The sequence below is a fragment of the Harpia harpyja genome, chromosome 23 (assembly GCF_026419915.1).
Source record: "Harpia harpyja isolate bHarHar1 chromosome 23, bHarHar1 primary haplotype, whole genome shotgun sequence".
NCBI lineage: Eukaryota > Metazoa > Chordata > Aves > Accipitriformes > Accipitridae > Harpia > Harpia harpyja.
In genome coordinates this window covers 13,493,508-13,637,686 of record NC_068962.1, presented here as the reverse complement: position 1 = coordinate 13,637,686, position 144,179 = coordinate 13,493,508, and the positions used below count along the sequence as shown (strand labels likewise).

Sequence of the window (144,179 nt, the reverse complement as noted above, 5' to 3'; positions counted from 1 at the left end):
ATTAGCAAGAACTATAATTTTCACAACTCAAATTGTATTGCATTTCTCTACACCTAAATATTCTCCCACCTGTAAGATACCAGCAGTATTTTCTCTATCGCTCTGTAAATATCTCCCTCACTGTACATCAGAGGTAATCAAACACATTTAAACTCTAATAAGCTTTGCCCACCTAGCAGCGCCAACTAATAAAGTTTTGATGTTTCTCTTGTGCTGTTATCCTTATCAAATGCAAACAAGAATATTGATCAGACTATTTTAAACAATAAAAACTGAAAACCACTTCAGCAGGTGTGTAACTTCTAAAGGTTTGTGCAATTTATCTCCTGCAATTTATTCTCTGCAATCTCCTGTGGTTGTCACTGGCTGCCCCAAGTGTTGAAATTAGTGTTCCCTCATAGGTATCTGCTTTTGAAAAAAAAAAAAAAAAATAAAAAAATTGCAGGCCCTACCCCCTTTAAAAATACCTTCTATTCAGCAGCCAAAGAATGTGTCACTTCTCAAAATCTTGGCTTATGCATTTGTTTTTTTCAGGTTATGTAAAATACTGTTGCCCACAGAGATTGCCCAGGGTGGTTCCTGTGCCTTAGTGTGCTGTGCCTGCTGGTGATCAGCAGGACTGTAAAAACCATGGGTGGAAACTTAGTGACTGCTTTTTTCCCATCTGATTCTGTGTCTATTGGTGACCCACAGGACTGTACAAATGAAGGGTGGAAGCCCAGTGACTGCTTTTTTCTTTCTTTTTCCTGATGGTGTTCCTTCTTGATGCACTCCATGGTTTCAGTGAGATGCACAATCTCTTTTTATTTCTTATTACACAGCATTTCTGTAGGCTGACAAACAGCTGCTGGATATTTTCTATGCCAAAGAAGATCATAGCAGTGATGGGGAGAGTGTAATTCTTACAAAATAAATGAGACATTATGTAAATAAAGCACTTTTAAAGCCTCCAGGCTGCAAGGTGCTATCCAAATAAGACAGCATCGCCCACAGCCTCATGTGCTGCTTAAAAAAATCAGGGTTAAGTGTCAGTTTAGATGTGCATTTCAATTAGGGTTAATAGTTCCACAGTCTATGACTCATGCAAAAGCATTTGTTTGGGGGCGAGGCAAGACACATGTGAATTTTGCCTCCAAGAGAGATGTGTTCGGGGGGAGCATTTTGCACAAGAGCCTGACACTTGAACAAAAGGACTTACAAAATCTCTGCATGTTTGAATAACTTAGCTAAGCAGCTAAAAGATATTTTTCAAAGAGTTCTTCCAAAATACAATTAAAATAAAGTGGTAAAAAATGTAGCTCTTCTTAGAAGGTGAAGCATAGGATCCAGTATTTTTCCTTTGGACCTGCATATTGTTGTTATGTGTTCTTTCTTAAATCCTTCAGGTTTCCTTTTTTTGTTGTTGTTGTTCTCACTGAATGGCTTTCTCATTCTCATGTAAGGATTTTACTTTGATGCATGTAAACCCTCTGATTACTGCAGTTCAATAGTAAGTGATCAGGGAGGCAGAATTGCCCAAGAACAGGGCACCAGGGTGGGCAGCAGTGCTTGCCTCCCTTTGAAAAGAGTTTGGTAGTATAAGGATTAAAGGTGCCATGTAAGAATTTAGAGACAAATCCTGGAAACATAGGTCAAGCAGTTAAACATATTTAAATATGTAGGCCTTGGTACTGTTTGTTAGGTGCCAACAACATGCAGTGCTTTAGACATTGAAAGCATAATGAAGAACTCCTGTTCTTTGAAGGACTCGGTAAGAGGAGATACCATCAGGAGGAGGTTCTGAGTGCTGGGTGTCAGTTGAGTAACAACTGTAACAAAAGCCTTTATTTCCTTTCCTTTTCTGACCAATACAAACAGGTTGTCATGATGATGGAAGACTTGAACATACCTAACATTTTACAGAGAGATGTCCATGGTACCAGTAGCCTTCAAAGGGGTTTGATATTTCTATCATCTTCAAAGGAATCTAAAGCAAAATAGCATTCATTTCTATGGGTCACACAGAGTGTAACCATGAGGTATAGTAAAAATGAAAGTATGTGGGCAAGTGTAAGAGCACAGGGGTTGTACTAAGGAAGATTATTGTTAAAGCAGTCATGAGCTAGAAGCAAAAGCAAACCTGTGTTCAGCCTGATCTCAGGGCTGCTACTGATTAAAGTAAAGGCCAGGAGAAACCCTCACTCAGTAGAAAAAAGCTGCAACAATTAATCAGCAGGGAAAGATTTTGTTACTGATATTGTTTTGGTGGAAAGGTATTGGAGAGAGACCTGAAAGGGCTTTCCATGGCACTCTGCCCTGCTGTCAGAGACAACTGCAAGGCTTTGTTTCCAGGAGGGCACTCACTGAAAGCAGGCAGTAGTGGGGCTGTTGGCATTTTCCCCTGGAAGAATATAAGCCAGCCAAGTTTTTTGCTAAGGAAGTATCTGAATTTCTGCAAAATGTGCTTCTTTCCACCCATCTGGTAAGCAGCTTTGCAGAAAAGGACCTGGGGGTCATGGTGGTTACCAAGTTGAACATAAGCCAGCAATGTGCCCTTCCTGCAAAGGCAGTTAATAGTGTCCTGGCCTTCTTTAGGAGGAATGCTGCCAGCAGGTTGAGGGAGGTGATCATTCCCCTCTACTCAGCACTGGTGAGGCCAAACTTGGAGTGTTGGGTCCAGTTCTGGGCTCATCAGCACACGAGAGACCTGGAGCTACTAGAAAGAGTCCAACAAAAGGCCACAAAGGCAATCAAGGGATGGGAGCATCTCTCCTATGAGGAAAGGCTGAGAGCTGGGACTGTTCAGTTTGGAGAAGAGAAGGCTCCGGGGGATCTCATCAACGTGTATACCTGAAGGGAGGGTGTAAAGGTGACAGAGTCAGCCTCTTATCAGCGGTGCCCAGTGACAGGACAAGAGGCAATGGGTGCAAACTGGAACACAGGAGGTTCCCTCTGAACATCAGGTAACACTTTTTTTCAGTGAGGGTGACCGAGCACTGGCACAGGCTGCCCAGAGATTGTGGAGTCTCAATCCATGGAGATATTCAAAAGCCATCTGGACATGGTCCTGGGCAACCAGTTCTAGGTGGCCCTGCTTGAGCAGGGAGGTTGGACCGGATGACCTCCAGAGGTTCCTTCCAACCGCAACCCTTCTGTGATTCTACAAAAATGTAAGGTAAAAAGAATTCAAAGCATTGATTACTTCATTTTATAAAAGAGGAAAGTTGTTTTCCCTCCAACACTGGTAATTGCATCTTGATTTTTACCTTCTGCACATAATCTCCACAGGACTTCAACACAACACATCTGCCTCCTCCCTCCACCTGCACACAGCACCTTCTGTTGCAAAAATTTAACCCAACACTTAAACCCTGGAATGACAAACAACTGACAAATAATTACTTTCACCCAAATCCCGTCTACTTCATAACACCACCACCGCAGTTTTGGGGAGAATTAGAAATACCCTTTTCCTTATTTTATGCAAAATACCCCCTAGAATTGCCTGACTGAAAAGCCTCCAGATTTCCATAGAAAGACTAGAGGGAGCTAAGGGAGGCAGGTGTGATCATCTGAAGGAGTCAATCATTTTGGCAAGGGTATTAAATATTACGGAGCAGGTTTGAAATACAAAGGAGAAGTGGGGGCCCAGGTTGCATTATGGCAGCAATTTTAGCATACCAGTCTAGGCTCTGGTACACTGGCTCCTTGGTGCTGCTACCTCAGCTCAAGGTTTCAAAGAAAAAACATACATAATTTTCCAGGTTGCTTGTAGAAGCACAGACACATCAAAAGAAACTTTTAATCTGTTCTGATGTTTGCTACTCCTGGGAGAAGAAAACACTTCATTCAGAGTTAGAAAATACGGCTGGAACCAAGCAGCTTCACTCTGCAGTTCTCCAGAACAATTACTATTGCAGCTTGTTAGACGGTGACCTTAATTTCCAGGAGAAGGAACAACAGTGTAGAAGATTCACGCAGCGCTGTATTGATCTGCCTTACAAATTTGAATTTTCCTTCTCATCACTTCGTTTACATTGCCCATGTCTGCTGGGGTCACGAATCCTGATTTAGGATCCTGCCAAACATACCAATTTATCACGGATGAGTAATTTAGATCACTTAAAGAATCACCGTCAAAGGTACTAGCAAAAGTGGTTTTAATATGATGTTGTAAAAGTGCAACTTAGCAAAGTTCGATGGCAAGGTTCACTGCTACTTACTACATGGAGGAAACATACAAAGGAAAATCAAGTTAGAATTGAGCTAGAATGATTTACACACAGACCAGAGATGCAAAAGGGTAAGGCAGACCCTCCCACTGAGTCCCGAGGTTCAGAACGGACCCCCTTGCTTTCTAAACTCCTTCTCAGAGAGGAGTCTAGGTGCAGCTGGATCCAGACTTAGTCCCAGACTTGGTTAACAGTTTATGTCTAAAGGATTATATATGCAAAGTTTGTAATAATTAATGTTGAGTAACTACATGGCTTGGTAATGTTTCATCAGTATTAATTCAGCATGCTATCAGTCACTTACCAAGGATCTGTTGGGAGTAAGGGATCTCTCCACCTTGGGTAAGGAAGGATCTCTTAGTCTCAGGCAAGGAATCTCAAACCTTGAGAGTCGTCCCCGCTCAAGGAGAGATGACTGCTGTGCAGCCACGCTGCCTAGCAGGGAGAGCTCAAAGAAGGCTCTCTTAAGCTGTCCTATTTATGGAATAAGAACCTGTACCAAAATACTGCTAATTTGGTTACGAGGTAGAGTACATACGTCACAGCCAGTGCGTTCCTTCATTAATGCTCCATTACCACCCTGTCCAACTTTAAGGAGAACTGACACTACAGACTGGATTTAATTCACTCAGTGAAGACAGAAAAAAAGCCATCAATCCTTCATAACAGCCGCCTTCCCACATTTTAACTCTATTCTAGCACTGTAAATAATTACTGCATGCATCAGCTGAGGGACCTTTTTTTCATTGGATCTTAGTAAGAAACTTGCAATTCAAATAGATTCATGAGTATTTAGGAATGTACACAAATCACATATTGTGATGGGTTAACCCTGGCTGGACGCCAGGTGCCCACCAGAGCTGTTCTATCACTCCCCCTCCTTCTCAACTGGACAGGGGAGAGAAAATATAACAAAGAGCTTGTGGGTCGAGATAAGGATAGGAGAGATCACTCACCAATTACCGTCACGGGCAAAACAGACTCAGTTTGGGGAAAAATTAACTTGATTTATTACAAATCAACCAGAGTAGGGTAATGAGAAATAAAACCAAATCTCAGAACACCTTCCCTCCACCCCTCCCTTCTTCCCGGGCACAACTTCACTCCCGGATTCTCTACCACCCCCCCAGCGGCACAGGGGGACGGGGATGGGGTTTACGGTCAGTTCATCACACGTTATTTTCTGCCGCTTCATCCTCCTCAGGGGGAGGACTCATCACACTCTTCCCCTGCTCCAGCGTGGGGTCCCACCCACGGGAGACAGTCCTTCACGAACTGCTCCAGCATGGGTCCTTTCCACGGTGTGCAGTCCTTCAGGCACAGACTGCTCCAGCGTGAGCCCCCCACGGGGTCACAAGTCCTGCCAGAAAACCTGCTCCGTGGGCTCCTCTCTCCACAGATCCGCAGGTCCTGCCAGGAGCCTGCTCCAGCGCGGGGTTCCCACGGGGTCACAGCCTCCTTCGGGAACCCACCTGCTCCGGCGTGGGGTCCTCCCCGGGCTGCAGGTGGAGATCTGCTCCACCGTGGACCTCCATGGACTGCAGGGGGACAGCCTGCCTCACCATGGTCTTCCCCACAGGCTGCAGGGGAATCTCTGCTCCGGCGCCTGGAGCATCTCCTCCCCTCCTTCTTCACTGACCTTGGTGTCCGCAGGGTTGTTTCTCTTACATGTTCTCACTCCTCTCTCCGGCTGCCGAATACCGCCGTCCCAACTTTTTTTCCTTCTTAAAAATGTTATCACAGAGGCGTTACCACTATCGCTGATTGGCTCGGCCTTGGCCGGCGGCGGGTCTGTCTTAGAGCCGGCTGGTATGGGCTCTCTCGAACACAGGGGAAGCTTCCAGCAGCTTCTTACAGAAGCCACCCCTGTAACCCCACCCGCTACCAAAACCTTGCCACACAAAACCAATACACATATACGCAAATTTAACTACCTCTCCCTTGGCATTCCAGCTTGGGTTTGTAAACTGGCACCAACCACCTGCTTCAAACACTTCAGCAGTACTTGATTGCCTCCTTCCTTTCAGTGAAAGTACTAAACCTAAAGTTTTTAATAACATTAGCTTCATCTAGACATCACTTTTTTTTTTGCATTGCATTTTATCTACTTAAAGCCACTTAAAATTAACCAACCAAAGACTTTTGGCAGTAGAATTTTAATGGGCAATACCAACTCCTTCCATGTCAATTATTATTAAATTTATGGGTTATTTTATTTGGTTTTAAAAGCTTGGTTAGGTGGCAAGCTCATTTAACAACACTTCAAATCAAAGCACTTTATTTCAGTTAGAGTTAATTACATTCAAGACGACATATCTAACATTATAGAAGGAAAAAGCCCAGATCCAGCAACTAAATGACATTTCTTCATTAAATCAAAATCATTTCATTCCATTCTCTGTCAAAAGGAAAGATTTTCCCCATTTACTCTAGGGTGCTTTCATCTGGTATAGTTAAAGAAACAAAGTGAGTTCATATCTTGCTGTTACTACCTGAAGCAATGTAATGCTTGATATGGTCTGCCTGTAAAGAGGCAATGTAATTTTGTGCAAGGTTCTCTTTTTGGAGAGGAAAGGTATTTCTGACAATGTTGCAAAATATCAAAAGATAATGCCCAATCTAATTTAATGATACTATTACATATTGCCACTGGCCTGGTTGTTGAACAGCAACGTTAACTATGTCGATGTTCTGGCTGAATTGCCTTATTTGGCAATTAAACCACGTTTAAACCACGTTTAAACGTTAAACATTAAATGTTAAACCACGACAGTCCATGAGAAATGTTTTCTTTTTTGAAGCATTTATCCTCAGCACAGTTAGAGTCTGACAACGCTGATGGTTACAGTAAGTACAACCTTCCACTGATTAAAGCACCTGCTGTGTCTGAATCAACAGTGTGGAGTTTGGGAGGCTTCTCTCTTTGGTTAAAACCTTTTGGCCAAGAGAGCCACGTAGACCATTCTGGAGGTCCTGCAACCAACATCATGGCCCCTCTCCCAGGACCAGACCAGACCAGACATGCATTTGTAGGCTGGCTGAACACAGAATCCCCCATTACATAGGCAAACTATTCTTGCTTTGAATGGGGCAAACCAAACACAAATCAGAAAAAAAAATCTAGAAATTATGCATTCATTTTTACTGCTTCTTAAATGATCATGCACCCTGTGGGTCTATTTTCCTGCTCTGTGTATGGTTTGGGAAGTTCCAAGAATTTCTGTAGCCAACTTCAAAACTCAAACCAGGGGAAAAAGTCTGTCAACATTGTCCAACATAAAGGTTTTGGGACCTCAAAGGGTTCAGGATTCAAAAGCTGCTGAACGATGAAAGTACTCAAGCGGTAGGATGACATTTCAAGCCTGCTTACTGCCTTCTACCACATCAGTGGTATTGAATAATCAGGCAATTCTCTGCTAACGGGACTTTTTTTCTGGCAAGTCTAACCATATTTGCAGGTGCAGAAATCAGTGGCCTCCTGGAAGGAAGCTAGCTGGCCCTGGGAATTGATGGGAAGGTTTGATAACAACCTATTCTAACTATCCAGTTATTTAAGTGAATGAAGAAAAATCACTGTAGATTATCAAACTCCACAGATTTTGGTGCAGCGAATAGTCATGGAATCAATAAAATACATTTTTATATTTTATTTAAAATTCTTTCTGACTTGGGCATTGCCATTCTACCTGACATTAAAATCCACTCTGCATAAACTCTTCCACGGAGGTCACATTTTAATTACAGCAACACTTTTGGTACCCACAGAAGAAACCATATAATCATGTTTTATTAGCTGACATGCAACATTAAATTCCACCAAAGAATCAATTCTGTATAGGAACAGGGCACAATGACAAAATATCAAAGGTCTGACACATCTCATCATGCATATAGCAATGTGGTCCTTACGCTGCACTGCAGCAAGTGATTTATTAATTAATGTACAGAAATGTTACATCTGCTACAGATCATCTTCATTATCCTTCAGTTTCTACAAATGATGTCCTACAGAGATTGCAGAATCAACCACTCCCACATCAGTATTATTAAGAATAATTATTGTTATTATTATTGATATTATATTGATAAAGAATACTACAGACTTTTCAGATCATTTTGATTTCCTTTTACAGAGGAACAGAGCTAACAAGAGCTGACAATTGTGAAAAGCAACAAAATAAAAGGGCATTTTCTTAGTGTATTCCCTTCAATTTTGCTGCTAAAATAAAAATTTGAAATTGAGAACCCTTGAACCATTAAGCGTAAGGATGCCATTTGTTTGGCAGTATTCAGAAGAAGCTTTCTTTTCAGTTTTGAAAACACAGGCTTTTACATATGAACACTAGATTTCACTAGAAAGCCAATTTTTTCTGACACTGTCTTGCTTTTTTGCTTGTGTAGACTTTTTTCCTCTTAATTATCTCAGTCTTTGATTATCTTCATTTTGAAGCAATTGTCCTTTTATCTTCAAGACCACTGTCCTCCATGTGTGTCTCTGGGTAAACCCATCTACTCTCATCAAACTCCACAGGAACTTTACCACAGTTCCACGTAATTTTGAGCTTTTCTTTTTGTTTCCTTCTCCTTTTTTTGTCTTACATTATTGTCTTTTCTCTCCCCATGGCTTGTTTACTCTGTATGTAAGTCTTCCCAACAACTTGTCGTTGTTTAGCAAATGTTATATTGGTGCACTTTATTTTTGACATTACTGATTCTCTAGGTTTTGTTTCCCCCCTGCAGTTGTGGATAACTGTGAATCCATAAGGAGAGATCCCTCTGATCCACTTTCTGGGATGAGGGCTACACCACCCTTGTACAGCCTAGGGTTCACTCTTCAGAAAGAGACTAGAAAACATAGTTTTCTCAAGAGAAAAAAATTGGGTGCTCTGATTAAGTTGCTCCTTCCTCAGTTAGACTCATCTTCTAGGATCCAAAATAAGCATTTGCATTTAGAAACTCTACAGCCTGCGGCTTTACTTTAATCAAATAATGGCTGCTTCTGCCATTTGCTTCAACACTAGAAAGTGTTTTACTCCTCAAAAGCTGCCAGAGTATTAATCTGTGCCATTCTGCAAGGGCAGCCTGCAGTCAGTTTCCATTCCTTGGTTAACACAGGCTCTGCCACTCACTGGGGAATGCACATTTCCAGCTTGTCATACAAATGAGGCAAGGGGGGGAAGAAAATAGTGGAAAAAATATAGTGCCATAACAGAAAATGATGATGCATGACCTGAAGAGATCAAAAAATATAGACTAAAATTGAAAAATCCTTTCAAAGTAGTTGCAATTAACTGAACTTAATTGCTGTATGGGAACACCAGACATCATCCTTGTGTTAATAATATTGGCTTTCAGTCACCACCAGGAAGGGCATTTTAGCTTATTATTTTCTTCAAATGGATGAATGGTGCAGATTAACCCTTTACATTTTGTTTTATGCTATTAATATTAGTATTAAAATAATGTCTGCGTTAGCCTATTATATGCCATCTATTCCTCTGCTTGAATACTGACAAACCTGGAGCACTATATGACTTCAAGGTGCTCCAGAATGAAGAAAAAAAGCCTCATTTGTTCTCAGTTTCACCAGTCCATATGTCACTTCAGGAAAAAAAAAAATCATATTTAAATAGTTTGGGTTAGCCCTACATTTAAAAACTGTGTGCCTAAAGTCTGTTTTTTTACACCACTCCCAAGACCTACCCTGTCAAGATGCCCTTGTACAACCCAATGACCATCTTCTCTCATGTGGTAGTACTGCCAGTACAGAAGTGTTTTGAGTTAAGGGAGTAAGAAAGGAATTATATTTATTTGAAAGACGCTTCGATTATGAACATAGGAAAAAGAGTAACTTAAATATCATGGATCAACACTTAATGAATACGTGCACTAGTGTTAAAAACAGCTTCAATGACGGCTTTTGGAGCTGTTCCTCTAGAAAATACTGCTGTGGTTGTCACTCATCTTGCTTCTGACCGATGACGCGTATCAGAAACCTCTTGTGTTGTTAGAAATTGTTTTGATGATGGCAGTGAAGATAGCTAATTTGGTGGCTGGCACTCTGGTTGGACACTTTGGTTCCAGAAGAGAGAAAGAAGATGAAAGCTAAACTCTAGGGCGATGACACTCTTGCAGTTTGAACAAATAAACAACGTGAGACAAACTGCTCAAATCACTTTTAGAGAAAGGACTTACCTAGAAATGTTCTTCCACAATCTCAAGATTTTAGAACTCCTTGAAGAAAAGAGAAATTTCACCAAAGCATTTCAGAAGCATCTTCAATAAAAGACCAGGCAACCAACAGTTAAACATTTGCAGATCACCCTGGCACTTAATGAACTTCAGGAAAAATACATACATCCCTGCTGAGCTTTCCTGATTGGCATAAAAAAGATGTGAGAAAATGCTATATTTCAGGAATCCAAACTTAAAATACTACCTTGCAAGGAAACACACTTCAGTTCTGTCCTGGATTCGGCTGGGGTAGAGTTAATTTTCTTTCTAGTAGCTGGTATAGTGTTATGGTTTTGATTTAGTAAGAGAATAATGTTGATACAAAATGTTTTCAGTTGTTGCTCAGTAGTGTTTATACCAAGTCAAGGATTTTTCAGCTTCTGATGCCCAGACAGCGAGAAGGCTGGAGGGGCACAAGAAGTTGGGAGGGGACACAGCCAGGACAGCTGACCCCAGCTGGCCAAGGGGGTGTTCCATACCATGTGATGTCATGTCCAGTATATAAACTGGGGGGAGTTGGTCTGGAGGGGATCGCTACTTGGGAACTAACTGGGCATTGGTCAGTGGGTGGAGAGCAATTGCATTGTGCATCGCTTGTTTTGTATATTCCAATCCTTTTATTATTATTGTCATTTTATTATTATTATTATTATTAATTATTATTAGTTTCTTCCTTTCTGTTCTATTAAACTGTTCTTATCTCAACCCACGAGTTTTACTTTTTTTCCCGATTCTCTCCCCGATCCCACTGCAGGCGGGAAGTGAGTGAGTGGCTGTGTGGGGCTTAGTTGCTGGCTGGGGTTAAACCACAAGAAGCTCATGATATAAAAAACTCTGACATGTCATCAATTACTATTTATTAACCTAAACATATATGTAAATACACAGACCCTCTCTCTTTGCTGCAGCATAATATTGCATCTTAATATTTTGGGTGTTTTCTGGTAAGTCCTGCTCTGAAACCATGCGAATAACCACAATCTCCGTTTTATCATCTAGCCTTCCTAGCTGCAAAGAAAACCTGGAAAAATCCATGAGTGCTTAAGTAGCTAGGGAACAATTAGAAATTAAAACATTTATTATTTTTAAGTCCTCATTTTTAAGACATCCTTAAAATGATTGGGATTCTGATCAACGAGTTCTGAATACCTGGCTGAATTAACCATACCTTAGACATACCTTCACATCGCAATAGAGAACAATGATTTAAGATGTTATCACTCCTATCTGCCACATGTTTTATTTCAGCAGGACAGTAGGCAGTAGAAAAGATATGTGATCACTGCTTTAGCAAAGTCAAATACCTCGGAGGACAACTCAGGCCACCAGACTTTGCACAGAAATGATTGACAAGTGCCCGCATGGCCACAGAACGCGCCGCAGGCACGATAAGTGCCATCAGAGGAACAGCAACGAGCAGCTGCAGGGTGCAAGTGTCAGAAAGCACCTCTTCCCTTTGCTGTGGTGATGCGGTCGTAAGCCCAAAGAGAAGCACGAAAGCATGCACAGAAATAAAAGCAGGGTACCAGAATTTGCATGAGGTTTGTTTATCCTGGTGCTGACCTGCTCATCATTAGCTTGCTTAAGGGTAGAGAAAACAATATTCAGAAAGCAGCTCATTTCTGAGAATAATGTGGTTATATATGCTCCTCCAGCTAATGAGATTCCTGTTTAATGCTATGTGCTGTACCATCATAACTACATGGTGCTAAGCAAGTCTGCATCGCTGAATGCTGATAAAGGAAGCAGTGGAAATTTTAGCCTCTGAACCTGTGCTGAGCAATCTCACTGCTCCGAGCTGCACTTCAGGGCTGGACAACAAAGCTGCTTCTGCTACCACAAAGGCATCTTTCTCTTCTTGCTCCAAACAATCATTGACTGCACGATTCAAAAAAGTTTATTAGAAAACATTTAGCACCTTCTTAGGTATTTATACTACCATTTTCAGTCAGCTTGGTAACACTGATTTCCCAGTGCAGCAGAACAAGAGTCATTTTGCCCCAATAAGCTCTCTGTAGGAACTGAAAATAAGACACCAAAAGGTGTGAAGAGCTCATCAATACAGATAGCGCGACTTCCATGATAGGATCAAACAGTTGTGTATAGCGGGTATGAGAAACTCTGCCAATATCTGCATGTCTTCAGCATCACTGCCATAAGCCGTCAGTCGCTGACTCTGTTTTGAAGTGTTTCCCATGAATGTAATTAACTGTAATGATGGTTGATAAGGTTGGACGCCTAACTGTCACCATCTAAAAGTCAGGCATCTGGTCTAAGGTATGCATTTCTGCTCTTAAATTCAGTAAAATGACATCTGAAAGCAGGCCATCCCATTTAGCTGAGACTCTTATCTTAGGGATGGCATGAATTGCCCACAGGAGGTGCATATCCCTCTCCATTGCCTCTAAGGAAAGTCTTGTTAAGTGGGCTAGACATTACACTATCTTTCTCATTCTTCTAGGATTATTTAATTAATGATTATGGATTGGCTTACTTGCTTGTTTTTGAATGTTCAAGCTTGGTGACTTGCTATGGGGTTTTTTTTGAAAGGAACATATTTATGGTGGCCTTTACTTTGGAAATCCACAGTTAAATTTTGCTGAAATTGAATATAATGATGTCCTTCAATAATGGGAAAAACTTTCTCTAATAGATAGCAATGAAATGTGACTTAAGAGGCTGCTGAAAATACAGGGACTGAAAAATGGCTGTAATTAGTTGAACTTCATTGCTGTGTGAACACTATTATTATCTATGTATTATTATTATTTTGATTTTACATCAAGGCTAAATAAAACTTACTAAGGCAATGAGGAAACAGGTGAAAGGAATGCTTGACTACAACAATCAGCTTAACAGTGAGATGAAAAGTAATACAAAAATTTGGGTTAGAAAGTTCAAAATAAGAATTACAAACTCATATTCTGTCATACAAAAGAACAGTTCTGCACCACTGTCACGTTTCAAGAATCATAACTCAGCCATGAGAAACCTGCCCAAGTCTGACATAGGTTTAAGATGTAGAGGCATTATTTCACAGCATGACTTGAAATCTGGTAAACTGCAGAAGCAATCTGTCATGTTCCTTCTTGTCATAGACATTTTTGCTGGGACTTCATAAGCATGATGAATGCTTGAAGGGTAATGAAAGGGAAGATTTACTTTGTAGCCACTCCAATTTAGACTTGAGTTAGTACATTCTCAACACCAGTGTATTTTCAGTAGGTTGGAAGTATAAGCTATACAAGAAACACCCCCAACTCCCTTCTCATCTTCTCTTTAGTCCTCATAGATGCTTCTTTTCACCCTAGCAAACTTGGGATTTCCTCTCCCAGATAAATTGCTACAGCTTATATATGTGTTTACCAAAGCTGGATAACAGACTGGCATTAATGTACGCTATGCAAAAGGGAGTGTAAGTACAGAAGTACAAGTGAAGATCTTTGTCCATGCGCTCTCTACGATAAGAAGGAGGTTGTGAGAAGGCAACCCTGCAGACCCCAAGCAGACAACAGCCCTCTGGCCAGGACAGTTGGCCAGTGCAGTGAACATCCCAGTGACTATGGCTCTGCCTGCCCACAGGTCATGGGTGCTCCATCCTACAAAGCTTAGCCCAAACAGGTTGTGGCTTGGCTTCTCTTCATGCTGAAATAGCTCTCAGTTGTGGATAATGGTACCTAGTTGAAAACTGGGCACATGGTTGGAGTTTGGTGCAAGAGAACAAATTCTCCCAATTGGAATTTCACTGGACGGATAAGCTCGATGGAAAAACAACCTCCTGAAATGCTAATATATCCATTACATCTCTGCGTTCCCTTCATAGTGTAACCAAAATGTATAGGAATCAGCTATGACTTTTCATATGGTTTGTGTCCTCTCCAACAGTTCTCTCTATGATGTGTGCTTGAAAACCAATAGTTGCTGTCACCGATAAAATAAAACTTGAGTTTTTCAGAAGTTAAAAGTCATTCATTTTACTAAGTCTAGTTTTGCCTTTTTTTGTTTTATACTTATGATTCCATCTTGAAAGATATAAGCTTTGAAAAGTTCAGCTAATCTGCTTTCAACCAGATATCATAGTTTTTCTTTTGAAACCCACTGCCTTGTTGTGACTTGCCAATGAAATAATGTGTGATACTCCTTCTTCATAACATAAAATATTAACATGGACTGTTTATCATTACAGTCTGTCTTCTGCCTAATGGCACCCAGATGAACAAGGGCTCCCTATCTAGACATGAAAAAAATTGAGGTTTTTCTGTGACTTTGCTTCTTTAAGTGGTCCCAGTAGTCTTGCTGTGAAATTAGAAACTATAGATCTAGTAAGAAGCTCAATTTTAAGTCCAGCTTCTTCCACTTGTAAAGGAATTCAAATAATATTAGCTTATGGTTTCCTAAATCAAATGGCTACAGAAGTTATGCTATTATTTAAGGTGTCCCCATGCTGACATCTGGAAGATAGTGAAGCTGAGGACTCCTAGCAGTGCTCTCACAAGGTAGTAGCCCACCAATTTTTTGCAGGTTTGTTTTTTTTTTAATAAGTTTGTATTTGACCTAGCACTAACTGGTATTATCTCTTTTTTTTTATGCTGAATTTTACATAAAAGTTTTCCTCATGACACCTTAAAGCAATTTACAAAGGATACCAGGATCAATATCTCTATTTTTACAGATATAGAAAATTAAGGCATAAGTTGCCTGGGCTGTGTAATTGAGCAGCCCAAGGCTGACCCAGGCTACCCGAGCATTCGAGATCTGGTTAGCCAAACCTGGAAAACAGAGTTAGCAATGTTACAAATCACCACCCCTTGGCTGGAAATCCACACATGTCACCTGAGGCACTGTATCTGTCCATACTCTGCCCACAGCCCATTGCCATACCTGATAAAACAGCTGAACTAGCTGGCACTGAAGAAGGCTGGGACTGGGAGAGTCATAACTTCCAGGTGAAGAGGCAGAAGCTTGATTAAAGGCAGTAACTCCGTGGCTGGGGGCTTCTTGGACACTCTGTCCCCAGCTCTGCCCTGGCAGGGATAGCACAGTGCACCTGCAGCTCCCTGGCATTTTTTTTCTATTAAAACTGCAAGTTCTGGTGCATATTTTAGGTTGTAGGCAGCCTCTTGGGTAAGGACAAATCCCCTCCCTTTCCTAGCCAGGCTCTTCTGGCAAGATTCAGCTCCGGGCACATAAATGCAGGTGTCTACATGTAAGTTGGGTGCCTTAGCTCCCAATATAGCCAGTGAAGAAAAGACAGTCAGTGGAGCCTAGGCTGCAGGCCACCTTTTCAGATGGATTTAACTGCTTCAATTTAGCCTTCTGGTGCCATCTGAGATGCCCTTGGGTATCTGCCTTGCCTTCAGCAGCCACTACAGGAGACCTGAGGTCCCGTGTAGATCCTGTGACTTATCTGACAGCCCTATGGAGATGTCTAGGTTCCTCAAAGGCATTGTAAACGACATCTGAATCATGCCCTCAGTTTCCTTTGGCGAGAACTGAATCATTCTCTAGGATCCCCTAGCTGCTGACTAGCTCTCAAACAACTAGCATGGGAGTCCCGGCACCCCGCTTATATGCAAACGCCACACGAAACCCAGCTTTCTTCTGCCTTCTCTAACTCTCACTGCTCTGTTGTCTTTACTGAGCCACATACTTGGACTTTGTTTAATGTATTCTCCTGTTCTGCCAGTTAATATGGCTGCTTTATTTTGAAAGAAATTACAAGCTCCTTGCAAATTTTTCTTCCAAAAGTTAATAGGACCTGTTAGAAGCTGTGCCAATAGCTTGACAGGACTTCATTTACAAAGTCTCCACATTTTCTTCTCAGATAAAGGCTCTGTCTCCTGGTCTCTTGGTTCAAGAGGTCTACATCTTCTGCTGAGCTATAAAAGTCTGCTTTCCAAGCCTAATGCTTTTAACTCCCACCTTTTCTTTTTCAAATGAAAAGATAAAAATCTTTGCAGTGTCTGTAGGAGGTTGGGGTTTTTTCTGTTTCACATTCAGTAAGTTTATGTGGCTGCTTTCCATCCCCTGTTCCTCAGTCAGGATGGTATTGCCTACATCACTGCCTAAGTCTTTGTTTGAAACACTGAAGGAAATGCAGCATGGGACCCATATCACCATTTTTGCCCATCCTGACATAAAGGCTTAGCTCCCTGGCAGAGTACTGAACACAGGACCTGGGACTGTTTTACTGCAGTTGGACAACCAGGGCTGAGGCAGAGCCAAGAGGTGTTGATGTTGATGGTCTCTCTCACCTGTAGGTTGAGTGGTTTTCTCCTGACAAACTCTACAAAGGTTCAGCAAGGGTTTTTTGTTTGGTTTTCAGCTAAGTCATTTACTTTCCTTAATTTGGAAGCAATGTTTTCTTCCCTGACTGTCCTTACTGCCTGTTAGCAGTAGAAGACCTGGAAACAGATGACCAGGAAAGCATGGTGAGTTATTGGCATAGGTGCTATGTCCCAGGGCCCCTAAGAATTGATGCACCTAAGCACATCTGAGAGTCCAAGACTCATGCTCAGTCCTTGATCTCTGATTCTGAATCCTGAGATTACATCAAGATCACAGCTTTCATTAAAAAAAAAAAAAAGCAAATACACAAAAGGTGGTTTAGTCACTTCAGGTTCAAGGGAAAGAGTTTGGACACATAATCCCCATGTAATCAATGCAGGAATCCAAGTGAGGGCAAAAGCAGGTCAAACCTCCAGCTAGAGAGAACACCAAAAGGAGAGGAGGAGGCACCACCCTGCCTCTCCTCCTACATCCAGCTCCTGCATATGGGTAGCATTTTTGAAAACAAAAATTGACCCTTATAGCTGGGAAAGCATCCTTCCTGCTCAACCTTTTCAGCTCTGAAGTGAAAGCCCCAGCGTGGCGATGGCCAGCACCACTAAGGCACTGCAGAGCTGCTCTTCTCTCTCTGTAGGGAGAGAGGACCTCTACTACACCTTTCATGGGGGAAACAGGCACCTTTATCTCTGGAAGAGGCAACGCTGCTACCCAGAGCCCCTAGGGCCACTTGACTTGTTCCTGAGCTGAATTACAAGGTCTGGGGAGAAGCAAAGAGATTTTATACTCAGAAGGAGATTTTAAAGTTAGCTAAGAAGCTAGCAGCGCTTGCTCTCCAGCAGAAGGAATTTCCCCTTTCCCTCTTGAGTACCAGATGTCCCCTGCTACCAATTCTGCTATTTCCAGAGGACAGAGCACATTAAAAGCACCTCTGTCACTCTGTAAGAGGAAAGGGGTTGTATGGAGGGTTTTGGACAGAGAGATCAGGGCACGTGCGGTTGTGACTACACCCCTGGTTACTTCTCCCTCCCTTCTCATGGAGGAGGGAGGGATTTTGAAAAAATCCCTCTGGATATGACTTGCAACCCATCATCCTTAAGCTCGTAAAAGAGTATTCAGAAAGCTTCCACTATTTCATGTATGTTTTATAAGATGAGTGGGTTGGGTTTCTGGGAACAATGTGACTTCAGTTAGAGGTCTTTAATTCCAGCATCGATTTTCCTTTAAAATCATTGGACATACTCCTTGTGATTTTTGGACCTGTAACCTGCACCATATTTTTTATTCTTCCCTCACTAAAGAGATTGGTAAGATCTGACTCTGTGGCCAGAGGTGGGAATTCAGAGTTTAACAGTAGGTTGAGTTTCCTGTGATATACCCTGTATGAGCCCTGTCATTGTTCATAATTATTGCTCAACACAATTTACAAGAGAAATTACAGTAATCTACATTTCCTCTAAAACTATTATCATTCTGCTATGGCACTAAAATTCAGCTGCCCTCAAGAAACGTTTCAATAGGAGCCTCCATATATAATACATGTGTTCAATTTATTATTAATGCACTTCAATCTGAATCACAAATTCAACATGATGTCTGAATTTTTTCATACTCATTCCATTCTGTGTCAGCTTTTATAACATGTTCATCACCGTAGCATCTGAGCAACAGACCCATAGTGCATTAAGCAACGGACTTAAAAATCAGTCACACACTGTTTAGCTTCTCAGCTTTGCCCCAGAGGTAGAAGCCTGGACCATGTGGAACATTCAGTTTTGATAGGGTTTTTATTTAGTTTGGTCTGATGCAGGTTTTCTTTTAATATATTTCTATTTGAGCCAGTCAAAGCAACGGCTCTTACCATCAGAGTATGTGATAGCCAGGTTAGTGACGGTCCTCAGTTCCAGCACAATTAGTTTCACGGTCTCAGCTCAGCCATCAAGAAAAGTCCATGCCCCCGACAGACAAACCTCACCTCACCTCTGTGACAGAGAAAGCACCAGTCGTCACTTGACAGTTATCACCTTTGGTCTTGATCCCAGCACGTCAAGACATTTTGTAGATATTCTGGGACCAGGTTCAAACTAAAGATTAAAGTCTAGTAATTAGCTACAAGTCCCATGACTTAATCTCATCTGCATGCTAAGCGGTGGCAGTGGTACCCCGTGCCTGGATGCAGCGCAGGACTGATGGAGCAGCGAGTCAACTGGGCGCTGCTCACGTGTTAGTGTTTAGCCTTAGGTTACCCATTGGCCAGGAGATACTGGGGCAAATCCACAGGTGAGGGATCCTGCAGTGATGACACAGTGTCCCAAACCTGATCGCTCCATATACAACCCCAGGAGAGATGCAGGGCATCGTTAGCACCCGGCCTGCATGCCTCTTTCAGAGAGCAGAGCATCATCTCATGGGGACACAGACTGCATCAGGCTAATACCAGTACTCGAGTGTCTTTCATCTGATGAGCCAGCATCAGACAGTTTTGGCTGGAAAGTTAAGCTTTCTCACCAGGCAAAACTGTTTCTAAAGCTCCTTGGGTCCCTTCCCAGCACTACCCATTTGCGCCCATGGAGAGGAGTTTTAATAACACTGTTACCTCCTGGTGAGGATAATGACGGTGCTGCTGGGCACGCAGAGCCAGCGGGACCGTTAAGCTCAGATCCACCTGCCGATCACTGGGATTGCAACAAGCCTCTTTGGGAAGCTGAGAAATGGGAAAGTGAAGCCAGAAGCAACCCAGATGCCACACACTGTCATTTCCCTGTGCAGAAATCTAAGGAGCTACAGGGAAGTGTAGACTTTAGAAGTGGTTAGCTCTTTCCAGGAGCACAGGGTATTTTGCTGTCAATGTAAATATTCCATTTACAACTGTCATCTTGTTATCCAGCCCCTGTATGCTGTTCAAAAGGCACCCCCCAGTATACTTCCTCAGGCAGTCAGTAAAATACTAAAAATCCCACAAGTCAAGTTATGATTTGCTACAAAAGCACAGACACTATGTGCTATGCACCAGCTGGAAGAAGGCCATGAGTACATCAGAGCACCCCTTTTGAAGTTCTTTGAGAACATGAATGGCAAGCTAGTAATGCAATGATGCTACTGAGCAACTTCGCAGCCAACCATGGCAAATGTGAGATTGCTTTACTTGAAAGGAACAATCTAGCCAAATTATCTTTCAAACCTCTGAAAAGAAAAAAAAATCTTTCATGTGAGCAAGCATTTCAGAAGAATGTGGCTGAGCCAAATAATCATCATTCTGACATTCATAAAACCCACTTTAATAAAGACCTCAGTGCATATTACAATATTAATGCTGCTATAAGAGCTGGGGAACAGGCCGAGCCTAACATCTCCCAGCAAGTCAGAAGCAAACCTGGGAAGACAATTCAAGCACTCTGACTGGCAGGCTTTCTGTCCATCTCCCCTTCTAAAGACCTGTGTTGCCATCCCTGCAGTATCTCCCCGGGTGTCACAAAGCGTGCTGCAATCCCCAGAAACCAAAGAGAGGAGAAAAGAGCAGTTTGCACCCCAAGAGCCTGATCCTGCAAAGCAGAAGGGTGTATCGCTTTCTGCATAGGCGAGCCCACCAAAGGCCAGCCAGGTTGTATCTGCCTGCAGGACAGACACCTCGAGGGACCAAGTCCTTGCCTGCATAACCTGAGCCAAGATCTCACCTGAAGCAAGGCATGCTGAACAGATAGGAAATCAAACTGAGAAGGGAAGAAAGAAGGAGAAAATGCTGTCAGTGAGATGATAATATATTTACTGCAGTGGATTGAGAAGGGTTATACAGGAAAGTGGGTCTTGGTCAACTGATATTTGATAAATGCTGGATAAACCAGCAAATTTTAAGACGAACAGGGTTTAAGTCAGAAGGGCACTCTGTACCAGGTGGAGAAAGCACAGCAGCAGCTCTTAGCTGCTGTAGAAACGAAGTTTATAATGAAAGAGATGGATCAGTGATCACAGCAGCAAGCCTGAGACCCCATGAGTTTCCCTTATGCCTGTCTGCGAGTTACATGCTTTCCATTCCTGTGAATCCCTTGTGCCAGACAGCCAGCCATTCCCCAAAATAGGCCAGCCTGCTGATCACTTCTTTCCTCCAAGCTGAACTCTCCTGTTCATGAAAGCCAGCTGTCACTCAGGTGTTCCTATTAAATTGTAGTTCAGAGTGGTCCGAGTGTTTTAAAAATTTACCAATGCTCCATTTGTGTGAAATAGCTCTATGATATTCTAAGGAATTATATTGTAGTTTATAAATATTTGATTAATGTGGTTGCTAAAATATTACCTTACCAGCTTTTCTCTACGCTACGCCCATATCAAGGGTTTAAGATCAAAGTATATGGAGGTTGCAAGGCCCTGCTTTAGAGAGCGTAATCTGGGGACAAGGAAACTCAGGGAAGGCTGAGGGGATGGGGGCTCAAGGAGATGGGGGACCCACCTCCACGTGTGCAGAGACATCTTATTGTCCTCGAGATCCGACAGCTGTACCTCTGTCCCCAAATCTGAGCACACGAAGCCATTCATTGCAAAACTGGGGAAGGGCTGGAACCTCCCGGCTGCCGATCCAAGGCAGGGAAAGCAGCTGGCGTGCCCGAGGCAGCTGTGCAGGCAGCTGTGAGGATCTACCGGTGGTGCTGGGAAATGAGACCCCTTCGGGGTTCGGCATCGCTACGCGGCGTCTTGGAGGCTCGGGGAGTTGGATGTAAGCGCTAACAGTGGAGGGGGCAAGTCAGGTGAGTACCCGGGTCCTTTCGTACACTGAGCTAAAGGCGAGACCGCAGATGGGTATGGAACGACACCCCAGAGCAGCGGGTTTTGCAATCCATGGATAAAGGTATGAAAGGAAAAATCTCGTTGGACAAAACAGTACATGTAATTAGGTTAATGAATAACCCAAAGATGTGCAGTCTCCAGAGCCATTTAACATTTAATGCTGCTATTTCCAGGTTAATTTATGCTTGGCTTTTTTTTTTTTTTTTTTTTTTTCTTCTGTCTGATTATTAGTAAGCAGAAGCGAAAGTCACCCTTGAAAGAGAGATTCAGTTTGAAGCTGCCAGAATTTTCCTGAACTGATTAAACATTTCCAGCAGATTTTTGTGAATGATCAGAAGGAGCTGAGTCACCTTATTGAAGAATTAGAAAAGGAAGCAATCTTTAAGCAATATCTCACAGCAATACCTTACAAGATCTTTATCTGCCCAAAGGGCATTATTTTGTAGTCTAGATTTTGATCATAATGGTGATTCACTAAGACACTTAAAAACGTGTTTTAAGTGCATCTAAAGTCAAAGGGTCTTGCATAAGTGCATGCATTCAAGTGTATCTAAGTACTCTGCTGGAAAGGGATCATTTCTCAGAATGAAGATGTTAGGTATTAGCCCTGACATTCATGTGGGTGGTCTGCAATCATGACCGAGGGTTTCTGGCAGAAACATGCACTGTATAAAGGACTTACACACTCAATCTCAAAATCAGTTTGCCTCAAGTCAGAGCTAGTTAAGTGATGGACATGCCAAAACTCTAAGATAAAGGATGAAGCAGACAACTTCCAGATGCTTTGGCTATGAGTAACTGATGAACAATATAGGGTCAGGAGTACTGTGGACAAAGACAAAATCCTTAGTGGAAAAATGTAGAGGTTAAAAATTGCCCTAAAAGATTAAAATCTCTCGTGCCTTCACTAGAGTGGATGTTGCCCAGGTGAGGAAGGATGCCAAAGACTTGAGAGAACCGAGTCTTTGGGGGCTGATCCTCTTGCCCAGATCACCAGCGTAAGAGCAATTACTAGGCAGAGGTTTTTGGTGGACTTGGGATGAATATCCAAGCAAGAGCTCAAGAAGCTGAAGGAGTCCTGAAGATTTATAACAACAGAAGACAATGATGATGGCACAAGAAGTGATAGCAAGAGGCTGTAAAAATTATATCAGGTGGAGGAAATGTAACTGCATTATGCCAGTCCCCTGAACAGGTTAATCAAGCCATGCTGACCAATTTTATTAGATCTTGTGAGTGCCAGATAGACTCTTTAACACCAACATGTGCTTTGTAGATGTACTCTAAGCTCTCCATGAAGAGCCAGGCAACTTTCACACCACTATGAGTAAAACTGGAAATCAGCATCCTCCTGGGTACTTAAACATACAGATAACAAAGGCCTTTGCTGATCATATTAAAAATGCTCAGGCACTTTCTAGGAGACCAGTATAACCGGGAAATGACCAAAGTATTGCTGATTCCGAAGGGCAGGACCAACTCCTGCACCTCCAGACAGGTGTGAGTGGGAGAGGGGCTGGGTGGCCAGACACCCATACTTCGAGTGCAGCAAACAAGGACCAGTACCAGACTCCGCCTGTTCTGTCCGATGAAAAGTGTGCCAGAGCTCAGACAAAAAGTGCAGCTAAGGATGAGGCCTGGCAGAAGGAAATTAAAGCAATTAGCACACCCATTAAATGCTACCTTGGGCATGTTCTCAGCCCCTTGTCTGAGTGAGAGGCAGAGATCTCAGCAGTGGAATTTTTTTGATTTTTTTTTTCTAGAAACAGAATAGTGCATCATTCCGAAATGCTTACAGAAAAATACATTTAAAAGGCTGTGTGAGAGTCATTCAGGGATTGAAAAATTTCAGAGGGGAACAAGAGACATTTTAGATTGACCTCAGATGAACTGTGGCATTATGGAAAGTCTAAAGGTTTGTCACATCTGCCAAAATACAAGACATGTCAAGTGAAACAGCCCATGTTGGTGGTACAGAAAAGGCAAAAACTTGCTGCCTGGAGCAAAGTAAGCATCAGTTTGTTTAACTTGGTGAAAAAAAATACTTCTTGTTTAGATATATTTTTAAAAACTAGCAGAATTTCCTTTCCAGATCTGGATGTATGCTGTCAAATATTTTACATGAGTCATCACTTATTTTTTAATGCATTTGAGTCATACCCATAAGAGTTTTTTGGATTTGCTTTAAACAAACACTTGTGTCATTGAATCTTACTGGCACCTCAGTTTAATTTGAGTGAAACCCATCCTTGTGCAGACCGTGATATGAATTCAATGCACTATTTCAATCACCACAATAAGAACAAGCAAGTTTTCAGATAGCGAATGTTTACTGCACTGGCCTTTGAATTAAAATGCAAAGTTGTGGATGCACATGACTGTAAAAGAACAAACTTTTAATTCACACATAGTAATGTTTATTCCAGAAATGCTAGTCCACTGAGGGATGTGATTGTTATAATCAATCAATCACAGATAACCACAGGCAGATGAAACATGGATCACTCACAGACCCCATGGACTCCACGCTCACAATAAGCCACATTCAGGTCTGTTTTCTTATCTTAGATAGCATTCCCAAATGCTATCAATATGAACATTTTTGGAGCAGGAGCAACCTTGCAAGAAGAGAATAATAAGAATTTGGTCCAGAATATATGCCTAAGATTTCATCCAATGACCTTAAATAGATTAAAAAATATGTATCTATAATTTTTCCCCCAGACCCAGTCCAGGAAATTGTTTTCTATATCTGTTTATAGCCTCAAAAGCAATAAGAAAAGCTAAACTTTCAAGCTGAATTTTTAGTCCTGAATTATTAGCTTTTCATTTACTCCTTTACTGTTTTTCACTTTCAGAGCTGGACAAGTAATCTAGATTTCCTTTCACAGTTACATTTCTAGGACATTAATCTTTTCAGGGGCAGACTTTGGATGAGTGGGTTACAGTAAAACTTTGAGACTCAGCATGTTTTTGTTCTCTTGCATCTTTGCTGGTTTTTTTCCTGCTCTGCACAAACATACGTTCATACTTCAAAGATGCCTGCTCTTGGCACACTGTATATTAACCGGTGCCTTCTGATGTCTGCACATGACAGCATTCACTAATGCTTTTTCCTGCAATTCTATATTTCTTAATCTTCAGCTCCAGTCTCTATCGACTAGATATTTACTTCATCTGGCATTAGTGTTCTTCATACCTTTGCAATTTCACAAGAAAATTTCACTGGACTACGCTGGTTTGAAAATGTGAAAGCAGCTGCCATTTTGATGCTGTTCTGAGGAAAAGAACAAAAATGTGCTTGAGGCCAACCTGCAAGCCGGTGTGCACTTTCAGGCGAGTTTTCTGGAAAAGTCACATTTCTAAACATACCTTGCTGCTGGTGAGGAATATGTGAAACGTGGGCAGAAGCTCAAAGGCTGCATATAAAGCAATATGCATCATTCGCAGTCCCTCTGTCTGACTGATTCTATCAAAGCCACTTCTTATACCCTTCTTCTGGTGGCCAAGAGAGTTACATCTGTATAAGGTCTCCATGCTGAGGGGCAGAGTGAGACATAAAAACACATAAACTGAAGAAGGCTTATCGTCCTTGTACTTCTCTTTATTTCTTAGTCGTTCCTCCTGCAATTCAACTTTGCTCTGACCATGAGCATGATGGCAACAATCTGGATCTTCTCACATCAGCAGTTAGAGGCCAAAGAGGGAAGTCAACCATGGGCATCCGATGTCAGAGGTGGGGACGCTGTCTGGGTGGACCTAGATCTGATGTGTGTTATACCGGTCCCCAAGGTTTGTAGTCGATGGGCCAGTGTCAGCTCTCTACACTGGCCATGAGCCACCAGGTTTTCTTTTCGTCAAAGTGTAAATGAACTCTTGATGTAGCCAGTTTGCATCAGATATTGTTTATAAAGTTCTGAGAACAAGCTGCACTGAGGTTTGGGCAAGGTCAACAGAAAAGCAAATCTTTCTCATTTTTTCATACCTGGAGGGCTGGGTTTTTTCTTTTTCTTTTTATCCCCCAGAGTACATAGGCAGGTATGTTAACATTGCTCCATAATGTCCTGACGGGGGAGCAGCCCCACATATGGCTGACTTGGGCTCTTTATTCTGCCCTGCCAAGTGCCCCCCTCACCCTTCATCCCTCCTGTCACTGTGTGGTGGGCAAACACCATGTGCTCTCTAGTCCTCATACTGCTTTCATCAGCAGATTTCAATTCCTTAGTTTGAAACTGTGCTCCTAATCCCACATGGCAGGAAGAAATGTCTTTCCTAAAAAAAAGACTAGCTATGATGTGAATAGCAGAGCATATAAGACATTCAGTATTCATGTCAATTAGGAGTGTTTGAACAGTGTTTATAGCAGTTAGGGTTATTTGAATATTTTCATGACTACTGGGTGGTTTTTTGCGAAAATGTTTGTGTGTGTCACACATTTGCAGCAGAAGAGCTCATCTCTCTGCAGCCCTCACTGCTCAGATTCAGCCTGTGCAGAGAGTCGGCGTGACGAGCGGGAGTGTTAAAATAGGTTAAAATAGGTTAAAATAGGACCGATGCACGGTTAAAATAGGACCGATGTATGGGGCACTGTGCTGTTCCTCTTCGGAATGGTGCACGTGTCCCAGCTGATGAGTCAAGGCTACCATGTCAGAAACAACTTACCTAGAAGCTAAAGCAGATTCAGCAAATATTTATGATATTTATGACAGCTGATCACAGTCTCAATGGAAAGGGCTAATACATACAGCATCTGAAAATAACTCTGCTGAAATGGAAGTTCGATGAAGACTTTTTGTGCAACATACTACTTTCAGCTTGCCATCATGGCTTGTTAAAAATAGTTCATGTTAATACCACCTTATAACGGCTTTCACTAAGTGTTTGCTACACGAGGGAGGAAAGCAAAAAGGTTAAGAACCCTTAAGTCTGGACACCACCCACACAACATGGTTGCTGCCATAGCCTCTTTCATTATTGCCTGGTAATACATTATGTTATCACTTCGTTACATGCCAGCAGTTAAAAATCAGTGTTGGGGAAATCTGTATCTCTCCAGTGTCTAGCAGTCTCTGTACTTCACAAGAGAAAGACTTATCTTTTAATAGTGTCATATATTAAAACAAAGTAAAAGAGAATTCTTTTTCTAGTTCTTATTTAGATGGGGAAAAAAATTAACTCAGTGTGATCAAGATGACAAAAATACAGTATCGGTCATTTGGGATGATTACTGAAAAGGGTTACTTTTGTTATTGTTGTAGTTAGATTGTTTGTAAACAGGAATCTTTCTGACGAAAGACTCAGGAGACGAAAACTAAGGAAGTGCGCTAATGGGTATCCATTAGATTACAGGAATATTGTTTCCTTAAGTTATTTTTGCTGGGATTTCCTTGTCAACATATTTTTTGGACAACCATTGTATTAAACGGTGTTCCAAAGCTACACAGTACTGCTTTGCAAGTACAGCTTTTCTTCATCCTTGTTCCCTTTTCTCCAGAAAAAAAGAAAGTACTGGTAAATTCATTTGTAATCCAGGTCTGCAGAGGAGAGCTTCCAAAGGTGGAATGCGTTTGTCCGAATAAAAGCTGGTGGCAGGTTGTGAAGTGCCCATACACCGAGGGAATGGAGTCTGTGGGGATGCTGCCCAAAAGCCAACGTGTTGAGAGAGCATGTCCTGAACTGCAAACGCCTTTTCCCCAGAGGGAGGGGATATCTCCTGCCATGGCTTTGCTGGCTGGGGGCACCGAGCAGTCTGATTTGGTGGTGCCAGCTGCCAAGCAGGGTTGTGGCTTCCCTGTGCATTCCAGGCAGCTGTGTACAACGCGCTGGAAAGCACTGGCACAACACTCTAGCCCAGATATAGCTCTCAAAATTCAGTGCTAAGCTCTGAAATGTGCAGTCCATTTGCTTACATATTGCTCGCTGACTCACACACACAAGCACTACTTGCTGCATTGTCTGATGAGAAGGATAAAATTCCCTTTCTGTGGGGGGTACAGAGGTTTATTTTATCGCATGCTGGTGCAGCATGTCGGAGCAATTAGCTGTCTTTGGAGCTCCTGAGCCCTGGCAGTGCCTCAGCACTCACGGCCCTGCTGCAGCCTTCTCACCTGTAGCTCGGTGTGTGGCAACGTCGGAGAGGTTATCAGCCATCCTCCCGAGTGACCTGTGACCAAAGAGAGTAGCGGCTTCTTCACAGCAGTTGTGTTTGATGTGCATACAAGGAAGGGCTTTTTCCAGCTACATCTTATCCTCTTTTACCTCCAGGGTCAGCACAAGGCTGAGAGTACCATTTACCCGAGTCCCAGCTTCCCCCTGCAGAGTACCTTGTACACAAAGCACCTTTCAGAAGTGGATGAATAATATTATCCCTGGGTTTGTGGGTTTTTTTAACGAAGGAAACAGAGGCCCAGTCACTCAGCATTTAAGCTAAGACAACGCAATAATTTACTGGTCAAGGTTGGAGTAACAGAGCTCTAGTTCCCATGTCTGGAGAAGATCCATTCAATCTGCCAGATCCAGAAGCATTTAGGAGCCTACACCCACTGATTTTAGTGAATCCCAGGGTCCTAAATGTTAGCCTCTTGGCTTTTAGCCATTGGTCCCTGCTGTTTCTTTTTCCTTGGCTAAAGAACAGAATAGCCTGATGTTTTCACCCGAGTGAGCTCCTGTGGAACAGCAGCGGGGCAGAAGCTTGTAGGACCAGAGCACCCATGCTCAAAACCCCGCTATAGCCAGGAATCACCTTTCTCTGGGGAGCCAGGACTTCTGATGTAGAAGAAACATGAAGTCAAACACTGGTAGGAGGGAGAGCTCCTGGAATCCTTCCTTGCACGTTTGACAATAAATCTGTTGTCCATAAAACCCATTACCGGAGATCCACAGTGCCAATGAAAGGACAGAATTTCTCCCTTGACTATTTTTTGTTTGAATCCTTTGAGGGGGGAAGTGGTCACTTGTACTATGTTAGTATGCTTTTTAACAGAAACCCATTTGAAGTTATGTAAAATTAATTCAAAAACCCTGGTGGCCTTGTAATCCTGATGAGGCTAAAGACCACATGCAGCTGTGAAACTGTGAGCTGGCACTTGCATTTCAACATCAGCTGCTATGCTTTTGATGTCTCCTTGAAACTGCCTCAAGTTGGTCTTGAAAGAGAAAATAGTGTTGCAAAGAAAGGAAGAAAATGAATTTCCTATGTAGAAGCTAAATTGGATATTTAAACCTGACTAATTGGAGGCAAAAACGTCCAAGCAAACAAACAAGCCATTATCATCTTAAACACAACCAAAAGCAGGTTCTGGGAGAACACATAAAGTGGAAAAACTCATGGTTTGAGATAAAGACAGTTTAATAATTAAAATAAAAAACAACAAAAAAGAAAAACAAAACCAAGAAAAACAAGTGGTGCAAAACAAAATCCCCCAAAATTGCTCACCACCAGCTGACTGATGCCCAGCCAGTCCCCAAGGAACAGTGGACCTGGCAAGCTCACCCCCCACTCCCCCACAAGCTTTTGCTGCTGAGTACAGTGTCATATAGTGGTCTGGGACATCCCTTGGGTCAGTTGGGGTCAGCTGTCCCGGCTGTGTCCCCTCCCGACTCCTTGTGCCCCCCCCGCCTGCTTGCTGGCAGGGCAGCGTGAGAAGCAGAAGAGACCTCGATGCTGTGTAAGCATCGTTCAGCAACAGCAAAAACATCCCCGTGTTATCAACACTGTTTTGTTTGCAAATCCAAAAAATATCCCATACGAGCTGCTATGAAGAAAATTAACTCTATCCCAGCCAAAACCAGTACAAAATGTGTAATAACAACTGCATCTCTATGGGTCTAGATCCCACACCTAGCCCACAGAGCCATTTAACAAACCTTGCCTCGTGCTTGACCACATTGTTTTGGGCTGGTTGTGGTGACAAAGGTACTTGGTGTCACCTTCACGGTGACAGTGCATTACATAGAGCATCAGGGAAGGAAGAAAGGACCTCATTAGGACCAGAAATGCACAGTGGTTTCTCATTTTCCAGCTCCTGGGGAATGCACGGGGAGCAAGATGGGGCAGGAAGGCGAGGAGCTGGGGGCTGCAGCGATGCCTGGGAGAGGAGGATCTCCCCCTACCCAGAGCACCCAAGGAGCAAACGTTTCTCTGTGCCCCCATCCTGGGTGACGCTCTGTGCTTTCCCTTGCTCTGCAGGAGCCCAATCAAGCCCCAAAAGAGAAAACGTGAGGAACAGGGTGGAGCGAGGTACAGCTTTGCGGCAAAGGGCCCGATGCCTCTGGCTGTGAGCAGGAGGGGACGCGCGGTGGGCAGAGATGCTGCGCCCCACTGGATCGCCCCAAACCTGTGCCCATGCCCTGGCAGCAGCTCTCCCCACTGACCTGCAGCTTCTGCAGCTGCCTACCACCTTCTGCAGCACAGCTCGCTCACCTCCTGCCCACCCCCAGGGCCCCGGCAGATGAGGACCAGCAGGATTTGGCCACTGAGACCAATTGGGGATATACTGTCTCTAGCCCTCACAGCGTGCTCTACATCCAACAGATCCCTTGGACCTTGGTGCAGGCAGGCCAGCCCATGGACACAGGGACCATCCAGTGCACATCTGTCCCCCTCTCAGGCCCACGTGGACCTGCATGACCCTGCAAATCCACCCACCTACCCAATGGGCAAAACCACAAACTCCTTCTCTATCTCTGAAAAAAAAATAATCACCGAAAGCTGAGCTCCCAAAGGCATACTCCTGCAGAGAGATTTGGAGAAGCTCCCCTGCCTCCCACTGCCTCGTGCCCTATGGTACAATTTACGGTTTATACTGCGCACATGATATTGTAAAACACCAAGATGTGGCATTATTCAAACATTTTTGGGATGATGCGACTATTCTGCAAAGCCGCGGAGGTGAAAAGGAAGGGGGAGAGGGCTGTACCGTGTTTGACACTTGCCGTACAGCTCTGCTTCCCTGCCAGCAGCTCCGCGAGCGAAGCCCACCACAGAGGAGAAAACACCCTCATTAAATCCTCAGGACAAGAGGACACAGACATGTGCCCCAGAGGCGTTGTGGCTGTCACATAACGCTGCTTCTTGGGTAGACAGCACGTGCCTGGCTAAAACTGCTGTCAGGGATTGCACAGTTCAGTGTTAAGGTTTGAACGCGGTTACGCGTAGCCCATGCACCGCCGCTGGGTCCCAAACAAGGCGGCTGGCTGCAGGGGTGAAATCAGATCCAGGACCCGAAAGGGTGTTGGCAACGCTGTTGGCAATGCAGGTGTAACACCAGGGCTGTGCCCTGCAGAGGATGTCCGCGCTGATCAGTGGGCTGGGACGGGCTTTTTAGGGAGGCAGGGAATTAAATCCCAGTGCCGGCCATAGACAGATGCTGGCACCTCTCAGCTCGGCGTGCTGAAACCTTTACGGGCAGTCAGACAGCTGCAGTCCCAGCCCCTTCCTTTAGCTTAGACATGGTAGCAACAGCCCCACGGAGGCAAAGCCAGCCCCACAAATCACCCCAAGGACCTGCTATGAACTGCAAATCATTAATCTGGAGCGTCTCCGTCGCTAAGCGATGCCTGCCTGCCCTGCCAGTTACAAAACATCTCACCTGAAAACTTGGGGAAGCGTATAACAGTTTGTCTAGTATTTTTAAATAGACACAGGCAATGCAGGAATGACTGAATCAAAAACTTACCAGTTACTGCCTAAAGATTCAAATACAGATAAGTGAAACAGGCTTCCCAGGAATAAGGACAGTAGAAGTCTAGAAATTATGCCCTATTTGAAGGGTACTGAGGACTATGAATAAAACTTAATGAACAGCTTTTGTCTAGGACTAGAACATAAAAACTTTTCTTAAAGTAAATTCTTATAGTTACCTTTGAGGGATGTTTATTCCCTGACATTAATTTAGCTAATGCACCTATTTTCATTGTATTTATCTTCGGGTCTGAAGGAAATTCAGTATTACAGTAAGCCTTAAAAAAAGGCAGGAAGAATCATGTCAGTACTTGTCATTATTTTTGATAAATTATGATATATTCAGCACTCCAATCATTCTGCTCAGTACTATTATATTGATTGGTAAATCAGCAGTTCAGTGAATTCGTGGTTGGAAAATCTAATTTCTGAATTTGGTTTCTGAGCCATCATCTCTATCCATTTTTTGGCATGTCCGTCTGCAGTGTCCCTGGCACTGGCCATATTCCAGTTGCAAACTGCTCTTTATTGACAGTTGTGCTGCTTTTAGACAGCACTTTGTGGTTCCAAAATTTAATGTTCCCCACTGTGGTGGCCATACAAAAGGAGCTGCAGAGAATTCCAAATTCATTCCAAGCTGGGCTGCACCCAACTGCATCAGGCGACATCTCCAACGAATTTTAGTCACCTTCACAAGGAGACTCAGTCCTGTACTCCTCTACCCTTGTGATAAAGGTCCAGATTCACTCACCTGGTCCCTTCCCAGCAGCTCTCATGCAGGTTACAGCTGCACTGCAATGAGGAGACAGGCAAAGGAGGCATCTGGGTAAGTCCTGAACACAGGACGGGCAGAGCTGCAGCTAGGAGAGCTGCAGAAGGCAGAGAGCAGTGAAGGCACATGCAAAGAAAACAAGGGAATAATCTACATAGTGGGTTCAGGAGACTGCCGAAGGCAAAAAAAAAAAAAGCAAACAAGTAATATGAACTCTGCTTAAAGCTTCTCAGATAGCCAAATGTTCTTCCAAGAAGTGTTTTTGAAGTACACCTGGAGCTCACGTGATAGGATGGTTTCAGTCAGAGATGTATTTCTTGCAACAAAAAAGAGAGAAGAAAGCTGGGGAGTCAGCGTGGGGACATGTCAGTCCCACATACACCTGAGCACGAGCCACCTCCTGGGCAGGCTCTGATTACACACTCCCTTCCTCTTCTGAGAAGAATGCAAGTGCTGAAAAAGAAACTGTTTCTGGGGCGGTGGAGGGGAAATGTTCATGAAGTAGCCTTGGCACCGCACATCTGCAACAGCTGGCAAAGCACCGGGACGGCCAGGCACCGGGGCAGGGACACGTTGCCTCTGCGCTGAGCCTCTGCCCCCGCGCCAGGAGGGAGACAGACCCGGCTACTTTTGCTGTCAACAGGCACTCGCAGAGATCAGTTTGACCCGTACCGAAAGATGGGTAAAATCACTTTCTGGAGATGCTTGATCCATCTTCTTTAGCTCTGGAGAAAGCCAAGCAGCTTGCTTGGAGTAGGCACCGGGCACGCACGGGGCAGAGGTGTTGCCGCACACCCTGCGGGTGAGTTGGGTGCGGAGGTGACAGTCGCCTTCTCCTCCTCACCCTGGCACCGTGGCGGGGGGTGTTGGACCTCCCAGCTGCAGCGCGAAGCGCCGGGCACTCGCACGGGCCGTTCTGCTGCAGCTGCCGCAGCTGGTGGAGGATGGGGAAAAGGGGAACGGGGCACAGACAAAAGCTGCACCTGCATATGCTTATGGCTACTCGTACTCAAACCAGAATCGGATCGGTGACCACCACAATAAATCACTTTTTTTTAATTATTATTATTATCATCATCATCATCATCATCATTGTCATTATTGTCATTGTTATCATTGTTATTTCAGCTGAAATAAGTTTGAATACTAAGACGTTGGTGATAAATGTCCTGGAAATGTCCATGACATGAACCAGTTGCTTTCCAAGGCCTAGTCTTGCTTAAGTAAACGAAGGACAGTTTTGCCATTCATTTCAGGGAGGCCATTTCATGCTGGGAACTTGTTCAGATTATGTCCTGTACTGAGAACACTATTCAATAATTACAGATGGACCTATTATGTTTGTGCATAAGTTCTTCTCTGAGTTCAGTCCTAGTGCTGTTAAGCTCTGTAACTGCTCCATTATTCACAGATTTAAAGCAAACTTATCAAGGGTTAAGTAGAGGTTATAAACAGCAGTAACTAAATAAATTTTGTTGCCATGATTTCCAACCAAAACTAAGAAGAGGAGTTTCAGAACTGGAAAAGTTACAGTCAATGTCAAGACACTGACATACGGAAAGCTGCGTATTTTTATTTCTGTGTGGTCACCATTACATGCAGCAGATTCTATAACAGTTCAAGAAAACCATGTCCTTCAGTGCTCCCCCCACCCCCCTTTCCAGTGTTCCAGTTCAGAAGAAATCTGATTTTTCATGCCAGCAAAATGCAAAAAGTACTACTAAACAATGGCATTGTTTTAAGACTTTCAGTGCCAAACACTGCATTGTACCAATAACATTCATAGGCATGAAGAAAATAAGATTTTCATAAAACCCTGGTGCTGCATTTAGTCACAAAGCAAGGAGATCCCTGTAAGAAACTGAAAATCCATTCTATATTTAGCATCAGCCTAATAGGATAATGTGGCTACGGTTTACTGTTCTTCAGATTGATGGAGTTTTGCATTGTTTCACTGCAAAGGCCAAGCTTCTTAAATAAGTATGATCTTGCTGCTTTTGCAAATAAGGTCAAGGGAAACAACTTCCACACTCTTCTTCTGGTAGTTCATGATCTTATGTAGGTCTAATGCTGCTCAGAGGAGGCCAACACGAAATCATCTGCTTTCCATGTTTTAAAGAAAGGGTGCCTGTACCATTCTGCAAGACAAAGATGAATTACAGCCACCTATTACAGCCTCAGTATTTCCCAAGCAATATCTTTTTCTTCATATTACAATTCATGTTTACAGTCCTATAGGAGTCACGACCATTCTATAGAGAAAACATTTAACTTAAAATAGTACTCTCAGACTTGCCCTAGTATCTTAGCTCCAAATCCCATTTGGGGAGAAAACTGAGAGCTTCACGTGATAGTAAAATGCAGCGATACTCTAACCAGATGCAGAATATAAAATGAACACATCCTGAAAGTTTCAGTATAGCCTAGCTGTGGCCCTGGTTTTAAGCTGATCTCCAGTCTTCCACCTGCAAATAATAGAGGAGATGTTAAACGAAATGCATAACATTTTGGTGCCAAATTTTCAAAAAGTGTCCACCTCCAATTTCTTTTTTTTAAATATGCTAGAATATTGCCATCTGTGAACGTGAAGTTGTGAAAGTATGAATCTGAAATCTGTCAGCTGTTCATCAACATGCTAATGATAACAAAATGCAGGCGACAGAAGGCTGGGTTTTGGGGAGGAGGTTGCAGAGGGCGGGGGAAGCACGCGTATTTTGCCAGAAGGCAATGAGAAGCCGCACATAGACCATGGCTCAGGGTTCTTCCGCAGGCTGTGCCGCGGAGACGGAAAGCTCACACATCTGGCTGGAGTGCAGCCCGGTGTTCCCGCAGAGCCGGTGTGTGGCAGATCCCCATCGCTGGGGCCAGGAATCAGACACCTCTGTGATTTCAAAATGTCCCAGGGATATTCAGTTCGGTAGGAGGGAAATGTTGGTAACGGCACACCAGGGAGGTACCCAACACCCAACACTAACGTCTCAGTATTTGCTCATGAGCCAACTCTCGACTTTAAAAACCACCATTTTTTAAATAACTTGCCTCTTTAGAAATTAAATAAATAACAAGTAATTCAAAGGGGAAAATAATGTATTATAAAAATACTAATATTTCTGATAACTTCAACCTGATAGAAACCTTTGCGCTTTTTTGTAATTTCTTCTCACTCAGTTAGTATTCAAAGGTTCTATTATGGAATCGTTCGAGCCACTGCTTGTAATACAGCATATTAATATATTCATTTTCTCTTTCTAGTAGCAGTTTTCCATTCCAATTTCCTTTATCTGACTTCTGCATGATTTATTCTGGTGATAAAATGCCCTCTTCTTTCATATAGTTAATTCATTCATGACTTTTAAAATTCATAGCCTCACATTAAATAAGCTGGTAAGTTTGCTCATATCAGATTGGTCCCTTCCCCCTCTAGTTTTCAGTAACCCATCTGAAAAGAGGCTTCCTTAAATTTCCTTCTAACAGTTTTAATTTAATCCAGACCTTTTGTAAGAGAACTTTTACAAACAATAATTGTTTCAGACATGAAAAATCCCCCTGACACACAGCAGTATACTAATTATCATTAGCTGCATGCTTCTTAGCAACTCTGGCACCAGTTTACAGTACACACCTATAACACTCGTAATACAGGGTCTCAAAATTCGCTGGAACAGCAACGTTTTCTCAGTGCTGAATGAGGCCCCATAAGAACAATAACTGCGTTCAAAGTCCAAAGGTCCCATCATCTGCTCATCTCCACAATATGTCACAGGTTTTGATCTCTGCACCAAACCTGCTGTTGCACTAGTTTACCTTTCAGAAAGATGCTCATTTTTGACATGTTGAGATTACAACTTTTAAAGGTGAACAAGCAACAGCCTTTGGTAAGTTGTCTTAATGGATGCTTTGCTTCTAAATGTATTGCTTGTTTAACTCTACCTAGTTTTGACTTCTAACCCTCAAGTCTTACTTATACAAGGATTAAATAAGTTTTTGGACTTTTAAAGCAGGCCCAGAAATGCCCACAACCACCCCTTGGTGAGTATTTGATCCCCAGGTTACCCACACTCACACAGCATCTTCCTGCTTGACCCAAAACTCCTTCCTCCGGGTGCAGTTTTGCCTCTGTTGGCTCGGATAGATCTGCTCTGTGTAAGCACATGGCACTGTGAGGACCTCCTTTACAAAAAATCATCGCACCTACTTATTTTTGAAGGATGGCCAAAAGAGGAAGTGAATGTAAATGTGCTGCCCGTCCTTCACATAGTATCTGACCACATAAGAACTGCATAACCCTGAAGAGTGAAGTCTAGGATCAAAGCCTTCCTCAGTTTGAGAAAGTTAAACGTTGGTGGCCTACCTCCCTTGAAAATGCATTTTCACCCCTTCTTGAGCCCAGAAGCGGGGGAAGAACAGGAGGTTGCTAGTCTTTGAAGGCTGGTGGTGAAGCCAACTCTTCCTCTTAGAACAGTTAAATTTGGGTTGTAGTCCCAAGACACATGATCAGTTAACGGACTCACCATCAGCTTGTCCTCCAGGTGTGTTTTAAAAGAAAGCATTTAAACATGGGCTTGGTTCTCTAGGGGAAAACTAAGCAGCTGCAGTCAGGATATTCTGGACTCAAGGTCCTGTGTCGGTGGAGGTCCATCCAGCCTTAAGCTCCTCACCATCCGGAGACAGTAGAGGACATCAGACACCCTTTGGCCATCAGTGTTTTCTATAGTCTCGCCCAACGCAATGCACCACCCTGTCTGCACCCCCCGCGGGGTCCTCACCACCCCCGTGTAGCACTGAGGAAAACCAGACACCTCTCTCCGGGTGCCTGGGGACAGACATCAGACCTGCGTGACTGGAGCTGGCTGTGAGCCTTGTCCTGGCTAACCACTACGCCGCTTCTTCGTGTGGGTACTGCTCACAGGTCACAGTGCAGACAGCTTTTAACCTTTGGGCAAATTCAGCACATTCAGCTTTCGTGGTATGTCACTATAACACATTTTCCAAAACCTGAGCACCTCTTGATCCTGTTTTCTGGAATCTTTCTTACATTCCAGCACCTTTTCCAAAAATTAGGAGTTTTAAGCAACCATTTATCACCTCCTTTTTAGGCTGACTTCACACCGTGATGCAATAACACTGCCTTGAGCATGATAACATCTAGCCCAATTACAACTTCCGCATGAGGCGTGGGGTCATTAACAAGAAGGAAGATTTTAAATTGTTTTCAAAGCCAGCTCATGCTAGTTTTTGAATTAGCTCCTCATGTACCCCAGGAAACTGGTTTGAGAATTGGGACGGCCAGCGGCAGGCATGGGACCGATACAGCTAAAGAAAGCTCATGAGCCACTCCAGAAGATATGTTCCAAGTTCCTCCCCAGGTCTTTTGCCTTTTATTCTCCAATTCAGGTATTACATTTCCACTGGTTTCCACCAGGATTGTGCATGCACCTTGACATGTTCACAGAAGTTCCACGATACAGAGTTTCACAACTGGGATAGGTCCCTACAATTGGGACACCAGGGTGACAAAACAGATTCTGGAGAATTTCCCACTGAATAGGATGGAGAGAACATAATTACCACATCGTAGCACTACAATGCCTCATAAACATAGAATAGACTAGATCCATTTACCACAAAAATCACAGAAAGTAACTGATCAAAGAATATCTCTTTTATGTAAAATATACATTTGTAGGATATAATTTTAATACATCTTTTATACTTATTAATGTTGGGTTTGCAACACTTTGAATTAAAAAAAAAAAAAAAAACAAAATAGTCTTGCTGCCAGAATTTTATTTCTCATAATACTTATAGTTTGAGGTAACAATGAAAGAAGACTGTGTGCTGTGAACAAAGTTGGTGATATTTGTCTGCAGTCACATTTCTGTTATCAAAGTGAAAAGTAAACTTAAGACTTGGCATGTACACTAGAATTGATACAAATATAGGTCATGGCAAACTGAGAAAGCAAGGACTTATGCAAACCTACTCTGTTTATATTTGTGACCTTTGCAAAATATACCGTTATTATGACAGAAGTCAAGACAGATGTAGTTTACGTCACTATCATTATTAAGTGGGTGTCTTTGTATGATCCACAGCACAACTTACTGCAGGAACCAGGAAGAATACACACAGGGGTGTGGGTCTTTGCATGGAGCCTTAGCAATGATGACTTGAATTCAGCTTTCCTTGATATAGATAAAAACTGATATTCCATGCACACACGTTTTATTTACAGCTGACTCATCAACAGTGACTAGTCACCCCTTCCTCTGGCAGCAGTAATTATGAGCAGTCTTTAATCTTCTTTAACAAGGTCTACTTTGCATGTAAAGTCTCAGTGACCTCCTCAAGGCGCGAGTTGTTTATCAGGGCCCATTCAGCAGCAGCAGTCTCTTTCCAGTACAGTCCTTGGTATGGCTAAATTCCATTGTCCCTTTTTCAGCAGTCAAAAATCCATGATAAATTCTGTACAACACTGTAGTTAATATAACAGCAGCACCAGATATTATATTAATTCCTTTGCTAAAAGCTGTTTGCAATTATCTCTCTATTGACAATATTTTACCAAAACTAAATCAATGTACATCTCTAAATATCAGAAATGTATACTCTGATAAATACATTATTGTACAAGAATTCTGACATGCAGATCATGCTATTGGGCTAGGCTATATACAGAAGAACATGTTACATGGTCGACAATAAGTTATATTTCTTTTCCTAACAAAAAATAAAACATGACAATCAGGGATTATTCAACAATCTCAAGGATCTCTTAAGATTTGGGTTGTTATGGTCTTCCCCATGTAGTTCTAAAACTCTGTGGTTTAGGGTAATTTTTCCTCACCAGCCCAGAACATCAAATCTGCCACTGCATTTGTCCTGTTGCATAAACAGAGGTTAATATTGAATGAAAAAGCCACTAGAGGAGATACAGTTTCAAAACTGTAATGAATGCTGGTTGCTAGGAGGAAGATTGATGCAATAGGCAACTGGTCAGTACTGTAATGCCGCTACTAAATCCCGCTCGAAAAATCTTCAGAGTGCTCACATGAGTTAGTCTAGACGATACTAACTTGCACTTGAAAAATATATATATTTGTATCTATACATGTAAGTATAGTCCATATGAAAAAAAGAGAAAAGGAGAAAAATGTCCTTAGTTAACCTTAAAAGAGGGGGGCATTTTAACAGTATCTCTGTGCTTTATGGAGACAGATGAAGAATACAGTAGACAGGTTGCAAAACAGACAGACAAACAACATATAGGACAAAGCACCTCAAAAAACATTGACTGAAGAAATTTTTGAAGCTCATGAGCCAGAGGTATAAAAACCTGACGTGAGAACTGCTACCCTCTTACAGTGGTACAAAAAAGCCCCCAATAATCTTCTCAATTTTACTTCGTACTCAGCCTCTGAAAATGTTGAAGAACCCTGGAGTAGAGAAATGACTACAGTACCAAGCAGCACTTGCTAGCTTAAAATTGCAAGTCTGGATGGCGTTTACCTTTCTTGCATGTTTTGTGCCTTCCCCAAGCCATTAAGAAAGAGATCTGGCTTCTGCTTGCGTGTAACCAGTAATGACAACCTCTTTGCAGTTATCTGTGTGCAAACAACCGGAGACATTCAGAACTCTGATACAGCAATCCAGTACTGAAGTAAGTTAATCACAAAATAAAGCCATTTATAAACAAGTAGATCGTTAAGAAAATAAAGGAAAAGGTTAAACAAAGAAAAACAATCCCACATGCAGACCAGTTTATCAGTGCTTTCATTTCAGCAGGATGGTACAATGTGAGAACACACATCGAGAGCCATCTGTGGTCTCCGCGATCGGCAACACTGCTTGTCAGGTGATGGAGACAGGATGGTCCATGCAAATGAGCAGACCCAAGTCACATTGTGTGCAACCAAGACACGATTCCAGACATCTTCAGAATGGATTAGAGTCACAAGAAATGGAAGTTCAATGGAGTGACTGATAATTAGTTGGAAGCACATTATTTTAAGTAAATCTCCCTGAAAATATGCTTATTTATTGAATACACTGGCCAACGGCATCCACTAACTGTCCTTTTATTGCCACAGGAAAGTAGGACAATATAGTAGATAAAAGGAGAAGTGCTACCTTCGGTAATCTTTAAGAGCCAAGATAAAAATCTTCAGCTACCCAAGTGGCATTTCTTACTACTGACAGTTACATCATGCAGGAGTTATATTTGTGGAGCCTATGGTTAATGCTACATTTATTTCCAATATGTGGTAAACAGCATTTGAATTAATACTATGTAGCCGATTGATGCCATCTGGTTTACAAGATGGAAGGGATGGGAGACCGAGAGCGCCTTAGAGGACAAGGTGAGCTGTAGGGTGATGTTACTGGAGACAGTCGCAGAGCATTGCCTGTCAAGCCAGCTATGTTGTTTAAGCTTCGAGATTTTTCATAGCCTTGTATGAGAAAATGCACAGACATCAGTTGAATTCAGCCAAAAAATAGACAAAGACAAACAATACAATGTAATGTCATCCAAGGAGCTATCTGGGGCTCAGAGGGAATCTGCCTGCAAAAGAACTCAATGCCGAGACACGTCACTACCAAAAGATATTAATAAATAAAATTATTTACAAATTAATGCAGTTATTCTTTCCCAGAAAATTAAACAGACCATCACACAAGAGGTCTGACCTGCTCTTCCACACCCCATCTTGCACTCGGTGCCTCTCTGTTGGCTTCAGCAGGGTTGCACAGAGTGCAAGATAAAGGATCCCAACAGGGTTACTGGATGAGCTATCTGGCTAAGCATAATCAAAAACCCATTAAGACAGACTATAAAACCTGTTAGAATTATATAATCTCTGCTAAACCCAATTCCTAATAAAGGATGAATTTTATTTAAAAATAAATAAAACAAAAAACCAGATAAATTGCATACAGTATGTGTAAATCACTTCTGCAGAGGATTGAATGATACTATGGGAAAGAAGCTTCATCTACAGAAATATTAACCCTAAGACTTTGTGTCTAATATTGAAGTATAATAAGATAGTAGAGTTTGACATATTTGCAAATGCACCTCATTGGCAAATTTAAAACACCATATTTGTGCTCCTTCTCCAGCTGACTCAAATGAAATAAATGGTATTAAACCACATAAACAAGTAGTAAATAAGTAATCATTAAATGAGACAACCACATAACACTTCACAATTTGGAGGGAACATTGCACTTGCAGACATTTCTCTTCACATACACTGTGAGCTCTTGCTACCTACTTTTTGCTACATATAGATTGTTTTCACCTTGTAGAGGCTATGCTGTACAATGACAGAAAAGCATCGCTATTCACTGCATCACTATCTTCATAATCAAGTATTTTCAATAGCACCTGAATAAGCCCACTTATGAAGAAAAGGATCAGCCCATCAGTCTGGAGAGAGATATCAGGAAGGAAATACAACAAAGATGAAGCCGGACAGGACCTCGCTCCTCAAGTACATGGATATATGCTTCACTGCAAGCGTGAGAAGTACCATTGATCTCAACAGCACTACTTATTTCCTTGAAGACAAGTATGCATCTAAGCATTTGTCAGGTTAAGACATTCAGGTATAAGCTGCTTACAGTGAAATACCGAGACTTTTCCCACAGAAACTATAAAATGTCAGTGAAAAACAGCTAAACATTACATGGGACATCACCAGACATTTTTTTTTTCTTATTGAAATGGGTACTGGCTCAAATTCCAGATCTCCAGATAACAGACAGTTAACAGACAGTTGTTAGCATCTTCAGGAAAAAACTTATCTTAGGTTCTCCCCTAACGACAATTAAAATATTTCTTACCTACCGAGAACTGCATACTGTAAAACTAGACTTAAAGCAAATGTAGAACCTCATGTCTGCTAAAACATTGTGCAATGTTATCTCCAGATTGCAAGGGCAGGCTAGACTGTGATGCTTCACAGACTTCCGATACATTTCAAAACCAGCCTCCAGTTTCTGAGTTTCTATCCGTATTTACACAGATTAGAAAGAATCATGTTTGAAAGGGGAATTGAGGGGAAGCACAATGCTAGTGTATATATTTAACCTCCCCTGTAAACATAAAGCTTACCAAAAAATCAAAATAATCATGTAGCTTTTTTACACAGAAACTAGGAAAGTATTTTTTAAAAATATTTTTCCTGCTACTTTTCTAATGATAAAAGCAAAGAACTGATAGAGGAAGATGGTAAAGGTGATAAAGAAAACAGGAACTCCTAAAAAATGAAAACCAGATACACAAGATGAATAGAGACAGTGGCACGATCCAAAATCAGTACTTTCCAGGTATTTCAGTGGGGTTTGGATCAGCTCTGAATCAGTACCTTCTTAGAGACGGAGATAAGGTGCTAATGTAAAAAAGCTCAGAATAAATGATCCTTGAACACAACCAAGAACCAACCAAGGAACCAACCAAACAAGAAGGATGTACCAAAAGAATGAAAGGGAAAAAATAAAATGAAAAAGTGGTAGACTTGATGTGTGAATTAAATTCAAGTATTCAAAACCATTTGGATGCTACTTGAAGATGTTTATGAGCTAAATTCCCTACTCTGTACAAAATAAACTTGGAAGCCAGTGGCTAAAACATTTCAGCCTAGACTATGGTTATCATCAGAACCAGTCAAACAGCATCGAGAAACTGTCAGTTCTGAACTCAAGCATCATTTTTCTAGTAAAAACTATGATACATTTTTCTCTTGAATCTAGATTTTGAAATGAAAATGTTCATGTGGTCCCAGTATAAAATATGTTTTATTGTTATATGAATATGTCTTTAGTAGCTGATGTGTAACTTCTTTTATTATTTCTGATCTGTTCTAATTATGGTTACTGCCAAGTGAACAGCACTCAAATGTTTATACTAACTTTCCTAAAGGAAGTCAAGAACCTTATCTTGCAAGATGCCATGGCAATCTGCTTTATTCAGGTGTTCCTGACCTCCTCAAAGACTGGGCTCTTAGCATTAGAGATATTTTAAATAATCCTAGTTGTTGAGAAGACAGTGTGAGATATATGCTTGGTGGAAAGTGTCCTAAATCTGTGCAAAGACATGTTTGCAATGAAAGTCCCATTTAATCTAAACATTACGTATAGGAATATGCAAAACACAGGAACATAGGGACAATCATACTCATTACAAATACCATACACATCAAACTCTGGTTGCATATCTGCCTTCACAGGTTTAACCTACTGAGCTCATGCTTTTGAAATGTAAAAAGAGCATTTGCAGAATAACTCAAGAGAATTCCTTTAGGGTCTACGGCTGGCTTGGACAGCTATGTTTGCTGTACACAAAGCAAGCTAAAAAAATAAAAATTAAAAAAAAAAAAAAGGGCAGAAAAATCTCAGCCAAAAATGTTTGTCCAGTGCCACGTGGCTACTGCAGATGAACTCTGAGGTGAACGACTGCACATCAGCACTCAGGAACGTGAAACCTGTTGGAATGATACAATCTGCCAAGAAACCAAAGCAATTCTTATCTAAGGAAATGGCAAGACGACCACTGGCATTGCTGATTTGGGAGCTATGCCCTGAGGTTAGGTTTGCAGCCACAGCCAGCTGTGGCCTGACGGGGTAGCCACGCCATCAGTCACATGGGTGATACATAAAATGACAGAAGGTTTTGCAAACTCCGCCTGGGGAACCCAATCCTACTGAACAGTGAGTAATCAGATTTGAAGAGGCTGAATAACTAGAAAGGCATTTTTAGCACCTTGCAAGATCAAACATTGTTTATTGTAGTTGAATTCTTGTTGGGGTAGACAGTCACCTTTTACCATCAGTGGTGTATTACAAAGAGCAAACATTTTGTGGCATTATAAACTCAACCTTTTATTTGAAAGAAATCTAAATAGCATCTCATATGATATGCTCTGTTGTGTTCAGAACAAAAACGTTGCTCACTTCTGACATCTCAACCTTTTAAGTGTAATTTATTCAGCTGTAATTTTTACTAAGTTATTAAGTGCAGACCAAAGTTATTCAATAATTAATTTGTCTTTTAGAATGACAAATGGTATTGAGTGATGAGTGGTTGAATGAGGTCTGAATTGCAGGCTTTTCCATTAAAGATAACAGACAAATGAAGACACAAGTGATATGGGGGCCCAACATCAAGCACATTTCGTGAAGACTAAAGGAGATGAGTGTTTCTAAAAAGAAAGCAGGAAAAGAATAACTAGGAGTAAAGAAAAAAGATACATTGTGAGTACAGTCTTTTCTCTGAGAGCATTGTGCACATCATTTTACTCTAAGATTGCTTTTCACAAGCACATTGCTAAGTAACCTTTTATGATCTAATGAAAGAAGTCCATACCTTTCCTGATCCCTCCATCAGTAGCACACGTGTAATCACCTGTTGTCAGTAGGAAACATGTTCCCCCTCTTCTGTTTTTGTCTCTTGTACTAGAGCGTCTGATGGGAGGGAGCCTTTCACCAGGTGAGAGTGGCTGCTCACTTCCTGCACTGTCTTCACCTGATAACACTGGTTAAAGCACCATGCCCATTTACAGACAATAATGAATGAGGAAATGAGACATCACAAAGAGCTTATGCTGAATGCCGGATATTCCCATCACTCAAAAAATCGTTATAAGGTAAATCATTAGAAGAGAACAAGATTGCAATTCACCATTAATCAGTACAAAATGGCAAAAAGTATATTTTTTATTCAAGGACAAATGATCTTTTGACTTTCTTGTTCTTCTTTTAAATCTCATATAAAGTTATACTAAACTAACACGAAATAAGAAATAATCAAATCAAGGCTCAGTTAGTTGCCTATTATGGACCATAACTTTTCAGAGTACAGGCAGCCTTGGATATTTCAAACAAGTATTTATTATTTTGGCTATCCTTTTTGATAAACAAGAGGTCATGTTAGTCATTTTTGCTTAGAATATGTTGCTTAGCATATTTTAAAGACAACCCCTCCCCCAGGAGGATTAAATTTTCAACATTTGGCACTAAAACCTGTTTAATAACACACTCAGCTTTCATTTCTATACTTATCATACTTGCACTGCTTGTCATCATAAGTACCCAACATGAAATGCTGTCTTTGGTCTCTGTAGTTTATTTTATCAAACAGCGAAACTCTTACCTCTCCTGATTTGGCACTCCCAAAGGACTCTCTTTTAAAATTATCTACCATTTCAGATTCAAGCCACACTTCAAGAAAAAAATCCCTGCTCAGTACAGCACATAACAGGTAATGGCATGTTACTGACTTCAGCTTTGCCTTTGCATTTAAACCTGAGCATGTGTTTTTCTGAACTGGTAATGCAAAGGGCTATATTCAGCCTTGAAGTTTTGCACAGAATTCCTAGTGACTCTAACAGCATTCTCTACCAGAAATAAAGCTACAGTGCACAATATGAGCGGTGGCACTACTGAAGAGAAAGTTAACACTTCAAAATGGCTCCTTTTTGCATATCTGCTTTCTCTCTAACTTCAAGGATTATAACACCTTGTAAATAAAGCTGCAGACACAGAAGAGTGTCTCTTTTCTCTGATCACACTGAGCCTCCTGCATTCCGGAATACCTTTAGTAGGACCTGATGGTATGAAAAAGCTGTTATCATTAACACTTTAAAGATGTTGTCTGAAAGTGGGCATCAGTCAAAGCATTGTAAAACTAACTATATTCCACCCTCAGTGTGAGTCCTTTCAAGGGTTTCCATCCTCTTAAATATATTTAGGATGTTCAAAAAGCTGTGTTAACTTTGTCTGCGTACACTCACTCGGAGACTGAAACCGAGCTTCTTTGAACATAAATGCTATTCAGTAACAGCAACAGACCAAAGACAGATATTGTTCAGAGACCGATTTTCCAGACTCTTCTTTTTAAAAAAATAAATTTCAATTACTGAACGACACCAGTCATGGGTGGCTTTGCTCTTATTATTCTTTAGCAGCTTTTCAACAGGAGTCTAATGACTGGTATGTGAGCTTTGTAATCAGATTGTGCTTGGCTATAAGAATAAATACATTGAAGAAACAAACAAAAAAATCCTTGCTGCTAAAAATTTTAATTATACTGAGAGATAAAATTTAGTCTTTAATTTGAAGAGATATGGAATATGGGGCAGTGGCTTAGAGGGGCAGAGGCTGTCATTTGATATGCATTTTCACAGCGATTAGCACAAAATACTCCTTATCCATCATTTGGAACTCTAACAAATAAGGTCATATAAATCATAAAAATCAACACCAATAACGATGATGTTGCTAGGGGCTGTCACTTTCATTTTGCTTGACAAACTTCACATCAGCTATGCTATTATCATTCAATTAATAGTAAATATCATGCAATGTCTCATCTAACACAGACAAAGGAGGTTCTTCTAGCCAGGGAAGCAGAATGCCAAATGGAAAGAAAGCTAGAAAGAGAATTTTTTCTTATTTCCTTTGAGTGCTGGGCTTTTGATGTAAAGCACCTGCTCCTTTTAAATGACCGCTTCTTTGTAGGATCTTGCTTAACAGGCCACGATGTGGCACAGGCAAAGCTGACACAAGAGACAGACACTGAGGCAAAACACCATGGAGTCCAACAGGGTGGGACACGGTGGCTGCTCAAATAGTCACAGTCATGCAGAAAAACAGGAAACATCCATACAACGCAACAAACAACAGGCAAAAGAAAAGGTTGATATCATCAGCAGGAAAGCATTCTCAACAGAGCAAGCAAAACTGTATAGACCAGCTACATAGAGGTTTGGGAACATCGCTATACCTATTTTGTCCTCTATGAGACTGACACACGCAAACACTGGAGGGGAGAAGGGTGGGAGCTATGTCTTCTCCTGGCAGAAAGACTGGCTGCTTTCTGACCCCTGCCGAACATACTGGTCTATAAAGTGTTTTCAGAGGACATGCATTTCCAGTGGTGTCCTACCTGATGATCTGTTGTGCTCCATCAGCTGGTTGTCCTTGCCCAGGCAGATGTCACCCTGCGTGCTATTGCAGGCCATGTTCAAGTCTGTCTTGCAGAAGGTGGGCGAGCTGGCTTGAGGAGCAGGAGGGATGTGCTTCTTCCGCTTCCTCGGCAGTTTCTGCTTCGCCATGGCCAGGGAGTAGTACATCCCAAAATTGTTAACTATCACAGGCACCGGCATGGCTATGGTGAGCACCCCTGCCAGTGCACACAGGGCTCCCACCAGCATGCCTGACCAAGTCCGTGGATACATATCCCCGTATCCCAGGGTGGTCATGGTGACTACAGCCCACCAGAAGCCGATAGGGATATTTTTGAACTGTGTGTGCTCACTCGCTGATGGGTCATTAGGCTGGGCTCCCACCCGCTCTGCGTAGTAGATCATGGTGGCAAATATCAAAACACCGAGTGCCAGGAAGATTATCAGCAGCAAAAATTCATTGGTGCTGGCTCGCAGAGTGTGGCCCAGCACCCTGAGGCCCACGAAGTGCCGGGTGAGCTTGAAGATTCGCAGGATCCTCACGAACCTTACCACTCTGAGGAAACCAAGCACGTCCTTAGCAGCTTTGGAGGAGAGCCCGCTCAGGCCCACTTCTAGGTAAAAGGGCAGGATGGCCACAAAGTCAATGATATTCAAGAGGTTTTTGATGAATTCAAGTTTGTTGGGGGAAAAAACAACACGTACTAAAAATTCAAATGTAAACCATACCACACAGACTCCTTCCACGTACGTCAGGGCAGGATCTGTCTCAATTTCATACTGTAGCACAGTTTCTGTCCCGTTGATGACCTGCTCAGTTTTGTTTATAATAGTATTGAAAGCCTCATGTGTTTCCAGGCAAAAGGTTGTGATTGAAACTAGGATGAAGAATAAAGAGGCAAAGGCGATGAACTGAAACAAAAAGAGGGAAAAGAGACATCAGAACCACACAGCTCTTCACATTAATACTAACAATGTCACTGATCATTATAAATCTTTTACTGAATCATCCCCAAATGATTCACAAATCTGTATGCATAAACCTTTGCATCTAGGCCAGAGGAGAGCAGCAGACAGCTCTCAGGCATAGGCCAGGAGTCTGGGATGAGGAAAAGTCTCGGTGATGGACAACATGACAGGTTGCAACTCATTCAGAAAGTGGCAACAAATTCTTTAATCTGTGCCAAATCATCTGAATTCCATTCAGTTGTCAAGGTACCTTACAAACAACCCCCATACGCACCAACAACAGCAAGATTTAAGGCTGTCCACCTCTCACATCGTGGAAAATGGGGCTGACCCTAATGGTCTTGAGATTACAGTTCAGGAATTCACACCTGGCCTGAAGGGCACCTCAGAGGGTCCTAGGAACAGATCCAAACACCGGGTTTCCTTTGGATCAATGATTCACAAACACAGGGTATTTACTGATAGAAAATGCCTTCCATGTTACAGGTAGAGTTGGTTGTACAGCCTGTTATGTTTGCAGTCATCCATCACTCATACTCTTAGGCAGGACTAAGAGTAAACTTAGCAGAACCTCTCTCACCGCAGGGGCTGAGCTTTGCCAGTGTCCTAGGATCCACAATCCTGCTATCAAAATTGCAGACCCAGGACAATCTGAACAAATAGGGAAATACAAATTCAGTTCTAGTAGAGGCACAAGAATAGATAAAATACAGTTAAATAACCTGGAGACAGCTCTCAAAGAGGATTGTCAAGGACTTAAAAAAAATTTACTGCCTGATCTTCAACTCAGTCATCACAGTCAAGCACTGAAGAAAAGGGAACATGTAGGACAGGATCTCATAAAAATTAACATTGAGCCAAACATCTGGAGGGGGAGATAAACTTTCTCACACCCAGTAAAACACGCCAAATGAAAAGGTGTTTTGAGGGCAATTGTTCCTTTGCTACAATGGTTAACTTCTTTTAAGTGACAATACATTACTACCATGTTAGCACTCCAACAGCAATGGTGTAGTACATGAATAGATGATATGTTTAAATCTCTCCCTGAGCCAGGATTTATAACATGTTATCAATGTGTCTGTTATTCTGGATTTTCAGCTTAATAGACATTTTATAGCCAGTATTATCCTGGAAAAAACTCTCTGAAGACTTGAAGATTTTCAAAGGTGTTAGGGGCCCAAAGAGACAAAACGATGCCTAAACACGTTTTTGAAAATATCTAGTGCCTATATGCCTCCTCACATATCTAGCTGCTTGAAATTTTATCATTGCATAATATCAAAAAAGAAACACATTTTTTTCAAAATGGCAGAAAATGACTAACTCTTTTGGCTTGGATTTTTATAATTTTAAAGTGTTACTTGCTGGTAAAACAAAAATACATGATAGGGATCTCAGAGCTTGAGACAGGTGCTTCATCCTTTTTAATATTATTTATTTTAGTAAATAAACTTAATGTATTTTATGTTTCCCTTAATACTACTTACAAATCACTCAGGGTATCACTCTTTTAATCTGTTAATTCCCAACCTGAAACTAAGTACCTTAAAGAAGCCCAGCAAGTAGAAAAAAATATCATATTCTTTACTACCACCCTACTGGAAAGGGCAGCTTTCAGTCCAGGTTCCAGTGGTACAGGCAAGAGAAAATGTGGCAGCAGGATGCTGGTATGTCACCACACGAAAATCTTGAATCATCTCCTTGAAAAAATCTAGTTACAAGGGAGACAGAATAGCAGCCATAAGCAAGAATGCCTCTTATGTCACTTTAATCCAGGCTGCAATATTGCAGCAGAACTGATTTTGTGTACTTCGGGTATCCATCACCGAATTTAGTATTAGTGCTCAGATTGAGTATTGTGTGCCACAGGAGCTCATTTGGGCTGGTACATTACTGAATAGTTGCATTTTTTGAACACAGAACATTATTTAGACAACAAAATGTTGTCTCTACAACTGGTAGAGAGAATTGCTTTTATTCTGAGAAACAAGTTTAAATTTGCAATGCAAGCCTGGCAAATTTATTATATTCAGACCCCCCCTATATCTACCTATATCAGAGAGTTGCAGCTTGTTTATGGCTTCCTTTCCTCAATCAATGAAACAAAGTTATTACACCAAGCCCCTCAATTACAAACACTCTAAATCTGTTATCTTTCAGAAAGGACTGAGTCAGGGACTAAACTGAACACTTATCATCCAGTCTGAACTTCTAGTCATGAGCTAAGCAAACAATCTTACACTGTCTGGCTGATTTTTACCGAACAGGCTTTTCTGCCTTTGCCTTAACTACAAAATTGCTGCACGTTCATAGCTCATTTATTCCTGGCACCTGACACCAACATACAAAAAAAAGCCTCAATCTTTTGTGAGACAACTAGAGTCAGCAAATACAACCAGATTTATATAGCCTAAGTGAATTCATCTCAGCAGATCCTTGTAAAACCTCTCCATAACATGGACAGAGAATTTATCAGACTCTAAGCCACTGGTGGAGCATCCTCCAGCACCTTTCTACACAGTGAAGGAGAAAAAAAGCAAACAAATCTGTGGAGGCTGAGGATCACTGAAGCTAAGTCAGCACTGTAGTTTGCAATCTGGCTGGGAACTTTTAATAGATAAAATATTGGGCAACCTCTTTAACAGCAACACTTTGGTGATTTCAGACAACTGTGAACATTTTTTGTCTGAAAAGAACAGAAAATTCTATTCAACTGAGCCAAACTAAAATTTACCAAAAACTCAGATATCATAAGGATTAACTGTGCATTCAACTGAACCTAATAGTACGTAAATAATTAGCACCTGCTTCTGGGCTGTATTTCAGAAAGAGAGTCCGTTCTGTTTCTGATCCTTTCTTAAAAAATGCCAAATACCAAGGTGTTAACTACAGGTAGAACTGCCTGACAATTTATTACTGTTTTGCTCAACACTGACACTGTGAAAGGCCACAGTGCACTTGGCAATAGGCACTTGCCAAAGCAGATCAAAATTTTTAACTGTGCACCTACATTCAATAGTGCCTTATTATCCCTAAAGGAAAAAGACATTTCCACAGTCCGACGAGTATCCTACTCTGTTATCCTAAAGGCAATCATCTTTCAGAGGTTAGAACAAACAAAGGCAAGAAAAAACTATTAATCTAGTGACAGATTTCTTGATAATCCCGCAATTTCCATTCATAGCAATATAAAACAATGAGCTGTACACATTTCGTCATGCACACAATAGCACATACATCATTGCTTTTGAGCAAAGACACTCATTCCTTTAATCTCTTGTTGCATTTTCCTTTAAACTGTAAACTCCTTGGATCAGGACATTCTGGACAGAGCTTGCACATCACCTAGCATGATGAAAGCTCATACACAAGAAGACCTACAATGTTATTGCAATAATCAGAGGGTTCAGAGAACATGCAAGAAGAAAATGCAATGGCCAGTGCAAGAAGGAACATTTTATCGGTCAAAGAAAAATGCTTAGGGATTTATTTTACACTAACAAAGATACTTTCTATTATTATATTACATAATTCTAGGCAATGTGTTGAAAAAACTCTAGAATGTTTTTCACAAACAGTTGTAATGATAGAAATGAAATTAAGTCATGTGCTATCCTCACTCTATGCTTTCCTTCTGCTTCATCCTAATTCCATCTTCTTTCATTTTGAAGGTAATGAGCCTCTAAAAACACATTCATTTTTGTTCATGTGGCCAAGCACCACATTTCAGACAAAGTCGGTACAGGTCCAAACTCCCAGATTCTCTGGGGGATGGGACCAACCAAGTTCTATTCCTCAGTCCTGCTAATGTCCACAACAATTGGGGTACCACACACAACTTTTGGGTTTTTTTTTAGTGAAGCACACAAATCTAAAAGGAGTTAGCCTGATCATCATTTCAGAAACGTCACAGCAAGAGACAGGTTTTTTGTTGAATCATTAGCAACCTTTCACTGTGATAAGTTCTGAAAACTTAGGTTTTGACTAGTTGCAAGACAAATTCAGCCTTGGTATACAGCAAAAAAGAGCTTCATCAACCCCCTTTTTTAAACCAAAGATTGTGGCCCAAGCACATGGCTTGAAACTCTTTGGAAAAAAAGTTGAAGAAGGATTTTCAAATAAGATCCAAATAATCAGGCTCCTTTTCTCATTTCTTAGAAGTTTTTAAAAAATAGTTGTTTCTTGTTTGTTTCAATGGATGAGATAAAATTATCTTTCTTAGTTTAGGTTTTCTTTTTCTACCCTGAGGGACAGCACTTTCTATATAAAAGAATGGTTGTACAGACACTTCAGGGCCACCAAACCAGCCTTTTTCAAAACCAAAATTAATAAAAATTAAATTAATAAAATGTTTGTTCCATTTTTGCCAGAAGAGAGCAGTTAAAAGTTACAAAAATGTTCAGTATGTAACACACAGCATGCAGAACTTTCCTCATTAAGTAGTTAAAGCTCTCAGTAGGCTGCTGATTCCCTCAGCTCACATTTTGAAGGCAGCGTGCACCCAATTTTGTTCATGTGTGTCAGCATCACATTTCAGACAATGTTGGTACAGATTCCAGCTCTCAGCTTCTCTAGTTGATGGGATCACCAGCCAAGCTCTGTTACCGAGTCCTACTAATGTTCACAGTAAGTGGATTAATCATCTACAACTTGATTTTTAGTGAAGCGCATAAATCTAAAGTGAGTGTCAGATGCCTGCAGATAACTTGCTGGAAGCAGAAAACTTTATGATACCTATTTTGAATTCAGTGTCCCATAGGGAACTGAGTTGCTCAGAGTTTAAAGCCATTTCAAAAATGACAACCAATTCTAGGACTGCAAATTGAGCAGTCTGTGGATTATCAGAACTTCTGTGCGTCCAATGTCATGTTTTACCTTGCACGTAGCTCCTAAAGTGCCTTGAATAAATTAAGGTCACTTTAAAAATCGTGGCTGCAAATGAACTGACCCATGTCTGGATTTCACAGTAGGAAAAGGCAACTGGTCGGAGGATGCTGTGGCTCACATCTAACCCACCTGCCCAAGTTTCCTTTCCAGTGCAAACCCAGACATGGGACTGGTTGAACAACTTGTCGTTGTCCTGTGATGGAGCCAGGGCCTGACTTCAGGCATTCTAAGGTTTATCAGCTTACACACAGACCAAATAAAACAGCAACAGAGCTAGAAATTCATCCTTATACTCAGGTTTGTTATTCATATTCATAAAATCAGACTCATACCACTCCATAATTCAAGATATGCTTTTCTGTCCATCCCGCACCCTTAGACCAGGCTATTTCTACACATTATTTAGTATTCCAAGATGGACGGGTCATAGTCAGTGAAGAGGTTAATGCACAGTTAATTGTTGGTAGTCACAGTCACCCTTACTTCCTGTCCCAAAGTTAAGTTTTGAATAAAATCTCTCACAATATTTCAGTATTTTCCCAGAGAGTCTGTATCCTGTCTGGATACAACTTGTTCTGGGGTTGGATCTCAAAACCTCCTCCCTCAACTCCCCCCACTGTGTAATGTATATTTTCTAACATGAGTATTCAATAGCCCCTTTTAAGATTCGGTTAGTTCATTTGAGTTTCACTGCAGGACTTAGAAGGCTTGCCCTTGACACGCTTGCGTACAGAAAAAGAAAACTACTGAATATTTAATAAGCCCTTGGAAATACAACATTTAATATGCTCTAATGCAGGTACAGAATTGCCTTTAAAGAAAAAAGATGACAATGTTGCTTTAAATAACTATCTTCACAGGCACATTATGAGACTTGATACATGCATGTTGCTGGAATTTAAAACAATTTAAAAAAAACCAATAATCCTCCCCACCACACTTAGTAGACTAAAAATACAACTACAGGGAGACTGTCACAGAAAAGAGATTGTGTTTATTTCTTAAAGAAACCAGCTTTGAAGCTTGCTCACTATTGAAACCAAAATCCTGCTTTCATTGCAAAAGATAAGAATTTACTAAGTGACTTAACTTTTCCTGACTGAAACAAGAGTGAGGGAGTTTCCACAGTCATGAGTTCTTTGCTTTCCCACCAGATCATTCTTGCTAAATAGAACCCTCAAACAGAGTATCTTTCCTCTTGGATAAAAAAATCCTTAAAAGGAAAGCAGTATTTTTTTTTTTTTAATATCATACTCATTTTGAAAAATCAAAAATAAATTTCTATACTTTGGAGATTTAAAAATTATTTCCAGTGATGTCTGTTCATATCTGTTAGTTTAAGCCTCATCTTTTCATAGTCCAGAATATGATGCAAATTATTTGAAAAAATAACTGCTTCAGTATCTTCCTTCTACTAACCCTCTGACCACAAGAAGTGAGCTAATCTATGCATTAAACACATCCAATCTCATTGACTGCAAAAACTTAGTCAGATATATTAATTACAAAACTATATTCTAGAATTTTTATTCATATGTACTCTAAGACTCATTGATGAACAATATTTCTTAGAATAAGACAGTTATAAGTGGTTATACCAAAATTAAATATTCCCATCATAAACATTATAATCTGATATTGACTTTTTTTTCTCTCAAGGTTGAGGAAAGAAAAGTCTTTGTTCCTGTAAATTTTCCATATATTTGTCCCATAATATTCTCCACAAGCCTTTTTCATTCTTCCAGGAATTCAAACCCACGGTTACTTTGGGGAATCCCCCTAGTTCTGCAGGAGTGAGATCGAGTTAGACAAGGAACAAAGCCAATGTCACATACTGTTTCCAATTAGCCACAACTAACTTGTGATGCTGATTTTTTAATCCAGTTTTATAGCTGCTTAGTCATATAAAACCAAAGTCTTAAAAAAAAAATCCCATAAAAATTCCAATAAATTAGAGGGATTTGGGTGTTCAATGAAAATACGACTTGACTATGGATTTTACTTAAGCAGAAAAAGAAACTGCATTTGTAACGTACATGGCATGCTTCACTCTAATGAGTAGCAACTAACATTGGAATGAAATCACAGAATTAGATACTACTTCCAGCTTTAAAGAGAGTTGTCTCTCGGTTTAGATTTGACAGATTGTCCTCATTTCTGACTTTAACACGACAGATTTTTTCCCTCTGTTTAATTTCATATGGCTATCAGGAGACTGCTAAAATCATAATGTGATTTCAGAATGAGCTCTTGTGATAACCTTACCTCTCTGTATGGTTTAATGTTCTGTGGGGTGAAATTTAAATATTAACATTCATTTTGCACAAACCCAAATATCTCACCAAATGGATCATCGGTCTCTTCACGACTCTATTGCTCAAAGTTGCTGTTCTTCCTTAGCCATAAACTCCCCTTGGAAAATTATTATTTTGTAAAAAAAGAAAAAAAGGAAAAGTCATATATGTTTTTATGGTGTGATGCATTTTCAGTGCATTGCATCTGGGTATACTGAGTAAGAAACCAAATACCATCAGTAGCTACTAACCAAACTACTGGCATTTAAAATATAAACTCAAGGCAAATATACTATCAGTTTGCTTCATCACTCATAAATCATAATCTTTCACATTATCACTCTTCAAAGATTAAGGAATGGATACAAACACAGCATTTTAAATAAATCTTCAACGGAAAAATAAAAACATGATACATGAAGTATCAGGCACTAAGACCAAGCTAATGTCTCTAAAAATCTGTAACTCATCCTTCTTATGGGGGATAAGGGAGAATGTCAGCATTAAACTGGTTTTTAAATATCTAGATAAAGATTTAAAAGCCCAACCTTAGCAACCTAATTTGGAAACTCTGGCCATTATAATTTCTCAACCAACATCAAGCCACAGTTGGTAGAGTTCTTTCCAATAGTTTTGTTTTCATACTGTGAAAGATAAGTCTACTCTTCAAATCCTCAGTACAGTTCTTCCTCATCTGCACTCTCTCCTGCTAACATTATTTGGCATTCAATTTAACAGTTAACATTCTGCTGCTACAATTCTACTCATAGTCATACTTGAAAGAAAAAGATCTATATATCAATACACTTTTATTGATATACTGTTTAAGAACAGCCTATAAGTAATACGCTATGCATAGATTTATAGTGCGGGAGTATTTACAACTCAGAGTGGCTACCATCTGTACGTAGTAGTGGGAACACAAATGTTCTCTTGTTTGCTCATTCTTTTCCCGTTTGTTATAGTTTTACAAAGCAGTTGTCTTTCGTTACCAGCTGTAGCACAAATAAAGAGGTTATGAATACCTCTTTTCATATTCAGAAATCCAGGTCCACAATTAAGTCACTCTAACTCAGTTGTCAGGTAAATCAGCAGTCTGACACTAGTTTGACCCAGATACATACCTGACTCAACAAATCTTAGGCACATCTACATTTTAAAGCAGATCATAAAGAAAACTAGAGTTACAAATTATGCTGTATTTTAATTGCATTTAAGTGACATGTATCTTCCCAAAGGATTGAAAACTGACTTACAGACCTACCCTGATACAGACACATGTTCTGCTGCTCAGCATGGAAAACTTTGTCTCTGCTGAGCAACTGGAAAGAAGATGCGACAATGCGTTTCAGTGGCAGGGCCACACTTCATGCAGTGGGAGTCCCTGGGACAGGACTGATCTGCTGCCCAGGACATTCCCTTGTACTCCATCCCTGGTTGCCTCATGTCCAAGAAAATTACTAATTTCCTAAATGACCAGTGCTGTTTCCCACTAGGCAAATCAAAACCACCTGACTTTGGTCTTCTATTGAGCAACTAAGTCAAACATGTCATAACAACACACAACATATATCCCACTGCCTGTTTTTTCCTCCTGACGACTCAGCAGAACTGCTTGAAAAGCAATTATGCTGCCTCCAGAAACTTCCTTTTCCCATTCACTTGAATTTATCAAGCTTGTTTCACTTAGGATCTTTCTGAGCTGTGACTATCACAGCAATGTTTTATGTTTTACAGCCAGCTGTGTTTATTTTTTTAACTAGACTTGGCATTTATATTCTAGCACTCATTTTTTAAAAAGGCATCAGCAAGGCTCACTTTGACCTTGCTTTATGGACAAGGTCTGCATAGTTACTCGGCCTGATAAGCAAACCACTGCCACTCATTCATTAAACATTGCTATAAATCTACGCACTCAAGCAGGCAAAATATTTCTAGCGGCTGCAAAAATGCAATGGATATTCTTCCTGGAATCAAGGCAAAGGTGAGAAAAAGAGGAATTCTCAGTCCATATTCTGGGTCTGGTATCAGACATTCAGGGGCTTCTTACTACTAAAAGACCATCTTCCAAAAAGAAGCTAAAATTCTCTGAAGGGCTGAAGGCGGCACATTTTGAAGGACCCATTTCAGGCAATCCCAAATTTACATGCTGAGTCAAATTAGCATCTCTGTATGCTTTGTTTCCCTTCCCCAGACTACCCGCTGTTCACACCATTACAGCAGAGTTTAGGCTCTGGGACCTCGCAACTTGAAATGCTACACAGGCAATATCGTTCTTTCTCCACTTGATTTATCATGAAAAGGTTTAATTTGGCTCAATGGGTCAAAACTGGGAAAAAAATCTTCAGTATAATACTATTTATTATTAATAGACTTTCACACCCATGCAGACAAATGGAGAAAAGAGATAAATTCTTAAGAAGATAAATTCATGAAAATTCTATTATAATGTCATTTGTCTAGTACATAAACCTCATGTCCATTAAAATTACAGAAACATTTTCAGCCCTATTATCTCTGTCTCACTTAAGCACTCAGGCTCATTTACGTCTACTTTTTCTCTCACTCAAAACAAGTCTTATGGCCTAATTTAAAATTAAACTTGGGCAAATTTAGAAAACTAAGATTTTGAGGTTTGACATCCATTAAGATTTGTAATAGAGCCCACCTTAGTCTTCACCAGCAAAGCTTTATAACCAAACCATATAAACATTTTTGCTATTCCAAATCTAATCAAAACGTACTGGAATTATTTACAAATTTTCCAGGCTTGTGTGTTTCCTGTACAACATAATAAGTCTTCTACTGCAAGAGCTGGAATAGAAATTACCGAACTACTTCTTAAAAATTGAAGAGACAGAGCCATTTCCAAGATACTCAAAAGTGTATGCAAAGCCTTCAAACAGCTGATTACCAGGTCTTTTTTGACTGGAAGCTCTTTCTTCCTTATACTAATTAAGCAGTATTGGTTTAATTTTTCATACCTATACCACAGTAATACAATTCAGTTGATATTAACTGGTGCCCTTGTTTCATGATTGTGAATTAGTTATGGGAAAGCAAAAATGTAATGAATAGGCCACCTAGACTATGGCATTGCCTAAATCTTAGTCGCTTGGTATGGTAGTCTTAATGCAGCAGGTTTTGTGGAGTAACCTAGATTTAATAAGAGCAAATGATGAACCCAGAAACTTCACCCTATGGCTTCTTACAGGAACTGTCACAGTTGCAATCCAGCAGACAAAACTCTTCTGCCATTTGCACTAGCAGGGTAGCGAATAACAGGAGTAGTTTAACTGACCCATGGTAGAGCGGGATTTTTATGCCAGTATACTCTCCCTGTGTGGTTTCTGTGACTTTCTTATTTGAATCTGAAGGGCACACATGCCTGCATACTCATCTGCTTTTTCCAACTGAATTACTGGTTTACTGAAAGATATTATTTCTTCCTCCAAACCTGGCCTCACTTTGAGGCTGAAGCCTTCCTCCCCTGCATCAGCTAGATGCCAGGAAAGTGGAAGGGAGCATAGGATAAATGGTGACCTTAATTAAACAAATCTACCGTCTAATAAAATTAAAACAGTTCCTCTTCAGAGGAAGATTTATACCTTTCCATAGTCAAATTGCTGGATAGTCTATAAAATAAAACCAGTATCTCAGCTTTAACCTTTTCCTAGGCCAGATGAGACAGTGTCCTTGGAATTCCTCCATCACCTCACAGGAGCCTCTGAAAAGTCTTTTAAGATTTAAAAAAAAAAAAATCTTTGAGATACCTAAATTGATGAACTGTGCACCCTAACACTCTGGTACAGCTGAAAGAGTGATGCACTTGGAGAAGAGTTTGAGGTCAGAAGGGCATTTTTATGAGAGGGGTAAGGCTGTTAAAGCTCCTGTGCATGATGCATGTGAGTATGTTTCAAGCTCACAACACAATCACATAGATCAAAGCTAAATTTAGAGACAGTGAATTATTCATTGCAACAGTAGTCAGCTAGGCGTATCTGGATTCTCAGGAACTGAGCACATCGCCCCAGACAACACTAGTTCATACACACACATTGTTTTCTCAGATCTATCTTTTGGCTCCATGGTGCAAAAAAATTGCATTGATCAACCAGGTGCCCAGAATCTTGTTGAAGGTTTTCCTAAAGATAGGTAAAAAGCTATATGTAGCTTACTTGCATTTTTTAATACATTAAAATGCCATTTACCTCTGTCTCCAGGGATGCAGAAGTAACAGTTCAATTGAACTGAGAAAGGGAACGTAAGAAAGAGAAAACCCACCAGTATGACAGTTATTAGGATACTCAGACAACTGTGACATTCAGATTTCATTCCTGCCCTGTTCAAAGCAGACACTTGAACTGAGATGAAAGATAGCTCAAGACCCTCCTGTAGATCCTGGGAGTTGCATGTTTAAGCATACGAAAAAGATTACACAAGTTTATGAGAGGGATTATATGACACTGGGCCTGTGATAACAACAGGGAATTGGACTCAAAGACCCAAGAGGCTCCTCCAGCCCTCTGTCCCCATGAATATTTCCAAATCCAATTTACACATTTATTTAATACATAGATTATGTTCTAAGCTATTGCCATTGCAAGCATTAGCATTGAAGCCGCATACAGCACCATTTAAAATGTATTCCTACTCTTTAATAGTATCTGCACTGCCAACATTATTTAGCTTAAACATTCTCTTAGAATTTTATCACCAGTTTGCCCTAGGGACTGACACTAATCCTTATACTCAGGGCTGGACTAATTAGCACAATGACAAATACCAGTGATGTTGTGCACAGACCATCATCCTGCTGAAGGTTTCTTTATCCAAGAGCTTGTTATTGATGAGAGGGAGCAGGCTAGCAGCAGAGGGGAACCACACGGGACTTGCCTTGTGACCTCAGGAGAACAGAGGAATTAATTCCTGTGTCAAACCTGTCAATCCACCGTAGCATATATTTCTTCAGAACCAAGTGCTGAGATGGACAAAAGCATTCATCCCAGTCCAGCAGGCTTCAGAAGCAGCCTTCCCAGCTTGCCAGGGAAAGCTACTGTCTGTCTGCTGCACTTTGGCTTTTAATGACAACTCTTGTCTCTTTCAGAGGTATTACGGTTATTCAGAAAATAAATATCTTCACCCTTTTCCTTGTGATTCTAAACTCCATTTTTATTTTTTAACTTACATTAATAGCTTACTTATGAAAAATCAATAGTACAATATACACGGTGGACCCATTCCTGGATCTTTTTGATTAAATTCTCCACACAAAGGGGCATGGGAAGAAATATAAACTTAGTATAAACATTTGGATGTCCTGTATGGCTAAAATTCATCTGCAGTAAAGCAGCCAGCAATACCAATACTTGTATTATTGTTTATGTGTCAGAGTCAACATGCCATTGAGTTAGCTGGAGCAGTTCTTTCTCCATGCAGCTAGGATTTTGGACTATCTGAAGGAACGTAACTCTGCACTGGTTATAGTTTGGGCTGGTATCTTTACAACAATCCTCACGGCAATGAAAGGCAATATTTGTAGCATGCAAAGAAAACCTCGCATTAAGGGAACACAATTCTATAGAGAGAGTTTCTGTGTTGAAGACCAGAGTCAGGCAATCACGCAGTAAAGAAGGTCTTTGACATGACTTGAGATCTTGCTGCTGATTACGTAGAGTGGGAACTCTGTGAGAATGAATTGCCGCCGCTGCCACTACCAGGCAGACCATGCTCACTAGAGACTGTGAATGCAATCTGCGAAAGAAGCGGCACGCAAGGCTGCACAGAGGCACGTTCCACAGTTTCCATTTCCAGTTTAAGGTCTACATGGGATGTTTACTGCTGGCACATTCCTTTCAAGACTGGTTACATCTGTCTCCATACTTCTCTTAAATAAGGAGCAGGTTACTTGTACACGGAATTACAAGTGTTGTCACTGCTGAAATATGCATGTGACATACCAGCAGAGGTTGGTCACCGGTGGTGTTTACGAAGCAGCAAACTGGGCTTTGGGGAACTCTGTGGTTTTTTATTTAGGGCTTTGCAGTCCTGATTTGAAGGGTAATAAATTCTCTTTGTTTTCATATCACTGACAGTCATACAACATCTTGACAAAATGATGCATGCCAAGAAAAACAACTTTATTTAACAGCATGCAAGCAGAGAAGTCTAGTGGCAGGCTCAGCCTTCATTTTCACCTTGTTTCTTCAGCTCTTTTTCATCAGTTCACCTACTCACTCTTCTCTTTACCATTCTGCAGTTCAAGATGTAGAAAATGAAGATAAGCCATTTCATCATGAATTTTCCAGATGGTTTGCTTCTTCAGGATTTGAATGAAAGCCTCTTTCCCTGGTGTCTAATGAAATTTGCCCTGATAACTCTTGGGGAAACTGAAAACAAAACGAAAACATTAGCAGGATGCTACTGGTGACTGTGTTCTTTACAGCCTCCTAATTCCTAACAAAAACACTGCTACTCACAAACGATTCTTAACCATCAAGACTCTCTGTCCCTTAAGATGTTCAGAATTATAATTGCATTAAAACATCAACCTTTGGTCAAAGAGGGGTTGGTAGGGTGGTATTTTGGGGGGAGGGTGGTTTTTGGACTGAAGCTACTAGGAGAGATGATGCTCACTAAAATGGTCTAATATAAGATTATCACTTGCAGTGTGCAGGATTGCTTTGCCAAGCAAAAGCAGAGACACATTAAGAGACGGTATGTGACAAACCTGGAAGGCTGGGGGAAACAGAAGCAAACTTAAATACACCAGAGGGTTCTTTCTGGTTTGCAGCACACAGCAGAGAGAGGTCTTCTTTCTGCTCCATTTTAGGAATAAAAGGCTGCTTCTTTCTTCAGTAAAGTATATGCTATAATGCGAATGTTATCCCAGCCAGTCAGGTATTTCCCCTGCTCTCAACACATGAACAGCTCAAAAAAATACCATTCATGAGCAGGGTTTACCATCTATGCTATGTTTATACATATGTTTATAATATATGCTATTTCCAGTTCAAATACAGATTGCTTATACATCATTGTGTTTGACCTGCAGTTTTACAACCTTTGGTGCATGTCTCCCAGTGCAATTATGAGTTTGGTCCCTAGGGAAAGACAGGGAGTCACTGCTGTCAGGTGAACATGACGCAGGACTCACACGAGGTACCAAGGTTGAGAGCAGCATATCCACTCAACAAATGGACGAATGTTGCTACAAAGGGGATTTTTAGCATTGCAAGAAACTACAGTCATCTTATTTCACAACAGCAGTAGTGACTACTGTCTGCAAATCTAGCCTCCCTCTTCTCTAGAGGATAACAATGAAAACAGATGTTACTTGCTAAATTAAAATTAATAATAAAGAAACTCACCTGTACAGAATATTTTTCATTCACCCAGCTCAAGTACTCCAGAATGATCCGTCATACCACGTACTGTGTGGGCTGGGATTATGGCTGAGGAAACACTAGAGGCTTCTGAGCTCAATTCCATCTCACCATGGCAAGGGCAGGCAGCTCCCAGGCCACAACACTCTAGATGTCCCAGTGCCAAAAAAGACTATTTCTAGCTTCCTCGTATACAACGGAGATGAAAATTGTTGAAGTTCAGATAGAAATAACCTGTCTCCCACATGTCACAGGGGGTCTGGTTGCTTCCCAGACCTTCAGACCTCTCATTTCTCTGTCATTGCTAGATGAAATGAAAAATTCTTATACAGTGAATGACATCCAGTTATATGTTAGGGTGTTTGGGTAAGTCCATCATGCTCTAGTTTGTTTTTTTTCTCTTGGTCCAAATATGCCTACTTGCACCTGCTTCATTCATGTGAAGCTGAACCCTTGATGCCAGGGCATGCTTTCTGCACTGGTACCACATACAGCAGTACACAAAAGCAGCGCCCGACAACAGCTGTTAGCAACTCCAGCACATGTGTACATTACTGAGAGCATTTGGAAGGATGGCATAGTGCATGGCATGCAGGGTCTTCAATTGACAAATTCTTGTGTGGCGACAAAGCTCCTGTCTCAGGCCACAGGACAGATGCCCTCCAAACCTACACACTTGCATATAAATAACACATTTCTAATAATATCTTCCTAATAATATCTTCCTTTATGCTGAACATGGACATTGATATGTTACCCTGTTTACCCAAGGTAGTCTTAATACACATATATGGCACTTATGTCTTTTAAAACTTTCTGTGGCAGTGGATCTTCCAAGAACACTGAAAACTGTCAAACTTCTTCCTCCCATAAGTCTCAATATATTTTTGGGTGGGAGGACATAAAGATGTGTTATACAACCTCTGGAAATGTTCCAGTTTGAAAAATCATAATGTCTGGTCAACTCCCTTAGTTTTAGCACATCGTTTGCATGTTGCTACTTTAGTTTCTAAAATAATGCAATCTGGAAACGTTCCAGTTTGAAAAATCACAACGTCTGGTCAACTCCCTTAGTTCTAGCACATCATTTGCATGTTGCTACTTTAGTTTCTAAAATAATGCAATCCAAGAGGTGAAAAGTTGCAGTTATTCGCAGAAAAACTGTCTGAAATTTTCATTGGGAATTCCAGTCTCTCCAGGAGAGAATTTAATTTCTGCTCTCCCCTGTATCTCTCCTGCAAAAGACGTTTCCCATGCACACAGCCAGTAGCTGGGGGTTAGGATGCTCACAGGGGAGGTGAAAGACCATGTCAAAGTCTCTAAGGAGTCAATGAGTGCCCCAGACTACAGCCTTGGACTGATGTGGAGTCCACTTTTCCTTGCCATCCAAAGGGCTACGCAACAGACTTCAAATCCCCAAAATTTCAGGAAACAAAATTTTTGTTTTCCAGTCAGCCACAACCATGATTTTATCCCAGTTGTAGCGGGTAAGATTTTCTAACTGGAACACCCCAACATACTCTCTCTCTCTCTCTCTCTTTCTTTTCCTCTCCGTCTCCTCTTTCTGCATCAAGCACCATCTCAAGTGACAGACAGGCAGACAATGCACCAGACTTTTTCAAACCCTACTGGGAAACGCACTTGAAAGAAAAGTATCAAAACCATCCAAAACCACACACAAAATATAATGGCATGCAATTAATTAACCTGTCAAGATAGAAGCAGACATTATTGTTCTGATGAGCTTTTTAGACTGTGGGTTGCTTCCTCTTGCCAGGTGCAGCTGCAGTGATAGCAGGGGGGAAGCTCACAAAAATCCTATTCTGCCAACCCAGAACAAAAACTGGCCTTCAGACAAACGGCCTGGCCATGCGCTCACTGAATACAAGAGCTTCTCTCCAGAAGAAATCAGATACAGAATGAGACAAAGCAAGGGAGGGGGGGGGTCCATTTTGCACAGCTGGCACCAATACTATTTCTTTAAAAAAAAAAAAAAAAAAGAGTGGCTGGAGCTCAACCAGAGCCAAATACATGGAGCTTTTCAGGCTCAATCCTGTGAAATGCTGAGCACCTCCTGCAGTGGGAACTGAGGATACTTGATAGAGGGAAAGATAAGCAGAACATAGGACTGGTCCAGTGAGGGCTGTTTGCCCAGGCTCCCCATAGGAAACATATGAATGTGGGAATCTGACAAAGCTCTTTAGCTTTATGGAAAATAAAAACAGTAGAAGTCTCAGTTTGTACACACTGTTTCATCTGACACTCTTGGGTTTTTATCTCCATTTCTGCATGGGATTTATAGCAAACTTTATTTTAGTGCTTCCAGAGCTCATGCCTTGCTGTTGTAGCTTTCTGGAAAATTTTCATTTGATTAACGTTTCATCTACTGTTTCTTTGATTATATAATGTCCTAGTGCAGCTCTTACAGTTACCCACACTGCCAGTTACAGCTTTCTTTTTTTGGCCCAATCTTGAAAAATTTTCTGGGATTCAGAAAATTCTCTATGTTACATGGGGTTAAATCACTACCAAGACTAAGAGGGCTTGTTGACCAGTTGCTATTACACAAGTCTCCTTATTCTGGGGTTCTTATTGTTTGTAAGTTCATTGTAGTTTATTCATTAGATAAATGAGTGGGAAACAGATAATGCTTCAGGTACAGATAACTGCAGTGCCAGGAGGGGAGGTTCTCTGAAATAAAAAAATAGTTATTTATGTATTATTCACCTTTTTTCAGATTTCAGCCATGAAATTTCAGCTGAATCTCAACAGGCATCCTGGGGGACAGATACACATTATAGCCTAGGAACACATTCTAAAAGCTAGGTTCTGAAATTATGGATAGCAAGAAGTTAGGAAGCAAGAAATTTTGTTTCTCTTAGAAGACTACCAATATGGAACAGGTTTTGAGAGTTCTTTTGTAAAAACAGGGTTATGGACACTTATGTCCCCAACTAAAGTATGTGTCAGGTCAGCTGAGATGGAGTTTTGCTTACCAAGTATAGGTCTATGTTTAAAAGATAAAGTTTTATTTCCCATACTGCTTGTAGGAGTTTCATTAAACATTTTGACTACTAGCATGCTATCAAGTGATATAATGTTTCATATATGAAGTGATGACCAACAGTGTGAAAATCTAAGTTTCACAGCTTCATATTCATTAACAGTTCATTTCAAATGTATGAAAATTTATGCTGGATATGGCCAGAAAAAGTACTCAAATGTCTATTATTAAATCCCATTTCATTTACCACTGGCTAATGATCCAAATACTCAGATGTTAGAAACTGAGGATGAAGAAAGCTGAGAAGGTTTTTGTGCATTTGTAAATAGGCCTGTGCCCACCCTAGAAGGACTGACTGCTGGTATATTACATTACTCATTGTCACAAATCCATGACCGCATCGGATAGCCAGAAGAGGAAAGTCACTACCTGTACTGGTTGAGTTAAAGTATTTTTCTTATTTTATTTTACTTATCTGATAATAGTACTATGTGAAAACATGACTATATTTGTTTTCTGCAGTTCTGTGTTATTGAAATATGCACATTGCAAGGGGCTAAAAAGGCCACAACATGACATTGCCATAACTGGCTTAGCACATGAGGTTCTTGCATTTTCCAAAGAAAGAATATAGGGTAGGTGGAAAACGTCCTTATGAAAGCAAAATGAGCCAAAATTCTGTGTAAATAGAGCCAGATATTAAAATATTTTGGGGTTTTTTTGGCTGCAGAAATGACAATGCATAAAATTGGCTCATGCAAGATATGATCATATAAGATTTACATATATCAGCAGATGCACATGGAGATCAGAAGCAGCCCATTTGAAAATTTAGGCCCATGAAAGATAATAGAAGTCAATAAGGGAAGCCACATGCAAGACCAAAAGAAGAACATTTATCAGTTGAATGTGCATTTACAAGGCATGCTAGGGAGGCAGTAGGTCATTAGATAAGACTTAGTGTGGTACACATGCACCCATCTGTATGATAGAGCAGCAACAGCCTGCACAGGCAAAGACATCTTTCCCCCATTTCATTCAGATCCAGGCTGCCTGCAATGCTAGCTGGTATCAGTGACACTCTTCCAAAAATACAAGTTGATTCAGGCTTGTACTCCTTCAGTGGCTGATCATCACCATACAAGACCTGATGATGAACGCAGCTGCACTGGTGTAATAACAGAATAACTTAGTACGACGCAATGGAGTTTCATGCTGTTAGAACTGAGATCAGAAACAAACCCAATGTCATAGAACTGCGGAAATAAGAGAGTAAGCCAAAAAAAGTAACCTAGCCTGGCAATGTCAGACCGTCTAAGACAGTGATTGTGCAATTATTTTGAAGTCAACGTGATGACACAGAGGTTTCAATGGGGCACGTGCTTAAGAATCTTGCTGACCCACAAACAAACACATCGATTTTGGTAATGTGATGCTGACTGGGTCCCCTGCGTGTGTGTAAGCTCACTCAATGTGCACAGACTGCTGCTGTATTGTTCTGCAGCTACTAGGTGTAGCAAATTTATAGAGAAGCAATAAAACAAACTCTGAAATCCATTGGTACATGATCCAAGATTCAGCTCATGACATGGACCTTAAGATCTTTCTTTTATTCAAAGTAAATCTAGAAAGGCTCATGTAATTTAGAAGTGCCCAACAAATTTATTCAGTGCAGGCTTGTAAGATATGCAGACATGCAGCAAGATGCTGGTCTATGAATCATTAATTAATATTCTCTTACACGCTTACCTTGAAAGTAAGCCTGAAATGAAGTTCGCAATGGTGACAGCGTACATGAGAAAGCTCCATTTCTCCCATGTCCCTGCTAAATTTCTCCACCAAGCTATTGTCATGATAAAAGTGTTTATTAAACTACATCTGGATGATATATATGCATCAAGTCATTGGAAACTCTTCATATACCAAACCAGCTGTCGTGGTTTAACCCCAGCCAGCAACTAAACACCATGCAGCCGCTCACTCACTCCCCCCCACCCAGTGGGATGGGGGAGAAAATCGGGAAAAGAAGCAAAACCCATGGGTTGAGATAAGAACGGTTTAATAGAACAGAAAAGAAGAAACTAATAATGATAATGATAACACTAATAAAATGACAACAGCAATAATGAAAGGATTGGAATGTACAAATGATGCGCAGTGCAATTGCTCACCACCCACCGACCGACACCCAGCCAGTCCCCCGCGCCCACTTCCCCGTTCCTATACTGGATGGGACGTCCCATGGTATGGAATACCCCATTGGCCAGTTTGGGTCAGCTGCCCTGGCTGTGTCCTGTGCCAACTTCTTGTGCCCCTCCAGCTTTCTCGCTGGCTGGGCATGAGAAGCTGAAAAATCCTTGACAGTAGTCTAAACACTACTGAGCAACAACTGAAAACATCAGTGTTATCAACATTCTTCACATACTGAACTCAAAACATAGCACTGTACCAGCTACTAGGAAGACAGTTAACTCTATCCCAGCTGAAACCAGGACACCAGCCAAATTGAAAGTCCTCAGTTGTCACTGTAAACGAGGCACGTGTGGACACATTGGTGTAACAGAGAAGGTCGGTAAAATAAAACTTACTCAGCTCTCTCCAAGGCACTTCTAAGACTATGACACTGCCATTTTTAAGATTACTAGCTGGAATGACTTATAGGAGACTGCAAACAGTTGTTGCTATTTCCAAACTTTAAAGTGACTCCTAATTTCTAAGAGTAGTACTAATAATTACACCAAATAATGTAGCTGAGTACAAAAGAAAAAGTAAACATGGCCTTATTCAACTTCTGGTAATATGCCTATCTTAAATGCAACCCAAGTTGATGAAATGCCAGCAGAAATGTTTTGAATTAATGGCATTCATCTGATTAGAAGCTTCATTTTGATCTTCAGCATGAATTTACTCTAAACCTCAGGCTAGATTTCAGAGCTGCTTATCGTACGTATGCTAACTAGCTCACGGAGGAGACAGGAGGAATTCCCAGGTTAGGAGGGAAAGGAAGGCTCACGTACTTGATACAGAAAAATAAAACATTTTTTTCAATTCAGAGTCCTATTTTTTTTTTTTTTAAATGAGTTACCTGCAAATAGGGCAGTTTCATTTAGTTCAGAGGCTTGCTGCCACCATGCAGTACTGAAGGAGCACTCCTTCAGAATTTCCTGTTTTGCCGATACATGTAATTTGGACAGTTGGTCTAAGTCATGGATAAAAACACCATGAGGCACAGGTTTAAAATTTTCTAAATTTCTTCCTGTCCTGGATGTGTAAGTGTTCCTCCGTGTGTTTGCATATTCTGTGCACTTCTTACATTTTTTACATTTTCAGCCGATATTGTTAATAAGGAGAAAACTCGGAGAAAAAGTAACAACTCATTCCATGTTTTGACTACTGTAACAGAGATTCACCCACAATCACTGAAAGAGGAAGTAAATCCCAGGCTTCATAAGTTTATTTATTTTCTCAACTTGGTAGGCTGAGAAAGAAGTAAAGAAGGAAGAACACATCAGAACCTTCAAAAGCAATGCTAGATATTGGAATGAAACAGAAAAATAGGATTCAGTCTACCTGAGGGAACATGTCTCCAAGTGGGAGCTGCAGTACAACTTTAAATGAGCTGTTCTTAGCACAGCAGTGTAGAAGGGCACCACAAATAACTAATTCTTTTTCTTAGAGCTGACCTTCAGTCAGATGGCTATTTACAGTGTTTCCCCTGGGAAGCGCATCCTGATTGCTCAAGTAGACAGCCTGGTTGGGGAAAAACAGGGCATGGGCAGAGCATTGGCTCTGATCATCAGTACCTATTTAACATTATAGCTATTCACATATGTTCTGGCAGTCACTCATGCCACAGTCAAAAACAAGTTTTCCATAAACATCTACCACCTCCCACAGAAAGACTAGGATGGGATGTGTAGTTTAGACTGAGACTGCTAACCGTACATACATCAGATCAGAGGCTTGTACCCTTGCACAGGCATGTCCACAGGTGGTGAGTTACTGCAAATTTGTGAGGAAGGAGCTTATCACAATTACCATAGCTGGAAAGCATGAAATGAAACAAGCGTTTCCTTCTGTCAGTGCAACAGCTTTGGGAATTGTTCTTGTACACTCGGCAACAAAGGACAGAGAGAAAGAGCTGCTGTTTAGAAGATAGGATCCCTCCCTGCCAAATATACATAGCTGAAAATACACCATTGCTAGTGGCTCCTCTGCAACTTCCACAGCATGCTAGTTCCTCTATTTAGGATGGTTTAAGTTTACATCTAAAGAGAGACCGTATTTTCACTTGGAACAATAAAAAAATACATCATCTTATCTTTAACCTGACCATGCCATAGGCAATTAATTTGTTTGCTTTCCTAATGAAAAGGTAAACAAACATGACATAAATATTTAATCTGCAATCCTTCCCTCTTGCCAATATGTGGTTGGTTTCTCATAGCAACAACAGCCATGCCATTGTCAACAACAGGCCACTCGAGTTATTGCGAGCCTGGACTAATTCCACTGAATGTAACAGTCCTACATCTGTCCGTCATCATAGCTGTTCCCCTGGTGCCAGCTGGAAAGGTTTGCTCATGGTGGTTCTGTGAGCCAAGGGTCAGCAAACAGTCCTCGTCACAATCCCTCCCACCTCCCCCGGCTCATCTCCCTTGGATGCTTCGCCTATAGGGATGCAGGAACAAGTGGTGATAAACACAGATAGCTATGTGCCTTCCAGAAAGTGTTGAGCAGAAATAGCTCTGAGACAGCAAGAAACAGGGGGAACAGAATCTCAGGCTGGTTCAGCAATTTCAGAAGTTAGTCCAGATTCTAAGTAGTGTGTCAGGAGCAGCATTGGACCCACCATCATCTCATTATGATGATATTAAATCTTTTATCTTGTAGCCCCTGCTGCATTCTCCCTTTTGGCAATCAGTCACACAAAGTCCCTGATTTCATTCTGCAGATGATCATGCCATTTATCAGTGAACCAATTTTCTGCACATGACCTTCTCCTTAATATCTAGTTGGCCTTGGTCAAACTCCCAATTAAAGATCCTTCCTTCATCAGTAAACTGTTTATATACCACTTTTTTAGCATAATAGCACATCAGTCAAGACGCCAGCAGTCACCAAAAGCAGGTTTCGTGCTCCATATTAGGTAGCTGCTTGTTTCTCAAGCTGCCTATAAATTTCACAGCTCAACTAATAATGCATGAAAGCAGCTAAATGTGAGGAAAATTATAACAAACTGAACTATAATACCTTTTTATTGCAGTTTATGTTGCCAGTGTCTGGAATCCTGGAAATATTACCGATCAAATCACTATTATTGTAAATAATTACACGTAACACAGTGAATTATTCCCTTTTAATATTTGACTGCAAAAAAAACTGACTAGATAAATTATTTGGAGTGTTCCAGAAGACAAGGATTTAATCAGAAATCAATCAGCATATATGCACTTTGAATTTAATAATAAGGAATTGTCAGCGCAGGTAGAAAATTTCCCAAGTTAGATTTCACCATAGCTACTAGCCTGTTAGAAGAATATGAAATATGATCTTAAAAATCCCTGTAACCAATTGACTACATGTGTTGACTTGCCTTGAAAGATTAACTTAATTATGTAGAAAGAGGGAAACAGAGCTGGTAGGACTGGCAGGATTTAAAATTCTTTGATGTATATTTCTTAAGTGCTGAGACAGGGCAGTTGAAACCACATATAATACTACGAAAATGTGCTTAGAAATGCTTTGAAAATATACAGTGCTACATAGCTGTTATTACAATTACTGTATCTTAAATGTGCACGCACACATCATCTTTGAATGGGAAGTGTTATGAAATCCTTGACCAGACTGGAAGTTATCTCAAAGAGGTCTTATTAAAGGATATTTTCTTACATCTTGTAAGTTCCTGCTATTGTAGGACTAATAAATCTCATCAAAGTTAGTGGGAAACAAGCTTGTGTTGAAAATCTAGCGCTTGCTCATTTTTCTGAATTGGCACCTATATGATTTCTATTTCTTCTTAGCTAATAAACTCCACTTTTCTTGGGTTCCCAGGTTCATGAGGCCAAATTCAGAGGTCTTAGATGCTACATGTGACTTACAGTCCCCAAATCCACCAACACTATGATGTAAAAGAGCCTCCTTCTCTGTCACCAGGGCTTGGAGGTGCCCAAAATTACCAGCTGACGCCTTATTGTGTCTTTATAATTTTCTGGGCATCAGGAGATGTGCATATCCTCCTTACCCAGACCAGCCCCGTTTGGGGAATTTTAAGGGCTCTGTTCCATTTAAGCTGACTGAGGCTCCAGAACACAGACATTCTCTCATGTTTATAGCATATCCTCACAGAATTCCTACGTTCTAGCCTCTTTTCATAGTCAACAGACAGTCAGGCAATTTTAAGCTACTACTCATCTAACCTGTAAAGATGTCTCCTTTAGAACTGAACCACAGGACATGAAAGTGGACATTTGCCTCCACTGATTATGAAAGGAGACCAGCGTGACTGAACTTCTGTGTGGATACCAACATTTGAGCAGATGCCTCCCATCTTTGTATCTAATGCACTTGGGATACTCATACCATTGAAACAACTTGTAGACACTTCATACACAGAGAGCAGATTTCTTAAGACAGTACATTTGATAGTGACAGCAATTCTGGTTAGATCTGTTAGGCTTCACTTACCCTAATTATGAGGAGAGGGAGAGGGGAAGTACAGATGTAAAATTCACATCATGTGAGGAAAGTCTGAAATGTTGAATATGAGATTTTACATTGGAGAGAAAATTTAAATTTTTTGAATGTTTATGGCATTCTAAAATTTCACTCAAAAAAAAAAAAAAAGGAAAATCAAAGTGAGATTATTCCCCCCCTGAAATATTTCATTATGGTTAGACTGCATCACACTCTTTAGATGTCCTTGAATGTCCATAAATATTTTTTACTTTCAAATAAAAATGTTTGTCTCAGACCCTGAAGCACAACGGAAAAGTTTCTGCTTGTTGCATCTCAGGCCATTTGTAGCTGTAAATTTATGTCAAAAGAAAGAATTCTGCTAAGTCAGGCATTAAAGGGGATTGTAATATAAGAGCAGGTTTTAATTTTTTTTTTCCAAATGTATTGTTAAAGCCAGATCAGATAAATTTTTATCAAAAGAATAACATTGCAATTTCATCAGGTCATGAAACAAATGTGCTGTCTTAATTTGACCTTCACATACACTCTATTTGGTTGGATGACTGGCCGCTTACTCCTTTTTATTTAAAACACAGATATACAACCTGGGGTAAAAAAACAATCAGTTAATAGAAAGCCTACAAATGAACTTCTATACTAGAGTGACAAAGCACTGTAGTGAACAAAACCTCTTATTTTAAATACAAATTAAGAAATCTTTTGCTCTAGAGAAACAGTGCAAAGAAAAGTTTAAGAGAAAAACATCTTTGATATAGTATGATTTAAAGAGTGCTTAGAACCCCAGGGACTGGTGATACCTCCTGTTACACTAGCACAATTTTATTTAATAAAGGCAAACCTGGATTTTCTTGCTACTGTTCAAGCTAGACATCGTGATTCAGAGAACATGAGTTTTGAAGGTCTCCCCAGGGACTTACCAACAAGACTTGCTTTTCGGGGAACCATCCCTTCATCAGAAACTCGGAAGGTGCTTAAGGCACACGCTCACGTGTGATGCCTTTCAGAAGACCTCAGGGCTGAGTGGGATCTTCAGAGGGACAACATGCCACTGAGAGCAAGAGCGACTGCACTAACTTTCTTCTTGGGCCACAGTGCGTTTTTTTTACAAACATTAGCAAATCATCATAGCACACCTTCTGCTTCTTTGCAGGTTTTAAAAATGGAGAAACTGGCACTTAATGCGGTCAAATGAGTCTACTCACAGGAGGTCAGAGTCTCCTTCCTTTCCCATGCTGTGGCTCCACAGCTAGGTGTAGTGTCCTCACTAGTCACTGATGTCACTTTTCAGAAGAACCTCTCTAACTAACTAATACTGCCATCACATTTTCTGATTTACCCAAACCCAGTTTAATCTGGTTACTTCCCACTTTGACTACTGACTACTGAACTACTAACAAAGCCTAATCCTCCCCTGTGTTCCCCAGGCAAAATGTCACTGAATTCAAAGATAAGAAAAGGAACTATAAACCATACGATTACTTTTATGAGGAAAAAAAAAGCTAAAACCACTCTCTCTTTGAAAGAGCTGCTTCATGTTTTCTCCATCATATCAATGCTTTGAAAATATACAGTGCTACGTAGCTGCTCTTACAATTACTATATCTAAAAACAAGACATTCAGGTTATCATAGAAAAACTCATTCAGAAAAAAAATAAATCACAATACTCTAGTCCTATAAAAAACACACCCTTGAATGTTTTTACGAACTGGTTTCACAAAATACATACACATAACTGTGATACACAGAGGCCAACTAAAGCAGCACATTAATATTCCCCTTCATAATATTTGATGAGTCAATAATAACATTCACAACCAACCTCCTATTTCCTAGATGTGCTACCATTGCTATATTTTCCTAAGCTAGATATATTTTACTGTGATGTATTTTGCATTTCTTGTTTCAGTTAAGTAGGACCGTATATGGATCTAACAATGGCAAAAATAAACAGCTGAATGGAAAAGTGTCACCTCTTTAACATACCCACCACAGATGGATGATTATTGTGTTGCTTGGTGAACTTTTCCTATGTAAGAAATAGCCGACCAGTATAAACTAACACAAGCAGATTTATAACCATTGGGCATAGGCATTAGGTGAAATATTGTCCCTATGGAGTGAAAAATTAATTTCTCAAATTGCTGACTTTCAGAATTTCTGATAACTACATCTATTTACACCTCTAGGTTTACAGCATATGAAAGAGAACTTCGACTTGTTGCCTGGCACATGAACCTTTAGACTCTATATTGTCTTTTTTGTTGTTGTTCTGGAACAAATGAATGAAAATAATAATAATGAAAGCTCAAAAGAAGCAAACATTGCATTGTAGGTAGTTCTTTAAATCTTCAAAGCTAAGAAATTATTAGCAACTAGGAATTAAAACCACTTAAATAATGAAATTCAAGTTAAGATCATATATTTTTGCCAGGCTTTAAAGGCATTAGTTAACTTCATTCTCTAACATTTAAATATGTTTTTCATATAATTAAAAAGCATCTGTGATACTTTCCCTTTTATTTTTACATCCTCAGTCTACACATACACAGACTGCATCTTCCTATGGAGTTATCAATGCAAGACAAAGCAAAGCAAAGCAAAGCAAAAATACAATAAATACTGCTTGCCTTGAAATAGGAAAATCAAAGCAAAATTCAGTACCTGATGAACTCCTTTCCCTATTACTTCAAAAATAAGAGTACACCATGGAAGAAAGCACTCTGTTTTCTCATTTAATTCAGCCGGTAAGCCTCCCAAGGGGAAAGGATGTCTGACTTACGAACTAATACCTCAGGAGTTCTCAGAATTCTTAAAGTATTTAGTTGCTTTACTCTCCTTATCCTTCAGCCCCGAACGTCACATAATAAGGTTAAAAAACAACCTGAGTCTTGACAAGCAGGTTTACGTGTGAGTTAAAACTGCTATGGCTTTCATTTCTTGCTTTTCACATGGCAAATGGGGATTAATTATCTATATCTTTAACGGTGCTAAAATGTGCTTAGAAATAATATCTGAAAAAATCAGGCAGAAGATAACAGGAAGAATGCTTCTGTTCAGTGCTTTTTCTTTTGCAGTGTAAAAATGCTTGCTGTAGGGATCTAAAAGCCACTTCATTTTGGGGGCATATTTTTGCAGTGCAGTGATGCAGTTGTTTGATTTGACTTTTAAATTTGCTTTCAGATATTGAAAAGTTCTTAAGTTCAGTGGCATTAATTTTCATTTTAACTTTAAAGTAAAATTCCCATACATTTATCATAATTCCATGAAATTTCTTTCTCTTTCTAGGGAGGCTTTTCTTTACTTCCCTTGTATAGATTGTCTCCACCTGCTTACAAATATTTAACAGAAATCAATAGACATTAAAAGGGCCAGGTGCCTTCCTTTCTGCAGAACAGAAAATATGCAAAACATATTCTTGCCCTTTGAGACACTATACACCAAGAAGGCTTTCTGAACATGCTAAATGAACTAAGAAGATCAGAAATATTCAGCTCAAATTTCCCATGAAGAGCTACTGCATTTGCAACATCCTTTATTATCCTATTCTCACCTTTCTCAGGGTTTGTGGGCTTGAAGGTGGCATTTTCTGACTGACCACCAAAACAAGCAGGGAGCCAAGGGAAGGGAAGGAATCCATTAAACCTTTTATACTCATCATATAATGCTAAAACAGTATTCCTGCCCTTGTTTCATCTGCCGCCACTCAATAAGAGGGCTGAGGAGTCCCTGTACTTCACTGTTCAAAGCTAAGATGATGATCAAGAGAAAGCCCTCCCTGAACCTTTCCAGTCCTTTTCACCTCTGCAAGTCAAAAGGGCAAATTTATTTGTTGTCAGACAGGCTATTTCTCCTCACCTTCAGACACTTCCTTCTTAAAATGGGGGCAAAGGGAGAGGGAAAAAGTAACTATTTTCCTGACATTCAGCAAATCCCTGGTTTTTTACACACACACACACAAAACTGTGTTCTCCTTGCAGGTCTTCTCAATGAAACAGGGATGGTTGGTAGGTTGGGGAGCTGCAAAGAGGAAAAGAAGATCAGAGAAGTCAAGAACAAGGAAAATTGCAGCAAAAGGGGCACTGTCATGGAGCAGAAGGGTCTAACTAAGAATACAAGCCATCCATGAGTGACTGTCATTTAGAAAATTCATGCGATGAGCAGTCTGCAGGCATGGGGAGTGAAAAGCATGCCCCATGAAACAAATACACAGGATATGGGGCACAGTTCAGTCCACAAAATGCCTACAGGAATGCCCATGATGTGCTAGCATCTGGCCCTCAGAGTACATTATACAGTTGAATAAGATAATTCAGCAGTAAGGTCTATACTCCAAAGTGGGTGCTTCACAGCACAGACGTGACATGGGCTTGACAGCATGACACCAATTGGAAACCCTTACTCGAGAAACCACGAAGGTAGGGAGGTTGCTATTCTGGGAACATATGCTTCAGTAAGGGGCTGACACTGAAGATGTTAGATGGACAACAGAAATGAAAGAAAAATGTAAAAGGAGGCAGGGAAATGTTTTTGCCATTGACTATGAAGGTTACATACAAGATACCATTTAGAGAGAGCTTCAAATGACAACAGATGGTGTTTACATGATTTCAATCCTACTTGACTCTTTTATGGATATATCACTTATCTATTGCTCCATTTGCTATGTAAACAAAGAATAAAGGAAGAAGTTTAAATACTTACTTTGATTGTGCATTTTCTTTTTGGTATTGAAATGGTTGCTTTTCATAATTTCATACTTCAGTTGACTCACTATGATACTCATTATGAAATAATAAAACTATGAAATAATGAGTTATACAAAAAATACATTTCTGCAATGGTCCCTTAAGACACATGCTTGGGGCTAGACATAAAATCACCTTTCTGTTTAGAAGGCTTTGGCAGAATTATATTTAAAGTTGAATAATTTCTTCTAAATTGTTTGTTAATGCATCGATACACACAAAACCACAAGGGTTCAAATGGTATGTCTCTATTCTTTACCCATACCCTCTCTACAGAAAATTCTATAACATGTATTTGAAGTGACAGTATGTATACCATCATATACTAAATCATTTCAAATTATCATCTTTATATAGACATCTATACATGTATATTTCGCACTTCCAGGAAAACTTGTTATATATGTTCTGGTATAATAATACTCGTAATTCTGTAACAGTTTCCTTCTCTACATGAAACAATTTTCTCTCTCTGATTCTACTGTATTAGGACAGATCCCACAGTTAAAAGAAGAGAAAGCAAAGACAGAAGACAAAATGCTGCTGGCAGATTTGAAGTTCCTGAAGAACATTGACTAGGATGGACCCATAATTTCACCTACTAGGGAGATCTTATGTATCCTCTGCAACACATACAGCCAAAAGCAGTCTTCCTTCCTAGCAACTGATATCATAACATGTCAAAAAGTCTTAAAATTGATTATGGGGAATAAAAAAGACAGGAAACCACACAGTTTTCTTCACCTCCTTCTGACAACATGGGAAGAGCTGAATCTGTGGGCTCTCTGCTGTGCTTCCAGCAGGGAAGGGCGTATTCACCATCCCCTCACCTTGGACAGTGGCTCAAAGCCACAGTTTATTTTTAAACACTTTAATAATAGAAGGCTGAAATAACCTTCTGAGCTCTGAATGGGTTGGATCCAGTGTGCACATCTGACAGCATGATAACTAACACTGCCTGCGCAGCCAGTAACAGTCAGAGATACTTTGAAGTAAACTTGATTGAGGTACACCAGCCAAGCGTTAGGTGCATTTTGAAGGCAACCCCTCAGGCTGCGGCTTCTCACTCCTCCTCTGCCCAAAGCACCGGCTTAGTGAGCAGGCTCTGAAGCAGCTGCAGCCAAAGCACAGTGACTATTAATTGTGGATAAAAAAAGCCATTACAAGTGCCAGGGGAAGAGGAAAATCTCTGAAGTCTCAGGCATGGGGAGCTGCTAAAGGGGAAACAAAAAAATAGCCTTAAGTCACATTATTTCCTCCTGTAAAGCACAAAGAGAGCAGGCACCACTGAATGTAAAATGAGTAACTGCAAGAAAAAAATCCAGTTTGCACTCATGCCATTGATAACAACTTGGTTTGCACAAAATACATGACCCTACATATTCTGCGAGCATAGGAAGGCTTGTTAAAACGAAATTCATATTTAAATCCACAAAGAAGAGCAATTCAGACTTAGGACTCCTCAAAAATGTTGTTTTATAAGGCACTTTCACACCAGTCAACTTCCAGCCAGTTCTCTCTGTGGAGAAAGGAGCACTATCAAGGAATCTCTTTCTTTCCACTTACTACATAAAGTTCCTCAGAAGACTATCCTCTGAATTTGGCTGTGGTTTCATGAGAAGCGCTGTTGTTCTGACTTAAATTTTCCCAGCTCGCACGCTTTTTAAGTCATCCATTTCCAAATCCAATTCACAGCACAGCTGCACAAAGCGTTGGGGCAAAACAGCAAAGGGAGCAGCATGGGAGGGGAAATGACGGGTTGGTGACAAAGCAGAACTACCACAGGCCAGTATCACACATATGGCTTTGTCATAAAACCTTGGCTGTGGCTGGTTAATGAAATGCCTGTATTTGAGTGATGAAATCTCCTCTCTTCTCCCACCCCACACCTTAGTGTTTAGGGGTTGCAAATAACACAGCAACCTCAGGGCAAACAGGAGTTGCTGCATTAGGAACCTGCCCCTCACTCACTGCAGCCAACCTGTACAATCCCTATGGCTTTCCACAGCAATGCACATCCTGAAACACCTAAAGAACAAGAAAAGACTGAACAGTCATTTTTCAGTAATATTTACTAGAATAATCAAACTGCCACAGAATGATTAGTGCTCCTTGTGCAAAATATTGAGCATGTTACATTCCCTATACTGACAGGGATGCTAAACACTGTGTTTACCCCTACAACAAGCACCTAGAGCCAGTGAGAAATAATAATTGTCAAAAGGAATATGATAGAGAGAGTTCATGGACAAACAAATGTAACCAGACTCTTCTTCCCTCCAGGACAAACCAGATGTAATTGTGATCAGGAGTCACAGAGGTCTTAGTCCTGATTTAATACAGTGAAAGCATCATCATCTTGCCAGCCACTAAGCAGAAGAGATGGAAAGACAAAAAGCCACAAACAAAATCTCTCTGAAAACCACACAGGGCATCACACAGCGATTTACAAAAGACAATTATCTTTCCCACTGCTTCATGCAAAGCATCTTTCCTTAGGTCTAGGTGTGGGGAGATAATGAACACTCACACAGCTCCTTTGCGTTTCAGTGCTAGCTGCCAACACTCAACACATTCAAATTGGAGGCTTTCAAATTGGAAATGGACAGCTACAGCTGCACCTTCTTCATTTTACTTCACACCACTTCCAGCATCTAAGGTATCACCTTAGAGGTTGTTGATTCCCCTTAGCTGTACAACTGGAGATGGGCCAGAGGAAAGAAAGATTACATTTTTCCTTGCTAATCAAATTCAGTAAGGCCTTAATTTGCATCAAAACAACTTTTCATTGATGAATAAAGAGGCAATATTTAAACACAGAAACAATCCAGCTCAAACAGCTTATTCCAGCAATGGAAAGTGACAACATATGCACACATATAATCACATGGGAAATAATAATAGTACGTCCCAGTGCACTGCATAGCATAAGAAAGCCAACTGCCCAAGGGATATGTCAAGAATGATTTATTTGTATACAGGGCTCTCTTTCCATGTGTCACCACCTGATTTCTTCAATGGAATCACCAAAACCTCAGTGGAAAAATAGCTACAGCTTCTTTCCCTTATCTTACCTCTTGTCATTTGAGCATAACTTAAATAGTCCTTTAAAAGAAATATAGGATCTTTCTCAGTAGTGGAAAAACTGGAGGAAGCTGTTTAAAAATACTTTGCTTCTAACTTACATTCACACAGCATTTTACAAGCAGATAAATTGTTTCGATTCTATTGAAAATATCATTATTTTGATTTGAAAAACACATTGCTAATTCAGATTGACAGCTTTTCTTGTCTCTTCCTGTAGATGTTCTCTCATATAACCTTCTGTCTCAATATTGTCCAACTTTTGCAATGTGATTGTTTTGCTTCTGTATATCCATTATATTATATTTCAAACCAGTCAGATGTATAGGTAATGTATCCATAGATAGCAGTCACAAAGCTATTATCTTCTCCTCATAAGACTACTCTCTTCTTACTATGCTTCTTACTATCTTCTTTTACTTCTTTTTTTCCCACATCTTCCACTGCAACTTCCCTGGAAAGTTTAAAGGAATCAGTATTTACTGCATAAGGAACTGAAAAACAGACAACATAAATGACTAGTGGTATCATCTGGCTTCCCCTGTGAGAATTGCTTCTGGAAGAGGGTGGTTAGTCAGAACTTTGCCAAAGATTTAGCAACACTATCTGCAGTATGAGCTTTATCCAATGCACAGGAGCAAGCTGAGTATGGAACAATGCTGCCTCATCCAGTGGTCTGACAGATGAGTGGATATTGTGTTTTCAAATCTCCAGTAGTATTAACACTTAAGAAATCAGAATTCCTCCAAAGGCAAAGGCAGTGCTCCTCAAAAGGATCCCAACTGTTCTCATTACTGCTGGACTTGAACAGTTAGCCCATCCTCCCCTTCATCTTCCTGTGTTCTACCTGCCACCAAAGCTCTTTATGACACAATACTGTTTCTCATGCTATTTCTAGACTTACTGAAATTTTGAAAAAGTACAAGTTCTTACAAGATTTCCAGATGACTTTTGAAGATCAGTGAGCTTTAACTTTGACCTGGCAAGGTTTTGGAAAAATTAACAAAAACATTATGAAGCAAGACCACCTATTATAAAAAAATGATGAGATGGTACACCATTATGGTGAAACAGAACAGTTTGTGAGAAGATCAAGTCAAACTTAACACACTCAATTAAAGTGGGTCAGTATGAAACACATCTACCAGTAGCATTGAATGTCATAGATGACAAATGCATTAAACAGCTTTGTTTTCACTGATTTTCTTGTTACTGTCAAGGGAAATGAGGACAGAAATTACACACAGACTCATAAAATGACATAACATTGACCACATTTTGACCTAATCAAATAATCTAGATGAATAGAAATGTTCAATACTTGATACAACACAGCATTTTTCAACAGGATGCATTTGGTATTCCTGTTGATGATCTGCCTACATTGTGCCAGAGCTACAAGCAACCTATCGCTATTGTTTCCTTGACAGCATCAAAATTGTCATCAAAGGACTCCTTGGTCAAGAGGCAACAGCAAATCTGGTGAGAGAGCTGCATGTGTTAAGCCTGTATCCGAGTCAAAGGGAAGGAGTAACAGTGCTCCTCTGTGAATTGAGACAGGTGGACACACGAGAAGCTACAGTCTAAGAAGTGCCACACAGTGAGTGCACAAGGTATATGTCGCAGCACATAGCACAGCTTAGCCACGTGGGAGCTGAGAGTTTCCTGATTCCCACCACAGAATTTAAAGGCTTCTTCAGCAAGGTAGGAGGCGGGACGTACCAGCAAATCTGAAGGCAGAAGAAAGCCAGCAAACAGAGGAAGACACTGTCATGGCACTATTCAGAGAGAGTGCAGAGACAGAGCTCCCTGGATGTGAAACGTACTGAAAAGTAGAGGTGGGAATTTCTACATAAGCACCCACATCCAAACTACTTCTAACATTACTTTAACAGTATATTTGACACAGTATGATTAGGTAGTGACAGATTTATTTTAGCAGTAACAACTACTGCCATTCTCTGTGGTAAACTGCAGAAAAGAAACCAAAGATACAAACATTCAGTCAGGTTTACTGATGAGCTGGAGTTATGTAGGGTAGAGGATTTCATGTCTTATATGTTTTCAGCTTGGCTACAGAAAAAATACTGCATTCATTTATCATCAGCTAATTTGCATAAAGGAAAACAAAAGCATAAACAATCACCAAGCATTTTTATTTCCAAAATGTTGCAGCCACAAGCCTCTCTTGCAAATTTCATAACCTGAGTTATTTTCCACACGTATTAGATAAGCGAGACAGGGATGATTATGCATTATACAAATTGCATTAGACAAACCTCTAGAACAAACTATATGTTCTGAGCTAATGCCTTGTAATCACAGGCCTGCATCAGCAACTACGAAAAGTCACCCAGCTGGAGAGAATACCTGGGGTATGTGTCAGGAGACTCAGTTCCCAAAAGTCACGTTGCCTCCTGGACCGCAGAGGCTGAGCTGAAGACAGTGGGAAAACCTTCCCTGAGCCCCTTAAAAACATGTGAGCTGCTGAGGCCAGCAGCAATTCATTTCTGCAAGGTTCCTGATGCTCTGCAGCCCCACAACAATCAGTCTGTAGTCAGTTTTGCCTCCCTTCTCCATATCCCCGAATAACCTGAAAAGGTTACCTGGAAGCCTGAAAATAAAACAGATGCATGCAGCTCTCCGAAACATGCATACGCCACAGAGATTATGCCAAGGGCTAGCACTATAAATGTACTGCAGTCAGGATGCAATCAGGAACGGGTTTGCTTTATTCATAACAAGAACCACATCACCTCACCATGCAAACGTGAATCTATTCTGAAGAGAGAGGTCGTTTGTGCAGCATTAGTTATGCTTAATAAGTCATTTCCCCCTCTTCTTGAGCTCTTTTTAAGAAGCTTGGGAAAGACATCTGTTCATTTTGTTATTTGCTGCTAAGCAGACAATAAGGATTTGTAAATAGTCATAAATACTGTGGTTATCCATTCCCCTAAATAAAGTTATGAATTGCCACCAATTCAGTACAGAAGAATTCCGAACCTACAATTCAACTGCCTAAACATCAAGTTCTTTCTCTCCATAACTACCAGGACTCATTCAAATACAAAGACATGTAAACCTAGATCATTACCTAAATGATTTCTAGGCTTTAATTAATTTTGTTTGTTTGTTTTTTAATATATACTGTCCTTGCATTTAAAAGGGCTTTTTATTTCCCTGATAAATATGAAATATTTCACATACGGAAGAAAAATAAGGCTGTGTGAAAGTGAGATTTCTTCAGAAACAAGCAAATGTGTGAGTCTTACACTTTTACAACCCCTTCTATTACACAGGAAGACGCAAATTAACATGTCATGATAGTGAAGCACATGTGGAAGTAAAAAGAGGAAATGGCCAATTTTTAAGCACTGATAACATTTGTCATATTCAGAAGAAACAAAGTAGAACCCTCCATAAATTATTTCATGCACATCCTAAACATAAGAAATTAAAAGATTCCTATTTTCTGCTATTAACTCAATTGTGGTAGTACCAAAGCCTTCAATTGCAATGAGAGCAGAATTTCGCAAACACCAAAGTGACGAGTCCCTGCCCCAGAGAGTTTCAAACGTAATTTGAATCCGTGAAATCAGTAATGGCTTAATTGTTTCAAAAATTTTGGTGAAGAATATAACCATCTATCTGATGAAAGCATGGAAGAAATTTCTGAATAAGCTTAGTGAAAATGCTATTTAATTAATTCATGATAAGAATATAGCTTTGTGTATACTTGCCAACCAGTTGCTTCCTTTTCATCCTTAGACCTCACCAATCAACTGATACTAGAATAGTAAATCTGGAAAAATTACTCTCTCCTTTATTCTTATGGCTGATTCCCCAATTTCTCTGGATCATTGGGCTATTTTATATGGAATCCAAAAAGAAGACAACTAGCATATGCAGCATTATGCAGGCATTAACGATCAAATGTAGATGCCTGTACCGTGGACATCTAAATATAGGTTCCCTTCATAGGCAGTGGAGAGGAATAAGCATTCTTAAGAGGCACAGCATCTCAGCCCAAAGTAAAGATTTTCTTCCCCCATCGCAGCCCAGATAGGCGTGAGTTAATGGTCCTGGAGCATGTAAACTGTTTGACGTACTCAGTTCCTCACAGAAAAGCCATGAGCAGTGGGAAGCTGTGCTGGAGATGTCCTCTATCTGTGCGTGAAAGGTACATAAAGACAAGTGCAAAAAGAAGCAGACATGAGGGAACAAACTGAAGTGGCTTCAGCAGAAAAACTCACAGATAAACTCATACCCACAGTAGCACTGGAAAGGGCAAAGCACAATCTAGGTCCAGAGTGGTTTTACTTCATCAGCTGCAGAGGTTCTTCTCTGTCTCCTCAAAGGAAAATGCAATACAAATACCAGCAACCACCAGGCAACGTACATACTAGAAGGAACTGAGGATTATACGGATGATAAAGAAACCGGACGCATTAGCATTTCCTTTCATTTTCTAGTAGATGAACCTTCTGGGGCTTGCTGCATTCCAGACAGGACCAGACAAGTGCAACAACGAGGGTAATTCCACAACTCTCCTGCCACCAAGTAATAAAGACAGGAACTATGTTGCCTTTTAATTCGCCCTCGGGAGTACTCTATACAGCCATGATATCTGAGTGATAGGCACTTTGGGTGCTGATATTAACATTAGCTTCCTCACTTTTACAGACTGTGTTGCCAAGAGATGCTCATGTGCAACTTTTACTCTAAGGTTACAACTTTTTTTCTTTCACTGTTTTGTGAATTTTCTGTGAATTCCCACTTGCCATTTGACCCATGCCACAAACTTCAGTGTTGAACTTGAACTTCTCCAAAGCCCATGAGCTAACCAGCTTTCATCTGGAAGCTTCCCTGCTTCATGTGACTTTAAAGAAAAAAATTCAATAAATATTTTAATAAAGCACCAGTTTTAAGAATTGGTTTACTGAAACTTTTAACTATATTCACTTAGTGTGACTAATGCAGACAGGAACATACGCAGACATTGCACATTACGATTCAGGGTGAAATGCTCAAAATCAATAGGTAAGCATGGAATGGTTTCCACATTCATTTGTTTGTCTGCAAATAAATGACTGAAGGTCAGTTATTCTTTTCTTGTGCGATACTGAAGAGGGGAGGTACACGTGGGAGATCAGAGACCCAATTTACTTTCTTGTTGGATACACTGCCCGGCTGTTTCAAAAAGAAACAGAAAATGGTTGTTGTTAACACATCAAGTGCTCATGGTCCTGTCTTTTTCCGCAGCACGTGGTTTAGACTGGGGCAAGGGGAGGAAATTATTTGATAATTCCTGCAGGATTTTGCCTAAGGAATAGAAACATTGTCACCAAACTCAACTAAGATTACTCAGACCCTGTGTATTTTCTTAGTGATTCTTCTCCCTGGTGAATGAATAGTTGAACCCTTGGAAACCTCGTGTTGCTAATGCCTCTTGCCAGGAACATCAACACAGCCAAAGCAGACATTTTCATGGGCTGTGAGTAAAACTATCATTGAACTGGTTTCCCAAACTGATTGCATATATTTCTGCTGCATCAATTCCTACATCTTTTCAGGCTGTCTGACTGGTACTTGGTTCTGAAACTAGCACTCCACTCCAAAATGACGATTATTTTTCAAAAGGCCTGAGACTGGATGAGCCTGCAGAGAAAAGGACATAGATGCTAATAAATCCTCAGTGAAATAATTCCTAGAAATTTGTCTTTAAAGTGTTTTCTTAGGAACGAAAGCGGCTGAAATGCAAATTACAAAGCCTGCTTTCATACGTTTTTAACAGGTCTTCTCAATTCAGTACCAATGTTTAGATATTTAGATGTGATAAATCTGTGTCATGGAATTTACACAGTCTATAGGCTTATCTGAGGGTGAACTAAATATTTGGCATGGCAGACAGCCTCAGAAACATTAAAATGGTTATTTGCACATAACATTTACAGCTCAATAAAACAAAAGCTACAGAAAAGAGTGAAAGTCACAGCTTCCATGTATAGCCCAAGCCCAAGCCTTGGAGCAGAATTCCTGCTAAAAGTAGCACTATCCTGCCAGTCCTTGTTTTCTTATTAGAAAGATTTTCTAGCTAGCAGAAATCCCCAAGCATCATGTGTTTTTGCTTTAAGCTCAGATTTTCACAGGCAACATCTCACTTTGAGTCTAACTTTAGCCAAGGGTTACCTTCCTTGTGTTCTAGTCAATCTTAGGTTTGTTACCACAAGGGTTGCAGGCAGCATCTCCCCCCCAGCACTTATTGTCCTTATCAAGTGTAGACAATTAACATTTGCTTAAGGGACTTCAAGAGAGCACTCAGTTGTCCCCTTTCTCAGTAGACTGCAGTTCAGCTAAATATCAGCCCTCAGAAAAGTTTCATAGAAGTAAATCCTAATTAGAACTATTTTCAGAAGAAACAAATAATCTAGTTTGGTTTATAGGCTTAATGGTGTGTTAAAGAAGAATTCTTCTCCATCTGATTAGAGGCTCCTGCACATTAAAGCTGTGGCTGAACTTGAAGCTGGGAGGTTTTCGGAGCTCATGGGTCCAGGAATTTGTTTTGTCTTGCCTTGAAACTGTGCTGTGGTCAAGACCCAGACATGCAACAGTTCCCTCTCTTCCCTCCTCCAGAAGGTTTCCCCAAGAAGAAAAGCCAGGCCTGCAAAGCTGGGAGTCCTGGGAGGATCTGGCAGATCCAGGATCTCTTCACACAGAAATTGTTCAGCCTCGACATAGCCTGAGGCACCCACCCAGCTCGCCAGGAAGAATTATTTAAATCTTGCCCACAGCTGTAATTAAGATACTCCCAGTATGCAAAAACCCCCTTTTCCTCTGCAGCAGTAATTTCAGCTTCTTCAGAATCATAATGTTCATATATTTGAAAAGAGTTTCTCGTTCTCATCAAGAAAAAAAAAAAGTAAGCCTGCTGAAAAGCTCTTGTTACAAGAAAAAGCACTAAAAAACCCAAAAGGAATATCAAGGATTTTGGCAGTTTTTTGCAGTATCCAGAAGTGCAGTAGCACTACAGCTACCTTAGGAGCACCCATGATCTGTAAAATGTTTGTAAAGTTGTACATTATGTGAACAATGCAGTTACAAGAGGAGAAGAGACAGCAAATAGTGTTAAACCAAGATGAAGGGAAGTGCCTGAAAAGGGGTTTAGCAGAGGCTGGAATGACTAGCAGATAACCAAGGATCTAGCAGATAACTAGTGTGGAGAACAGGCAGCTGAGAAGCAACTGGAAAAAGCCTACTTGCTGCAGATAGGCTTCATTTTGAAAGAACAGGGTCTATACCTCAGGTGGAAAACACATCGAGTTCTTCCAGCTGAGGAGTCATGCACCCACCAGAGTGACTGACCTTCTAGCCTGGATAGGTCTGCAGGTAGGGGTATGCTGGGGGACAGGATGGATTTGGGTCAAAGAGCCTGAGGTACCACAACAACTGAACCCAAATCAGAACAAAAGTAGCAAAGCAAATACACTAGGTTTATATTTTTCACAGTATAAATCCAGGTTAGACTAATTTGCCCCCTTGGCTGTCTGAAGTTGAGACAAACACAAATACTTTTGCCAAACATCATTCTTAACTAGGAATGCCTTCAGGAAAGCAATATGCTGGATGAGGAACCAAGAGCAGAATTACTCTTCTTTAGTCTATGGAGAGAGATGGGTATCTCAGGAGAGTGATCTGTCTTATCCTATGGTAACTCTTTTCACTGATTACTGTAGGAGTGCAGACACTAGCTAAATGTAGACAAGTAACGTTTAGATGGATTAGGCTAGGCAAAAAGAACGGTATACTCATTGACCATTTCTACCACCAGTTATTCTAAATCTTTACTGCCCTGTCAGTCACGTATTGCTGGCTGGGATCAGCACTTTAACAGGCTAAGTACAAAGAGTAACACATATCAGTGACTTGCATGCAGAATGTTAGACAATTTACAGCACTTTAGGAAGCAATTTTGCATGGTCCCCAACCACAAGCCATGTAAAATGAGAAATTAGGAGTTAAAAATCTACAAGAGAAATTTCAGCTTTTCTTAATCATATTTCTAACCTGTGTGTATGTGCATCACCATTACCATCAGAATACAGTATCACTATCATAAAGAGATTTACAAGAGGTTTATGCATGTGATATTCCAATGAACATACCTGCCTCTGCCAAAGAAGCAAGCAGAGAGCTTCAGGGATAGCTCCTGGAAGTTGCAGTGAGGGTAGAATGTGAACTATCAGGTCTTAAGGACAAAAGTCAGCTTATTTTGTTTTCTGGGAAGCATGATTAAAATCAGGAAGGTCCTTCAGACTTTCATCTACCTGAGTAAACATTGTTTTCCATGCAAGTACAGACTCTAATACTAAACCTGTTCATGATTGGCCTACTGGTTAAGCACAACTAAACCAGGTCCTGTATGGGACTCCATTGGGACACTACTCAATGTGAGCAGAGGACTTTCTCAGGGAAGTTCTTTATGAAAGGTTTCATGGGTTTCAGAGGTACCATAAACAAATCAGTACATATTTCAGTTCATTTCCTAAGATGAATCTTCACCCTGGAGAATCCAGGAGAGCTGGTAACTCCAGCTAGAAGCCATGTTGCTGGAACTTTAAAAAGCTGGACAAATCCTGTTTCCCCATGAAGTTAATACAAACACAGTGAAATCACTGGTTCTCCAGCACAGGCAAATACCCTGTTTATTGAGCTAGGGTCATGGTGGTGTTCAATCCATTAGGAACAAAAAGGAAGAAAGAAAAGTCCAGTTGTCTTTCAAGCTCAGTGTGAATCTGTTATTATAGTTCTGGATGAGTAGGCAAAAGATGTTTTACAAGCCTGACGTAAATTGCTAAGAATAATCCCATTCCCATTCATAAAAAATTATTGCATTCTATTTCCAACAGCTGTCACCCAGATATCTGCCTCTCAATTTTTGTGTTTAAATAGTGGGGGAGAAAATAAAAAAAACTTTACAAGAAGGCTGAAAATCTTCCCCTGATGGATTTCTCTAGAGATACATCAAAAAGTGTGGCTACTTATGAGTTTAGATTGTCATTCAGCTAACTTTCTGTGCATATTCATCCTAGATAGTGCATATGGTGTTTCAAATCTTTCTGCCTGGACAGTCTTCTACAGTTTTAAGCAGCACAATATAAAATCAGTGTGGTTTCACCTACACTTCAGAACTACCATTTTTAAGGACAGGGTCTCTACAAAGCATTTTAACTTGCATGATTTTCCCCTTAAGTCATTGTTTTAAAAAAAAATTCTGTATAAGAAACCATATATCACTAGCTAATAGAAACTGTTCTAGGCAGACAAAGACCTTTATGTGCAGAGAAAGACCTTTATGTGCAAATAATACTTGTTTTTGTTTCAGGAACTACAGCTTTTCAAATTCCCATTTTGAAAAGCCAACTTGAAGTTCATTTGTTTTGATTCTCCTCCAAATTAAATACCCATGGTTTTCAAGTCACTACTAAATAGGACAGAAATAAACATTTTTAAATCTAGGTTTTAGGTAATTAAAATCCTTCCAGTACAAATTTTTAAGACATTTCCCTCTTCTGCACAGTTAGCTTTAAATATGTAAGAAGAAAGTAAATCATTTAGTCCAACTATTTTTTACATAAATGAAACAAACGTCCACGGTTCTAAGAATTGAAGGAACAGAGACAATTAAATATTGCACATTTGACAAGCCAGAAAGCTATACAAATCACCATCTTTAGCTTATAACTTACACTGTGAATCTTTATTTGATTCTTTCTTAGTTGCAGTGTGCAACTTGGCTCTGATAAGACAGCTTTTCGTACCTATTAAGCAATTGCTTTATCTGGCCAGTACACTGAAATAGCTTTTGAAGTTGCAATGCAAAAACTGTAAGAACCAACAAGCAAAGCACATAAGACATTAATATGCTATGGAAGGCTAGGGAAAAGCCTCATATACACTTGATCATTTTTTTCCTTTAAGAGTTGACAATGTTGAGACATAGTAAACTATAGAAGTGTAGGAATGGCTTGTGAAGGACTGAGATTACTGGCTGAAAACCCTAGATCTGACATTCAAAATCACACCTTCTTTTCTTGCATGAAAATAAAAAGATTGTCACAATTCACCCTGCTTATCACCATGAGGCTGGGCCAATTCACTGTACTGTTTCATTCCCATTCTATAGATTGTAAGGGGTGTTGGTGATATAACCTAAAACTCATTCAAAGTTACTGCCAGGGATGAAGGAGGCTTCCTTTGTCATATAAAGGCAGATTATCAAAAGGTGGAACCAATGAGGTTACTATCTCTTCTTGAAGTCTACACAGGGATTTTGTATTCAGAAGGCCTGCACTTTTCAAAGTTGCTCATTCCTCTGTCTTATATATTACCTTGCAATCAAGTGCCTCAGGTTCTTGCAGACTTGAAACGAAACATTAAAAGAATTTCCTTCTGGATCTCAAATGACTTCCTCATTTCACCTGCTTTACATATCTGTATTTCTTAGAATAGCAAAATTAGTAACTATAATAATATGTTAGGGATAAAATTTTCAAATATACAGTATTTTCTTAACTCAATAAAAGCTTATCATTTAATTAGAAGAAGGTTAATCCTTTCAGTATTCAGTAATACTTTCAGTATTTTTTCCTAAACGAAGAACCAATTTGGCTTCAGATTTTTCTCCTTTGTATTTGTTCACTGGGAGGTTACTCATGGCAAAGACAGTATCTTCCTACTGGCTGATTTTCCACCAGGAAAATATACACAGCATTTCATTTTCTTTTCACTAAGGCAATAAACCCTTAGAGACACTTTAGTAAGTAACATGCATCTCATTAATTCATTATTCACTTATTTTTAGCTGTTTGTTTCATTTGCATAGACCAGCTCTTAAATATTTCACCATGGGACAATAAATGTTCTAATTCAGAGTAAATAAAAACCAACAGTATGCTCAATCTTAATGGGATGGATATTTTAAAACATAAAGTTGTTTTTCAATAGAAAAATTACTTAATTAAAGACAGTTTTATTGAAGAATATTTACTTTCCACCTCACACTCTAATGTGAAATTAAACCAGATTCAAATTTCAAAGCCAAACACTTTATTTCAACCATCTCAACCAGAGTACCTCCAAAGAAATTCAGATCTCTACTCCCCCAAAGAATAGGACCTCTGCAGAACTCTAAAAGCATTTCCAAAATCAAATAGGTAGGATGGCCAGGAAGGGACAGACTATCCATCAAAAACCTGTGCAAGTTTGTTGAACTCAGGGGTTTCCCAATATGCTTTTTGAGTTCACTTAATCAGGATTTCCAGATTTTGCTTTATTTGAAAATCTATGATAATTTCTTTTCTTTAGGTAATGCCTGAAAATTATTGTTGTTGCATATTCCTGACAGAAATTCAAAATTATTTCAGAGTTGGAATAAACTAAACAGAGACTATCAAAGTGGTCTCTGTTGTATGACATGAAAATGGCATCCATTTCTAGCTCTTCTACAATTTTTTTTTATAAGTTATTACCCTGATACACACGAGCTACTCAATAGTGTGCTTTACGCTGTAGATAAAAAAAAATAATTAGCATGGTAATCAAGTTAATTTAAATAAGGTAAATTCTCATATTGAAATAAGATGCAGTTGTCTCCATCTGACACATCCACAGGTCTCTAAACACTCTGGAGCCTTGAATTAGCTTAGCCTTCCTGTACACCTTTATCATGCCATTTTACAGACATGGAAACAAAGCCATGCAAAAAGGTTAAATGATTTTCTAAAGCTTCTGCCAGAGCTGGAAACAAAGACCATGCCTGACTCTCTTTCTTTGCTTTAATTATGAGCCATTTCCTTTTTCTTCTAAAATAACTTTTCATAAATATAAATTCCAGCATTTTCAAAAAGTTCTGCCTTATCTCTCATTCACTGTTAACATTCCAGTTCACCACTAGCTTTAGCATTTCTCTGGTTTGGGAGACGGGAGAAAAACAACACAACTATTCAACAACTATTCAATGAAAAAAACTGAGCCTGAAAGTGCAGTAGTCTCATCAAAACCTGACAATTCAGTGATAAAGGCATTGGAAGTAAATTGGCTCAGTGTGCAGGGGAAAATAATAGTTTATGAACATAAATTCCAGTATTTTAACATAGCTTGTATTTGCAGGTTTGACATTACTGTATGTCTTTACTAACTGGTTAGCCAGCAATAGCTAGTGCTGGAGGCAAGTAGTACACATCAAATCTGTGACATTTCACCTGCCACTTACGCCTAAATTCTCTTCAGTCACTATAAATGTATTTAGACTACTTCATCTTATCATAAAAATCCTTTACAGTAATACTTTTAACCAGTTTTATTGCCTTTCATTTTACATAAAGTACTCTGCAAGAAATGTAAATGTCCAAAAGCACCTATCTGAAGCCATTACATTGAAACTACCTGACTCTATATGGATAAAGACAGTGCGGTACATTGCCTCTTTTTGAAGTCACATTTAATAATGGATTAATTTTATTTTGTTAGAGAAAAGAGACCTCAGTCTTCAAATCCAGAACACTTCTACATGTGGATTGACACCACTGAAACCAAAGGCAAAGGTTGGTCTGTGTATTAAATGAGGCTGGGTGTTCCCACTGAAAACACAGAAACCAGATTATTATTATTATTATTATCATCATCATTATTATTATCATTATTATTATGTAATAACAACAACAACAACAACAACAATAATAATACAAAGGTTTAATGGCAGCCTTGCTAGAGCCTTAGATAAGGTAAAGGGCATATTACATCAGCCATTGCAGGACAGCTGCTCTAACTGCTCTGTGTACCTCAGCCTCCACAACACAAAGAAAAAGCTGATACTCGTGAACTTAAACCTATAATCGTTCTGATTCATATATTTTCACCTCAACTCATACACTCCAGAGAGGGCTTAAACTATGCTGTGTTTAAACCCATATGTGTCTGCATCATGCCAGAGTCATTTTGTTGGACTGGAGGACCATGACACGTGGAGTTAAGGCTCCATCCCTAAAACTTAGCCCTATGTTTTCAAAGAAATATGTTTCTTTTCTGTATGGAAATAAAATCTTTTTAATAGATTACATTTAAATATTGGCAGACAGGGTACTGTTCATGTGTAAATTTTCTTTCAGCTACAGCAGCATGTAAAAATGTTACCCATAGACCAAAACACTGGTAAATTATGTACCGTATAGGCATTTGAGAACAGAGGTTTGCTTTGACAGACAAGAGAGATCTTTAATAGACAAGGTCATGGTCAAAAAAGACATGGATTGCAAAGGCAAAGCAGCAGCAATAAAACTAAAAGCTTGCATTTCTATTTGGCTAAAAAGCTCAATACCAATAAACATTATTTAAGAACTTCATTCATACTTGCATCATCAAATCTCTTAATTGCTAAAGGAAACGCCCTGAAGAAATGAAACTGATTGAGCAATTATAGGCATTGTAATGAACAAGCAGAAGGGGGGAGGTGAATTCGCGTGGGCTGCTTGAACTTTTGCATGCCCTGACTTTAGAAGTGTGCAAGCCTCATGACTTTCTTCTGCAATCACACACAGCAGTAAGTCTGAGCATTGCCCTAGGCTTTGTGCGTCCCTTTGAAGCATTACAGACCTTCTTTGTGCACGGTGCTATTAATAGTTATCTCTGAATGATCTTGGAAATCTTCGTGCACCTCCAACACTGAAAATTGAAAATAAGTTAGCTGCTATTATACATAGGCTTTTTAGAACAACCTGTTGAACTCCAACAGATTTCATTTTACAGATCAAGATGGTGACAAGAGCTCACCCTTTTGCTAATCTGAACTTGTTAAGAGTTGCCAGTCAAGTATGTGGTCAGCCTTCCTCTCCAGCTCAGCACCCATACTGGGGAAGCTCTCCTTGAAAAGCATCTGTGAAAATATTCTTGCAAGAGGGGATTAAAGCTGAAGCAAAGAGTAGATTTGTTAGATCCTTAGCTGTGTAGTATTTTGCGGTAGCTGTTTTGCCACAGGAAAAAAAGGTTGTTTCCCTATTTTACCTACGCTACTTGACAATAAACAAATTTTCACAGTCAAAAGCTCATAGTTAAACTCCCTGTATGGATTCAGGAGACGGGGCAGAAAGTCACCCTTCTCTTCACCTGAAACGATTTTAGCTCAGCCTACATGGCTTGTATTAAAGGTTTTCAAACTTAATATGAGATATCACTTATCTGCTTCAGCAGCTTTTACAAGCCAATGCGAAGAGGGTTTCATACCACTAGTTATATGCTTTCCATAGTTGGGAACCTTGAACCTACACCAAGGACGGACACTGAAAATAGTATTCATTACTTTTCCTGTCTAAAAATAACAACCTCTTACTTACTATCACAAAATTCACACTTTTTAAAAAAAAACCCTAGATTCTTCAAAGATTTGTATTTGCATCTTTGCAATTATTGTGGGGGTTTTGTGTGTATACATGAAACTTTTTGTATTTCATGCACATAACTTGCTTCTCATTTAAGCATAAACATTTTAAAATACAGTTCCCCTTTGCTAGGGAAAGGGATCTGCTTGATGAACTTCCCCTTCTGTGCACTGTAAATTAGTTTAGTACATACTGGTATGGAGTGATTTTGACAAAAATATAAGCAACTGAAAAAAAGGGATTTATAATGAAAAATAACAGGCAATATAACTGCAGGTTACAGCTATGGGTTCCTTTAATTCTTACTGTGTTCAGAGAAACTGAACTGATTCTCTGTGTCTTTACTGGTAAATGAAAAGAAGGCTTTAAAAAAAGCTGCAATAAGAAAAGACTGAACAAAATTGAGGCACTGTTGACCAGAACAAGGGGAAGAGCTAATTACAGGATATGTCTGGGTCAATCTTCAAATCTTCTATTCTATATTTTGCCTGTCCATTCTATTTTTTTTTCCTAATTAAAAAATATATTTTGCTATTTTTAAGATATCTGGAAGGTCTCCGGATGGTAGAGTCACAGGTGCAATGCAAGAACTTGAAACCTAGTCAATTGTATCTGTATTTTTTTTCTTTCTATTTGCTCCCTTTCCACTTCTGCTCTTGCAAAAATAAATCATTAATCATTACAGAACATCATATGTATTAATGTCAAAATCCAAACTCCAATTTTCTGGCTCTTGAGAGGAAAAGACAGAATTCCACCATACAGGAACATCCATGGAAATAGTATACACCGAGTTTGACACCATATAGAAGTTTAAAGCCAGTTTCCAAGTTACTTTCTGCAAAAGTTCACAGAAGTCTGAATATATGAAGCAGAAATGCTCTATTTTCTCTCTCAGAATTAAGTATAAATTCTCTCCACAAACTGTCCATTAAAGAGTTTAAATATGATAAATTATCCCAACATCATTTTCAATATGCCATGCACAGCTGAAGAGAAGGGATTTGAATAAAATATCTGTCTCAGCTTTAATTACAGTGTCATTTCCTCAAAGCTGTAATAAGGTTCATTTCCGCAAAGCAGTTTTCCATTTTTCCCCTTGCTTATTTTATCTCAGCAGCCAACGCACGATTAAAAATTTCTTAGAATCAGACCAAATGTGCCATGTAACAGAAAGATTTAACAAGTCTTACAAATCAGTTCACAGGTGAAAATTAAGAGAGAAAAGAGTAAGAAGAAAACAAATAAACTCAACACAAAAAAAGAAGCTGATCCACTGTAACTGTTGGAACAGAATAAACATTATTGTTTCATTTTAAATACTGGAAAAGTACTGGAAATACATTTTTTTCCTAACTATAAATGTGACAAAATCACTTGGAGTGAAGGTACTTGCATATTTGGCACACAAGGACAGCTAACTACATTAGCATATCACAAATGGTTCACACATCTAATTCAGCTGTTTCTCCCACCTTTTTATCCTAAAACCTTGCAAACAGCAAGTGAAAAGGGCTTTGAACAGGCTAGAAATACTCCAGACACTTTATGAAGATCTTACAAAGTCTGAATCATCATACTCATGCTTTGGTTGAAGGTTCTCCATGAAGCAGACAAACACAGTGCCAACCAGGGAAAACCTCTAGGAGTTTGGCTCTTTTCTCATGTCAAGATAAGAGGACTACCTCACTTGAAACAAACCAGATAAGTAAAGACAATACAGAATTTGAGGCTGAGCACAAACTTAAGACCCAAGCTAGCACGACTAAAGACACTGCAAATCATAGGCATTACAGTAGAGACACCATAGCCATAGACTACTTAAAAATGCATCACACCCGATATGACAGTGTAGATCAGTCAGTGTCAGAGTCAGGTCACCAACAGACAAAAATACAGGTGGCCTTCATGCTTGAAGCTGATTTCTTGAGTTTGGAAAGGAGTAAAAGAGGGTTGCAGAAAGCATAGCAAAAGACAATATAGCTGACTTCTAGCCTTCATCCTCCTAGCGAAGGCAAAAGATGGAAAAAGTAGATTTTCTAGGTGGATTAAGAAGAACCAGAAGAAAGGCTTGGCAGCAAAACATAAATAATGCAGGAGCAAACAGGGAAGACTTCATGTCACTGTTAAAAACAGAGAGAAGGTTAAGGAGGAGTCCAGGCTTGGGGAAAAATCTGTAGCTGTCTGCTGGTGTGTGGCACAGAACTGACTACAAAGTACAGACTGGAAGTGCTGTGTGTTGATACTGGGAACTACCTGATTGCGTGCACCATAACAAAATATTCGTTCCATCCTGCTCCAGAGAGCCAACTCTACAGACCCCACGCTGCTGTCCTGGTACTCCTAAACTCCTTAACACAAAATCTGCAATCTCAGGTAACTGAGACCAAGCATAAACTGCAATGAAAAACATTTTTCATTCTGATATGTGGAGTATTTGATGAAGTAAGGTTAAAAACACATGAAAAATTAAAATTATTGTTTTCTGCACCCATCATCTGGGACATCTGGCCACTAACTGTTCAAATAAAGGTTCTTCTACTGCTTCATAAAATTGAAAAGAGTTGATTTTTTTCTAAGATACAGTGTGGCACAGTAGCTAATAAACATCACAAAACTGCATGAAACCTCTTACTGGCTAATTTATTACTCCAGGGGAAAAATCACACACAACAAATATTTTTATATGGATGGTTATTTTCTATTTATGTTTAAGTTTTGACTAAATGCACTAATCACATTTTAAATGGCCTGTGATCAAGAGTAGAATGGTTCATATTGCGTCACTCTCAACACAGGGAGGTAAACCTCCAGAGTACCCAAAATTTAGCTCTCGCTTGTCTCCTGCCCTGTTCATGCACTGCGCTGCAGCACCATTGAGGCAGGCATCATCATTCTGTGATGACTCTCTGATTTACACGACATGAGGAAATTTAAAAAAAAGAAAAAGGAAGTTTCAAGAATTTTTTTTTTAATCAAGACTCACAGTCTATCAATAATTCTGACTGAAAATTTTGAACATTACAACAACATAAAGCCTGTGAACAAAACAAATCCCTTTTGCTGTAGGAGCTGTCTCAGCTGGAGATGACTACAGTATTAGTGTTCACTGGCCAACGTGGAATATTACCCTGCTGGGTTTAGACTAGTGCTAACTTAGCTGTAACATAAAAATAAGGAGATAAACTTGCAAAAAAGCACCTGCACAGCAATGAGGTTGTTCAGCAATTTGTAACTATCATTAGGTTTTTTTAATATATTCAACTGGAATTTTCTCAAACATAATCTCCTACTAACTGGACAAAAATACTGTATCTTCAGAGAAATGTTTCCAAACTACACTATATTGCAAAGTAGAAAACAGTTCTGTTGTCCTGTTTCAGAGTAATCATTACTCTTTTCCTTCTACTCTGGCCACAGTAGTCTTTCATTACTTATTTCCAAGCCTGTTGGTTGCAGAATTTGAGAGCTGTGTTGTTGGAAAAGCAATAAGCAGGTAGTCCAACTTTTCTCCTAAATATAGCACTGCCGTTCACAGTGAACATGCTATAAAAGCCACCACGGTCAGCGGCAACGTTTGAAACAATTTACATCATTAGCTTAGTTCTTTGCTGCTGAATGTTTATTTGGGAGCACAGCACCAGAAGCAAGGCACCCACATTGCCCAGCCAAGGCACACCGGTTTCGTTTGAAAACCAGCAGCTGCAACAAATGCAAAAGGAAGAAGTTGAGTCTACGATCAGACAATCTTTCTGGCCCCGCCATAGCTCAGCCCAGCCTAAGAGTTGATATTCAGGAGAGCTGTTCTGCTTTTTATTTGGACGGTGCCCATTCCTGACAGACGGCAGTTTACATAATGATGACAAATGTGAGTGAGCAGCTGTCATCAGTGCTCATCATTTATGCACCATGCAGTATCGGCAGTCAAACACTCCCCTTTTCAAGAGGAAAAAAAATATGTTTTCAAACCACCAAAATCAACACCGAAAATCACTTCTCCCTGGCATAAAAATAGCAAGAGGAAACAGTAATCACCACAAAGTAGTGACTGGAAAGTGAAGGAAGATATATCCTTGACTATTCTGGAAGCTACCAGAGTGGCTCAGTGTTACCACTCTTCCCCAAGCCGCTTGTTACTTGTCCTCTACAGCTTACCAGTCCCACAGGAAAATAAATGCCTAAGCATCCTTATTTCATTTCAAAGCAAAGCTTTTCATCTTAGCTCTAAATACCTTCCTAAAGCATTTTGGAACACCTGAATGACAAATGGATAACTAATTCTTCCTTGCAGCTAGTATCCTTTGGTCATAATCACCTCCATCCTGGTGATAACACACAGGTAGCTGTAACGTCATCTTTGATGTCTGCAGGAAAGGGGATCTGCTTTTGCTTCTAGCAGAGGAGAAAACCGTCATTCAGGCTCCCTCTTAACAGCCACAGTTCAGCATTTGTTACAGCTCTGCAATCACACTGAGGTCAATGCACTGGCACTAGTGTATATGAAGGCATACATTAGCTCATCTTTTTAGTTTTTGACTCTCCCACACCAAGAATTAGAGAAGCTATGAAATTAATTAACTGCTAAACATTAATTTGCCAATATGTACTATTCCTATTTCTCTTTACATATTGGTTCTTTTTAGTAAGTCACCTACACGGCCGCAAACTCTTCATGCTTACAAGAAACTCAAAGTAATTTAAAAGATTAATTTTCCCACCTTAATTATTTTCTTTTTCTACACTTCCACATACCCTGCAATATAGTTTCTTGTGCTTTTGGGCTAGTGTTATGAAACTGGGTTGGCGCAGTGTCTTTCAAAACCAAAATGAAAGCTGATTTTTTAAAGAATCTTCCATCAAACTTTGTCCAGCTATAAAAAAAAATAAGCCAAAAAGCCCATCTCCTGTCTGTGAATAATGTAAATAAAGTTAGGCAATGGCCAAATAACACACCTGTCATCTGCTGCTTCCTATCTTTTCCAGTTCATTCCCTTTGACTCAAAAAAGAGTCATTGGAGCTTTATATTCTGTCTCTCAGAACATAAAAAAAACGGAGTTTCAACAAACAGCCATTTCAAGCCAAATCAGGTTCTGATTAAATGCAATCTGCAAAATTTAAAGTGGTGCCAATACACTTCATATACTTCCCTCATTTTCAGCTTTCATCATCCATTAGTATGCAATATGAAACTCTTTACTTTCTAATTATCCTTATATTTCTCAACAAATAGTTGTTTCTGTTACCAAGTTCCATGAAAAAGTGCATTCTTTTAGCTGAGAAAAAAGTGTTTTGACCTAAATTTATAGCCATTCATTTTTTTTGTTCAAAACCTGATGTGATTCCAGATGGCAGATTTTCCAGCTGAAAACCACAATGGAGAACAGGTGTACTTGAAAGCATCGTTAGCAAATTGAAGCAATTGTAGTCCATCTACGCGGCTACACACTGTGTAGTACCCAGCCCACCCACATAGCCATTAGCTCATTTGTCCATTAAAATGCAGGAACTTAATAAACTATAATTTTGCATAATTCATAAGCAAACAAATTCCATCTGTTTTACCTTCAGAGTCAGTGTTGATTAGGGGGCATGAATGTAATGAAGTAATACTCAGTGGTACTCTACTAGTATAAACATATGTTGAGAGAAGAGCCTAAAGGCTTTGAAGATTTGCACTACTTCAAGCTTACGTGCAAAAAGAAAAGCGATCGGGACTTACAAAACTGAAGGAGCACTCGGGGAGTTCCAGCACATCTTGCAATGCCATGCCACAGCATTTAATCCTCACAACCACCCTTGCAAGAAAGGCATACACACAAAAAACCAAAGGAAGAGTGCCAATGGGAATATGTAGTAACTTTACATCTTTGTAAGTGCAGTGCTCATCCTTATTGATAGATCTGTGAAGCAAAAGTCCCTTCAAGGGAGGCAAGCCCAGACCCATTTGTACAGCCTTCTTTTTAGGCCATGTGAACTGGAAGAAAGGCAGCAGGCTCAATGTGTTTCCTGCTCCCAGTACAGTTCAACAACATATTATCTCTTCAACAGGCTGTGACAAAACCTTCTCTTCCCTCCTCCAACTGCTGTATGTGTAAACATAACACATTTTATTACACACAAGTCACAGACTATCCTGAACTTTTCTTAGGTATACAGTAAATACTGTTTCAAATCCTCAGTTTCAAGTGAGGAGGTATGGATATTGTACATTTTCTATGTTTTGGCTTATCCCTTCTGCTGATTTACAGAGGTAACATACTTAGAATACTATTGTACATTTTAGGATTTACAGAAATAAAACGCAGACTTATGACAAATCTTCAGCTGGTGTAAACTGTCTCTTTTCCATTGGTTTCTGCCCCCTTCCACCAGCCATGAATCGCTCAGGTGCTCTTGGCTGTCCTACTGCATCTGTGTTCTGCTCCAAGGGACCGTTTTGGAATTTGATTACCAGTTACTAGCATTTCCATTTTTTAAAAAAGACAATCATTCAGTTGCTGGCCCTTTACAGATGATCTCCTGGCCACCTCAGAACTACAGCTGCAGAATGATTGCCTGGTTTCAGCATCTGTACTAAATAAATGTTGGCAGCTGCTGAAGGCTTTCCTTTCCGCTGCCTCCAACTACAATGCATACAGATCATTTCTTTACTTCTATTCCAGATACCATGCATGTGATATGACATCTGGGGAACTTGTACTGGCATGTTCAGTTAACTTTCCTGACATCTTGCCACAGAGAAGAGAACTCTCTGATTAACACAGAAAAATGAGTGAGATGTAAGCTAAGCAGATTTATAGGAGGGAGGGAGGGAAGGAAGGAAGGAAAGACTTTTAAAAAAAAATGAAAGCAGAGGGCAACAGAAGCTCTCAAGAGTCGGGGGGGGGGGCATAAAACAATATTTTAAAACTGCTTATAATAATTTGAACAGATGCCCGTCAACAAGCAGGAAAAGAAATTCCAGCATGGCAACAAAATAATTGCCCAGGCAAAAATGATCATGCATTCCCCCTAACATACCGATTTTCCTTCAAGTCTACAGGTATGTCAGCACTTCTTACCAGCCTAAGGCTTGCCTCCTCCAGATCAAAAAACCATGATCCATCACAACAGAACACTCTGCACCACAGGTAGGAAGAATCCTTTTCTCTGAGTTGTCTAGATGATCTACATAATTAAATTCACAGCAACTGTCTTCAACCTGTACTATCTCTGTTTTTTCTGTTTCTTATCTGAACAAGGGCTTACACATCCAAAGTCTTGATTGTTTCTTCCATCGATGCCTTCTGATCTAAGAAAAGGTATTATTTCTACCTGTAAATTGTATTTCTCTTCCATCTTTACTCTACCAGAACTACAACAGCCTGACTACCAGAACTAAGACAAACATCTCCTATAGGACGGCTGGTTTCTCTTCAGCTAGTTGCTCTGTCAAAAAGCCCCTTTGACAACATCCCAGGTTTCTGCTTCTGTCCTCAGTTCAGAAGGTTACAGAACATTACAGCTCCCAGCAGTGGAAGGGGTTCAAACTATACTTTAATTTTGACATTCAGCTTTATTATTTCAGAATTCCCCCCCCCTTTTTTTTTTATTCATAAACTGCCCCAAGACTAAAGAAACAGTTGTGATCTGCTGCTTAGCTCAATTCTTCGCTAAGGGAACCCCCAGCTGATGAGGTCTGCCCTCAGCAATGAGTACTACTAAGTTGATGGGAATAATTTTAGAAGGTTTGTGGGAGATGAAAGGCTGATTCACCCATATGAAAACAAAAACCAAAAAAAGGAATAAACAAAATATAAAATGTAGGTCTTGTATGTTTGCTACATGGTTACTTTTTATCTCACAGAATAAAATATTCATGAACTTTCCAACACTAGCTGCCTACTGCTCAGGAAAAACTGTTAAATATGTAGTAGGATGATATGCTGTGTGAGCTTTATACATTTAGACATTCAATTTTTTATATTATGCTTTTAGGATTTTCATGTATTTCACAGTTTTCTGCACCTCAGTTCCTTGCCAATGCCTCTCACAAAAGGCATATATCACAGGGAAAACAGGCAAAGAAGGTTGAAGAATTTTCTCCTTTTTTCCAATTCAGGCAGAAACACTGCCTAAAAAAGCAAAATTTGTGTCAGACAGCAGAGGAAAATGCAACTAAAGCAAGCATCTCTTTAAAAGAGAATAAATATTGTAAAGTAAAAAATAAAAACCATGGGAGGAAATTTAAGCAGAGAAGAAAAGTTCAGCAACCCTTTAGTTTGCAAAACTTACAGAATTAAGTATCTTCATCTTACTTCTGATAAGAATTTCAATTGTATAAGGAATACAGGAGAAAACTGTACTTCTCACTTTACTATCTGTATCTATCCCTACATAAAAGCCCATGATAAATACTTTTGACAAACTGGTCATCCTATCCATGTCCAGTCTGATCTCTGCCCCAAGCAAGGGCCAGCTTCAAGACCCTTCCCAAGACATTTGCATGTACAACCTGTGCAAATTCAGGTCAGATCAGAGCACACTTCTTTTTCAGCCCAAGAGCTACCGCGATGCTGCCTCCTGTGCCTCTGACTGTGTGAAAGATGTCGGTTTACTGGAGTTTTATAGTTGGAAGTTAGACAGTATGGTAGGTAATCAGATAATATGCCAAACTTTCTGAAGACAGCAGCTTCATTTCCAAACACAGCCTGAACCAGTGCTCCATTCAGAAGATTTTTAAGTAGTTTTTCATGTCTTTTGAAAAGAGAAAATATGTTTATATGATAAACACTCCCATAGCTCACAGACAATTGATAAATACCATTTGGGTAAACGATTCCTTCACTGATGTACATGAAAGAGCAATCATTAGTCAACTCTTCATAATAGCTGCAGCCTATGTAGTGGCAACAGAAGTTCAAAATTTCTCATTAAACACAGAAATCTGTTAATATGTTTGAATAAAAGACCTATTGAGTGAGAAGGTGCAATATTTGTGCACTACCCCAGCACAAAGTAAATTTACAAATGTTTAAAAAGGACTGAATATTAAATCAAGTTAATTTATAGAGATTTACCTTTTTTGAGAGAGATTCACCTCAGGACTAAAAACATTTTTTGAGGGATACATTTCATGAGTGACTGGCTTGTAGCTAATGGAACAACTGTTGAACCAGATGCCTGTTGCTTTTATATTTTGTTTTCTTTAAGTGTAAGACCTAAGGTAAATGCTTCATCTTTCAAAGTTATTACTGCCTGATAAATACATTGATATAAAAAGGTAAAATACAGAAGGAAAAATACAAATATTCCATACTGATGGAAAAAGTACTTTTTGTATCATCTTTGTAGGTATTTCCTACATGTGAAAGTTGCTTTTTTTATAACTGAAAAGAATTAGATATTTTTCTATTCAGTATTTTTCAAAAAACAATTTGCATAAAACAATATTCTGTATTACGTGCTCCACTCATAAGGAAGTACATTAAAAATGTTAATTAGATCATAAAAATCAAACACTCAGAAGCTGGAAATGCCAGGCTCACTTGTTCAGCCCCCATTCACAGGAACACAGGAACAGAACGTGTTACCAGAGTCTTCAAGCCTAATCCCTCACAGGCCAAGTAGGCAAGTATTACTGTTGCAGGCAAGCAGACAATAGATATTTATTCTATTTTATTTTTTACAGAAGTGACCCCATGTTTCTGCTAACAAGCACTTTACAACACTCTATTTAAAACCAAACAACCCCCTTCCCAAACAAAAAAACCCTTACACTGCTGTCATAGAAGAGACCTAAAGCTCCAAGGAAGTAGCCCAGGCCCCATTCTGCAATGGAATTAAAATGATAACAAATTTAAAATGATAACAAATTTAAAATTATAACAAACCAACCACTTCCAGTGAAGTCACTTCCAAACCTGGGTGAGAATCCTCCCCTAGCTGTAAAACCGGTGACAGGTCTGAGCACGTGGACATGGCAAACCATCAAGGGGTCGATGACACACCAGTACTTCTCATAGCATCAGCATATCTGACAAGTTTCTCCTACCTACCTACTTGCAGCCACCCCTGTACGCTTCAAAAAGAGAAAAAAAGGAAACAAAAAATAAAAAGAAAAACCCCTGAGAAGACAGGATATACAACAGAAGGGCAGGGAACAGTCCCGTTAAGCCGTGGACTGTGATTCATACAAAAAGGGTACAAATGAACACTGTCAATGCCAATCACATCTCCTTTGGGGATATCACCAAGCTGGACACCCATGGACTCATACTAGTTGGTTCAATTTCTAGCAACCTTGTTACCCAACTCCATCCATAAATTTACCTAAAATCCACCTGAAATTAGTTCTTCATCTTTGTTGTTGGATAGCATGAGTTCTCCTAGTTCCAGCAAAGCCTAAGCTAGCTTATACCAACGTCAACTTTACCGTTAGAGTCCATGAAAAAGCTGAAATGCGTCAAAACAGTGGTCAAACAAAGGAAGACAAGGATATATAGTTTCTCCTTCCCCCCACCCTTCCTGAGCATTACTTCCTTAAGCACTCCCACCCATGGCTGTCCTCTTCATGAAGGATCCCCAACTACTCCCACATGAGCAGATACTCAAGGAACGCCTAGTTTTGTTTACATTTCTTTGTAAACAGAAAATTTTCATTCTTCCCTCAGCACATACACACATGCATATACAGTCCTGACTGGCCTCGAGGGAGTATATCTTGAAGTGTAAAGGCAGCTTTCAATCTGCTTCTTGTACCTCTGCCTGCCCTTAGGAGCCATTTGCTGTAATCCCAATTCCTGACAGAGAGGCATAATCAAACAGCAGGCAGTTTAAAAGACCAGATTTTCAGGCTCAGCAATTAGACTGGTTGTAATCCAAGGCAATGCTCCATGATACCTAATCATATACTCTGCAGCTGCTGAAGAGAGGGGATTTTTACTTCCCAAAAGAACTGTAATAATCCTCCACAGGCAAAGTCTGTAGAGTTCTCACAGGACAACAACTGCAGAAGCTAATGTCCTGTTGCCTTAACTCTTGGACAGTCTGAGTGTACATGTTCTTCTCGAGGAGTAATCACTGCAAGGCACATATGTCTCATCAGGGCAGCAAAATATTTATACAAAGGCTCATGCCCCTACACAAATCTGCAGACTTAAGATGAGCAGGCTATGATACTGGAAACTAATCTTCTACCTAAATCTCCTTTTTTCTCTTTAAGTAATAATCAAGCCATAATTTCAACTTATCTGAAAAAGAACTACATGAATTTTATTCATAATGCTGTTGGAGCTATAGAAGAGTCATATCATGAATAAATATTTTTCTTTTAGCAGAGAACATGAACTGGCCAAATCGGCAAACCTTGTGTTTAAATGTCTTAATGACAGAACTGTTTATTTTCCACAAAACTGGATACAAATTTGACATTTAGTATGGATGAAACCGAGGCTGTTGCTCTTAACCTAAGCACTCAGAGGATAAAAGCCCTTAGAGCAGCCTTTTATCCTCTCACTGTAATGCAAAGCCTTCCAGAGGAGAGACGATGCTGGGAAGGCTGGGGCCACTGGCTGGGGCGAGGCAACACAGCGATTTGTGGCAAGCGCGCAGGCTTTGAACCCAAGCCAAAGCCAATCTCTCTCACTCTCAAGAGCTTTCCATTAAAACAACTTAATTAAAATCAAATCTTATTGCTAACATACCTTGTCGATCATACTTCAGAGCAGAAAGAACGTATTTAGCATAGTTACATCCTGAAAACTATGACTTACAATGGAAGCGCTGACATATCCTGAATTGTTTGAGGCCGCAAGTACCACCATGATAGCTAAATGACCTTTCAAGCGCTGTTTTAGTAGTTAGGGAACAAAGGTGGAGAGTAGTGGTAGTTAATAATGCCACACAAAAAAAGCTGTCCAGACAATATGATTTTCTGAAGGTCATAGAGGACACCAACCACAACACATCAAGAGACATGAGCTTTGGCAATAGCCACGTGCAGTCTCTTGAGTCCAGTCTACTTCAAATCGTTGAAATTTTCTACATAACGGTGAAATGTCTCAGCACTGAAGAAACTATAAACACAAACACTTATTAATCCAAGCTGCGTTTCTATCGCTAGTGTGCTGTGCTCATAGTTCATGGAGATTTATTGAAACATTTGCCACTGCAAAACAGGAGATTTCACATGCATTGCTCAGAGAGTAGGCAATTATGAACCCGTGAAGGCTACACAAGTTTTAACGGAGAAAAATGGTCTCACCCTTTGGCATGGCAGGTGAGGTTTATAAGATTCTTCCCCATGTTGTGAAGTAAACATGTGGATTTTTCTGCGCTGTATTTCTTCCTTGCTGAAAAGGAAAATACCGCACTCTCCACTGGCTGAAAACTAAAACCAGCTGCTTGTCTTGTACTTTTTCAACAGTAAATTCACCTGTAAATGACAATGCAATCATTTAGACACTCATTATTAAGGGCCCATTCTGTGCTATCAATTTTTTCTGCCAACAAAAGTGACGCTGTAGAAGTACATTGTTTTATAAATGTGTATTAATCTTATTCACTGAGCTAAAGACTTCTAACAGACAGCAGAAGAGAATATGCGCAATAAGAAGGTGCTGTTTCCTCTGAAACAGAAATTTACCTTTTTTCCAGTATAGTCAATGTTTGTTTCTTTTTTTAATCAAATGCGTGAAAATTTATTTTACATACTGAAAACTCATCAAAATGCAACACTAATAAACCACACCAAATTGAATACTAAGAATACTGTTTTTCCACATGGTCTTAGAAAAATCTAGAAGATCTGTATCTTAACACTTAAAGCCTCTCCGTATAAACAATTTGATGCAGGTACTTCATGATGATTCAAGCGAAGTTCAGGGCTGACCCAGCTCAGCCATGCACCAGTGAAAATGAAAGAGAGAAGCCAGACTCTTCTCAGATGTGCCCAGAGACAAGACAAGAGGAACTGACACAAATTGGAATACAGGAAATGATGTTTAAATGCAAGAAAAAATGCGTTTTACTGCAGGGATGTTCAAGCACTGGCACAGGTGGTCCAGAGAGGTTGTGGAGTCTCCATCCCTGGAGATATTCAAAACCCAACTGGACGCAGTGCTGAGCAACCAGCTCTAGGTGGCTCTGCCTGAGCAGGGCGTTGGACTAGACAATCTCCAGAAGCCCCTTCCTACCTCAACCATTCTGTGATTCTACTGGAATTTCTTGGGATCACTGATGACCTAATATTTATCTTTTGCATGTGTGTCATCACCTCAGCTCTTCTTCTAGCCTAAATAATGAAGCCTGTTGGCTTGACTCTGACTTAGAAGCACTTTCATGCTCTTGACCGTGCCAGAACTGTAAATAGGGTTTTGTTACATGAGGGAAATGAAAAGAAACGTGCCCTAGACTTCTAAGTTAGGAGGAAAAAAAACATAGTATGGGAAAAGACTTATTGTATCATCAAATTATACAGGGAGCTATCAAGATAAGAAGAAAGAACATGAAATCAGAATCCTAATCAGGTCTAGGAAATACTTCTGTCAGTTGTGACAGTGACATTTAACAGGAAGTTGATACTAAACCTAGAATTGTTCACAGTCCCATAAACAGGACTACATTTTGGCTTCCATCCTACATTAAATTATTTTCTAAAGCTTTCCAGATATGCCTAGCAGAACCTCATGCCAAACTCTTAAACAACTGCTTCTCATTCACTTTATTTTGGTGTAATGTAAAATAATAATTTCCTTTTCCCTCACAAAATTAAAATATTCACCCAAGCCAATTTTCCATGGAATAGTCAAAAGAAGCAAATACTTTTCAATGTCTGATCTGCAAGCAGAAAACTAAAGATGTGAACTTTTATTAAAAGTAAAGCCATGGAATTCTCACATACAAAACTGACGCTTTTTTCCCTACTTAATAAAGGACACTGATACTGAGAAAAAAAAAAAATCCTGAAATAAATCAAGAAATAGTAATAATAGCTTTCTGATGCATCCACTAAAGAAAAAAAAAAAAGTGAGCTTCTATTGTGGTATAAATGAGAGTTGCTCCACTGAACTACACCAGTATTCATTAAATCCAGTTTACAGCAATTTACAAGACGGGTGATATATTTGACTATTGACATCTGTCAACCAGGAATCACAAAGCAGTTTAATGAGTTGAAATATTATTGGGATGCAATATAATTTGGCACATAGTTTTTCTCCTTTGAAAACCACAGCTCTGAGCCATGGAGAACTTCAGCAACAAGAAGCCAGAGTATCATTTAATTCTTCTTTTGGAGTAAAGGAAGTCTGATGTGATAGCAGTTTTATTCACTGCATGTAGGATAAGGACAATCAGTCAATACTTCTCTTTACTCCAGAGCTGTGGACGCAGCTAGATCCACAATTTCACTCATCAAATGTTTCCTTCTCAAACATTTCAGTGTTGAAAAAAGCAAATTTGTTCCCAGTATATACATCTGATCCAGAGCTAAAAAATATAACTACCACAAATCAGAAAGGCATGCTGCATTCAGAACACAAGCAAATAAAACATGCAAATCATAACGAGACCCCTCCTGGAATTTCACTGGGGGTGGTATTCTTTTTGCACGTTTCACAGGCCTAGGACTAATTTTAAAATGCATATCAGGAAGACCAGACCATTCACCTCTACATCAACAGGAGGCATTCAGTACTCCTGTGTTTGGACCTAATTGCACTACTTGCCTGCTAATGGAAACTTAACAGGCTCTGGGCTTGCAGACTGTGATTAATATCACAAATTTACAAGAAGGGGACCTCCTACTCTTTTACCCATTCCAATACTCCCATCGGCTTCAACACGTCAGATGTTCTTACTTCACCTCATCAACCGCTGTGGCATCCCATCTGACCAGCGACAGGTTCAAATGTCACAGTTTTAATCTTCAGTTGTGTCCTGAGACACTTGGCACTCTGCATTTAACATTTCCACAAGGAAAGAAGGCTCTGTGTGATTGATCAAATATATCATGTCACAGCAACTTGTGTTTCTATCTCTCTCTGTTCCAGTGGCACTTCATCTGCTATTCAAAAAAAAATAATAATTTGGAAATCCCCAAATGCCTGATCTGTTATGGTGGAAGTTTAATTAGACCTAAAACCAATTTGAAAGTGTCAGCAATATCTTTTCTGAAGAGCATTTAGGTATACTCCATTTAATAATAACGTGACATGAAGTAAGTAATGAAATTATTACCGTAGGAGTGAAAATTGTTTTAAAAGAAAGACTATTATTCATAGTGAATACCACATGTTTAAGTGACTGGCATTGCATTAATAATTATAGTAGTTATCACTCTCCATTGAAGAGAAAATATATTCAGATTACTAGCTCTATTATATTATAGTAAAAAGAAAAAGAAGACAGATATAACAAATGTTATTGCCAAGTTGGGGTAGTCATTTGCCAAATTCTATTCCCATTATTAGTAGCCAATTTGTTTTGAAGTCACTGAAAATCTAGGTAAGAAAACTGTTATTCATACAAACATATTTCATTGATAGAAAGCCAAATAGATAGAAACACAGAGTGAATTAAAAAAAATGCATATTTGCATGTCTTTTTGTTTTCTTCACCATATTCTATCTGTCCCAAATATAACAGACATTAAGAAAAATTAAAAGCTTATTCTAGTTTCCATTGTTTTATGACAAGCAGAGTTTCTGCATAGGGGAGATGGGCATGAAAAAAATGCTGGTTCAAGTTGTGCTTTCTATCGTAAATAGTTAGATAAGCTAGAATTGCCTTTACCTTGGCAGACTTCTTCAAATAACCATTTCCCACGATGACCACCCTGGTTTCCCAGGGATTGGAAGATCTCTCTAGCACTTCTCCCACTTGCCCATTAGACTGCTCGGTATTCTTTAAATAGTTGTAATGCCAGTAGGTCACAATCAAAAGAATGGCCACCTTGGATACATGCAGAAATTACACATACAGCAAAACACCATCTCTGCTACAAAAAAAAAACCAAAACAAAAAAACTATTGCCTAAAAGCTATTGGTTGCACCCATCGTAGTTATTCACTGATGCAAAATCAGATTCTTCCAAAAAGAGGGCTAGTTCACCATCGCACTAAGAATGCTGTGAAGCAGATTCAGTCTATCACTCCTAACAAACCTGTCTGGAACTGCTTGTTACTCCAGGGACAGACAGAAGGAAGAGCAGAGGTGCCCCATTTTGCCCTTTCAGCCAAACATATGCATTTTCTACTACCCTTCATGCATCTTTCTTCCCTACAGGTACTGTAGCCCTTCCTCCACTGAAGAAGTAAGTCTCCTTCACATAGAACACAACCGTGAGGTTCACTTTGCCCCAAAAAGCCCCTCGTGATGCATGTTCTGGAGAGTCCGTTCAAAAGGTCCTTGTGCGGGTCACTCCTCACCTCCCTCAATACTGTACATTGAAATGGATTCAGTGTCCAGATTTACCTGGCCAATTATTAATTTCTAAGGCAAAGGAATCAGTGAAGAAAAGAGGACATAAAGACCACGTTCCAAAGCCCCAGGCAGAAGACCACGAGCTGAATGATCACACTGAAACCAAGGTGCCCATTTCTGCATAGCTGCCAAAATAAACCCAGCACTGCTCAAACTCTGGGCTGATTTGAGAAATCAGCATATCCAGTCACATAGTTACCAGGGCGGGTTTGGTATTTTCAGGGCTTTTTTTCCCCCTTTTTTGATTGAATTCTTTGCTGCTCTGATCATGCGAAGAACTTTTTAACCGTGAATATTCAAGATGCATGCTTTCATTATTTGAGCATTTCTTTCTCCCTTTAGCAGCATTGCTCTGAACAAAAATTGTCCTGTAACATCGTGAGTGCCAGAGAAACACACTGCTACATTTCTCACATGAAAACCTTCCAGCAGCATCAGGAACTTAGCACTCCTGGTAAAACATCTGCTGGACACAGTTAACCTTGACAGTCCTGTGAGCAAAAATATTAATAACAAAACCAGCCTACGCTGTGGGCATATGTGTCTACTGATGTTCCTGTACAAAAGGCCTTCACCTCAGACTCTGTCCATCTCCACTACCACGTCAAAAAGATCGGTGAACTGAGTTAACTCATATTTCAACTCATGCTACAGCAATTGGGAAACAGCACTGAGCATAGTGCACATAAGGACTGCAAAAAATTTTCTGTTAATACTAGAACAAAATTTTAACATCATTAAAGATTTTTTTGGTGCCTATTCCTTCACACAGCACACACGTTGTGTCAAAATTATGCAAAAGGGCTCCTTGTACATCTGCAGGGAATGCACACAGCAGCAGTACACTCCTCCCATATAAGGCTGCCAGCAACTTGTACAAACTCTTTTTCTCCTCAAACACTTATTTTCCTGGAACCAGTAACTACTCTTGCAAAGAACAGTTTTGGTCTAAATTTCTGACTAGTTTATGACTTTTTCACCTTGGTTAGCAATTACCATTTAATTGAAATAGCATTTCTCCTGCTTTGAGTTTTCAAAGTGAAGCAGTCATTTAAACTTTGCAAATGGGATTGGGACTGATTAGCTTTATCAATGGAGCCAAGTCAAAACTGAGTGCCGGGCAAAAGACTTCGTATTACGTGCAGAGAGAGAGCAGGTAGGACGTAGTTCCCAATTCTCCCACGTATGGGAAAGTAAAGTCCCTCCCTACACACGAGCAGGTCTACAATGTTCTCTAGAAGAGCAGAAAGACTCAAACAGGTCTGCAAATTGACATCACACCAGTGAGGTGGGACTCAACAGCAGAATCTCACACCCATGGCACTAGGTAACTCGGCCCCCGCAGGACAGCTGGCATTCACAGGGCCAGGGACAAGCCTACACACTTGTACAACAGCTCAGTGACACCTGCACAACAACATTAACACGCACATCTTACTCGCAGTGTAAAGAAGATGCGTCATGGTACAAATTACAGGAGAATATCAGAAGACGCTTTGAATAGGCATTCCAAATAGCAGGGCAAAAGCAACTGAATTCCCTTGCAGAAACTCCTTTTAAAGTGTTTTTTGGTTTTTTCCAGAGGTATGTCTAAGGATTTTACTTCTTCCTTCCTTTAAGAGAAAAGTCCTTCCCTTGCCTGCATGCAATCACACTCCATTAATTCAGAACAGCTGCTGTTATAGAGAAGTTAACTGTTGTGATTTCTCACGTTGAATTTCTATCATTCTTCTCCACTTGCTTTTTTGTTTCAATAAAATTTAAGAGTAATCCAAATTGATAGTATTTATTTATACCTTGTCTACAAAGAAATTCTTTTCCATTTCTGCTGGTAATTGGGCCATTTCTGTTACAATTCGCTTATTAATTCAGCAGAACAAAGCTCACCTTAGTAAGTTATGCACATTAATAACAGCCTATTACCCATGTCGCCTTCTTATGAATCAATTAAGTCTAATGTCCAAACTTTAAAATGAGCAGAAGAGACATATTTCTGCATAATGAACTCTGTTAAAAAGCCAACAAATGTTCATAAAGACTTACTACCTCTATCTACACAGGCTTTTAATAGAAGATATTCGTGTTTATATAAGAAATATCATCTACTACATTTTTCTAAAGTTTGCCTCTACTTGAGCCTGAGGTTTAATGAACTCATCAAGACCACCAAGCATACCAGGTTTTGGTTTCTTTTTTTCAACTCCCTGCCCATCTCTTAGGCCTGCTGAAATGCTGAGCCATGACTTCCATTCTTCCTCTCACAGGACAACTATTATTCTGAAATTAATGAACCTTCTCCAGACAACTGCTGTCAGAGCGCACACGGCTCAGATGTACCGGTAGACATTTCAGGCAGCTCACAACACCATCTTTTCTGACCTGAGCAGCCTGTCAGTTTTGCTTTGGGTGTTTGACATCCAGGGTGTTTCTCCCTCTAATGCTGCTATTGTAAGACTCCTTCCAGAGAGCTCTAACTTCTGCCTGATTTCTTCTCGCTTCCCTGGAAAGCCTTAAATGTCTAACCAGGGACAGTCACTTGAGTGATAAAAATAATGGACTTCGCAGTTTGAGGAACACGATGAAATACTAAATGTTAATCTAGATCAGTCCATAATGGACATTTTTCTGTTTTTTCAGGGGAATTTTTTTTTCCCCTCAACATCAAAACATTTAAATCTATCCTATCCTTTTTTCTAATTTTTAATAAGATTTCTACTGAAAATGACATTTCAGAATTAACAGCTGATAAAAAAAAATTCAGCACGTTAAAAATGTTGCCCCTTCCCATTATTTCTCCTTCCCCGTATCTAAATTATCCAACAACAACAACAAAATTTATGAATTTCTAGGAGTTTCTATCTCCTCTAAGCTGCAGTTTGGACAAATTTATTACTGCCCAAGTAATAAATACTGCCTAGCTTCAGCTGTTTTTCATGCATTTGAGTGGACTTCTATGTATGAAACACACACACCACAGGAAAATATTACAGCTCTGACTCAGAAAAGCATGTAAGCACATTAAACAGGCACTTATCTGCGTAAGCACAAACATGGAAAGGCACGACATTAGAAGGCATGACAAATTCAGAAAGAGAAACAGTTGAATTAATGTAAAATATATGGAAGAGAAAATCTGGTTGAGTTCAAGGTTTTGGAGGGTATTCCAGGTGTTTGTTTATTACCGTTTTCAAGTTTTTCAAAACCTATTTTCACATCTTGTTTCAGGTAAAAATCTTGCTACCATTTTCCATAAGAAAAAGACAGGTGTCTCAATAAAGACAAAATGGTTTTGGCACAAGCACACACTATAAATGTTTCTATTTTCCATGCGCTTATTTAGATACCTCACTGGATTATTTATAAACTAGTATAAGTCTTTCACACGGAGTGTAGATACAGAGGTACAAATTGACTGGCATCTTCTCTTCTGTGGAAGAGGCTTGTAAATCTTGATCTGTGTGACAGAAATCATAAATGGATTTGATTCACTCTTGGATCACTCTGGATTTGATGTGGCCAAACAATAGGATCTGGCACTTCTCAATCAACTTTCAGAGTCTACTTGTAAAAAACCCTAAAGCTTGCTTCATGACTAGAAACTGTGAAGCAGAAATTCGTGACTGCAAATAGAGGCTGTAGAGCAAAAATGTTCCAGCTTCCCAGCCAACTCTTCCTGGTGAGCTACTGCTCTCTTAATCATCATTATTGTTACACAGCAATTTAAATATGAACACAGAATAGCTTCAGTCTACATTGCCTGACTTTACAATTCTCTTAGCTCCCAACACTCCTGTCATAGGGAACTACTTTTGCCACTTGGTGCTTTTAGCAGCTACACACAATGACTATGTGAAGTAAGAATGCCTGCCAAAAAAAAATTAATCTGGACTACATAAAACCTTAACCTATAATCTGTGACCACTCTCTTGTTCTACAAGTCTATGTTCACAATCCGCTGGAAAATACACATTTCCCAAATTTCTGTGACTGGAAATATATAATCTCCTAAATATTAACAATTTTTACCACTTCTAAAAACTCTTACAAAGTAGTATTGCAATTAAGAACAAAACATAAAACAAGCATCGGAGGGAACAAAGTATGGATGATCTCATCCAAGGCAATTGTTTGTTAATCTATAACTCTCCAGCTATGAAAGTACAATTTGAACTTTAAATCCTAAAGCTGGCTTCAGCAAATGGAAGATGCAACGAGCCTGCATTCATGCAAATACCTTGGGAAGAAAAGCAACATAACCTATTCCTGTTCTTGGATGACAGCCACTAACTCACCCTGAGGTGGGACTTTGCTGCTGGAGGGGTGCACCAGGAGGAGGAGGAGGGCAAAACTCAAGGGGCAGAGGTTCGGGTAAGCTCAGGAGGGAGGAATACTGCGGTGTGTTTAGGGCCCAGGCTAATATGAACAGGTATTTTTTATTTTTCGGGTTTTTTTCTGTGTTTGTATCAGGTATTGTTGAAAGGAAGTCATTTGGAAGTATTTACACCACTGTTCAACTGCAGTTGAACATACAGCTTTTGTGCCTAAGAATGATATCATGTTTTAGAGAAAAATAACAAAACCTTACCAACTACAACACAAAAGTCATATAAGCTCTATACTATTGTCTTCATAATGTTAGAATTTCACAATTCTAATTAATGAAAACATTATCTTTCATGATAACAGTCTATCTGAATATTTAGTTTTAGTTTTAGTCCTTAAGTTACAATCTTTTCAAGTTAATGGACTTCAAATTTTTTTTACAAGATTACATAAATAACCAGAAAAATAAGATAAATAAGATTTTTGTTTTAATGTGTCCATCAGTTAAAGGGTTAATGATGTTGGCACTCATATAGTCAGAGCCTGGCTTCAGCATCCACTGAGGTAAATGAGAAAGTTCATGCCTCTTCACATTATTGTTTACTTTGCCTGGCTCCAGATCAAACAAAACATTACTTTCGATCCAGAATCAAACCTAAGCTCTGCAACAGCCAAACCTTGCAAGTCTGTATGTCTTCAGAGGTCAAAATCATGAAACATTAATTTCTCTGCTAAGTCAGATCCTACAGTGGTTACAAACATTTGAAAATGTAATAAATCCTACTACATTTAGGAACAAACCTAATTAAAGAAATCCATCAGTATGAAGCCAGCAAAGCAGCAAAACTTCTGGTTCTCACAACCTTTCTTATTTGCTGAAAACTATAATACAAGTATGAAACAAAACACGTTGAAGTGATACCAAAGAGGCACACATTGCATGACCAGGTTAGAGTCCCACCGGCAAGAGCTGTTGCTTTGAAATTCAAAGCAAGTTTTTTTTCATATTTATGACATTTCCAATGACATTTATTCAAACAATCAATCTCTCTCTAGTGCATTACAAGACAGTTTCCTCTGAAACGGGTGACACCATTAACTGCAGTTGAACAACTGGAATTGGCTTCCAGCTTCTGGAAAAACAAAATAGCAATGGGCAGCTGTCCTTCAGATGCAGTTTTTTTCCATACTACCTTTTTTATTCTGGCAATATTTGGAAAGCAGTTCTTGGCCTTTGACAGAAAGTCTGTATTTGTTCTCTAGCCTCTTTGCCACTGCTGAACACTAACATTGCAGTAAACTGTCCATTCATACCAGTGCATACATTAGTCATCCTGAACAAAAAGTCAGCTTGGATGGATACAAATCAGGGTGATGCCCACAGCAGGGCTGAGAACATAGCTTAGCATGCAATGAGAAAGCCAAGGTGGTCTTTACAGCATCACCATGTTCTCCTTCATTTAATCTCTGAATCTGTTTCTTTCAAATAAACCCTATAAAGATAACATCCTTCTCAATGACTTTCAAAGTTACAAAAATATTTTCACTTCCCACAGAGGTAGAACAGATATAATCCAAAGAAAGGGAAACCCTTTTAGCACAAAAGAAAACACAGTGGTCCTGAATGAGAGCAATTCACAGTCCACACTGGGATCCTTCCTTTTGATGACACCAAATTGCCTGATCTATAGATACTGAATTCACTACAAAGTTTTCAAGGAAATACAAGGACATGACAAACTAATAGCTACCTACCAGTATGTCTATACCATGCGATGGAGTTTGGTGAACAAACTGTGGAGGTAGCAACAGCCCCCATTGACTAGGTGAACAGTATCACCCAGCAGTACAGTCCTGCATCTTAAATATACACATAAGGATGATGTTACTGCTAATGCTGAATTTTAGTATTCCCTAATTCAGGGTGCTAACCATACAATTTTAATAGATGCCTTTTACTGTAATTTCTGCATTTAAAGGCTATATATAGTGTATGAAAGTATTTCCCATACAAGAAAGCATGGGTCTATTATCTATAATGACAAAAAGATCTTGGGAAAGTTCAGGGTTTCTGTTCCCCAGGCACACACAGACGGAGTAAATTACATAAAAGCTGCAACTGTATAACCTCCTACCCCACCCAACACAGAGAGCTGAATTCATTCCCTCAAAATGAATAGGGGACCAAAAAAGGCCTGAAAGAGAAAAACAAGGCGGCACCTGCATGGACCTCCACAGGTCCATATAGGCAGCTGTCCATGCCAGCTCCCTCGGTACTGCTCGCGCTGCCTCCCACAGCAGAGGACAAACAGACCTCACCCTTTCATCCTTCTGCACACAACCCACCGCAAAAACACAAGCCCACTATTTACTACAAGAATTTCTCTACTGATCCTGAACACATCCCAGCCTCGCATCAGTCCTCCCGCACAGCGCAGCTATCCCAGCCTCTGATCCCCGGCTTGGGAAGGCAGAAGCTGGGGTGTGCAGGGGGGGAATAGAAATCACTGATGTTGAAGTAACAGATTTAGAGGTCTGCCTCGACAGGGTTCATGCAGCCACGGCATGTCCCGAGAGCATGCAATAGCTCTGTTGTGTGTTCAAGGGGCATGGCAGAAAAGGAGGGAGTTCAGCATAAATGTAAAGAATTAAAAAAACATCACTTTGTGGTTATGTGATGTTAGAAATTGCAATAAGGTATGCTGGCAGCTGTCACAGTTCTTCCCCCTTAACATTAATAAGACACACTAGAATGCAATTAAGATGATTTTACTGACTTCTTAAAAAAAAAAAATAAATAAAAAAAGGAACCAAAACCCCAACGCATTCAAGCTCTCTAAAGCTACACTTGACTTTGATGAGGTCACAAACTTGACAGCAAATTGCATTGGGAAGTCATTACTATCTCTATTGCAGTAACAACTAGGGAAGCCCCCAACTGATACCAGGACTCCGGCTGTGCAATCCAAAACATATGCAAGTCAAATATGTGTGTACATATGGAAAGAACAGTCTGTGCAGATACGGGATTTACAGCTGAGAGAGACCAAGGCAAGGAGTAGGGGCAGGAAAGTGCAGAACACAGGCAGTGAGTGGCTTGGAAGCAAGTAGCTGAGTAGCTGAATCTCAGTTCAATCTGATTTCACTCAAATACTTTAATTTCAAGAAAAGCATTGCATACTGAAAGCAAGTGTATTTCAGACACATCAAGCATTCAGGAGCAAAACTGATAGCTCTAGGCATACAACTGTGGTTTCCTAGAATATCTCATGAGAGTCTGAACACCTTAATACCACAAGTGGCCTATACAGAAATCACACAGAAATTGCACCAATTTAGCTAAACTGGTTTGCAAGCTGACTTATTTACATCAGAGCTAGCCTCTGGTGCATTCTGTTAAGAGTGGGAAAATTGGTTTGGAAGCCAAACTGAGCTAAATGAGTACTGGGCACTCTTAACCTGATTGAACCATGGTCATACAAGCTTGCTACACCGATTTGGGTAAATCAGCTTTAGCAGACCATTTAGTTAAATCAGTGCCAATTCTGTATTTAGGCCACAAATACGATTCACTCTTTTTTCCACTTTTCACATTGTTCATTTCTCAGTAGTACAGCTTATGTGAAAACAAACGTACCACAATGAAATAGAGAGCACAAATGCCTATTTCAGTCACACATATAGCAGAATTATATTTAAAACACTCAAAAGGAGATTTGGTCTGTCCAAATGTATGCATCTCTCTCTTAACCATCTAGGCCTATATCTCTAACTATTAAGAAGATGGGGAACTTAGATTCGTAATTTTAGATGCTCTGAATTGCACCTCCTGGCTGCCTAGCTGAAAAATTATATACCACAACATTTGAGAACTTTTCAAGCAGAAATTGTGTAGAGGATTCTGTAATAGGGATATAATGGATCTGCAAATAGGATAAAAAAGTAGAGGCAGTTCTTCCTGCAATTTTAAGTTTGTAAGTCTAACCATGTTTGAAAACAGAAGGGTATTGTTCATTATATTTAACAGTGCTGAGCTGTGAGTCTACAGGGATGATTTTATTATTATTATTATTATTATTATTTTTTACCCACTAAAGGGAAAAAAAAGGGCTATGGACTCTGCCCACATATTCTGTTTTGCAGGATCAGATATCTAAGCTCATGAGATGTACCACTAGCTCTACAGGTGTGAAGACCCACACTTACAGAATGGAGCCTTGCTGATGAATCTTGCTACAGAGGAGTAACGGGTTACTTAAATCTAGACAGTCCTCAAGTGATAAGAAAAAATAAATAGGAAAAAATAAAGAGGAAAGACAAGTGAATTAGAAAAATAGGAAATAGCCAAAAGAAAATCAGTTTGCTCTAAAAATTAACGAATTTATGAAATAAGGATTATGATAATTCATATGTATGAATTAAAAAAAGTTAAGAAAAATCTAAATTTAGTGCAAAACTAGAACTGTCTCTGACTGTGCAAATCTTGGCACAGTTTTCCTTTCTACACTATTACCAATAAGGCATTCCAAAGCGAACCTCTGATGAAAGGTGTCATAAAATCATCATTCACACATACCGACTTTCATATTCTTGGTTGTTCTGTTTCTTCCTGTTTGTTCCAAAATAATTCCAATTTTCGTAAAGTGGTCTGATTATGAACACAGACAAATCAGTTTATCAAGACTGTCTGACACTTTAATTTCCATCATTTATAATTCAGGAAAAGGGATACTGCAAATCTCCAAGCTTCATTTTCAATTTTTACTGCTCTTCTGCTGCCTTTCTGAGTCTTCATCTTAATTGAATGGATACAAAATAAGTCTGCTAAACCCAGTAATAAAAATGTATCCTAGAGGTCAAGCAACACAGCATTTTATGTTATGTCAAGTCACTTGTTCTTCTGCTCATTTTTTGCCTCTCATTCTTCATATCAAACTATAACATTAGCTAATAGCATTAACAGTGCCATCTTTAAAGACAGAAAATTGATGACACGGTCAAGGACAACGATTCCACTTTTTTATGGTATTAATCCATAGCAGAAACAGTTCACTGTGAAATTCCCCTTGAAAATAATGTAAGACTCCTACAGCCCAGCAAACGATTTCCAGTTCTAGATTACTTAGAAGCACGACTTCTTTAACCAGTATCAGAATTCGAGAGGCACGTTAAGTGAATAATGAAGCAAACCACCTATTCTTCATTGCTGTGAGCATAAAAATACATTATAAATCATAAGCACTACGTATCACAAAAACATTTTTATTGCCATAGTATAAATCTAACACCACCACCCCCCCCAAAAAAGAAAAAAAATCTAATAAAAAAGACTACTACAAAGCTTTGGATAGCTTTTAAGACATTAAACATCAGGAATTAGCTCAAGCCTAGGACTCCAGAGGTCATCAGATTCCTGTATTCTAGACAACAACTGAGAAAAAAATTAGTCCTTTCCATTCTACAAAGAAAAATTTAAATAAGAGGGGTTTGTTGAACAGTTTCTTCTAGACTTTACCTTTTCACCAAAGAAAAGCATGAGATAAGATCAAAGGAGGAAAACGGGCTTAGGAAACATGTTTATTAGGCTTCTAATTCATTCATATTTTTCCTTTATTAAAGGAAGGGGAATCCCTGCACTGGGAAATGTAGAAAAAATTGACATTGTCTTTTAAAAGTTCCACCCCCTCATTTATAGTTGTCTTCACCTTTTCTCTGCAGAGCAAGATGTTAGCCATTCTTGACACTATATTCTGTGGTTCTCTCCCAAAAGAACAGAAATAACTACCAGCTGATATCACATAAATGTAACTTTTGCAGAAGAGTACCCCACAATGGTCTACAGCTCACCTATTCTTCTTAGCCTCAAATAATTTTAAAATGTTCTCTCTGTTTAAAAAAGTAGAAGAATCATCTGGTATTTGAGGTTCCTCAAAGCCTGATTAGGATACTTTCTTACCGCTGCAGTACCAGTGTTCTTCCAACAGCAGCCCTAAAGAAAGTTTTGAGATGGAGAAAAAGCCTTGATTTGAGTATGTCAGTTCAGAATGTACAGTACAGCCTCCCTTAGGATAATTTTATTCAAGGCTATTTTGTAAAAAACTAGTGAGCTAGAAATAAAGGGAAAAAAAATCTCCATGCTACTTAATGGTTTTCCTGAATTTCAAATATTAAAGGTTTATCTTAGTAGCCTCTTCTTTTTAACATGACCTATTTTTCGATTTCCTATGAACTGAAAAAACCCAGTATTTAGTTTTCTTGAAAATCACTGTATTACAATATTCATAATATTGGTACATATGGATACATACTTAACTGAGTGTTGTGTTGTTTTGGGTTTGTGTGGCGGGTTTTTTGGTTATCGGGTGAGGGCCCGCAGGGCCGGCTCCTGTCAGAAGCTGCCCGAAGCTGCCCCGGCTCCAGCCGGACCCGCCGCTGGCCCAGGCCGAGCCCCTCAGCGACGGCGGTAGCGCCGCTGGGAGAGCGGATTTCAGCAGGGGAACCCGCAGCCAGCCGGGGGAGTGGAGTGTGAGAGGAACCGCTCTGCGGGTACCGAGGTCCGTGAGGGAGGAGGCGATGCCCCCGCAGCCCGCGGTGAGGCGGCAGGCTGTCCCCCCCAGCCCGCCGAGGGGAGCGGGGGAGCGGAGGCCGCCCAAAATGGCCGGCACTCTGTGGTAGAGCCCGCGCTGGAGCAGCACGTGACTGAAGGACTGCGCCCTGTGGAAGGGACCCGCGCTGGAGCAGTCTGTGAGGAACTGCAGCCCGCGGGAAGGACCCACGCTGGAGCAGTTGGTGAAGGGCTGCCTCCCGCGGGAAGGACCCACGCTGGAGCAGTTGGCGAAGGGCTGCCTCCCGCGGGAGGGACGGACCCCACGGCGGAGCAGGGGCCGAGCGCGGAGTCCTCCTCACCCTGAGGAGGAAGGAGCGGCAGAGACCAGGGGTGAGGAACCGACCCCAGCCCCCGTCCCCTGCTCCCCTGGGGAGAGAGAACCGGGAGTGGGGCTGAGGCGGGAGGGCGGGGGGGAAGCTGTTCTCACGTTGGGGTTTACTTCCCAATAGCCTTGGTTTGGTTTGACTGGTAGCAAATTAAATTGATTTTGTTCCTTCCCCAAGTTGAGCCTGTCTTTTGCCCGTGACCATAAGTGGGGAGTGATCCCTCCCTGTCCTTGTCTCGACCCACGAGTGTTTCTTTATGTTTTCTCCTCATCCCACCGGGGCCGGGTTGGGGGCGAGTGAGCGAGCGGCTGCGTGGTGCTTTGTTACCAGCTGGGCTGAAACCACGACGTGTCTAACACGGTTACACCTCAATGACATCTATGTCACATATTTCCAGGCATTTATCTTCAAAATCTCCTGTCTAAAAAGCTACAAATACTGCAGAACAAGAACCCCTTTTGATAGAGAAGTTATGCACAAGCATCAATGTCAAGATGGTGAGCTACTGACTCTTTAGAAAAATAAAAAGCAAATGCATATACAGGATCACACTCTGAAGCTTACAGAGGTACACTGAATTTTTGCCATTCGGATACAGCTTCAGACAGATCCCTGGTAAACTGAAAGATTTGATACATTGCTTTTCAAAATTAAAGAACCATGTATAGAATTATGCCTAAGAAGACTCTAGCTCTGTACGAACAGGCATTGAGGCTCCTCCCTGTCCCTCTCCTTTCCCTTTCCCCCACCAATACTTTATCCTAATCAGCTGAAGAATTCCCAAGGACTGTGATTAAATGCAAATATTTTCACCCTACAAAACCGTTAACGTGTATTTTTTCTTCTCTAGGCAGCAGAATAAAACAAATGCAGAAGCAACCATAACCAACACAACCTACATTTCAGGGCAACACCAGTCCCTCATTTCCTGAGTCTTTCTTACTTTGTGGTCTTCAAACAAAAAAACCCTCCCCAGCAAGCCTTTTCTTTTCTCTCCCCTGGTCTTTCGTTTTATTTAATTGCCATTTCAAAAGTATCATTTTTCTTCAGCATCTCCTGGTTAGATTTTTCCTTTAGGATCCTCTCTCCTCAAGGTCTTAATGTATTTTTTTCAGATTGGTTTCCTATTTACAGGAGCACTCAAATCCTCTAGCACACTTAGGTTATCAACTTGACAAGGCTCAGTTTGTCCAGGATTCCCTGCATATTCTAGGAAATCCTTTCCTGATTGAGAGATTGCCAGACTAATGTGGGAAGCAGAGCGTCCTTCTTTTAAACACAAATACCCTTGATTCAAAAGAACACTACTATGAACTCCAATCTTTACAAAAAGCAAGGTGAGTATTTAGCTTGTTAAGTCGTGAAAATATTTTAAGATATTAGGGTTTTCACTCTAATAAATATCACGGCAGTGAAGGAGGACCTTCTTAACACCTCGTGGCAAATTCAGTTTAAAAAGCACTGTAGCTCGTTATCATGGCTACCAGCTCATAGCTTTTTCAGGACCAAACTAGTCACCCATGCCAACAATTTGCAATCACCGCTAGGAATACACAGAATTATTTTTTCATGTTAAACTCCTGCTATGGAAGGTTTGTTTTTTAAAGTTACGTGGTAAACGTGAAACACAATCTGTCCTACACTCCTGGTTCAGAACCAGCTTTGCCAAGTTCAGAACCTTGCACATCATCAGCATGGTGCACGTGCAGAACAGAAAGTATATGTGGCAGACTTAGAAAGCTATAATTCTATAAATTTTCTCTCCCTAAATACTTCACAATTGGTTTATTGCTTGGGAACATGCATCCAATTCTAAATAAAAAGTTGTATATTGTTCCAAGATCAGACATTACTCTGTGTAAGGAATCATGCTGAAATCCAGCGCTGCCTTATGCAGCTATTAACAACACACCAGAGAAGAACTTTTCAAACCTCAACAGATCAAAAGCCTCACAAGAAATCCCCAAAAGGCAGCTTTGTCCTGTCAAGGCTATAGGCAATGATCATTTCAGGTAGGAAAAAGAAACTGAGCTCACTTGTTTATCCTACATCTTGTTCCAAAGCAATTAACTGAACGAAGAAATTGCTTGCCTGTCCACGATCACAGCAGACTTAGCACTTGTCAACTGCCGTCTTTTGGAATTAATTCAGCCAACATCGTCACTAGCTTCAAGCACATCCTCAAATCTTGGCCAGGCGTAGCTAGATGTTTTTTTCCAGCACAGAAACACAGCAGTTAAACTATGAATGAATTTCCTGTAATAATTCAGTATAGCTTCCCTGATATGTAAAAGTAATGTAATGCTGAACTGGGAAGGGGTGTTTGTGGGGGAAGAGGGGGGAAAAAAAAAAAATAATAATCAAACTAACATCATTGGTGCCCCCAGGCCTCTGTAAAGGCAGATCTTCAAAACACTTCAGTGATTTTGATGGCAATGCTCTTGCTCTCCATGGCTTCTACCTTACAGAACAATTCAGGTTTCTGATCAAGTTAGCAAAATGCTTGGCTTTGTTTCACAATAAGCTGTTAAACAACATCATACTCATGAAAATGCATCCACCTATATAGGAAGAATTCACTCCTCTCTATAGGGAGAACTCACAGCTAGAATTCTTGTACATGAGAAGCAGGACACAAAAATGGGTGTTATTTCAGAATTGAGGACAGGTATTACCTATCCCTTTGGAAAAATATCTTACTAGAATTTACAGTAACTCAGTTACAACACTGCCATGTGCTTAGCCAATAATGATCATGTACACAGTTGAGCACAGCTAATTAACATATTAAAAAGCAGCAAAGAATAGTAACCAGCTTTCACTAACCAATGCAAATGCTCCTGAAATACAAAATTAAGTGCTACCATAAGTATTGCTCACACTGGGCATTTCCTTGGGATCTTGCCCTTTTATTCTTTTTGTTAAAAGTCTGATAAAACGTATCCCCTGGAAGTACAGCCTGCAAGCTCAACCATTCCTCCCATACCTGGTGGCTAAGGCTCACCATCAATCTACACTTCAAAAGCAGCTACAGAACACAACCAAGAATCAACATGAGATCACTGAAAATATTTAACAATCTTTCTAATATACTGCAGATTGAATTTGTAGCAGAGCCAGCTGTAAAGATTGACCAATATTTCTCATTTTAAGACTCTCTACTCTGTTCTGCCAGAATTTAACTGCACAGGCCAAATGCCAAATGTCTTTGCAAACATTCAGCAATCTGCAAGAAAGATGGAGAATTACATTGTTTTCAGGTGTATTGAATTTTGGAAACCTTTTATTTCAGAAATGCTAATGGTAAGTTTTGGAGGAAAAACTTTGACAAACTGTATCTGTGCCAAACCCCACCTTAATTCAATCTCCTTCTGTTCATGTCCTATAAAGCAATTTTTACTAACATGACTGAAGAGTCTTCTCCCATGTAGACCCTGCCTCAGTCAGTTCACAAAATAGACAATGTTTTCTTACTGAATTCAAAGTTTTCTTTTTTCCGTATTTTTCAGGTGTGGGATATATGCCTCCTCCTCTGAATACACTCCTCCAACTCTGCTCTGCAAACAAAGTTATCAATATATTATGAGGACTTCCTCTCATATTCATTACTGCGTATATCCAAATGGCTACACAGTCCCAGTTTACTCCCACCATAGATCCACTGAATGAGAAAGAAAAAAAAGGACGGACCTTGAGATGATTATGTACGCTTAAATCTTTGGGCACAGAAACCAGCAAACAATCCCTAACCTCCTTTAAAAAGTACCTAAGCTCTCCTTTGCACTACATTTGACAGTCACCAACTAAAATACAGTTCCCCTTTTTTTTACTGCATTATTTGAGCACTGCATAATTTTTTAAGTTATTTTTTTATTTTCTAAAGTAAGAGAACACTTGTACCTTCCCGGTTTGCAGACAGGGTGAACCACAGAAGATGTTACAGCCTCGCAAAGACATAAACCTGGATCTCCAGAATTCCCTGCTAACACTTCAGTCACTGAGCTTTCTTTACTGTCCGTGTCCCTCCTAGCCTGACCAAATGAGTTCATCACAACACAATCCCTACGCCATTCACCGCTTTCACTGTAATATGACTTTTTGCATCTTCCACTTAAATGTTGGGTTTGTGCTTCTCTTTATTCAGTATTCCTCACAAGAAGCAGAGGTGTATGAACTTGACTTGAATTGATCCTCTCTTCCTTCTAAAAAAAATACAATGAAATGAAAAAATACAGATAAATTAATAATAAAACAGGTTGCAACACTTCAAAGATGAAAAATCATGGTATGTTGTTATCAACACGATCCGATGAAAATGATTGCCAAATCTGATTGTATTTAATATATCCCCTTAACAACAGCTGAAGAAGGGAAAGCTGCATCCCTGGGAGACATCATTTTCTTAATATGTCTTATGAAATAATACAAAGAATGGGTTTTTACAATGTAAAAAGCAGTAGGGTTCTAGTGCAATTCTACATAATTTACCCCAAGAACTGACCTTTTATAGGTTCTTGAGCCATTCTGTGTAACTCTATAAAAGCAACATAATTATATAATTACTTGTATTAAAAATAAAAGTATAAAAGCAATATAATTACTTGTATTAGGATGTTTGAAATAAAGTCCTAGAAAGAATAGTCGTCTTGTTTACATTTTATAGGTGCTTTCCACAAAATGGACACCATAAGATATTGGTTTGCTTTGGAATAATTAAGTATTTTTTTAAATGACATAAATGCATATCATAATGCAGTAGTGACTGCACAAAACACTGTAAAACAATTTCCATCTTGATTTAGTATTCATTGCACAAAAGGCAGAGCTCTCAAGTGCAGCAGGATTTCCTTACATAGTGAAACCCCCTCCCAGTCACAACAGTCCTTCAGCCTCTGCTTGCTCTTTCAACCTGTTCCTGAGCTCCAGTTACTTCAGCTGATTTATGCTTCCTGATGTAACAAGTGCTTTCTTGAGAAAAGATGTCCTGAAGTTGTCAGAACTTCCAACTTCACCTTGTTTTGTTTTGGTTTGTTGTTTTGGTTTGGGGGTTTTTTTAAAAAGAAAAGACTTACTGATCCCTCGCCTAAGAACTCTGAACCAGCTGGCCATTTATAACCAAGTTAGACCAAAGGAGAGAGATTTGGAAAACAATTAAATCTCTACAGGACTGTGAAAATAAGGGCCCCGTTTAGACAGAGCTCCAAAACCTTCAGTGAGAAAAAGCTGTAAAGAGAGTTGAGAACCTTCTGACAGCAGCAAACCTGCACTCAAAGAAGACTATAATATGCCAAGTGCAGGAAAAAGTTTAACTGGCCCTAAGAGTCACCCATAAGATATACATTCACAGAATGCAAGATTTCTTTAGTTACATAACTGCTTCAGGTTTTTCCCCCTTTTTGTGAGATAAAATTTATAAAGAATGGAACACTACTTCTATCATCAAACATGATTAACAAAATACTGTAAGCCAATATAGTAATACATATGTGTATCCAGTAAGATAGATCAGTCATAGCCTAATAAAGCAAGATATTCAGACAGTCCACAAAACTCGAACTTATAGCTGGGAGCTGAATTAAACAAGTAAAAGCAAGAACACTGAATTAAGTCATGAGATCTGGGATGCAGGCTTCTTGACTAAAATCTTCAAGGACAAACAGGAAAAAAAATAATCTCCTTGACTATTATAATTACAGTTAGGAACACCAATAGATGCATTTGTTTAGAAATGTGTATGCTTGTGTGTGCATATACACACATATATATACACTCACACAAAAATATTTGCATCCATATTTATATATATGAATAAAAACTCCACTGGAAGTTTGAAAGCACTAGGACCACAAATGCTCTCCTCCCTTGTCTCAGACTCACATTTCACCCCTGTTTCTGCAGTGCACACAGTTGTCGCACTGTACCTGTCTGAACAGTATGAAAAATTTAGGTCACGCATTTTCCTTTAACCTCCACTATTGCCAAGACTTTCCCACCCAAAGACAAGGCCTGGGTTTCTGGAGGCGGTATTTTACCCACAACATGATTAGGAAACTGTAACAATTACCTTGTTATTTTAAAATTGCATTGCCAGCAAACAAACAAACAAATATTTGCAAAGTTTGTACATTATAATTACTAATACACACCTCGTGATTTATATTTTCAAGGAGTACACAAACAGTAGCAGCACAAGACAGGAGTTTAATAATTTTCCTCACGCTATTTTAGAAAGTTAGCTATTGATATTTGAACAAAACCAGGCATTATTTCAAAGAGGATTGCCTTCATCTCATGAATCTGTCAGGATTGCAGTGCAAGGCAGGTTGCTCTAATGAAATACAAACCCAACGTGAACTACATCTGCACTTGTCTAGAGACTAATGGGTACATTTCTGCTACCTAATACTGAATTTAAACATCTTTAAATTGTTGAGAATACAAAATCATTGAAATTTTGCTGGGTTTTCATTTCAATAAGTGATGCATGCCACCACGCTTTCAAAGAAAAGCTGCTAACATGGCTACTAAAGGTAGTATTAACAGCAGAGAAGCATCTATAGCTATCATTGTACTTCAAACCATAGAAGAATGGTTAATTTTATTACAAAAGCATTGGAAAAGGCATTGATTCAGGAGTACTAGAATAGCCAGTCATTGGCTCAGTGACGGTGCAAGACACTGAATGCAACACGGTGGGGCTGAAGAGTGAGGAAAGAGATAACTAAGACCCAACTCCGAGAGCCTCCGGAGATAGTTTTGGGAGACGCAGCTGCCGCAGCTCCTGGACTGAGGTGGAGACCGGCTGCAAGACTGTACCTACCTACAGTAGCTGTTCCCAAAATGTGATAAACCTAGTCGTTAGGGAAGTCATTTTGAAAAGATCAAAGCTCCCTTCTCACTTTAAGATTAAGGAAGTGGCAACGGCAACAAGTAGATAAGCCTGCGGTTTAAAGAAAACCAACATCTTCCATCCTTAAAGCAATGAACATCCCTCAGAAAAACCCACACGTGCAACACAAAATGCCTTTGCCAGTTTTAAGGTTTGGCTGGCTATATTGTGATAAACCAAAATAATGAAAATACATTCTTTGCTTCAGTCCATAATGGCTCATTTTTCATCAAGATGTAGTTTTCCCTTTTATCAAATATTTTCTCCTTTTTAATTCCCCCAGCTCATTTGCTCTGCTATCGAGGCGTGAACTTAAAACATGCAATGACTAACCAAGGAGACCCTATAGCTGCAATGCATCAAACCAATTTTGTTGACCATTCACGGGTCACTGCAACATCAGCTTCACATGCCTGTTTTGGAGACAAATGACAAACATGACCATTTCTTTTTCCAAGCTGCACAGGTATATCACCTAGGCAAGCAGGAAAATAACTCCGGCCTGCTGTCAAAAGTCTCAAATCCTCAAATTTGAAACTATATTCAAATAGCCTTGAATATAGCCAGTAATAAAATTTACTGGCCAAAGGATGCAGATGCCTAAGGTGTTTAAATCAATTTGTTTAACATAAAGTATTACGAGATAATGAACAGATACCGAGTTATACAGCAGAACTGATGTTCAATACCTGCACTGAAATCCTACCCCGCCTGATTTCTACCCCAGAAAAAGCTGTTGATGTCATTTATCATATGCCAGTTACTATATACACATTATTTTTTAAACCATGAAAATATGAAACATCATCATTATTAAGTAAAAGGACATCATTTTCCATTGTAAGGGAAAAGAAGGTTGGAAGACGAGAACTTCCCTATTTAGAACAGACTATTTCAGTTGGAAGGGAACTACAACAGTCTTCCAGTCCAACTGCCGGACCACCTCAGGGCTGACCAACAGATAAAGCATGCTATTAAGGGCATTGTCCAAATGCCTCTTAAACACTGACAGGCTTGAGGCATCGACCACCTCTCTAGGAAGCTTGTCTCAGTGTTTGACCACCCTCTCGGTAAAGAAATGCTTCCTAACGTCCAGTCTAAACCTCCCGTGGGACAGGTTTGACCCATTCCCACGTGTCCCATCACTGGATCCCAGGGAGAAGAGCTCAGCACCTCCCTCCCCACTTCCCCTCTCAGGAAGCTGGAGAGAGCCAAAACACAGGTCCCGCTGAGTTTTTTTATAATTTAATTTCCCAGAATAATGCAAGATTGTTCAAGATGAAATCTAGATGTGTTTGCACATCAATTATATCCTAAAATTCAAATGGAAAACTGAAGGTAGATATCAGACCTAGAACTGAAAATGCAAGAGAACTCCTTTCCCAAATGTGATCAGAAATCAGGAAGACAAATAAGGTTCTTCTCCAAACTATGTCTGGACTAAACTTATAATACTGCAAAATTCCTGTCAGAAAAAAAACCCCTGCATAACACTTGGAATGATATAAGAAAAGATCTAAGTTAACTTTTTCAGCTCCTAACAATCATTATCCTGTGAAAATTAAGATACTCCTGAAACCAATTATTAAAAATAATTACCATTCATATGGGTAAAGGATTACCAAGTGCCAATGAAGAAGATAAAATAGCTCGCTTGAAAAGTACAGAGGATTTTTTAATACCTATGTAAAAATAAGGACTAATGAGGACATCTCCTTTGGTATTGCCTAAGAACTAAAGAAAGTTTATACCCACACATTTGTATACTTTTAAAACATCCTTTACATTGTCCTGTAATATTTCTTACCACTACTTTAAAAAAAAAAAAAAATTCTGTTATTGCACAGGCTATATATAAAATACTAATTACCACATACTTGATTACCCTCAATCATATAGTAGACAGCATATAAAAGCCTAATATATTTTGTGAACATTTATGATCTGAGAAATTAAGTAGGCCAACCGTTAAAAAGAAGATTACTGCTATAAAGCTAGGACTCTACAAATTATCAAAACCAAACCCACAAACTTCAAGGGATACTTCCCCTTTTTCAAAGACTAGGCATAGTGAAAAAAAAAAACCAAACAATTTTGTGTGCTATACACTAATGAAAATGTAAACACTTAAGAAACTATACTTATTTCAGAAATAAGACTAGATGATATTGTGTGGTATGTTTAATGCATATTAATGAACTTTACCACATTATTCAGCACCGGGGTAAGAGACTGTTCCCTGTTTACAGCATTTTGCAGGAGCATATCAAAGCCCAATATCTAAGGTTCATCTAGAAACACTGAGAAACTACAAAAAGCTGTCTGTAATAAGAAAGGACTGAATTATTACACCACTGTGATAATTAACCTACTGGTAAAAAGACCAAAACCACAGCAACATCTCAGAATTTTCAACTTAAAGGGGGGGGGGGGGGGAACGACAACCCATGGTTATAATAATAATAATAATTAGATAATTGGGGTTTTAAGCTTCAAGTCACCACTTCAGTCAAAAATTCTGTAAAGCAAATCACAAATCACAAGAAATTGTATTTCATGTGATTAGATGGCATTCTATTTTTAACACTACTGATTAACAGATGGAAGTGGAGTTTTTCCTTCAAAAGTGCTTTAGTCATCATAAAGTGCCAACAAAGATGTTAATTAAACACATTTGTAGAACTAAAAAAAAGTGTGATTTCATGTTCGTTCTCTACAGCTCTCTCTGACAAAATTACCATTTAGTTATATCACCATATACATGTGTATGTCAGGATAGGGAAGAAAATATACCAGGTCATCACTACAACTTGAATCCCTTTTATCATGTTGATAAATATTGCCAATGCTAAGTTTGTATTAGCATGTCCGTACAGGTTTCCACAATTGTATATTTTGGTCACCACTTCCAATGATTTCTGATGTGTGAAATACTGAAATATCCTCAAGTTTCAGCCCTTGCACCAAGAGAAAGGCTCTTAGGAAATAACAGCACATATAAGTAAGAGTGGACATAGCTCCCCTATTTGTTCTCCATATAAAATTCATGAACAGCTTTGCTTAGCATTGCTTGAAAAACAAAATTTTATTTCTATGCAATTACTAGGTTATACTGGAAAGGGTGTGTGCTTGTCAAAGAATGTGTGTAAAGGAGCGGTATCACTGTAAGAAATACACTAAGCAGAATGATAACCGACAGTTTGATATTCCAAATATTACCGTATCTATATTTTATTTGCCTAACTACTTTACTTACAGTAAAAAACAAAACAAAACAAAACAAAAAACAACCTGCAGAAATCCCCACAAGTTTCTACGCTGAATCAATAAGCTTCCGTAAATCACATTGCCAGAAGTAAGGTCTAAAGAAGAGTTTAGTAAAGAGAATTAAAAGGGAACACACTATCCCCATCGGATGTTAGACACAGAGAGCATAAACCCTTTCTTTCCAGTTGTGGCTGAAGGAAACCCTGTTTCCCCAAGATGAGCCAAGAGTCTGAAGCGCAGGACGAGCAGGAGGACTCTCTGGAGAAACAAACAGCGCTGAAACAGCACTTGATAATGAGAAGAACTTGTCTCTTCCATCTTAAAATGACTGGACAGCACTTCATAAGAGATTATTAAAATATTAAAAATGTATTTATATAGGGATGCCTTTCCTCTTCTCTGATCCTTCTGCCCCAATTGCAAAGTAACTTCATAGGAAGAGAACAGTCACTTTCTGCCAGTGATCACTGAGGGAGAAAAGGACAAGCAAGTTTTATGCAACCTTCCCTTAAAATATCTTGAAGTTCCTACAGAGAAGGAAACTAATCAAGGATTTGGGATTATTCTGAGTTCTGAACTTCTTTGATTATGACTCAACACGAATTCACTAAAACAAGCAAAAATGCGGACTTCTTCACAGGGTATTGGTTGATACATTTACCTTGGACTAGGTACCAGACACTTTAAGAATATAGGGATACCGGTTTTCTTACGTCACTTTTTTCATATCCTGACTGCATCGTATGACAGTGGCGTGATAATGCGATACCTCGTCTGGCAGTAGCATGGAAACCTATACAATGTTCACCAGAAGTTGTGAGCCACTCCTCCCACCACCATCTTAATCGGTTTGAAGATAAGTTCTCATCCCCACAGTAAACCATTTAAGAATTTTACCACTGTAAACAAATGTGGCCAATAGCACATTGCATGTTAACTACAGAAAGGAAGGGAACGTGCTCTGCCAGATTTCTCAACCAGAAATACTTCTTACACCATTATTATCTTGGGCTGTGCATGTTAAGCTAATTTCCACTTCCAGTGACACCAAAGCAAATTCAGCCTAAGTCCGTTAACCTAATTATTTTAGAGTCATTGGAAGACGAATCTGGCTGTATGCACATGCACGTATGTAACGGCGTCTATTTCTGAAATGATAGGACGGATCATCTCTGTGGCATTTATGTCAGAGCCATGACAAAATGCTTTTCCCATATGAATAAGTGACAGCGAGAAGGCTGTTTTCAATGGGAAGAGGAAGCCAAGAGCTGGCTTGTTTCCATGGAAACACTAGCAGCATCAGGCAGAACAGCTGTAGAGGGAAAGGCAGAAGTTCGGGAGGCAGAAATCTTGCTGATTTTACCTCACCGACATGTCAGTGCCATCAGACACCATCTACATTTAAGGTCAATCGAGCTAGTTTATGTTGACTACGTCATGTATTAGGCTACAATTTCCAGTTCAGACTTTTAAAAGCCAGCATGCCACAAGTAAATTAATAAAAATTACTTACAATGCAATTTAGCCCAGGTAGCCCATGAATCTACAGAGTATATGAATATCTGTAACAGTGATGCATTATGATTTTTGTCATTAGGAAGAGATCTTGCTGTTTCTTTAAAAATGACAGCTCACATAGGCTAAATGCTTCAAGCAGAATGACTGGTTTTCCACCAATTTAATCTAACGGACTCTTTTCCCATTTAAAAATAAATTCAGCACTTTGATTACCAACATGGCAAAAGGAATACCCTCTCTGCAGTTTCTTTATCAACCTTACTATTTTATCACTTTCAGATAGAAGATGTCTGCATAACTCAAAAATTATTAAATGGTAAAATCTAAAGTATACTTGCTTTCCTTGTTGAATAAAAGACAGAGAATAAAGATTTCCACTTATAAATTAAAGGGCCTTTCTATTTGTCAAGAAAGCAAATAAACTTTGCTATTCACTATTAATCTACAAACATATATTCTGAGATTAACATGTCTTCACCACTCTGTTCACTGTATCTCAGACTATCCCGGCAGCGTTGCTTCCACCAAAAATAAAAACTGTTTTGCATCACGAACAGCCAAAGCCCTAAAAATATAACCCACTCCAGTCATTCACCATACAGACAGGTATCTAGGACCTGGAGAAAACCCAATAAAGACATAAGTTATCATTGATAAGAATGCTCTCCAGTATGACTTCTGTAGCTTTAGCCTTTCGAGGGGATCTATCAAATCCTATTTTCTCCCTCTCCCATCTCACTCCTTTCAGCTGATTCTTCCTACAGCCAACCCCACCGAATGTTCAGAGCTGGTGGAGATGTTACGGGACGCTGAAAGGACTCTCTGACAACATAACTTCACGTAAAGCAGTAGATGGGAACGTCGTACTTCCATCCAATGATACCACTCACTGCTCAAGTCCAGCTCCTCGTGTCACGACAAAGCAGAGTAAGATCTGTATTTTTAAGAACACTTGCAAGACGTAAGTATCTTGATGCCTCGACCGCCAGGCTTCTGTGGTTTTATTTGCGTTTCGGTGAATACTTACTTACAGCAAACTTTACAAATACTTGCTAATTAGTTTTTCTCCTTCCCTTGTAAACCAAGCAATTATGATCTTTCCTACAGATAAAGACCCTACAGCAAAGGGGCTGTGTAATTTGCCTTCAGCTGCCAAAAACAGCAAGGGTGCTGCAGGCAGCGCCTGCTCGAGTGCCCTGAGCCATACTGACTCCCTGAGCCACCCCACTTCGCAGGTGCTGTCCCCTTACCCACAAACAGATTTACTGTCTTCTCGGAAAGTGAAGGACATATAGCTACAAACTTTGCGAATCCCTGGGCTATTTCTGAGTTCCTGCGCTAAGTACAAGAGTAATCCATAATCTTTAGGAAAAATCAATGACAAATATGAATTAATTCCTTAAAGAGCATCAACTATTTCAACTATTATTCAAAAGTAAAAGGCCTTAAAAGCTTAATTAATTTGAAATATGGTATCTGAGACCAATGCTGACGTTCTAGGTCCTGCTGGGCATCTGCAGACACTCTTTTACACTCAGTGCTTAATTATGCCTCTTGTACTTTCTTACAAACTATTTGGACGTATCTTTGCACTTTACCAAAGCATAATGAGTACTTTGCACTTACGAGCCATCAAAGGATACCAAAATCATTTAAGGTATTAACTAGCAAAACACACAATACACGTTTGATTCAGGTAAGAATCAGGTGTCTGTTTCAGAGATGCTTAAACCAACGCACAGGAAGATTTAGTTGCCCGACACTTCTCCTCCTATGACAGTATCTTATGCCACTAGCTTTCCGTATCTACATAACAGCATTCTGTCAAATAGCAGTTTGTGAATGATTGCTCTATTAAGCCTGGAGTGAAAGGAGTACCGCTGTACTCTTTAATTTCATTTCACAGTCTATGAAATCCAAAACAAACAAAAAAAACCCAGAAATAATATTCAGATATAACTCCTGAACTTGAGAAACAAAGAAAAGCATTGCACATTTCAAAGCAATTGTATGTACGTGGATTACATTTTATATTTACAAAAAACATGTTTAGTAGATTTCGCCATCTGAATATCAAACTGCATACACTAAAAGTTGAATCTTTTTTTTTTAGAATCTCAAATAAAGTAAACCTTCTTGTCAACAAACAAGTTCCACTATTTATATAACATCACTGGATGGTCTTGCTAGAATAATCTTGTGCATGTACTATCCCCCAATAGGTTACCATGGCAACTTATATTTGAAATTCTATAAATTTCTATTTTTAGAGATCACAGTTTAGGATAAAGAAAATCACAAATATTAAGTACCATTTCATTAATAGAAAATATCCCATTTTTATCATCATCATAATTCCCAGAAAAGACATTGCTGAAGTCAAATCAGGCAGTAATGCTAAAAAAATAATTACCACCATTATTAAGAAAGTTTACCACTGAGCAGCCTCACCATAATCTAAGTGGCGTATGAGTCAGTAGCTGACACTATGAGGCAAAGATCGATGTTCACAGAGTTTTGTCTTGATTTCAGTAAGGCCAAGATTTCATTCAAATGTTTTTAGAGTTATTCATCATTTCAGCTGACACAAAACAAGAAGTGTATTTGCCAGAACACTCAAAAAATAACGTCTTTGTTTCAGGTGTGGGAAAATGTTGAATTGACATTAACGTCTCAGTTCCAAACTAAGGTTACCATCACCTTAAATTACTGTGTTCAAGAGTGCTTACTAAGTGCATGCTAGTCCTTAAATACAAATTTACTTAATGCTTTAAAACTTGCCAGCAGTTCTCAAAGTTGTCTCCCTGCCTGAAAGATCAAGGTACAGAGTAGCAGCCTTGAAGAAAATGAAAACACTGATTTAGACGCTGTTGTTACATCTCTGACACTGCCTTACTCTGGCTGCCTGGGGTTGAAATCTGAATACAATGTTTAAAACCAGGTTTTAAGTTATAAAAAGGTAAATACCTTATCTTCTAAGACATGAATATTTCCACGTCGCAATTTTCTGTTATTATGTTAATTAGGGCATTCATTTCGCAAACTCAAAATATCTTTAGCCGAGCCACTGACGGGTCAGGGTGGTCTAGTACAGATGGAAAATCTGGAAAGCAAGTGCCTACAGGCTCTGTCAAAGAGTGGACTGAAGTGGACTGAAAACTCAAATGACAGCTACAACTCCAGGGCACAATTGCAATCAGCATGCCTACCTTCCTATTTCTCCTGGTATCTTCCATTTAACGTTTACTTTGCACTCCTCAGTTCTCCAGCAAAGCTGAGTGGAAAGATTCCCTATTGTAAAAGCCGCAGATTCGGCGCCGTCAGCAACTTTCCACGAAAGAGGAGGTGAAAGACAACCTGCAGCGCAATCACCGCGCGCACTACTGTTCCATCACATAACTGACAGCCAAATTTTCTTTAGGATTCAGACAGCTAAGATGCGAGCAACGTGGGTATGTCATCGAGGAGCAAAGATAGACACTTCTGGTAGTTTGTCTTCAGAACCGATCCTTTATTAAAATTGTATTTCAAGTATCAGCTAGAGCCAGCTGTCAAGGGAAAACGTATCGGTGGGCAACCTTCAAAAACATAAACAACGCTGGCACTCAGCAAGGGACAGTAGTGACTCCAAGGACTGTTACTTTCTGTTTAACTTACCTCACTAAGCTCACGGGAGTTGCTAACTTCCACAGAAACTGCATCAGGCCATAGGGCACAAATCAGGAATTCACTTAACCACACGCTCAGGGTCACATCTGTGAGGTTGCCAGTGAAATCAGGGGAACTGATCAGGAGATGACACCCACCGTAACTGCACTTTCTGCAGAACGAGGCTTAGCTCTGAATACTTCACGGGAATCCTGGTAAATATGCTGCAAAACACTTACTACCATTTTATAATCAAATGTTTCCAATTACAAGTTCTTTTTCTTGTATTGCAGGGAGGATTTGCTGGTGGTTGCTTTTCTCGTTGTTAAATCTGAGGCACCGCTGTATCTTTCTCTCAAAGGAATTACAACCATTTGTTTGCTCCAAAGCCCTGGGTTAGAAAGCAAACCGGCATCGCCACTGACAACAGCAACTAAAAGACGGAACTAAAGTCCAAATCGTCAAAGCAGAAAGTAGTCAGCATCAAAATCTAAAGCCCCGATCCAAATAATGGGAACTTACTACGATCGTTTACTGCTTTGTACCCGTACCCTCAGCCACAGAGCCGGTAAAGGGTCACCCTGAGAAATCAATGGAGGGAGAGCCAGGGTGACCCCCCCGTCACACTTTGTTGAACTCGGATCACCTCCCAGCGCAGACAGAGCGAAGCTGGGACAGGGCTGAGGTCGCTCGCCTGCATCCTCGTCACCTCCTCACCCCAAACCCGAGACCTCCCAACGATGGCCTCCCGGTGGGACCACCTGCCCCGGCCCCTGTGTCTGCCCACACCCACGCAGAAGAGTGTCCCCCCCCCCTGCCCAGGACGGTGAGCGTGGCCCCCGTCGCAGACTCCTCGGGGACACGGCTCCCACCTCACCCCGCGTACGCTCCCACGGGGGACGCCGGCACGGTGGGACCCCCACGCCGCCTGACGCTGCCTGCGGATGCAGAGGGGACACGCACCACCGCCCCACGGGCAACCGACGTCACCCCCACGCAGCGGCCCACCGGAGAAGCATCATCGCCTCCGCACGCCCACCCCAACCGGGGCGAGCTTCCCCTTTGACACCCCACGCGCCCACCTCCCGGGCAGGGGACCACGGCGTGCCCACCCCTGGCAGCCCCTCGGCCTCCCCAGCCGCCCCCGGGGGCGGGATCGCCGTCCATCCATCCGTCCGTCCGTCCGTCCGTCGGCGCTTACCCTGGCGGCCCGTGAGGAGTAGGGATCCTCGAAGAGCGCCCAGACGCGGGGCTGCAGCCGCCGCCAGCGCCCGCCCTTGCCCTCGGCGGCGGCCCCCACGTCCTCGATGCCCAACCTTTTGGCGGCCAGGTCGTCGTCGTCGCCGTCGGGGGGTGGTTCGCCCGTCAGCAGGTCGGGAGCCTCGAAGATGTCGAGGGCCTCTTCGGCGTCGCGGTGCTGGCGGTAGGTCATCCAGCAGCAGGGCTCCACGTCGGTCTCGTCGATGCCCCAAAAAGCCAGCTCCTCCTCGAAGAGGGGCCCGCAGACGTCGGCGGGGCAGTGCAGTTTGCCGGTACGGTAGTAGTTGAGCACATAGGCGAAGACCCCCGGGTGCCGGTCGAAGAAAAACTCGCTGGTACCGCCGCTGCCCCGGGGGCTACAGCCGGTGCCGGGCTCTGGGCAGCCCCCCGCGGGTGGAGGTGGGTTGGGGGGCGGCAGGGGTGGGTCCTCACCGCCCGGGGACTCGCTCTGGGACTCGCAGGCGAGTAAGGCCAGGCGGGTCCCCGGCAGGGTCTTCAGGGTGCTGCGGTAGGTCTCGTGCCGCGTGCCCCCCACGTTGAGGATCACCCTCTCGTTGTCCTCGAGCTTCCCCATCGCTCCGGGTGGGACATGACTGGGGAGGGTGCGGGAGGCGGCAACGGGGATGGTGGGGTTGGGGACACACACACACGCACACCGGTGGCGGGCAGCTCCGCGGGGGACGAGCTTCTACCTTAAACGCAAAGAGAAAGAAGAAATCGAGGAGAAGCCCCCCCCAAGCATCACTGGGGGAGATGGGGGGGGGGCTATTCCCCCACCATCACTGCCTGCCCTAGCCCCCCGCTTCCCCTGAAAGCAGGCTACCGAAATGGCACTGCTGCTTTTCTCCCCCCCCCCCGCCTCCTTTCTCCCTCGTGGGGCTGCGTGAACCGAGCTGATGGAATAGAAAGTGTGCGGTTAATTATTTAATGGGCATCTATCTTTTATTAGCCTAACAGCTTAACGAGGGGGATAATAATAATAATAATAAAAAAAAAAATAAGGAAGGGTTAGAGGTTTGTCTCTTCGGTGCCCCCCCCCTCCCTATTTTGGGAGGGAGGGATTGCTTTTGGGGGAAGAAATACCAAGCCCCCCCCTCCCCAGTAAGCTCAGGCAGCGGGCACACCCTGGGAAAAGCTGTCTGTGTGGAGCTGGGCTCCCCACTTTCTCGGACAAATCATCAAGACGAGCGTGCAGCTGGGAGAAGGAGCGCTGGAACCAGCGCTGCCGTGGGTTTCTCCGTGCTCCCCCCACCCCTCCAGCCCCTCTTCTTCCTCTTCCTCTTCCTCTTCCTCCCCGCCGCCCCTCCGTTACCTTTACCGGAGGAAAGCGAGCGGCTCCTCTTCCCCGGCGGGCTCCGGCTGATGCGCGGCGGCGGACGCCGAATCCCCGCCGCTCCCCGTGCCTCCCCGCCGGGCGAGAACTACTTGTTGGCTTTTTTTTTTTTTCTTCTGGGTTTTTGGTTGTTTGGGGTTTTTTCGGTTTTTTGATGTTTGGGGGTTTTTTCCTCCTTCAGGTAGCTGTTTTACCTCCCTCCATGCTCCACACCGAAAAGCGTAAAAGCGGCTCCCGCCCCCCGCTCGGAGCCCCCGCTCCCTTCATTTTACAAGGCAGACCCAGTTTTTCCCCAGCGGGACGGCGAACGAGCATCTCAGGCGGGCAAGCAGAGCCATGGGCGGCGGGGTCGGGGCACCTCGGGGACCCGGTGCTGCCGGGCTCCCAGCGCTTCTTCGGGAAAACGAACCCAAAGGTGAAAAAAAAACCAAAACCCACCTCAATTGGGGCCGAAGCTCCTCCCCGGGGCGGGGGGAGCCGTCCCTCCGTACCCCCCCCCCAGCCCTGGGATGGGGGGGGGCTGAGGGAGGCGAGAGCAAAAACAAATACCGCATCTCTCCGGAAAAAAAAAAAAAAAAGAAAAAAAGGCAAAACCACCACCTCCGCTCCTGCTCTGGGTGAATTTGGTTCATTTAAGGAAAACAGGCGGGAATGGGGCAGAGCTGGGGCTAGCTGGGTTTTTGGAGGAATGCAGCGCCTGGCTCCAGGTGACTGCGGAGAGGGGCTGCTCAGCCCCCCGGGAGAGGGTCCTTCCCCGGGCAGGTGGGTGCCTGCAGCACCCGGGTCACCCAGCACCCACAGCGGGGCAGGGGATGCTCAGGGTGCTGGCGAGGAGTACCCCCAGCTCCCGGGGAGCCCCCCGGAGCCAGGTCCGGCACAGGTTGGCAACTGGGGGACCCCCTGGCCTGTGGGGGGTCAGGGAGGGAGGGCTCGGGGAGAGGGGATCCAACTTTTATGTCAGCTGGAAAAAAAAAACCAGATACGGCGTGGTGGGTACACGTCATACTCGGTATACTTTAACGCTGGAGGTTGGGGGAGGCGGAGGGGGGGTGGAAGTTGAGAGTCCCCGACAATGTACAAGGGAGCCCAATGCCCTTGCCAAAGTCTCTGACTCCAAGCCAGCCGAGTTATTTTCTACAGCCTATGTTACTGACGCCTGGTTTCAGCTGGGTTGGTCAAAAGGAAAGAAGCTTCCAGCCCCAGAGAGAAGATACACAAAATGAGAGGTGATCCAGCTTGCCGCTTCCTCGAGAGAAAAATCTCCCTCCGCTCCAAGGGTAGTCCCTGGCATGAAGTAGGGTAACGAGTGGAATAACGGTATCTGAAATGTCCCCCTTTGCATCAGAACCTTCGGCTGGGCACTTGCTGGCGTTGGGAAGGCAAAGTTCTGCTGGAAGTGATGCTCAGGATGCTTAGGCCAGATTGCTTTAACCCAGATCTGTCTGTATGTGGCATCCATGATGTAAACACCGACTCCCAAAGCAGCAGCAACTTTAAGAAATGGGTTTCAAACTCTCTCTCCAGATGTATGTTTTGAAGTTCCTAAAAAAAAGGCAAAATATATCCTGCCAAAGCAGATATAATCAGTCAGTGAAAACTCCCAGGAGCCAAAATTAATATTCAATTACATAGTTATAAATCCAGCGGAAAGGACTCACCCATCCTAAACCAAAGCAACGCTGCTCATGCCATACTTTTCTTTGCAGAGGGGATTTTTCTGAAAAGGGGACATAGAGAAGGAGGGAGTAAGACAAAATGAATATTCATTGTCTTTTCTCTGACCTATGAGAGGTTTCTGGAGAAATGCAACGTATTAAAGCTCTGCAGCATTCATCCATTATGGAAAACCATGGGGTGGCAGTAGCTGCCAAAACACGACACAAACTGTATCATCACAGAATATCAGGACTTCCTCTGAACTGTCGCTGTCTGCTCAAGTCCCACAGCTGTGCTCAAGTTTCAAGACAAGCACTCGCCTCCACAAAAAAACCCACCAAACCACCACAAACAGGAAAACCCAAACCAAAACAGCAACAAAACCAAACACAACACCACCCACCCACCCCCCACAAAAAAACCCACCCCACATCCCACCCAACAACCTAGGAAACCCAAGACTAACAAAGGATGGCATCTCACAAACAAAAAATTTACAGTCATACCCTGTAATGCCAATGCCATAAAAAAGGCATGTGTTACGAGAAATCTGTTTACGCTTCAGACTTCTTAAGCACACAGGCTTTTTTATTGCATGGGGAAGAATAAGCCACAGAAATAATTTTTCCAATTGGTAAGAAAAGGAATGGTCTCTTGCAGAATATAATAGTCCTTCAGTCACGTCAAAATGTCCATATTCTACACCATGTCTGTTACTAAATATAATGCTATTAATTTCTCTGTGTGTCACTCTTCCTTGTATTTTTAGCATGTGGCAGACTTCTCAATAAAGAATGAAATTATATTAGACATTGACTTTCCAGAGCCGACATTTTCTTGAATGACAATATTCTACATAGGCAACTGTAGTAACACTTATGAATTAATTTCCCCACTACAAGAGACTGACCTGAATTTTTGCACTCCTCAGTGCTTCCAATAAAAGTGGAAGCATGAGACATATGTAAGAGAGAAATGTGCCTGCTGAGTAAGTCTTACCATGAAATATATCTGCAAATGGGAAAAAAAACCCCAAACTATTTACACATACTCTCAAACTTATTTATGTAAAAGTTAAGTGGAAACATTTCTGTAGCTCAAGATTTGGAACTTTCTTTGAGGAGCTGAGTGACACTGAGGAACGCACAACAAATTTTCCCTGCTGGATACGTAGCAAAGGTCCTCTGTTATTGTTTTAACCAACAAAGCAATAAAATTAGATGTGAAGACCACCACCAGAAACGAGAGCCAAATCAGCATTTTACTTACTAGCAGCAATCATTGTTCTTACAAGCTTGAGTACTGCAATGCAAAGTCACTGCAGCTGTCTAACAATAAAAGAGTAAATGGAAGAAAGGACTTGTGGAAAAGAAAAACAAATTTGAGGACAAAGGCAGCGTACCCTGCTTACAGTAATGCTCTGAACCACCTTCTGGAGGAGCTCTGTCCCTGATGACTAGGGCGTCCCTGGGAAGGTTAACCTGCCCAGCTACCATCCGTCTTCCTGAGGAGGACACGAGAGGCAGAAGCCATGAAGTTTTTCTAGTGCAGGTCACCATTTCATATTTTTCATATGATGGTGTAATTGAGGAACAAACAAACAAAAAATCAATTTTATAATGGAAAATTATAGTTGAAGACAGTGCAACATAGCCAAAATATGATCGATTTATATCAATTTACTTGATAATTAAGTAAATGAACTAATTATTTTAAATATCCACTGTCATTAACATTTTATTAAGCTTATACTTGTTTCTTTCACGTCTTCTTCTGTTCTCCCTTATTATTTGTAATTATCTCTACTATTTACAATTACATGTACTAATTCATTACGGATCTTGCAGAACATGACAGCCACATTATACTGAAGTATATTGATGATAAGTCAGAAACCTACTCTGAAATTGCAAAAAAAGAATTAATAGATTAAGTAAATGTCTGTGAAATACAACTGTAAGGAGCCATGGTGTAGTTAAATTGGACAAGGCTGGAAACAAAGCCAGCAGAAAGTTGTCATTATCTTTAAATTCCAAAGCATGATTGCATTTTTAGTTAATGCAGTTGAAATACGAGCTTGGTTTGATCAATAACACAGAATTGGTGAAAAAAGGTCTTACTGTAGAAAAATACAAATAAAACTAAGATTGGGCGAGACAGATGGACAAAATGTGAAAACTGTCATGAAATTAGTCTACTCTTGGTCCCACAGTAGCAGGCAGGAGTCCCCTGTACGAGGCACAGCATACAGGCAGGTGTGGTTTGTCTGCCTAACCCAACCCCAGATCTTCAACTCTTTGTGAAATGCTGTGGAATGTGGTATCTCTCGTCGAAAAATGAAAAACTGGAAAAGTTCCTTGTACGTTATATTTATCAAGGAAAGAAAAACTAGGGAACCCAAGATTGGGGTCTCCTGAGAAGACACATGACACAGTAGGAAAAACAGGTGAA

General features: G+C 40.4%; 1 protein-coding gene across 8 annotated transcripts; it reads right to left on the bottom strand.

The window, feature by feature from the left end:
* Positions 1 to 37,307: 37,307 nt before the first annotated feature.
* On the bottom strand, positions 37,308 to 140,507 carry KCNC2 (potassium voltage-gated channel subfamily C member 2). 8 transcript variants are annotated; one of them, XM_052774650.1, is made up of 6 exons: positions 140,058 to 140,505; positions 138,681 to 139,431; positions 46,911 to 47,841; positions 44,331 to 44,498; positions 39,473 to 39,567; positions 38,327 to 38,438 (listed from the first exon to the last, which is right to left on the bottom strand). In XM_052774650.1, the coding sequence occupies exons 2-5, from the start codon at positions 139,311 to 139,313 to the stop codon at positions 39,506 to 39,508; spliced, it is 1,794 nt and encodes a 597-aa protein (XP_052630610.1). In that variant the 5' UTR covers positions 139,314 to 139,431; positions 140,058 to 140,505; the 3' UTR covers positions 38,327 to 38,438; positions 39,473 to 39,505. The 8 variants fall into 8 exon arrangements, with proteins under 8 accessions (XP_052630606.1, XP_052630608.1, XP_052630607.1 ...); XM_052774646.1 differs by having other exon boundaries at positions 37,308 to 40,413; positions 140,058 to 140,506; XM_052774648.1 differs by having other exon boundaries at positions 37,308 to 39,567; positions 140,058 to 140,506.
* Positions 140,508 to 144,179: the final 3,672 nt, after the last annotated feature.

Bases quoted from the DNA above. Each gene is read 5' to 3' on its own strand.
- KCNC2 (XM_052774646.1), bottom strand. From the start codon at position 139,313: ATGGGGAAGCTCGAGGACAACGAGAGGGTGATCCTCAACGTGGGGGGC. The intron at 47,842-138,680 runs GTAAGCGCCGAC...TTTTTGTTTCAG, and splicing joins ACTCCTCACGGGCCGCCAGG to TTCATCGCCTTTGCCTCTTT. The intron at 40,414-44,330 runs GTATGGACTTCT...TTCTCATACAAG, and splicing joins TGATGGAGGGATCAGGAAAG to GCTATGAAAAATCTCGAAGC.